The 144179-nt window shown below is 36.8% G+C and overlaps 1 protein-coding gene across 2 annotated transcripts; it reads left to right on the top strand.

Annotated features, from left to right (window-relative positions):
* Nucleotides 1-64834: 64834 nt before the first annotated feature.
* On the top strand, nt 64835-136280 carry CDH9 (cadherin 9). Of its 2 annotated transcripts, XM_035561666.2 has the most exons (11): nt 64835-65062; nt 91677-91971; nt 111504-111623; nt 113854-114021; nt 117948-118135; nt 119456-119709; nt 121621-121757; nt 123102-123223; nt 132494-132611; nt 132696-132947; nt 135799-136280. In XM_035561666.2, the coding sequence occupies exons 1-11, from the start codon at nt 64835-64837 to the stop codon at nt 136278-136280; spliced, it is 2364 nt and encodes a 787-aa protein (XP_035417559.2). The 2 variants fall into 2 exon arrangements, with proteins under 2 accessions (XP_035417559.2, XP_035417560.1); XM_035561667.1 differs by lacking the exon at nt 111504-111623 and having other exon boundaries at nt 64994-65062.
* Nucleotides 136281-144179: the final 7899 nt, after the last annotated feature.

Here is a 144179-nt window from a genome sequence, read left to right as displayed (position 1 = left end):
TTTCTTGAGAGCTTAGACTAGACTCAGATCTCATGGGTATCAAGCAGAGGGGAATGACCTCTCCCCTCGATGTCCTGGCTGTACACTGTGAATACAGCTCCCAGGTCACTGCAGGCTCTCCCTGCAGCTAGGGCTCATGCCCGCCCAGGCCCCCAACTCCCTTCCCACAAAGCTGCGCCCAGCCAGGCTGGCCCCAGCCTTTGTTCTTGCTCTGGTGCTTCCTGCCCAGGGCTGGCACTCTGTGTTGTCCTTGCTGAAATACATGAGGTTCCTGTTGGGCTTTTCCTGCAGCCTGTCTAGGTCCCTCTGCCCTGCCCTTGAGATTGTCCAGTGGTTCTTCACCCAGTTTGGTAACTTCTCCAAATGTTTTAGAACACCCTTCCTTACCTTCTCCAAGTCGTTAGTAGAGATGTTTAACCAGATCCCCGCCAGATGCTTGCCACGCTTTTTCATGTAGTGTAAGAATCATTAACAACTAATATCTGAGCCTGGCCATCCAGCCAACTGTTTAGCCATCTAGTTCTCAACTCACCCAGTGCACCAAGTCCCAACTTGGATACACGAGTATTTGGGAAACAGGTGGTCTTTCAGCTCACATGTGGTGAGCGTTTTGTGACATTTACTACAGGGATCCAGCAAAGGTTTCAATGCTATTTCATGCTTAAGGAATTTTGGAGTTATCTAATGAGAATTTCAACCTTATTTAAACAACACACCTTACTCTCTTTGAAAACAAAACTTCAAAGAAAACTTGTACTATATTTCAGCATCATCTTGTCTGAGGAGCAAAGATCTCATCAGAGAGATTCCAAAATCCTTATTTAATATGTAACAGTCAGTAAGAACATTTTAGCAGTTACTAACTTTTCTGGAATTTATCTGTTTCAGGCACTCAAAGATTAGTGACTTTAAAAGAAAGAAAAAAAAATACAACAACAACAAAAACTTATTCACCCTCTTATTGTCCATACCTTATGTTGTAATTTTTAACACTGGATCACAGACATTATACCCCCCCATAGGTAACTTCCCCATTTCATTCAGAAGGCTTGTGGTGGTCACAGCTTTTGACAGTGCTTCTTATATATCAGTATGTTGACTTAGATCTGGTTACTAATCAAACTATGCTGGAAGAAATCTCCATGTGCGTCTCTCTTTGATGTTCATGACAACGTGACAACAAATACGTGTTTTCTGAACACAAGAACACAAAATACTTTTTTTTTTTTTTTTTCCCCTGACTCCAGTCATATGACTCATTTTACAAACAGAAAACTGAGATTAAGGGCAAGTGCAATCATTTATTTCAAGCACCCAGTCTGAGAAGTTTAGACCTAACTTTTCAGGTAGCACAATATAGCATTTTATATGTTTTTAGTGACTTTAGCTGTTTCTCTTAGAGTTCTCATTTTTTGCATACTAGACTGGAATATCTTACGCAGGGCACCTAGCGAAAAATGGTGACCTGCAGTTTGTCAAAATATATTAATTTAAGTCACTGGTGTAGCGTAATGTATAATCTCCACCACACAGATAAAAACAAAGAGAGGTTTATGGTGATATCCATTTACCTGATCATTGACTTAGTTTTTTCCTCCTTTCATCTTTAACCTCATTCACAATACCTACTACATACTTAAAACATGTAATTCAGTGTGCATGTGGAAAAGGCTGATTTGCGTAGTAGTATCAGATATTAACTGTCTAGACTCTGGTTTTAGTCTGCTGTGCTGAGCAATATAATGTTTCTTCTGCTGCTACAGTGCCACATCCTATTTATCTCACAAAATTCTTTTCTTCTTTTTATTGTTTCCACTGGCTCATGCTGATCTTTTCACACAGGCAACTTGTACCTTTCCCCATTCAGCACACTCATGGTTCTTACGTATATTTCTTCCGTATTCCACGTTTCAGTCATTGTCCCTGTCTTTAAAACCATCATGGACAGTTTCTTTTCCTGTCTCATGTACCTCCAGTCACATTATTTACTTTATCTGCTTAGGCTTTTTACTATAAAGTATCCCACTTTTTCTCTTCACCGTGCTAAAATCTGTTTCCTTCATTTATTTTAGTGGTTGTGCATTCAGCCTCAGGGAATACAGTTTTCCTGATGTCACTGAGTGGCTACAGCCTAGCAGACAAACAATACAAAGACATAGGTGCTGAGAACAGACATCCATTGAAAGAGGTTGTTGTGGTTCTACTTAAGATACATCTCCTCAACCTCTCTAAAGAGAATATTGTGCCTCTGAAGGAAGAAGGCAATCCAAGAAACCCTTCACAGCTTGCCACCAGGAGACCAAACTGTATTTGTCAAATGTTTAAGGGAGGACTGGTCACTCATGGTTTAGAAATGCTTTGTTGTTGGTACTAGTTTTACAGGAGAATCTAAATGACTACATTGGCAGTATTTAACTGAGATAAATCTCACCTGTAAGCTCACTCTGAGTTCTGGAAAAATGCCTGCATGACTATCTTAGTGGGAGGCTATATTGCTCTTAACTGTGGGAAGACATGACAAGACCAAATTTTCTTTGTGTCTTATGCTTTGAGATTTATTTATAAGATGTGGATTAACTTACATTTTCTACATGATAATATATTGATAACAACATATGCCACTGTGACCTCAAAGCTTGTTTGTTGAGATTTCTTTTTCACCGCAGTATTGGCAAGACTCATATGCTACTTGCAGTTTTCTCAGGATATAACATCATGACTGCCTATGAGCTTGAACCACTGTGATAATATCCTTCCCAAACCTGAAACAAGTAATTTTATGAACATTGGAACTAACATATAAAATTTATGTCTTGAAGTTAATTGACTTTACTGTTTGAGTTGCAAGCCCTGACTGAAGCTTTTTCCTACTGCTGAGGTGAGCAGAAACATTAACAGACATTACAAATGCTTGTAAAACACAGGGGAAATTGAAAAATTGTGTTCTAAAATTCCATTCTTGAATCTGAGCTATGTCAGCTGTATTAAGCCTCTCTACTTAATTTCCTTAAGGATTCACACATCTCAGATTTCTTTCCTTCAAAAATCTGACAGGGTCCTGCATTTGTTTTGAGAGTAACACTGTGACACTTATTTCTGAAATATTTTAGGGTTTTCTATATGTTATGCCTATAGTTTCTTTCCTCTTGCCTTGAATTCATGATATCAGGAACATCACCACTTTAGAAGCAGACAGAAAACAAACAAAAGAACCTCACCTCTCTCTCTATATATTTTTTCTTTTTTTTTTTTTCTTTTTTTTTTTAACGTGAACTATCTGTACTGGATCTGGTAGGGATGGAGTCAATTTTCTTTATAGCAACCTGTGTGGTGTGTTTTAGATTTGTGATCAAATCAGTGTTGATAACACAGTGCTGTTTCAGCTGTTGCTGAAATGTGCTCTGTTTCCCACTCTGTCCTCTCAGCTAGTAGTCTGGGAATGGAGATTTTGAGAGGGAACACAGCAAAGGCAGCTGACCCAAGATTACCAAAGGGATATTACATACCATAAAAAATCATGCTTAGAAATAAGAGGTAGTGTATGATTCCCTTCCCCTTCCCCCCCCCCCTCCCTTCCCTCCCCTCCCCTTCCCTTCCCTTCCCTTCCCTCCCCCCCCCCCTCCCCTCCCCCCCCCTCCCCTCCCCTCCCCTCCCCCCCTCCCCTCCCCTCCCCTCCCCTCCCCCCTCCCCTTCCCCTCCCCCCTCCCCTCCCCTCCCCTCCCCTCCCCCCTCCCCCCCCCTCCCCCCTCCCCTCCCCTCCCCTCCCCTCCCCTCCCCCCCTCCCCTCCCCTCCCCTCCCCTCCCCTCCCCTCCCCTCCCCTCCCCTCCCCTCCCCTCCCCTCCCCTCCCCTTCCCTCCCCTTCCCTTCCCTTCCCTTCCCTTCCCTTCCCTTCCCTTCCCTTCCCTTCCCTTCCCTTCCCTTCCCTTCCCTTCCCTTCCCTTCCCTTTCTTGACCCATGAGTTTTTCTTGCTTTTGTCCTTCCAATTTTCTCTCCCATCCCATTGGGACAGGGAGTGAACAAGTGGTTGGTGGGTATTCAGTTGCTGTCCGTGGTCAACCCACCACGTTCTGCAAGGTTTTGCTTCTGTAAAATAAGAGGCATGTGCAAAGCAGAACATGGTATCATTCCACACACAAATATTTAGCTTAGGTTGTTCTGGATAATTTTGAATGTTTCTTGATTTTCTTAGATATAGTATCTCTCTTTTTTTTTTTTTTCCCCACAGTCAGAGGGAATATTTTTTCTGTTTTGTAAGGTATCTATGTCTTAGTTTCTGTCACTTATGTAATCAGAAAAATAGTGACCTTGATGTCCCAAGTACCACAGTAAATTATGCAAGTTAGAGTTATGCTTCAGTTCCTTGTAGGACTTTTGAAAACATTACTCACACTTTGTTCACCTCACTATCAAGTACCTGAGCTATATAGAAAACTGAATCAATATGTCCAAGTCTTGATTATGAACTTCCTTCAACTTCTGGAGAATGGAATTAACCTTTAAAGATAAGATTAGGCTTGAAGCCAGGGATGCTTTATAGTTTTATGATCATTTGAATTGGAAATAAGAAATATTTATTTTCTAGCTTGGAAAGGGTTTCTTATGATGTGCATTTATAGGTGTTCTTAACTTTAGAAGTTTGAAATGTCTTGAAAGTAATGGCTCTCATAAGCTTTTCACTGGTGGAGAAAGTAAGCCTTATGGTATCTATTGATATGGAATCTAGCTGTCATGTAGGGTTGAAATCAGGGCAGAACAATACCCCATATCTAAGTTTTAATCTTGCTTTTCATTTGGGTTTAAATTTGCTCTGAAGTTTCAAATTCCTGACCACAGTAGCATGACTTAAATGTAATGCTAGGTCAAATTATCGAGCTTTCAAAATGTGATTTTAAAAACTTCATGGAACAATCAGAACACTTTTTTTTTTTTTTTTTTTTTTAGCATTTTCCAAGGCTATTGATTACACAAAAGGTGACAAATCCTTCTAATACATTCTCGGATCAAACAAATCTTGTAAGACAGCTTGACCTTTGCTTCAGCAATAATAACAATAGTTACATGGCAATCTTGTCTGCCTTTCTTACCATTGGAAAACCAGGTACATTTGACCTAAATGTGGGTTAATTAATTCCTCTGTAAACTCAATAACCAGATAAATTATATATATACATATGCACCCTCAGACTACTTTCTTCCCTGTTTAAATTTTGAACTACTTGAATGTTCATTGACATCATTTGCAAAGATTTTGGCAATTCACTGAATCATTCTGTCTATTTAAAATCATAACCACAGCTCCTAGAATATCCTGAGTTAGAAGGGACCCACAGGGATCATTGAACCCAACTCCTCAGTCTGCACAGGATCACCCAAAAATCAGAAAATATGTTTGAGAACATTGTCCAAATGCTTCTTGAACTCCAGCAGGCTCAATTATAACCCTTTGATCCTGAGCTGTCAGCCAATCCGTTCACCCATCTCATTCATGATGCTGACCCATTCATCCATTGCATTATGTATATGTCTAGCTGTATGCTGGACGTTTTGTCCAGAAGAATATTGTGAGAAACAGTATCAAAAGCTTTAATGAAATCCAAAAATATTACATCAACTGGCTTCCCTTGGTCAACTAAATGAGTGACTTTGTCATAAAAGGAAATTAAGTTTGTTAACTTAATTTTGTTAGCCTTGTGAGCTCATGTTGGTTGTGACCAATGACAGCATTGTTCTTCAGGTCTTTATCAATAACTCCCAGAATAATTATCTCCATAATTTTACCAGGCACTGAAGTGAGACGGACAGACCTCTCATTACAAGGGTCTTCTTTCTTGTCTTCAAAACTGGAACATTTGCCAGCTTCCAGACAACTGGGACCTCTCCAGATCCCCAAGACCACTGAAAAATAATTGAGAGAGGTCTTGTGTTGAAATCAGCCAGATCTCTGAGTACACTGGATGAATTCCTTTGGACCCAATAGACTTATATACATCCAAGTAGAGTAGCAGATCCTGCACAGCTTCAGGGTTGGCTGGGAGTTTATTGTTCCTGCAGTCACAGTTCTCCAGCTCAGGACACCTGGGGTCCGAGGGCCTGTCATCAGTGTTGAAGAGAGGCAAAGAACGCATTAAACATCTCTGTTTTGTCTTTGTCCCTATTTGTGAGGTGACCATCCTCATCAAATAATGGACCAATGTTTTCTTTAGTCCTTTTGCTGTTAACATATCAAAACAAAACCAACCAACCAACCAACAACAACAACAACAAGAAAAAAAAAAAAACTCTTTTTATTGTCCCCCACAGTTCTGGCCAGCTTCAACACTAATTGAGCTTTGGCTGTATTAATTTTCTCCCTACAAAGGCAAAGCTTCCCTGTAGCCCTCCCATGTCATCCAACCTTGCTTCCAGCAGCCTTACACTTTTTCTAAGGTCTAGAAGATCTCTGCTCAGCAAGCTGACTGTCTGACCCACCTGCTTGACTTCTGACATTTTGGAATTGTCTGTTCCTGTGCTTTTAGAAGGTGGTACTTGAAAAGTGACCAGCACTGATGGACCCCAATGCCTTCAAAAGCAGTTTCCCAGGGGCTTTACTAACTAGTTCCCTGAGCAGCCTGAAGTCTGCTCTTCCCATATCCAGGGCTGAAGTTTTGGTGGCAGTTTTCTTCCTATCACCAAAGATTTTAAACTCAACTACTTCTTGGTTACTATGGCCAAGATAGCCACCAATTGCCACTTCACCCACAAGACCATCTCTGTTCACAAGCAACAGATCTAGGAGGGCGCCTTTCCTAGTCGTGTCCCTTAGTACCTCTACCAAGAATTTATCATCAAGGTGTTTGTTTTAGGAATCTGCTGGACCTGTTTGTATCAGCTGTGATATTCCCAATTAATATCCAGCAAGTTGAAGTCCCCATAAGGACAAGGGCTTCTAGAAGTATCTCTTAGCTCCTTAAAGAATAATTCATCAGTGTTATCATCCTATCTGAGTGACCTATAGTAGACTCCCACATCTGCTTTATTTTCTTGTCCCTTAATCCTTACCCAGAGGCTCTCAACCCTGTCATCCCCAACTGCAACCTGCGTACAGCCCATCCCCCCCATTACATCCAGCAACAACTCCCCCACAACTTGTCCACCTTGCCTATCCCTTGTGAAGGGCCTATAATCATCCATTGTAACACACCAGTAACAGTACTCTTCCCACCAGGTTTCATTTATGCCAATAATGGCATAGCTCTGGGACTGAGCCAAGGCTTCTAGCTCCTCTTGCTTGTTCCTCATGCTGTGTGCATTGGTGTAGAAACATTTTTAATGTGCTTCATTGTACTCAGCAGCTTATGCAGCAGACTTCAGGATCTCACTAGCACACAGTGCCCCAGCTTTTAGCATGCCATCCCATAGCTTATCACTGGCAGACCTGTTTTTATCCCTTTCCCCCTTCAAATCTGGTTTAAAGCCCTATCAATCAGTCCTGCTAACTCCTGCACAAAAATCCTTTCCCCCCTCTAAGAAAGCTGCATCTGATCAGGTGCCGGTAGGCCTGCTGTCATGTAGACCTTCCCAACAAAAAAAAAAACAAAATTCTGCCAGAGTCACCAGTGTGGGATCCATGTGTTGATCAGCTGGGTCTGCCTGTTCCTTTCAATATTGTTCCCTGCTGCTGGAAGGATAGAGGAAAACACTACCTGTGCACCTGATCCTTTAACCAATCACCTTAAATCCCTAAAATCTTTTTTGATTGGCCTTGGACTTCTCTTTGTTACTTCATCACTATCAACATGAAAAAAACTGTAATGTGTAATAACCAGAGGCTGTACCAAGTGAGTGACTTTTCTAGTGATGTCTCTTACCTGTGCCACAAAGAGGCAACAGACTTCCCTATGGGTTAGGTCTGGATGGCATATTGGTCCCTCTATTCCCCTCAGGAGGGAGTCACCTTTTTTTTTTTTTTTTTTTTTTTTGTGATGGAGGTTGTTGTGGTATGGGTGGTAGGCTGACCTGGCATCCCCTCCAACTTGGATGGGCCTTCATCAAAATTGTCATTTGCCTGTTCATTGCGTTTCAGAGCCTCATACCTGTTGTATATGGGCACCCGGGAAGGTGAGGTAGGTGGGGAAGGGGTTCACCTGCTGCCCCAAACAGAAACCTGCTTCCATTCCCCTGTCTTTTAGGTCCCCTCCTACAGCTTGGTGGTGAGGAGGTAGCATATCCTTCATTTCTTGTGTTGTGGCTGACCAATGCACCTGTCTCAGGGATGGTAGGGTATGATTCTGCCTGTCAATCTCCTTCTGTGACTCCCTGATGCTCCTCCGCATGCCCACCTCCTCCCAAAACTCTGTCACCAGGCTGAGCAGTTCTTCAGCCTGGGCGCACCTCCCACAGTGCGTGAGGAGTGAGTGAGTGAGAAGTACTCACTGCTTCTGTCAGTCAGGCACACCCTGCAGCCTGAGACCTGAATGGCTGCCTGTTCCCTTTGGAGCTCTGTCTGGGTAGACACTTTGCTTCCTGTGGCTGGAGAGTTCACAGGGGTTGCAGAGGACTTTTCTTTCTGCTGGATACCATGGTGGAACTCCTTGTGAGCAAGTTACAACCAGTGTTGGAAATAGTGAGAGTGTCCTCCCTGTGCCCTCCCATGCAAACTGCTGCACCATGCTCTGTTTGCCTGCCCTGTTCATTGTGCTCCTCAGGGGCTACCTTTGTATGTATGGAGGTGGAAACCTGTTCCTGGCCCCACCCCATATTATTCCATAGGAAGAAGATGTTCCATACAAAGAAAAATTTTCTCCAAAGTCATACCTCATCATTTATCTTCAGATATGAAACATTTAAGTTGGACCATCTATCATGAAAATATGCAGTTTCATGGATTAAACAGCAACCACCACAAAGTCAAAAAAAAAAAAAAAAAAAACAGAAAAAAATTAAGTAACAGGCTAAAGAAAAAACAAAATCCATATTTTCCATGCATATAGGCAAAATCTCAATCTTTTGGAAGCTAGAATTAATCTGACTGAAATATGGTGCAGAAATATACATATAAAGGAATAACAAGCCAACAAAGAAACTAACAAATATAACACTTGCTATTGCATTTTATCATAACAATGTATCTACATTCTTATATAATTTGCACATACATATGTTTGCTTTGCATGACATCTGTACAAGGGCAACGAAATCATTCAGACTTCAGGGAAGTTTATTTAAAAGAAAAAAAATACTTAGATGTCCATACTGAAGATGCCTGTGGTCAAAAACAATTAACATGGATAATTAACACTGAAAATTGTCGAAACAGTCTATTTAAACTAAAGTTTCTTGCGTACTCTTAAGGGCCTAATGTTGGATTCTCATTGAAAGCCAAACATATGGAAAGTTAGTTGGAAGACCAAGCAGTCATCTTGCTAAAGTAACTTCTTCTAGAACAAGAATGGAAAAAAAAAAAAAAAAACACACAAACAAAACCAAAGATATTAAATCTGGTGACACTCAGGATATGTAGGATAAACTGAGTATAATTAAGGAAAAATAAGCACCTCGAATTCTGAAACACCGACAACCTAAAAAATCCATCACTTTCCTCCAGCAGGCTGTTTTTGTCTGTATCAAACTTTCTAAACCAAAAAAAAATAGCGTCAGTTACTGCCACCCAAACAGCCATAACTCTAGGTTAAGCACTATACCTTTGCTCAAATAATAGCTGAAACAAGCAGAAAATATTACCATAAAACATATTCAGTCATGAGATGGTGCTTTACAACGGGCCAGTCTCCGGCTATGCCTCTTAGCCAGATTTGAATTTGAAGAGAACCAAAGCAGAAAAAGAAATAAGAAAGACAAGGGAAAAATAGGTTAAGATAAGGGGAAAAAAAGAAAAAAAGAGAGGGAGAGAGAGAATGTGAGGTAGCCTTATATATGACCAAGTAATTTCTGTACACGTAAAGATTTTTTTCCTAATATATAAAAAATTATTTAGTGTAGGAGAGCAGTTTTTTTTAAACCCTTTTGTCAAGTGACAGCAAAGTCTTAAACCCTGGCAATACAGATAATAATAATGCCCCATACTTATTTAAATAAATATGATTCTTTCTCTAATCATCCTGACCTGAGACAACTAATAGCTGCAAACCTTTTTAATTACTTCCTAGAATAGGATTACTTTCACCTGACTGAGTAAACTGACATTTTAAATTCCTTTTTACAGTGTAACACGATGCGTTATGTTCAATGCTGCATTTCTAATGTCCCAGTGTCTGGCAGAAGCATATTGTGAATTTCATTCAAACACTAAGGCAGGTGTTTAAATAGATATCCCAAGCCCCAAAGAAAACACAACAAAAGCCAGCATTTAACTTTCAATGAGGAAGGTAAGGCAAAAAAACATGTTAACTTTTACAATTTTTAAGAAACACAAAAATGCAGAAGCTATTAAGAATTGCACCAAATTCATCTATCTGACATGCAAACCTTGTCTCAAAGTAATTTTATGTCTTTAGAGTCAAATTTTATGTGAAAAATCAAAAAGAAACTGCAGGGATTGGCTCAGCTCAATCACACAACAGAATCACAGCTTGGATGAAGCTGGAAGGGACTTCTGGAGGTTGTCTTGTCCAAGCCTCCTGATCAAGCAGGGCCACCTGGAGCCATTTGCCCCAAACTATGTCCAGGCAGCTTTTGAAGATCTCCAAGGGAGACTCAGTGACCTCTCTGGACAACCTATTCCAGTGCTTAGGCACCCTCACAGTAGAAAAGTGTTTCTTGATGTTCAGACAGAACCCCCTGTCTTTCAGTTTGTGTCCATTGCCTCTTGTCCTGTCACTGGCACCAATGAGAAGAGCCTGGCTCCATCTCCTTTGCACCCTTCTTTTAAGCATTCATCTGTATTGATAAGATCCTGCCTGAGTCTCTTCTCCAGGCCGAACAGTCCCAAGTTTCTCAGTCTTTCTTCATATGAGAGATGTTCCAGTCAAATAACATGCTCAGTCATAAATCCTAATGTTGCTGGAGTAGTAATAGTTAAAGTCAGCAGAAAACACAAGTACCATAATAGGTTAATATGCAACAGTTCTTTACAGCCAGTTATGATATAGGTGAGAAATATGCAAAACTCACATATTTATAGACAATGCACCTCAATTACAATAATAGAAAATGTCCTTGAATGTTTTGAGTTTGGTCTGGTTGCTTAAATATGTAAAGATAATGACTTCTCCCACCAAATTCTTATAGAAGAATGAGGTAGAGTAAAAACCTACAAGGACATCAATTTGTCAAGAGTACACAAATAACTTTATACAGCTGAGTCATCTAACAGAATGAAAGGAACAACTATTCTTAGTAGTCTAAAGTTTGAGATTTAAAAAAAAAAAAAATAGCCACATGCAATTTAGCCAGCTTACAGTTCCTCATCCTAATATTTATTTCAGAATCCTTTTTTGGTGGAGCTTTACTATAAAATCCAGCTTCTTCAGGTGAAATGCATTGGCTACACAAGATCAAGAGGGGAAAAAAACAAACAAACAAACAACAAAAAAAACAATTATTTGGAACAAAACCAACAACAAAATAAACAAACAAACTAACTAACTAAAACAAACAAACAAAACTAAACAGAAGTTCTCATCAGGTGGCTATGTATAAACTATTTCCAAGCCCAGAGAACATATCCTGTGGTGGCATACAATACATGTGTTTGAACTGTGTTAAAAGGAGTTGAAAACTCTGAAAAGTCATCTGGATTTAAATGAAAAAAAAAAAAAAGTAATTGTGGGTTAATACAGCAGAAAGAGGTCACAGCTTAGATCTGCAGTAGTCAATATATTATTTGTCACTAGCTCCAATGGATGCAGGATTTCAGTCAAGGTGTTTGAACGCCTCTCAGAAGATTTTCAGACTTAAGCATGACCTTAAAAACCCTGAAATGTTATTACGTATAAATGTATAGTCAAGGCCACTAACCAACATAAACTTTTTTATTATTATTATATGTAACTAGGAGTAATGAATAAAAATGTTGGCGGCTTTTCATGTATGATATTTACTGCATTTTCCCCATCTAGAATCGTTATGAAAGAGAATTTTGACAGTTTTAGAGTCGGCTTGCATATTTTAATACCAGTTTTTATTTCTTTAATGTAAATCTTAACACTAGATATTATGAATGTGTAGTGCTTGATTTTATGATAATTATATCATTATAATACTTTCTGCTTTGGAAATACTAATATTTTAATGCAGTTGGACTAGATGATTTTTGAAGGTTCCTTGCAACTAGGCTATTAAGGGCTACTAAGGCCTACAAGATGGTGAAGGGCCTAGAGAGGAAGATGTACAAGGAGCAGCTGAGGTCACTTGGCCTGTTTTGCCTGGAAAAGAGAAGGCTGAGAGGAAACCTCATCGTGGTCTACAGCTTCCTCATGAGGGGGAGTGGAGGGGCAGGCGCTGATTTAGCGCTTTTTAGTGACCAGTGATTAGACCTGATGGAATGGAGTCAAGATGTGACAGGGGAGGTTCAGGCTGGACATCAGGAAGAGGTTCTTCACTGAGAGGGTGGTCACGCACTGGAACAGGCTCCCCAGGGATGTAGTCATGGCACCAAGCCTGTCGGAGTTTAAGAAGTGTTTGGACTGTGCATTTAGTCACATGGTCTGAATTTTTGGGTGGACCTGTGTGGTGCCCAGAGTTGGACTCGCTGATCCTTGTAGATCCCTTCCAACTTGGGATATTCTATGATTCTTTGATTCTAACTGAACTATTCTATTCTATTCTATTCTATTCTATTCTATTCTATTCTATTCTATTCTATTCTATTCTATTCCATTCCATTCCATTCCATTCCATTCCATTCCATTCCATTCCATTCATTTTCTATTCTATTTTATTCTATTTTCTATTCTATTCTATCCATCTTTAACTTTTCTTACTTTTCTCCGACAGCCTTCTGTGAAAATATATTAATCATGGACAAACACAGACTAAAGCCTTTCTAGAACAAAATGTTACCATGCAATATTTATGATAGTTTGATGTTTTGTATTATAAAACTTTAAGCTAAACTGAACAACAACAACAACAACAAAACCATACTGTTTTTGGCTTCTGGTTTGCCTGTGTTATCTGAACACCTTTTTAACTCAGAATAATGGAAAACAATCAAAGCATGCTAACCAAATTAAAATGCATTTACAGCTGGTTTAGATTTCCAAATGTCAGATCAAGGCTGAAGAATTTAATATACTGCACAAGAAAAACTCACAAAGTTGTACTTATTCATATAATGGAAATTACACTATATGTCCTTTATAAGATTACAACCCTGCAACCATAGGTAGCAGGGAACACGTCACGCTGTTTAAAATCTGGGATATTAGATGTAATTTAGCCAGACATGGTTTCTTTTACAGAGACATTCAGTTCGGTGACTTCAGCAATGCCTTCCAAATTACAATATAGTGAAATAGATGGAGTTTTCCATAGAGAGCGCATCAGTTGATTTCCAGACTGATTATAGGAAAGCTGGGCTAATGAAATGGTTGCTGAAGGGGGTGTCACAGATGCTGTGAGAGGAGCAGAGTAGAAAAAACATTTTTCTAGTGAGATGGAAATGTACATGCCTCTTATATCACAGATGATTGGTTTAATCAGAGCTCCCTTGCCAACAAAACCTTATATCCCTGTCTCTTGATTCATCTGTCAAAGACACTGGTAAACAGTGGCCCATGGGGGTGTCACACTAGCAGGCAGGGCAGCATCAGCACACAGGCATAATTGGTAGCATGTTTGGGTCAACATAACCCCCCCTCTGACATCTCTGTAAACAAGATGTTTGCATTTTATTAAGAGATTAATTAATGATTTGTTTGTCTAGTCTAACCAAAACTTTCAAATTTGTGAAGTTAAACGGTTCATAGAATCATGAAAACATTCTATGTTAATTGAGATCCTGGTATCTTCTTGTAATGGACAACTGAAATTTTCTATCAGTTTTACTTGGCATAAAAACTTTGTTTTGAATCAGAAGTAGTTTCCATGGAGAGTTTTGTCCTTCTGAAATCTTATTTTAGTTTTAATTTAAAGAAATTAAAAACTTAGGAAATGGAAATAGTCTTCAGAAAAATAACAAAGTTACTTTGTTAAATTGATTTCAAATTTTAAATAAATAAATAAATAAATACATGTTCTCTTTTGGCTTGTCACTTAAATCTTCCATCAAAATAAGCCATTTTCAGACTTCTTTTTGAGGATGCTTTTTTTCACATGCTCAAAAAGGACTCACTTGTCTACCCTTTTTCTTTACAGAAAGGAGTAGCGTGAGTTCTCCCACCTACATGATCAAGATTCCTGTATTTCTGTTTGTGATTAGGAAATCCTGCTAATGCATGTTCTGTACACCCAGCTCTTGAACAAGTAACGTAACTGATCCATGAGACATTATACTGTCCATATTTACACATGCAATTCACCATACCTCAGCAGGTCGAATGCATCTGGAGAGCCTTGGAACCAGTGTACACATACTGATCTATTTGTGGAATAAGACTGAAATGTCTAACAAAGCTACAGCAGGCATGCCTACCCCAACTGTCTTCAGGACATCAAGAAAGCATGAGCTAGTGACTAAACCCACAAAATGTGCTAAAGACAAACATTGACATATCCTGAGACAGAGTTGGCCTGTATGCAATTGTTCCAATGTATTCTTAAACTAAGGGGAAATATGAATCATTTTATTTCAAAAAAGAATTGTAAGATGTGAAATCTAATCATTTACAAGGGATCATATGCATATATTTTGTTCTGAAGCTGTTAAAGGTGTTATATGCATAGTTTGTTTCAGAAAGCAGAAGTGAGAAAATGCAATGTTAAACAAAAGAAACAGATATCTTGCTCTTTCCACAAAGAGGTATGCAGTTTCCCATTACCACAAATATCATGCACTCCAGTTCACTCATTGACACTTTAACCGCTATCATCATGGTTTATTAGACTGTAAATTCCTAACATTAGGAATATTATAGCTGAGTTGTTCCAGTGTTTGGTAAAAAGAAGGGGTGGTTTGGATAAAGATTTAGTACAGGAATGTGATTACAATGATGGAAAGGAGCAGGCTGAAAGACTGGCATTTCCAGGAATCTGGAACTGATCTGCACTTTGCAGTCAGAGCACACATCAAAGAGTTTGAGAAAATTATGAACTTTTTTTTGGGGGGGGGAATGTACTTCTTGTATCACCCTATCCTCTGTAAATCTACAATGTGCAAACTTGCTTATGTGATAAAGCATTAACTATTGAGTATTCAAGAAAGAATTGGCTGTCAAGTTGCCTCTTAAGTTTAGTGAATAAACATTGAGTTTCCCTTAATTCATAAATAAGTTAATGGTTCTTGAAGTCCAGAGACTATTCCCTTTTTCCAGTATGAAAGATCTCTGTTTCTTGCACCTCTCTGCTCATCCTGTTTTATATACTTGCAGTGGGATCTTGCTGAGTTATTTCCTTTTTTTTTTTTTTTTTAATCACAGGTTTGTCATCCTTGAGGGGTGTTCCAATCATAGAATCACAGAACCATAGAATCATTAAGGTTGGAAAAGACCTCCAAGATCATCCGTTCTAACCGTCCCCCGACCACCAATATCACCCACTAAACTACGTCCCTAAGCACCACATCCAACCTTTCCTTAAACACCCCCAGGGACAGTGATACCATCACCTCCCTGAGCAACCCGTTCCAATGTCTGACTACTCTTTCTGAAAAGAATTTTCTCCTAATTTCCAACCTGAATCTCCCCTGGTGCAACCTGAGGCTGTTCCCTCTTGTCCTATCGCTAGTTACCCGTGAGAAGAGGCCGGCCCCCAGCTCCCCACAACTTCCTTTCAGGTAGTTGTAGATCCTGAAAGCCAAATCATGAAGCACAACATATCTTCAGACTCCTCCCCAGATGCTGATTGACTCATGCCCCCTGATTTGCCGAACTACTGGAAGGTTGATAAAGTACACACATATTCTCAAGCCTCCAAATTTTGTCACTAAGAGATCTGAAGCATGAAGTGCTCTCTCACCACACAGAGCATTGTTCAGTCTATCTTCACTAGTATGCATTATTTCCTCTTTTCAAGCTTGTGTAGGCTGCTTTGTGTGTAAAAAAGCAATAATTCATAACATATTCCTATGTGAGAAGAACACAGTTTTATTATTGTCTTGAACAAGTAATTGTATGGAAAGTAATGATAATGAAACACTGTTATGTATAAAATGGAGAATGAGCTAATTTTTCAGTAGCACAAAAAATGTATTATATTGCCTTATACAGTATGCTTAAGTAATAACACTATCACATGCTCAATTTTAAATATGCGTTTTATTTAAAATATCATAGAATCTACTTACTGTATTTCCATCTTACTTCATAAAATATTGTACATTATTCAGTCATGTGTGAGTTTCAAAGTGTGGGAAAGATATCCTTATTTATAGCCTGAAGCTATATAAAATTGATCTTATCAGTACAACTGTCAGGAAACAAATTCCATGTCCTTCTGAGAATTTTTGACATATCAAAAATTTTCCCATCTAAACTGAAGTCAAAAAGTCAAAATCCCCAAAATAAAATAATGAGAGCTAGTTAGTTCTTCAGTCCGTATCCAGCTTATTTTCAAACATTCAGTGTTTTGTACAGCATTAAAAAAAAAAAAAAAAAAAAAAAAAGAGAGAGAAAGAGAAAGAAAGAAAAACAGGTGTTTTACCTCAGTAATTGTCTTTTAAACTATTAATCGTTTTTTTTTTTTTTTTTTAATTACAATATTTCCCGTAGAAATGAAAGATAAAAATTATTAGTCAGCTCTTATTTACTAGGTCTCCAAATCACACAGAGGACAGCCATGGTAAATGGATTTCTCTTCAGCAAAAAGATGAGAAGCCTGCATCTGTTAATGTTCTTGAAGGTAATTTTTGAAATTCAGAAAAATCCTACACAAATAAACATACAAGGCTTTCCCAGAAAACTGAATAAAAAAGAAAATCAGAAGATTAGTGAATTATTGTCCGATTATTAATAATCTGGTTTGATTCTGCATTTATTTGGAGCACAACTCATGTTTGCATCCTTGTGTTTCTAATTCTAAAAAATAAGTAGATTCTAAGACAGAAGAAGGAATACTATATATTCAGCACATGACTAGCAAGCACTAATCACCTTAATAATAAATCCTAAACAAACAATTGCTTATGGGCATTTTACACAAATAAAACCACGATTTTTTTTTTTTAAGTGGACATCTGTTGATAGTTATTTGTATGATGACTCCATGTTTATTATTTACATTTTGTACATTAAAATTTTAATTGTTTATTAAAAATGAATTAATGAAAGTAAGCCTTCTGGCAACAGAAGAACACATCAAAATGAAAGAGAGACTGTCAGAATAAAGCAAATTTGCCCTGAAGCTGTATTAATCCAAGGCTTTATGATTGCCTGCTGCTTGTGCTAAGATGTCAACAACTAAAGTGCTGTAGGTTTGGGATATTTTTAATCTCTAAATGCTACAACTGTCAGTCAGAGGAGAAATTACATTTAAGTAAATGAATATGGCTCTCCTTTGGGATAAAGGGAAATGTGTCAGAATTATCACAGACAGGCTGCCTTAGTGTCTGGGCTGAATTAATCTATCACGGAGGTCTTTAATGTCTCTGGAACAGTAGTGTGCACAGACCACATGCTCTTCTGACACATCAAGTGGAGACCCTGGAGACCTTGATTTGGACGACGACACCACAACAGTTTTAGATGACTTGACACAGGCTGAATTTCATCAGAGTTCTAATTTCTCTGGCATTTTCATTCCACTTAGTACAAACAGCAGTGTTTGTCCTTGGGAAAAGTTACACATAGATGTATTTTTGTTTTCATTAGTATTAGGAATGGCACTGTGCATAGAGACAATGAAAATCCATAGTTTGATGCCAATCAGTGACACATCATCAAATTCTTTTCTCACTCTTGCTATATCCCTCACTTGAAAAGGAAGCAAATTCAGTTTAATCTTATAAGAGGCTTGGCAGAAGGTATATAAACTGAGAGGCAGCAAGAAAAACAATTTAGAACCCATAAAAGAGAAGGGAGTCTTGAAAAAATCCTGGAGGGCAGTCTTAAGAGAATGCAGTCTACACTCGAGGAAATCCAGCAGCCACCGGTAAGCTTGTCCCCATCAGCGCATTGATTGTGACCACAGGTCTGAGGGATAAAGGATCAGTGCATCCTCCCTGACATAAAGGACCCTTTGCCTGTACTTGTTCTTTAGCTTAGCAGGAGAGAATTTATTTTACAATACAAGCTCTTCAGAGTCATATTGCAGAGGAAATTCTTTTAATTCAGAGCCCCCTTTTTAAAGCCCTCCAACTGTTTGTTGCTGTGTGCTGTAAAACATCCAGTTTCCAGATAAAGGGTGGCAAATTGGTCCTTGGGCCTTGGACACTGGGGAGAAACATGGAAGTCCTGTCATTATTTCTCACATGAAGAAGAGACAGAGCAGACTGGTAAATGGAAAGCAAGTGTAGAGGCAGGATAGTACCCAGGACTCTGGTTTGAAGGGGCCAACAAAAAAGTGGCTGCTCTTTTTTGGTCTTCCCAGCAGGGTCTATATCAGTCCCTGAAGAGAAGGATTACAGCAGGCAATATGGCAAGAGCAGGTCAGTGACTGAATCTGCATATTTCATACCAAGACAGTAGTTAACAGGACGCTGTGGCTGAACCTGGTTGCACATAGACTGAAATACAGGCATTTATTGTATTCTGCTGAGTTCTTGCACTGAAACTAATCATTACTCAGAGCAATTTTTCTAAGCAACAGAAAAATAAACTGAACTCAAAAAAATACTTTTTGCAATCAAAAAGTCAGCAAATCCTAAGCTAAAACAGTAAAATGACACCACTATAGTAAAGATACTTATTCTTCGTTATCTAACTGATCAGCTACAAGGGCCTCTAACCTGAAGTCTTCTTTACCACAGTAGCCTAAACTCTCTGTTTGACTTGGCTTGGGAGACTAGAAGAGAATTCACTGTTTTAACAATGCACAGTAAATGGCTAAGTTTATGCCTAAGGCAATACAATAAGTTTTATGCATATAATAAAGACGATTTCCTGGTAGCAACTGGACAACATTGTCATGAAAGCTTTGTAACAAAAATCACTTTTAACAACAGTAACCCTTAGTCTTAATATTTGAATTGACCACAATATCTTTCTACAATCAAAATTACAAACTCAGTTATCAGAAATAACTAAGGATATTGGAAAATAATGTCTTGCTACTTGTAGGATATGTAACTTAATTGCCAGAGAAATGTGGAAAAATTGAGGAAAAATTGTTGCTGACAGCTTCATTATTGCAACACACCATTTTGGATTTGCATTGCTTATTCTCATACTATACCCCAGGCTTTTGAGAAAGGTGATTTTTTGTTTTAATTTACCCTACTCTTACAGCTGACACAGCTATAATGTTAAGTTTTCTTCTTTATTTGTTCCAAACGACTTTTACAAGTCATGTGCACAACACCTAAGATTAGCAATAACACCCCTCAGTTTGTGTGGCTCACCTTTCCTGAGTGATGTCTTTGGAAGTGGTTTATTCTAATTCCAGTATCTGGCTTCATGGGTTTTGATCCTGGGGCACTGAAATACTTCTGAACAGTCTTGCATTTTAATAATAAATAATTGTGTCTAAGAGAAAAGGGCTATGACGGGAAAGAAATGGGAAACTGACAGGATCTGAATATATTCCTATGGGTGATATTGTGATTTTCAACTGGCCAAAATGTACAAGCAGATGGAGCTGTGTTATCACTACTTTAGTTTCCTGGATAACGTACGTCATAGTGATTTGGCCACTGAATGCAATGGCTAGAGCTGAGAAATAGTGTGTATCTCCTGACAAGATGGAAGATAGCTCAACATTGTAAAAGGTATGCTACATTACAACAGATGCTGATCCAATGATCTATGATAGTTTGAGGACAACCCCTTCGTCTAGGTGCAGGTGGTCCATTGGATTGTATGGGGGAAGCGGGGAGGAGGGAGGGTGGACACAGGGGACAAAAAGTCAGAAAAATCCAAAAGCTGTTCATTGTAGAAAGTCTTGCTGCTCATCTGATAGGCAGCACACTGCTGAAGTGTTGGCAGATGTGTAAGAGAGCAGAAAGTGTAATCCATTCCCCCTAACCAAGGCAATATGATTACAACTAAGCTCTGAACAAGTTTCTGTGAAGGAGTCTGAGATTAGCATTATTGTCTAGGGTGGAGACAGCACTTGAATAGGAACATGAAGAACATGGAGAGCCTACCTCCCCTCCCTTCCCCAGTCTGCTACATGACTGGGAGGAGTCATTTCAGAATAATTTTGTATGGGCTGTTACTTTGCAACTTTTCCATGCACATTAAGAGGTCTTTGGACGTTTAAACTGTACATTCATTAATATGAAAGCACCATTGCTCAGCACTCTTTTAAAACACCTTGTATAGTATGATCTTGCAGGTGGTGTTTTCGTCTATCCCTACGGGGGGAGGGAGAGGCACGGAGAGGACATGGAAAGCTCACGTGGTTAATAGGTGGCTCAGAGACTGGTGCCGGCACAGAAATTTTGGGTTTTTTCACCATGGGGAGCTTTACTCGGCACCCGGCCTGATGGCCTCAGATGGGTCCCTATCTCCAAGGGGAAAACGGATCCTAGGCCAGGAGCTGGCGGGGCTCATAGAGAGAGCTTTAAACTAGGCGAGAAGGGGGACGGGGCTCAAACAAGGCTTGTTGGAGCCGTGCCGGGGGAAACAATGGCTAGGCTGGGGAAGAAGGCGATGGCCCAGCTGAAGTGCATCTACACTAATGCACGCAGCATGGGTAACAAACAGGAGGAGCTGGAAGCCATCGTGCAGCAGGAAGGCTACGACTTGGTTGCCATCACGGAGACGTGGTGGGACCGTTCCCATGACTGGAGTGCTGCAATGCCTGGCTATCGGCTCTTCAGGAGGGACAGGCAGCACAGAGGGGGTGGTGGCGTGGCTCTCTACATTAGAGAATCTTTTGATGTTGTGGAACTCCAGGCTGGGAATGATAAGGTTGAATCCCTGTGGGTTAGGATCCGCGGGAAGGCCGGCAAGGCTAGCGTCCTGGTCGGGGTCTGTTATAGACCGCCGAACCAGGATGAGGAGACGGATGAGGAGTTTTATAGGCAACTGACAGAAGTTGCAAAATCGTCAGCGCTTGTCCTCGTGGGGGACTTCAACTTCCCGGATATATCCTGGAAACACAACACGGCACGGAGAAAGCAGTCTAGGAGGTTTCTGGAGAGCGTGGGAGATAGCTTCCTGACGCAGCTGGTCAGTGAACCCACCAGGGGTGGTGCCCCGCTAGACCTTCTCTTCACAAACAGAGAAGGACTGGTGGGAGATGTGGTGGTCGGAAACTGTCTTGGACAGAGTGACCACGAAATGGTAAAGTTCTCTATTCTTGGCGAGGCCAGGAAGGGGACCAGTAAAACTGCTGTCTTGGACTTCCGGAGGGCTGACTTTGAGCTGCTCAGGACGCTGGTTGGCCGAGTCCCTTGGGAGGCGGTTCTGAAGGGCAGAGGAGTCCAGGAAGGCTGGGCGCTCCTCAAGAAGGAAATCTTAACGGCACAGGAGCGGTCTGTCCCCACGTGCCCAAAGACGAGCCGGCGTGGAAGAAGACCGGCCTGGCTCAACAGAGAGTTGTGGCTTGTGCTTAGCAAAAAAAAGAGGGTTTATAATCTTTGGAAAAAAGGGCGGGCCGCTGAGGAGGACTACAAGGATGTAGCGAGGCTGTGCAGGGAGAAAATTAGAAAGGCCAAAGCTCATCTGGAGCTCAACCTGGCTACTGCCGTTAAAGACAACAAAAAATCCTTTTACAAATATATCAATGCGAAACGGAGGACTAAGGAGAATCTCCATCCTTTACTGGATGCGAGGGGAAACCTAGTTACTAAGGATGAGGAAAAGGCTGAGGTGCTTAATGCCGCCTTTGCCTCAGTCTTTAGCGGCAATACCGGTTGTTCTCTGGATACCCAGTGCCCTGAGCTGGCGGAAGGGGATGGGGAGCAGGATGTGGCCTTTGCTATTCATGAGGAAATGGTTGGCGACCTGCTAAGGAGCTTGGATGTGCGCAAGTCGATGGGGCCGGATGGGATGCACCCGAGGGTACTGAAAGAACTGGCGGAGGAGCTGGCCAAGCCGCTTTCCATCATTTATCGGCAGTCCTGGCTATCGGGGGAGGTCCCAGTTGACTGGCGGCTAGCCAATGTGACGCCCATCTATAAGAAGGGCCGGAGGGCAGACCCGGGTAACTATAGGCCTGTCAGTTTGACCTCAGTGCCAGGAAAGCTCATGGAGCAGATTATCTTGAGGGTCATCACGTGGCACTTGCAGGGCAAGCAGGCGATCAGGCCCAGTCAGCATGGGTTTATGAAAGGCAGGTCCTGCTTGACGAACCTGATCTCCTTCTATGACAAAGTGACGCGCTTGGTGGATGAGGGAAGGGCTGTGGATGTGGTTTACCTTGACCTCAGTAAGGCTTTTGACACCGTTCCCCACAACATTCTCCTCAAGAAACTGGCTGCTCGGGGCTTGGACTGGCGTACGCTTCGCTGGGTTAGAAACTGGCTGGATAGCCGGGCCCAGAGAGTTGTGGTGAATGGAGTCAAATCGGGTTGGAGGCTGGTCACAAGTGGTGTCCCCCAGGGCTCGGTACTGGGGCCGGTCCTCTTTAATATCTTTATCGATGATCTGGATGAGGGCGTCCAGTGCACCCTCAGTAAGTTTGCAGATGACACCAAGCTAAGTGCGTGTGTCGATCTGCTCGAGGGCAGGAAGGCTCTGCAGGAGGATCTGGATAGGCTGGAGCGATGGGCTGAGGTCAACTGTATGAAGTTCAACAAGGCCAAGTGCCGGGTCCTGCACCTGGGGCGCAACAACCCCAAGCAGAGCTACAGGCTGGGAGATGAGTGGTTGGAAAGCTGCCTGGCCGAGAAGGACCTGGGAGTATTGGTTGATAGTCGGCTGAATATGAGCCAGCAGTGTGCTCAGGTGGCCAAGAAGGCCAACAGCATCCTGGCCTGTATAAGAAGCAGTGTGGCCAGCAGGTCTAGGGAGGTGATTGTCCCCCTGTACTCGGCTCTGGTGAGGCCACACCTCGAGTACTGTGTTCAGTTTTGGGCCCCTCGCTACAGGAAGGACATGGACGTGCTCGAGCGAGTCCAGAGAAGGGCGACCAAGCTGGTGAGGGGTCTGGAGAACAAGTCTTACGAGGAGCGGCTGAGGGAGCTGGGGTTGTTCAGCCTGGAGAAGAGGAGGCTCAGGGGCGACCTTATCGCTCTCTACAGTTACCTTAAAGGAAGCTGTAGTGAGGTGGGGGTTGGTCTGTTCTCCCACGTGCCTGGTGACAGGACGAGGGGGAATGGGCGAAAGTTGCGACAGGGGAGTTTTAGGTTGGATGTTAGGAAGTACTTCTTTACTGAAAGGGTTATTAAGCATTGGAACAGGCTGCCCAGGGAGGTGGTGGAGTCGCCATCCCTGGAGGTCTTTAAAAGACGTTTAGATGTAGAGCTTAGTGATATGGTTTAGTGGAGTACTTAGTGTTAGGTCGGAGGTTGGACTCGATGATCTTGAGGTCTCTTCCAACCTAGAAATCTGTGTCTGTGTGTCTATCTTGAGTTCCAAAAAAAGCCCTCTATTCATTACAGAAATAGAAATACTTGATAATAATAAAGACAAACTGTTAGAACATAATGTTGGAGACTCATTCAAACATGAGTCTGTGTATAAAGCTGGCAACATCTAAACCACTGTGTTGTCTGTCTGATAAAGTAACCTGATTATTTTGCTGTTTGGGGGAACTCGGTAGCAAAATACTACACTGTTCCATCTGGCCCTTATCCTAAGAGGAGACCTATTCACTCCAGGGTAATATTTCGAAGCTTGAGCTATTCTGTACCTCATAGGATAATGCATTTTTGGAACACTGTATATTGTTTTTCACTAACATGCAAATATATTTTGGATTTCAAACAAATTCAGATTCTGAATAACTTTTGGTTGCTGTGCTAGACAGCAAAATAACCAGATGATCAGGCTTCACATTTGGATGCATTTATCTAATACATTTTTGTCTCGTCTGGCTCCTTTTATTTTTATTGTTATTGTGAGCAACCCTCCATCCCGCTATTTTTCCCCCATCTCCATACCTAGCTTAAGGTCCCTGGAAAACAGCAGGAAACTGTCACTGATTTCAGGTCATGTAAAAACAATAAATGAATAAAAAGTACAGTTTTTTTTTTTTTAACCTCTATAAGTTCAAGTGTTCTAGTGTGCACACTTACAGAATATGGTTCTGGGTTTTCCATTAACCTCGTGGTAATATCTAGGAATTCCGTAAAATCTAGACAATGCTGCCTCTGATACATTTAAAGAATGGAAGATATTACACAGAGACCCCCATAAGGGACTCTCCTATTATATTATCTTGCTGTACTTAGAGTAGCATTTACCAAAAAAATGCATGTTTTGGGGAAAAAAAATTACTTGGAACTTGAACCTATATATATGTGGGAGCAGATGTGGGAGCAGATCCAGTATATACATATATATTTACTTAAGATAAATTCACCTTAAATCAATCACGGCTTTATGAAAATAAAGGCCAGAAAACTGTCTCGCAGCCCTATAAAACAGGACATAGTGTTTCTCATGATAAAAGAGAAGGCACAGAGAATTATGAGCATAGTATTAGTTCACTCTCTTCCTCTCCTCAATTAGAGAGCCATGCTGTTAGAGTTGACTGTAACAGTATTTTTGAGTAGTTTAGGGTGGTGCTTTGTTTTTTTCCAAATCAAAACTAAAGGCAGAAATAATAATAACTGAAAAAAAAAAATGTAACTAAGTGGATGAAATATGCTCTAAAAGGAAAAAGCAAAACAAAACAAAAATCTTCAGAATATCAAAATGGCCTGATTTTTTTTCAAATGACATGGGCCAAGCAGTTTGTTCACATACTTTGAAATGTCTTACAGAGTCTTGGTCTCTGAGGCTTTGCTGTTTCCAAAACTATTGCCCTGAATCTGAATCAATACTTTTGTTTGCTTGTTTTTCTATTCTAAAATATTTTTTATAAGAAATATCTTAAGCATCTTTCTATAAAGAAAGTGAACATGTATATACTTGCTACGCACACTTGACTATTATAATCATGGATATGTTAAATTAAATTGGTTTGACCAGGTCAAACTGATCATTATCACTGCTTATTCTCCTCGTATTGTGACATTTTTATGATCTTTATAGCTACCCTTTTGTAAGTGAACAGCATGGCAAAACCAAGCTCTGAAAAAACAGTAAGAGTACATTTTATTTTTGAACAAATAACTTGCTAAAATCTTCTTTCTTGCTCTCTTTTTTGGTTGCACTTTCATTTTTCTTCTCTCAATATGAGACATACTTTACATAGAAACATACTTTAACAAAAAGTTAAGGAGAAAAGATGATTCTTGAATAATTGGCATCATGAATCATAGACATTTCAGAACTCCAGGAGCTGGAAGTTGAGGAGACAATTCATCTCACCTACTGACAGAGGTTGAAAGTTAGTCAAACAGTTGAGCATCTCAGCAGGGTTCTCTCCATAGTCATCTGAAAGAAAGAAATAAAAATCCAGATGGAGTTGCTTAGCAACTCCATTTTTATTTATTTATTTTTTTTTCAAATATCTTAGACATCTATGTTAAAATGGGATGAATCTTCATCTGGAGACCTTTTTCTCCTTTCAAAGATTATAGATGAAAGATTTAAGTGGCTGCCTAACTTCTGGACCAGTAACATAAGTGAAATGAATTCCATCTCAAGTCCAATCACAATCCAATTACAGATTCTGGTGATGCTCCAAGAACTATAGTGGCAGGGAACTTGAATATTACCACCCAGAAGATGAAGAAGTTCATCTAAATCGCTTGATGTAAATAGAATTGATATTTGCCAAACAGGTGGAGGACACTTTTGGCATATGCCAAAGACTGAAATATTTATTCATGGTTTTCTTACACACATAAGCAGAGGGCAACATGGGAGAGATGTGAGAATGTTTTAACAGCAAAAATGCCTGCTAACACATGTTTATGCATGTATATTTATCCCAGTGTAGAAAGGATGAAAAATGATTAATTCAGTTTTTGGATCATTCTTTACCTTTGTTATGTCAAGAGGCCAAACATCACCTGGAAGAACTTTGTTTCTTTAAAAAAAAAAAAAAATTACTTCTGCTATTTTCTTTATTCTAAATCAGATTCTTTTTCTATGCTAGAGGAAAACAACTTTCCTCCCACATTTCTTTTAGTAACCTTTCTCAATTGTCATAGGTTATATACTATAAAAAGAATAATTAAGGATCTAACTTATGAAGCAGCAATGGCATCTGAAGGGTTAGCAGCACATCTTGATAAATATGTGACTACATATACAAACGTCATATAGACTCTAGCTATGGAATTAAGGTTGGACATCTCATGTGAAGCTAAAGACTTCCATGTACTGTCTGGCTGCACCTCAACAAGTCAGAAATACTGCAATAATTTGTTTGTTTTTGAAGAAAATAAATATTTATTGAAAATTCAGTGGTTTTACTGATATTATAAAATGCTACTCTTTTTTTTAATTTTTAATTTTTCTTTTCTCAATTTTACAGTTTCTGTGAGACAGAATTGTAGATTAATTTCAATAACTTGAGATAAACATGTACTTTTTTTACATGCCTCTTTCTGAGCCCAAAGGGCTGCCCCTTGTTACATTGAAACAGTTCATTAGCATGTATGTGTACATGCATGCATGTAAGTGGGAGCAGATCCAGGTCATTGTGTCTAACCCAAGGTGAAGGCTTTGCTGTGGCCTATCACAGTGATGTTTCTATAACATGAAACTGAGGGTGGGTTATGTCCATGTGAGTGGCACGGTTTCTAAAATGAGTTCAATATTTTGCTTGTGTACTTCCTTATTTGCTCTAAAAGGTACTTAAATACCATCGTAAATCTGTACTGTAAGTAGTATACGTGGTCCAGGCTGTGCTGGAATGCATAGTCTATTGGGCTCGCCAGCAATTTGGAATATTTTTATTAACATTTTAAAAGCACCATTTTCTTAATATTTGGAGGTACATATTATGCTGTGTTTAGTAGGGAGTGGATTCAGGATACCCATATCAAATTGCTAACTTTATTTCCTGTACCAAAAGAACATTTGACTTGATTGTTTCACCTGTGAACCTGAAGCAAATATTTTCCCAACTACATCTTTTGGGAGTGTATTAGAGCAAGGAATATTGCAATTAAATTGATAATTACTGTAGGGAGGTCAAGAAATTCCTCATTCATTGTGATTTTTCATGTTTGTGGGGAAAAAATAAAAAAGTCTTGTCCCTAAATAGATGAATTTCAAAATATTTTGTACTATGATACAAAAATAATAATAATTAAAACAAAGTCCCAAATCAAATTATACTAGGTCAAGAAAAACACTGAATTTAAATCATTTTGAAAAGTTTCTTTTCATGCAGGAATCGTGTGCTCACAATTTTCTCTACAAAAAATTCATGAAGGAAATAAACAAGAAGCAAATGGTATCTGTTAATAGTTTCAGTAAGCCAGTATATCCAAGCAAAAATCTCTGTTAAAGGTCTTGACAAGCTTTAATTATACATGTAAAAAAAATATTTATATTAGATTGAGAAATAAAGTGTTCAATAAGACCGTCTACAAAAGAGTTATGACTTGAATGTCAGCCTGGCACCCACAGTATATTTTAAAATACTTTATCATCTATTCATGTATTAATATCTTCCATTTAATATTTGTTGTGTATACTTAGTCACTTAACTGTATGTGTATGCAATAAAGCATGCTTCTACAGTTTTTTTTTAATTGATTAAAATTATAACATTTCAATTTTATTATCTGTAGTTACATTTGTAATGTACTTTTAAAAGTTTCACCAGTTTTGAACTGATTAAAAGTTGAGAAAACATAAAGGCCTTGCTGCTGCAAAATCTGTCCTAATATTTTAAAGCTTCAATTTCCTCTTGGCAAAATCTAACCTATATTTATCTTGTTTTAAAATTTCAAACTATTGTATCTGGAGATTGAAGAAGAAAGCAAGATAGAATTGATCAATTCCATAGATTTATGCATGACAAAAAAGTAATTAAAAACAAATTCAGAAATTTGAAGATGTTAAGGACTTTTATTTATTTACTTACTTATTTACTTATTTTTAAATCTATTTAACCCACAAAATCAAATTAATTTTATGCTACTTTTTGATCTTTTTTTTTTTTGTAAGAAACCTTTCTCATATAAATAAAGAATAAAATATGGTGTATGTAAATATACATATGCATGTGTGTGTGTATGTGCATGCAAATAGCTCCAACCATCTTGTGTCATCTACCTAAAAAGAAAAATCATTTGGTTTTACCAAGCTGACAAAAATTCAAGTTTAGGGATTTAATTGACTTTAAAATACTTTGAAAAGAGCACACAGATTAAGCTGTAGAACTCACTGCTGAATATATTCTTAACTAAAGCTTTTACTGTTGTCTTTCTCAAAACACATATACAATTAAGTCTGGCATACGGCTGCCTTATGCATTTATTTTAGCTTTGCCTTATTTAAAAACAGCTCAAAGTTTAGCAATATCTAATTGTTCTTAGCATGTTTTGGCCTTGCTACGTTCTTCTCCCTCCCACACACAAATCTTCCCTCCTCTCATGTCTTTTTTGGGAACTTAGATCCAGATAAAGTATTGTAATTCTCCCTCAGACAAGGAAGAGTGGCAGCTTCCTGAGTAACTGTACTAAAAGAAGAGGTTCGAAAGGGGGAAAGGAGCAGAAGATTTCTTATTCTCTCTCTTATGCCCTATATTATGTATATCAAAGGGGACCAGACAAAACCTAGTGCTTGTCAGGTCAGATTTAGTAATGTTCTGTCAATCTTTCAAAGTCATACACTTTGTCATATTCTTTAACAAATGAATAATTTAAAGTCTTTCACAGAAAGAGAGAAGAAATCTTGGAGAAAAACTAGAGAAGAAGGTAATGGTGTTTTGTTTTTATTTTTTATTTTTTATTATTTTTTCAGTGATTGACTAAGTGAAAATACAGTTGTGATTAGAACTAGTTGATAATTATTTCATCATTTTCTTTATGTTTCAGACTCTTGAAGGTTCAGGTGAACACGATCATGAACATAACCAGAACTCACGTTGCACAGCTGTTGGCTTTGTTCTTTTGAATCTCACAGAGCTTTCCTTACATAATGTGTTTTTTTGTTTTGTTTTGTTTTGTTTTGTTCATCATTCTGTTCATCTCTGTTCATTTTTGGCATCACATAAAGTCTCTTATCTGAGAAAGATTAAATACCTATTCAACAATTCTGACAATAGAAAATGTCATATAAGTACCAGACTGACGGGAAAGTGTTACTACCAAACCCTGGGCCAATTTTTCCTTACAGACCCTAAGACTTCATCAGGAATGCAGATTTGTAACAATTCAGGCCTGTCTCAGCTTATCAGGAGAAACCTGGGAAGATATTATGTAAGATTTCAAAGTGCCACCAGCAGATTTCTAGATATTGTCCACTGACTGGATATAGGTGGAGAAACATGTGGATAGAGACAGATGACTCCTTTCCTCTTCTGAAGTTTTATTTGCATTTAGTTTTGCGTAACCAAGTTAAGAGTAAACTTGTCAGGAAAAGAAAAAAATGATGGCAAACTGTGATTGAACTCAGAATGATTTAACATGGCAACAAGCCCAACTCCATGCAATGCTGAGTGATTTTAGCCTCTGTGAAATATGGAAATGTTCAGAATTTCAACAAAGATTGGGTGTGTAATCACTGCCTCCCATGGATGCCAGCAGAAATATCTTTAGGAAGGAAAAGAAAGCTAAGATGAAGAGTCAGAAGAGAAGAGACCCAATTCCAGAAAGACTTCATAAAACATAAAACTGAAGTACAGCCTGTCTTGCAATAAAAGCAATCCTGCCTTACCCTTTTGGTGCACTTTCTGCTTTTCCGTATCTCTTTCCTTCCGTCCACTCATTTTCAGAAGGAGCATTTTATTTTTCCTCCTCTATATGGAGTAGCCTTCTGTGAGTTAGAGCACAGCCTCAGATTTCCACCCATCTCTGCCTAGTTACTGTCACACCTACGCTTTTTCCTTTTTGGCCTACTTTTATGTATATTCCATTTACAGTGTATATTGCAAAACTTTTTACCCTCATTATGCAATACTGCTTGCATTAGAAGTACCACTAGTTTGTGAATGTATAGCACTTTATTTCAGCTTTTTCCCCTGTAGTAGTCACTGTGCTGTATTTACAACACCGTGAAATACATATCTGAGAGAGCAGGCATTATGCTGTCTAATATAAATAATGCTTGTTTTACTACAAACTTCCAGATGCCATCAACAGGAACAGAGCCTTTCTCATTTATGTGTTCTCACTGCCTAGTATTGAACTGATCTATGGCTGCCTTTAAAGAAGAAGCCAGACCTACAGCTGCCAGGGAATAATACCTTCTAAAGCTCAAGGAGGGGTTGTGCAAAGATGCCTTGTATATCTCTCCAGTTTGTGGGATTCCTCTGTACCTGTATGATCCCCTAATACTGATTAGAGTAAAAACAGTGTTCCCAAACATCCAAAATAGTGAAAAACCACCAATAGATTGAAAAAAAAAGTAGAGCCATTACTCACGCCTAATTACCATCCAGCTATTTTCCTATTAAGTAAATATCTTCTGGGATCCCCAAGATTTAAGGTTGTGCTGGGACCACAGGGCATCAGAGATATACAGTTGTCTGCCTGTCTTTTTTTTTTTTTTTTTTTTTTAACTTTCTCATGTATTTACTGAAACAAAAATTTTACTAAATATTTTTATCCAGTATCTCTGCTAAAGTGGACTGACCGTGAAATGAACATGCTGATTTAAACTGTTTTAATATGTATTTTAGCTGAGGTAAACTCCATGATTTTATTCTGGCTCTGGATTTTTATTTTTGATTTTCAGAGTACTAGGCTGAATTCTGCACTCAGTTACACATATGCAAATATTGTTTTAATGGATGTGCAGCATTCTCAGAGAAGACTTAGTTCATTCAGGGACCAATTTAACTGCCACTGAAATCAATGGAAAGACTCTGACTGATGCCTATATGAACTGTATCAATCCCTTAATCATTTCAAATGGGATCTAATAATGAAATGGTTCTCATTAGAAACAGTGTGCTGTGAATATGACCGTGCTGAGCTCATCAATGGTAGTATTAAAGCAATAATAAGGGCATAAAGAAAAAGGAATAATTTACCATTTTTTTTTTTTTAAACTGGCTATTTGATGTAAATATTCCTTTTGTTATAGTAAGGTTTCTCCAACAAAATAAACAGATTCTTCCTATCACCCCAATTACTGAACCCTTAAACCTAATGATATTTCATAATTAGAAACTCACATCATGGTCCATCTTTCTTAGAATGAAATGTTGGTACAAAATTAATTGTGCTACAATCCCAGAAAACGAAATTTTGCAGCGTTTCTTGCTATTCTATTGGCGCCCACAACAGACATCTACTAAAGGTTATCTTCAGGATTTGCTGGTACAGAACGTGGTGGCAAAGTATCAGTTCCTAAAAGTCCAATTGTAAATGTTTAACTTATATCCATGGCTGAAATAATTATTAGTACCCAGAAGCCCACAGAAATGCACAGGACTTACAATACTCTTTTTTTTTTTTTTTTTTTTTTTTTATTTTGATAGGCAACATCTTAGGCTTTGGTTGACAATGCTTGAAGCGGTTCAAGCAAATTACAATATTCTGCAATATTGCACAGTGGTAACATTGTGGGGAGCAGTGGTTACTCATATCCAAACAGACTGTACCAGGAAACAGGAAATTTCATTTGTGTGACTGGCAAGACCATATATTTCTGTGAATGACCTGAACATTATTAACCATAATTCCTGAAACATCCTTTGCAACTTTGCATTATGCTCACTTTCAGATACAGTGACAACCCTATCATTATCAACAGCTGTAAGTGACACTGGTGCAGTAAACATATTTAGTACAAGGGGAAATCTCCTCCACTGTGCTTTCTTTCAACTTCAAATCATTTTTCACTATAATGGTATGAGATAATTTTGCATTCTTCAATGAATATGTGCACAAAAATGGCACTGAACTGCTGGTGTAGATAATTAGGGTAAATCTTTTCTCCGGTTAATTCACAGGTTATGGGCATGACTTTCTCCTTCTTATTAAAACAGAAAACAGATCAAGCTGAGCTAGTAGCACGAGTCTCTGTATTTAAGTCTCAGTTAATAAGAGGGTCCTTAACAAAGCCCTCCTCTCTGAACCCTCCCACTGCATTCACTTGCAAATCACTGTATGGCTGGCAAAGCTGGTCCCCCCCGTTCCCCCACCCCAGCCCCAAACCTCCTTGTCTTGAGCACTGTGGCTCTATCAGCAGCAACATCTCTCTCAGTGAGGGATGTTTCTTATTAATCAGGGGCACTGAATGGAAACCAATCAGATAGAGAGTCCCTTTGACTTCAGCTCCCTGCCTGCCTGAGTTAAAAGTGATGCTGGGAGAGAGGCAGCCCTAGTTAGATGCAAGCACACAACGCTGGAGATACAGTACGAGGCAGAAGGGAGGAAGCAGGTAGAGAAGCAGCACTGGACGGACAGAGACAGGCTCATGCTGGCAGACACGGTGAGTAGATTAACTTTCCCTAGCAGACAAATTGCTGGCAGCAAAAAAAAAAGCAGAATTTTCTTCAAAATGGCCAACAGATTAATAACCCTTTACAGATACTTTTTCAGGGAGGAGGTTGGGGGGGAGGGTCAGAAAAGCTCTTTTGAGAAAGGAATTAAAATAATCATACTGGATTACCGAAATCTAAACTTCTGTTGCTGTATATATTACAAGTGCTTGTACATATTAGAAATCTATCAATATGCATGCTATCTGTCAATACTGTCAGACTGAGTATTACTTTCATCTAGTTTTTTACTGCAATACAACTGTAACAATATAGTCTAACTTTTTTTTGGGGGGGAGGTGGTGGTGGTGGGGGGTGTGCGTTTTTTTCACCTGTCCAGATGGAAACTATCATCCTTTTCTGTCTTTCACCTCTGTTTTTATTGAAAACATCTAGTCAAAGCAAACCCAGTTAAGAAGGATGAAGAGGTTTTTACTATTAATAAGAATGAAGTACTAGTGCTTTTTTTTTTTTTTGCTTTTTTTTGCTTTTTTTCCTATAGTGGTAGAGAAATTAGTATTTTGAATGTGTCAGGTCAAGGGAAAAGCTCAAGGTTCAGAAAGATTGAGAGCTGAGGCAGGTGCTCCTTTGGATATTCAGCACAGTAAGTCAAAGTCAACAGGCTAAAAGTATAAGGGTGTTTTCCAGAAGTGCCTTACCAGCCTACAGAGAGTAGCACAGAAAGCATAAAGGCCGAACTGACCACTTGATTTTGAAGTAACCAGCAAAAAGCAATTGCCCAGTGAATGCCATTTTGCTTTTTCTTTCCACGTGCAAGAAACAGGCAGTCACATCCATTCAATTTCACTGAGCAGAGGTGCTTCAAACAAAGAATGATGCATATGAACTATAAAGAAATCAATACCCCTTGCAGTTGTACAGCAAAGTGCATACAGTAGCCACTTGCCTTCTCACAAACAGATTTAAGTAGCAGGTCAGAATAATAGAATGGTAGTTTGGTTAGGATACTTTCCATTTGCAGGAGACAAATTTACAATCAGTGTATCAGTCTTGTTCTGATTATAGTCAGTGACAAAACTAATATTTTGCTTAAATCACAACAGGTTTGTGCTCCATTGTTGAGTATTGCACTAGTTTCTCATGATAAGGACAAATATGGATAAAAAGACAAGTGTAATACTTGCAATAATTTTGCTAATGGGATCAAATGTGTTGTTTAATAAATAATATTGATGGTAATGATAATACTTGCTAATGACAGCTCTTCAAAAATCAGTTTCCAAGTCATTTTGCACGTTTAAATGTTAATGTGTGTTCCAAAAGGTGAGAATGGACTAATTAAATATTTAAGTGTCTCATGTTATATTTTTTTCTATGATTATTGTTAACTCTTTAGAACTACGTTAGGTTGTAATACAGTCTTACTGCTATCTGTCAATTTTACAGATAAAATATATTGTCCTGTAATTTTACCTTCACTACGTAATAATATGAATTCCAGATAACATTAAATATGCTGACAGATAATGAAATTTTCTGTTAACAAAGATATAAAACTTTTACAAGATCACATTATATAATCAAATGCCTATGGAACAAATAAATCTTTTAATTATTATTATTATTATTTTAAGTTAGATAAATAAGATTAATTTTAAATCCAGAAATACTTTAGTTTGTTAGTAGACACTAAAGTTTTACCCCAAAAAGTTGTCAAGTCTTTTTAATCTTGATTTCAACAATCAAAGTTTTTCATATGTTTGTGTGAGCAAAGTAGAATATTTCATTTCAGATTCTTTGTTACAATAATTATTACAGAAAAATCTTGTTGTGTAAGTATCTAGTGTGTATCACCTAAACACAAAAGAAGTTTGGAGAGAAACTGTGGATTGAAATAGCCATGCCATATGTTTTGTGCAGATCCATGTTCAGAGTGCTTCAGGTTTTCACCATTTTCACACTTGTTTCCAGAAGTGACCATTCCAAAAAGCTGTCCTCCCCTCCAGACAGCAGCTCACTTAGCTCACTTGGGGGATCTCAGAGGGCTGCTGCTCTGCAAGGATGTTGCACCTAGCAGGGTGTTTGGGTTGGCAGGGAAGCACTCTGATCATTGAATCAGCCAATGAGGATGATTTCATTACCCAGCTTATCCACCAAACAAAATACACTAGTTTAAATACACCAGTTTAAATGCTATTACCCACAATGTTGTAGAAGGAACTACACAACTGAATTCTGACAGTCGTTTATGTCCTGGCACCAGGAAATGGTTTCTGAAACCTTACAAGATGGTTTGCAGAGAATCTACTGGCAAAAGCGTTGAGAGGTAGAGGTCAAAAGTAACAGGACTCAAATTCTTTCGAGGACAAGTTTGCCCAGGAGATAAAGCAAGGTAGATGTATGTCTCCTGATGCTATCCAAAGATTGACGATAATAGGATGCATGAAGGAACAATTATTAGTTATGAGTTTGGATGTATTATAGAGTAAATCACACACACAATCTTTTATCTATTTTTACAGATGAACCAAAATATTGAACTATTATCCTTTTCCCCCCATCTTCTCCTAATTTTGTGAACTCTTCTGGAAATGCAGCAAGACCTTACTGGAAATCAAAACTCAGTAATGAACACTGTTTAAAACATCTCCTGATTCCTGCTCAAATCTTATGTTTGCAACAAAACTGGACTACACAAACCTGGCTGTACGAAAATACCACACATATAATTTTATAGTTTCCTTTCATGCAGTCAGTGATATTTAACTGTAGAAGGCAACTGGAGCAAAAGCCTAGACAAAAATGCCTCTCCCACTCATATCAGAAAGCCTTCTGAATTTCTAAGGCTTGCAGCAGGTGTTACATGCAAATGTTATCCAAAGAAGTGCAAATATTTGAACATGAATAGGGATGTCTGAGTGAAAGCTAACTGCATTCTGTATGCAAGTGAGAGAGTTTATGAAAAGTCATTTGTGGGACTAAATCCCAAATTTTGCTAAAAGGGCTTGGGAGGAAAAGGAGAATAAAGAAAGAGGAAATGATTCTCAGCTATGAAAAAAAGAATTCTCATAAAAGCACTCAAGCATCATTTTAATAACTTTCTCCTTTTGTGTTTTAAACAAATAGTAAATCTCTGAGTGGCAAGAGGCAAGTTACTCTGCTGTTTTTCAGCAACCGATTGTGATAAAACATCCAGTGGCACCGAGGCCTACTTGCCTGCCATGACTGAACAGGATGGACCATTCTTGACCAGATTGTAGTATGAGTTTACAGCAGAAAATTCTAGCAAAACTGGGCATGCTTTACTTGAAGGAAAACGTTTTTTCTAAGTTCAGGGACAAAAAGACTAATACTGCATATATACTGCAGCTTATAAGAAAGCTCTAAAATGACAATGTTTCAGAAAGAAATATTTTTTGAATGCATAGTATATAGTGTAATTATAAAAAAAAAAAAAAAAGAAAAAATGCGAAGAGTGATATTTCTAACCTTCATTCTGCAATCTCAGAAAGGGAGATGGGGTGGTATTGTCTTCATCCCATAAACAGACTGCTCCACAGAGGGTTCAGGTGACTCACTCTCAGCAGCTCCATGGCAGAGCCAGGGCTGGAAGTGGGCCTCTGCTTTCCCAGTCATACATGAGTGCACCGATATACATGAAAATAAATGTGCCTGGAGTACTTAAATAATACTACAAACAGCCTTTAATTTTTCTTTGGAAATATATTTCTGCAACTGCAAAATGGAATGCCTCAAGTAATGGCCAGTGTATTTCTTTTCCTGTTAAAAGCAAATTTCTATATTTAAATTTCATACCTTTTAGTAGTAAGAGCAAAACCAACATGAAGACAGCATCATGTTAGATTCAGTTTTCCCTGTCTCACACAAATGTAGCTCTGATATTAGAATCTCCTGACATGAAAATGCAAATGTCAGGGAGGTTTATGTAAGTATAAATTTTCTAGGCATTAAATGTTATTCAGTCTTCTCTGACCTCACAAACCCTAGTCAACGGAAATAACCACCAGCTTTATGAAAATTTTGCATGAAAGAATATTAGAGTGTTGGGCCATGTTTGTCATTGTACAGGGACCCCAATTTTCCAAGAAATACTGTAATCGTTTTCCCACTGTATATAATATTTTGAGAATGAGCTCCTAAATTGCTTTTCCAAAATCAAAACATGTTCTTTACAAATGATGCCTAATGATACCTAACAAAAGATTCAGTGAAATAGAGAAAATTGTGGATAATGCTTTTTTTTTTGTTTGTTTGTTTGGGGATGGAAACGGCAGGCCTTTTCATCACTATCAAACGAACTACACACTGATTTTCATAAGGAGTTGATCTCGGTCTTGAATTGTTCCATTGGAGGCAATTAATAATTCATGCACACATTATATCTAGCAACATATAGATTTATCCATTAATTTCAGAAAATAGTTTTTCAGAAATCAGTTACATTGATAAGCATAAGTGCAGAATTTGGCATTTATGTTTTGACACCTCTCAAAAAATAATTCAATAAAACATCACATTGGATAAGATTGTTCAGTAAAGGAAATTTAAAAAGTATAATGATCTAACATCTTCAGATCAAGATCTTACTGACATAGTTGTTCTTTGTTTCATCTGTATTCCGTCATTCAGTATTTGCTTCTGAAGGGATGGCAAAGAGGTAAGGTAAAAACAGTGTGAGCTCGGGAGAAGGGGAAAGTTAATCTCACCACTTCTATTTCGAAAAAAAAAAAAAAAAGGCGCAGTACAATTTAAAATTAACATGTTTAAATCCAAAAGTTATAGGTTTTATGTGATTTGAAGATATCAGTAAACTGCTCGTATCCAAATTTAACAAATCAGAATAACCCCAGCTCAAGAACAGATTTTTTCATATATATACATGTACCTGAAGACACATTTATATACATAAACCCAAACATAATTCAGGCAAATTATAAGAAGAATGATAAAAGGTTAAAGAAACCAGTAGATTAAAATGGGTTTACTTAAGTTTGCAGTGCAAGTTTCTGGTTGAAATTTGTTGCCTACTTGCATTATCCTTTGTCAGAATACTTTCATGTTATTTACATTATTCTTTACCATAATTCTTTATAATAATGGAACCAGATACCAAGGTTTGCAATAGGAAACTATTGGAAACACATTCTTTCTTTTATCCTGAATTTTAAAGCATGGGTGCAGATTGTGGGAAATCTCATGGAAATGATTCTGTCTTTGTAGGAACAGAAAACAAAAACAGAGGCAACCAGGCATTTTAAAAATAATTCTTGTAGATGCTTAAATTATTTGTCAGGAGAACTGTTTGTGCTTGTGCCAGGTTCTGGAGTCCTTATTCAAAATTACTTTTGTGTATTTCCCTTACTCAGGGTGCTGAATCTGTGTTTTCATAATGATTCTATCTAATAAAAATTTATATTTTCCTCAGAGTAAAAATAAGAATATTACATTACAGAAAAAAATTTCTTATTTCCTGCAAGATTTGCAGTAATCCTTACATTTGCTTCCCAAACGTAAAAGGAAATTTTACCTCTAATGAGAATACAGACTTGTTGAAAAATGTAAATATATCTTAAAATTAATATAGACTCTTCTTTCTTTGCTGTTATCTGCATCCCATGGATTATGAGAAGTTGAGTTAGATCTTTAAAACCTAGTGGTTTTAAATTTGTGTGATATATGCCTTATTTCCTAACCAAGACATATTTTTGGATTGCATTTTTACCTTTCCAAGAGGTAAACACTAAGTAAAAACCCTTTGTGTTCTAAAGAAAATAAATTTCTCTTTTCATTTTCCTTCAAAGAGATGGAACTTCTTTACATATGATACTGACAATATTGTTCTATTATTAGTAGTAGTAGTAGCAATAGTAATACTAATAGCAGCAGAATTAGTAGCAATTGTATCAAGGCTGAGAACTTACATATGACTTCAAGTTGCAAGTTTTGCAATGTTATACAAACATGGGTCGCATTTGAATATAATCCAACATTCTGATGCTGCCTGCTCTTCCATTCATAATCCTAATGATAAATCTTTCCTACTCGTGAAGGCAAACCTGCAGCAAACAACAGAACTTTTAAAACAGAAGTATTAGTCATGTATTTAATGTACTTCAGGATACATTTTTTTTTTTTTAGGCAATTAAAGAGAAGAAGCTCTCCAGAAACCCCCTACAGCTGCTTTAAGTTACAAGTCATCAAAAAATTACTGTCTGAGAACTTTTCCTTAAAGTTTGCATTCAGAAAAGTGGAAAAAAAAAAGCCCTCTGGAAATCAAAAAGGGAATAAGTTAGGAAGTGGCTAGACTGCACTATGGAATTAAGTTTTTTGGAGAAAAAAAAAAAGTAAAATAAAAGATGCTTATTCATGCTGTTTGAGATAGACCTGAAAAGGTTGAATCTAACAGGTAATGGATAAGGAGTGTGCTTAATGTTGTTGCTCATCTAGATGCATACCTATTAGCACTGCTAGAAGAAAAGGTTTAGCACTCCTGCCAAAGGTATTCTCTCCAATTATTTATTTGCCATTTGAATTTACATTCATCCAATTCTCATTTACATTTTAGACCAAATTTGTTTAACAGTCCCCTATAATATTGCTCCACAGGTAATAAATGTCTCAAAAATATAAAGTCCTCCATGTTTTTTCTGTCTGCAGCATGTTCAGATTTTAGTTTATAATGCTTTCCCAAAACTAAAAAACTACGTCTGATAGACAGATTTTTAAAAACTACTTGTAAGGATTATATTTACTAATCATTTAAATATTGAACTGCACTGATATACACAGACACAAGACCATTTGACTATTCAAGAGATGTATTCATTAATGGCAAGTAATATATGAATGATGATTTCAAAGAAAACATACGTCTAAATATTTTCTAGAAATTGCAGATAAAAACCAGAAATCTCTTGTGTAGTTTCTGCACATATCTGTATGTACAGCACACTAGGAGTAGCAGATGCTCACATTTGGAGCCCTGAGCAGGGCTAACTTCAGACTTAAGCACTAACCAGCAAAGGGTTAATGTTCCAGGTCTCATAATATAAAGAGGATCTTAACTTCTGTTCAAAAAGAGTGTCGCTGCTTTTGAGTCAGAAAACTATATAAACTCAGGACAACAAGCTAAGCGATATTTTTATGAAAGCACAGGTAGTTTGAAACAGCAGCTATGCCTTGTTTATGTCACTGGGCACTTTCCTAGGATCTACAGATGGGAGTCTCAGACGTTAAAAACCATGACCGTAATTGTAGCAACCACATGTGAGTGTTAAGAAACATGCCCAAAGTCACTAAAAGGAAACTTGCTATCTTGACATAAAGATTCATCAATTATCTGGAGAAAGAAAGAAGAAAGGCTCCCACTTCAAAGTTACATGAGAGAATTCATGAATCTGGAGCTGTATAAAGATTTGTATAAATCAGCATAAGGTTCTGGATTACTTGATTCGAGATCTTTTTAAATGCCACACTGTGGGCTGTTACACCACAGACGAGACCAAAATGAACTGTTGTTGAATACTGTAGCTTGTCTATATGCTTTCTGTGCCAACAGGATCCAAATAATTAATTTGTACACAAGGAGAGCTGAAATCTGCTAATACATGCTTTTAAGGAACAGAGCTAGGGGAACATTGGAGTAGAAAGAAAAATAAATGATTCATATTAATTTTATGCTTCCTTCACCTCAAGCTGATTAGCATAAATTAAATTTCATGCTAGTCAGACTGTGAATTTAGGAGGCAATAAAGAAATAATGAAATTTCATTGCTTGTGAAAACACACACACATATACATGTGTATGCGTGTATATCTATATATCTCTATTGATATCAAGATCTACATAGGTATGTCTCTATGTATCTGTCTGTGATGACATTAGCATCCATATAGAGTTAGATACATTGTTTACGTGCACAGCATCAGTGTCATGAAACCCACATGTACTTGCATTGTAAGGTGGAATAGATTCTACCCAATAGCAGGTGAGGTAAAATACTTATATGCTCTGGGTTGGCGAGTGTGGTGGTAGTAGCCTGGTGGGCAGCTAAACTCCACCACAATCACACTCTCAGTCCCTCTCCTCACAGGAAGAGGAGGAGAAAATCTGATTAAAAGGGCTCAAGGGTTGAGATAAGGATAGGGAGATTGCTCACCAATTACTGTCACGGGCAAAACAGACTCAAATTAGGGCAATTACTATAATTTATTGCCTATTAATAACAGACTGGAGAACTGAGAAACTAAATGCAAATTCAGAACACCTTCTCCCCCTCATCCACTCTCTTCTATGCCCTCCTCCGAGCAGCACAGGCGAACGGGGGATAGGAGTTGCATTTTGCACTTCATTATCTGCTGCTCCTTCATGGTCACTCTCTTTCCTTACTCCACGAGGGGCTCCTCTACTGGCTGCAGTGTAGAGATCTGCTCCACCATGGGCTGCAGGGGCTCAGCCTGCTCCACCATGGGCCCCTCCACAGGCCACAGAAGAACTTCTGCTTCTGACCTCCTTTCGCACTCACCTTGGGGTCTGCAGGGCTATTTCTCACTCCTCTCCCAGCTGCTTTTGCCCAGCAGTTTTTTCTCTTCCTTAAATATTCTCTCCCAGATGCCTACCCAGCGTTGCTCCGTGGCCCAGCTCTGGCCATCAGCGGGTCCCTTTTGGAGCCGGCTGGAGCTGTCTCTGATCTCACGTGGGGCAGCTGCTGGACTCTGCTCACAGAGGCCACCCCTGCAGCGCCTGGACCACCAAAACCTTGCCATGTAAACCCAACAGAGTGAGAGCTTAGCAGGTCATTTCATGTTTGTGTACTTTAACAACAGATCTAGACTGGTAACTATCAGAGGAAATCCCAGTGAAACAGCTGCTCTACCTGCACTATCAGTCCAGAAGGAAAATCTTGAAAGGATAAAGAATTTCTACTTCAGTCAATAACTTTATATTGAGGCCATAATTCCCTGGAAAAGGAAGTGTTAAATAAACCACCTACATTGATGTAGCATAACTGGTTACCTTCAGTGAGGTATCTATTTTTACCCTAAAATTCCTATCTACAGAAAATTTAAGTGACTATTTCAAAATGGGATTTTCAGCTTGTCTCGCCGTTTCTTACCTCAAGGGATAGTCATCTGGGAAACTGGGAATCTTGTTGCTACAATGCAGTTTTCAGCCTTACTTCATGTTTATCTAAATGATCAGACCCAAGGTAAACAAAACAGTATTTCTGCTTTCATTTAAATGCCCTTCTATAATGCAAATGCAAAGCTGACTTCTTATTACTACTTTACTTTTTTGCTCTTGAAGTTTAACTTTATCCTGCTAATTCACAGGTCAAGTGATGATCCTTTTAAGCAGAAATTTCTGCAACAGTGGCCACTGTTGAGTGTCTGAAGGGAACAGGGAAGATATAGACATGCTCTATTACCACCCCATGTAGTCTACACTGGTTAATTCTGAGGCACACTAAGTGAAATATTCCAGTATTTCTTATCCTATTGATAAAATACAAAACTGTTGGTGTTAAGCTTTAAATAAAAAAGATTACCATAGTATGTAACTACCATCTCCATTTACAAGCAATTGTTTTCTCAGGCGTGGGTGACAAACAGTACCTATCCCAGTACTTATCCTTAAATGAGGAAGAGTTATTTGTCCTGTAACTGCAGTGGAGTTCATCTTTAGAGGTAGCATAGATTGCATTTTTTTTCCCACGAGAAATGGAATATTACTATATGGTATGCGAAACTGTTGTGTCTGAGAATTGATAAATCTTAATACTTTGCCAGCCATATTAATTAATGTTAGGAATAGGTGTTAATACTTGGAGTTTATCTCACTCAGATTTTAATAAGAAGTATTTGTCAGTGTTCATTTGGTTTACTTTTTGCAGTTCTATGAAATTACATGTGAAAGAAATTCAAACAATCAGTGTAAAAATCAGTATTTAGATGCAAGAACATACATGTGCTCTACTTACATATATATATGTATATATTTATGGAGAAAAATAAGTGTAATTAAAAAGTTGAAGTTGACTTACTAGTGAGAGTTAGGTGCATTACGATTTCTTCTACTAGTGATAAGGAGTACCTCAGGATCCCAGTAGAATCTTAATCTGCATGATGCTAATTACCAAAACTACCTGCAAAATTACAGTGGTATTATAACATTTCCAACATTTATCTCTTCTCATACTCTGTGCCCCCCTCTAGGGCCTTCTCTCACTGCCTTCTGTAGCACCTGGCTTTGCTGTGTCCTTGCTGTGATTTGAGCTGTCTGGCTATTGATTTTCATGGGGTCAAAGAGACTTGGAAATTTGAAGAAAGGAATGGACAGTGGAGGGGGCAGGGGCTTCTGAATGGTGCTCCATTCTGAGGGAACTGTGGAAAAAAAGGTGGTACTCTACACCATGGGGTGATGTGTCAGTGGAAAAGTCTGTTCCCTTTGCTCTGGAGACCAAAGTGTTTTAGCAAGAGTAGGTAAAGACCCTTCCCCTCATTCCAAATCACGTTGAGCCCTTGTCCAAAAAATTGATGTCTTAACATTTGTCTTAACACTTTATTGATATTTAAACAATGAAAAAATAAGGCCTTAAGAATCACTTACGTCTGTACTCCATCATTAAGAGACCTTCAAGAAAGGTCAGGAAAGGAACTGAAACCTAGTATCCAACCTGGCCTAAGTTCATGTACCCACAGCACCACCCAGAATCCATAGATTGTCATCCTATTAAGACAGTCATTTATCAGCCCATCTGCATACGTTTCTATCACATTTAGGGCCACTGACAGTGACTGGCTGGCAAAAATTATAATGATCATTTAATAGAATTGTTAATAATATTTTAAAATTCTTCCAACATGGAAAATATTGCCTATTCTTTAAGTGAAAGTCAATTTATCATTTGTAAATTAAACACACTGAACCCGGTTCTCACAGAACCCAACACTAAACAACTGACTGGATATGCAATGTTTTAAGTCAGTGGTTTTTATCCCGTGTGTCTACAGACTCTCTCTGCAGAAACCCATAAAAACAAATATATATATATATATATATAAATGCCTAGTAGAAGTAGGTTTATATTTGTCAGATGGAATCCCACTTTCCTGATGGAAAATGTGTATAGGGCCTGTAAAAAATGATAATTAAAAAGAAAACAACTTAGAACAAATCTGCCTAATTCATTTTCAACAGATTTGAAGTTTATAAAAATGGCACATGGCCTAAGTCATTTTGTGTTTGTATACTTCATATACTGAATGCACACAAATGGTCGTGAAAGAGATTAAGAATGAAGAATTCAGACTTGGTTGTGATTTTGATATCACTGAAGAACAGAAGAATAAACAGAAAGGTATGGGTAGCACAGTGTTAGAAATGAGTTTTAAATGTTCTAGTTTTAATTTGAAGATATGAACAAATTCAGAAACTTGCATGGATATAATTTTGCATTGCATAAGTTTAAGTTTTGACTTCAGCTGAGCTGAGAATAAACACTTTTACTATTAAATTTGAAGACCTGTTAAATTACTGGTACAAAAGAGTATAACAGTTATAGCTTAGTGTCCATGAAAAAAGGCACTTTTCTAACTCAAATAACAGGTTTTCTCATTGGATGCAGAATCAATATTGAAATTAAATCTTGAAGAAGACATACTAGGAATAGAGAAAATTAGATATGTAAATAAGTAATTTTACTGCCTCATATGTAATATCTTTATAATGATATGGTTCCATCTTACTGTGAACTGGAAGGTCAATGTCATATTAGTGACCAAGTAAATTTGTATTCATGTGGTGCCCTTTGGAAATTGCCAATTAACAGTCAGCAATTACAACAAAGCATTTCAAAGTGTTTTGTGAAAGCTGTTAAGTGTAAGCTACAGGTAAACAACAGAAGTGCACATAGTCTTCACAGAAGGCTCAACTCAGTTTAGATTAGTGTTACCATGAATATGAGTAATATTTCGATCCAGTCTTTATAAAGGGACAAAACAGTGTTATGGCCATTACTGAGCAGAGCAGAGGACCTGATAGTTGCAGAAGGCCAGAAAGAGCAGAATTTGCCACAAAGTTGCACACCCGTGTATGAACACCTGAAGTACCTGATCCACACCACAGTTTGCAAGCTGGATTATATACAGCAAATGAGCTAGGGGGAAAAATGGTCAACCATTCTGTAATCAGGAATAATGTTAAGTGATAACAGTTTTTCTTTCCAGTCCCTTCACACTCTTTCTCTACAGTTGGTATGTGCACTGAATTACATTAATGTGTATAATTTGCATGTGGACATAATGGGTGTAGATACATAATATATGACAAAGTACTTGTACAATGTATATAAGATATGTAAAAAAAATCTGACTTGGACAATTATTTTTTAAAAATGTATTATCTCCGGCATTTAAGTCATCAGGACTCAAGCAAATAAGTGGAATAACTCCACACTCCTTTCAAAGTAAATGTCAGAGGAAATTGTTTTGCAAAATGCCGCCAAGTACTGATTTCTGATACATCAGAGTACAAAGTCAGAGGAAAATCCAGACAGTTTAAAAATGGTTCTTTCTGCACAGAGTGGGAAAGAAAGTAAAATTACAGCTTGTTCAACCTTCAAAATGGGATTGAAATATAATTTCAGTATGGCTTAAAATGGTACAAATACTAGATTGTGAAATATTGGGTATAAATGTCTTTATTGGATAAACTAAACAGTTTTATCTGAGCACCAAAAAAAGAATAAGTAAACATGCAATACAGATTTTAAAATTATACACAGGGCTAACAATTGTTTATTTTAAAACAAAACAAAATAAATCAAAAACAGATGTATACACCTGCTAGAGAAGCTATTGCTTCTCTAGGCATTATAATGTGTGTATCATTAAAGAAAATTTCATTAAAGACAGAGACTCTAAGTGGCTAGAGCCTAACAAAAATTCTGAAAAAATAAAAAAATGTGACAGAGCTTAGCAGAATCTTTATATTGATATAGAATGTGTCCTAAAAATTCAAAGTTCTAAAATTTCCTATGAAGACTAGAAAAGCAAAAAAGATAAACAAACATTATGTATACTAGAGCAAATATAGAGCATTCAAGAAAGAGAAAAAAAAAAAAAAAAAAAACTCTACCCCTAGTAAGTTTAATTGCTTATTGAAAGAATGTTCTGTGTAAGTGATGGAGGGAATAAATGGACGGAGGTAATGTAAATAAAATTTTAAATACATGCAAAAATATTGTTGCTACTGAAATAAACACATCAAAAAAATCTGGAATACATTGGCTTTCAGAAAGAAAAAACAAAATTATAGTAGTATGTGTCATAGAGAAATCACCAGAAAATTGGAATTCCGACTACTGAGTAACTAAATAAATTCTTATTGACTTTTTTTTTTTTTTAGTATAGACGTAGATACAACCTGTCTTTAAAACAAACAGCAATTAAGTATGAATAGCCATTTAGCGTATAGCAGAGGACTTACATGAGTATAACAAAACGATACATTGAAAATATTACAGATGTTTTTGACTTGGCAATAGAATATTCAGAATAAGCCTGATGGCATATAAAAGAACTTTGGTGAACGTAAATGGAAAAAAAAAAAAAAGAAAGAACGTATTTTCAAATACCAAATAGGGAAAACAGAAAATAAAAATACAGCTGGAGTAAACATTTGTATTTTTAATTACATTCAAGGGAGTCACATCAAAGCTAAGATTTACACATATTATATTTCAACATAGTATCATTTCAACACTTACAAGCTGGTTTTAATAATTGTGTTTTACTATTTATTCATCAAAACCAGAAGGGAAAGTTAAAGTTCAAGAAATAGGTTTAACCTCTAGTTCATCATTTCTTTTACAATGACTTAATGGCAGTTGATAACAATTTTTAATGTAATGAAATTATCTTCTGTGAAAATTAAAAACTTCCATTATAACATAAATGGGAGGGAGGGCTCAATTTGGAAGTTAAGAAAAAGTGTTTTTTAGCCTCCAGTAATTTAAGGAATAAATCAAACTGTTTTTATTTGTTTCATAATGACTACTAGAGCACAGATTGTCACAACAGAAGTGAAGTGGAAAGCGGTTTACATATTGTGAGGCTATATAATAGACGCTCATGAAAAAATGATGCCAAAACTGAAAGTAATTTTTAAAATATTCCGACAAAAGAAGTTATCTTTTACAAGGAATTTTGAATAATACTTGTAATGAGAGCAAATTATGGATGGTAAATAACACTTAGCAAATAATTTGGTGAACATAAACAGCTACAAGTAATCCTATCTTTTTTTCAAGTTTTGAGTTCAAACATTTTGTTGGAGCAAATTCTTGGGAGGCTTCAAGTTCTGAGTTTAAGTGTTTTGTTAAAGCAAATTTTGGGGAAGGCAAGTCAGAAGCTGTTCCTACAAGGCGCATCGCAGGATGAACTAACCTTATGTGGTAAAGGAAATAAGCAAAAACTCTCTAAATAATTTTAGGGGGAAGAAGCGACTGCTTAGATGCATTGTGCAGCTTAACTATTTTAAAGGCTGAGATGGAAAAAGGGTGGAATGTTTATTCTGTTATGCTTTATTTAGTTGATTGCTTTTCTCAAAAAAAATCTGCAGTCCTTCTCTACTTTGCACTGGAACCACTCTTAAAATTTATCATAATATCAGTAACATAGGATTTTTCCTAAAACTTATCTATATTGCAGTAGAAACAATTAGTGGCTTCAAATACCACCGTGGTAAATTCTGATTTCTGTGAATAATACTTATTCCCAGACTTGTGTATCTTAAGTTCCACAAAAAGTAGCAGAGGCCTTTGAAACACATACAGAAAGTGCTACAATTATATATGTCTACAGTGAAGAAACACTTAGGGACAAAAAAATGTAAGTGGATCTCAAAAAAAAAAAAAAAAAAAAAAAAGAAACAATAGAACCAGGGGAAAACATACAGTTTTCAAAGTTGATGAGCATTTATAAATCTAATTTAATACTGAACCTGATGGCATTCATCAGCTCTGAAAAAAAAAAAATCACATATATTTCTTGAACTGAATAACAGAAAACAGTGATTCTAGAGGGCAGTCAAACTTTATCTAACAAATATATGCTATGAATGGGACATTCACATTTAACTTTAAGCACTTCTCCTCTGAAGAACACATATCCTGCTTTCCTGCAGCTTTTTATTCTCAAGTGTTTGTATCCTCTCTTGTCCTCTTTCCTCTCTTCCTATCTACACTTGCCTCTACCTTATTTACTCAACATTCATTTAAGTGAAAATAGAAAATGATCATAGTTTAGATTGCATCCTATATGTAGGCTATTATATTTAATATTACTTAGAAATAAGAAAGAAGATAGCAGGAGAATTTAAAGAAAAAAATAAACATTTCATAAAAGTTGCAACATGTATACGCACATAAGCTGAGTATATATCTTCATATATAGAATCCCAGAATCATAGAATGGTTTTGGTTGGAAGGGACCTTAAAAATCATGCAGTTCCAACCCCCCTGCCATTGGCAGGGAAATCTACCACCAGATAACATTGCTCAGAGCCCCAACCAACCTGGCCTTGAACAACTCCAGGGATGGGGCATCCACAGCCTCTCTGGGCAACATGTTCTGGTGCCTTACCACCTTCACTGTGAAAATATTTGAACATATGTGGCATTAAATGAAGCATTTGTATTTGAACTTGTATCTTTAGGGTTTTAACTTGCCCCTTCATTTCTCATTTACTAAATAGGTCTATAGTACCAACATTATTTTCTGTCATCTAAATTGCTGCCTAATAATGAGATATGGTCATATCCAAACCAGCATGAGGAAGTTTTGTAAAAGAACAGGCGAATCAAACCTATATTTTTGTACAAAAATATTAGAAGGGGATTAAACTATCAGTGCTCATCGTTGCCAAAAATAGCAGGAAGGCCCTCCTTGCATTGGTTTATAGGGGTGTATTGTAGGTTCACATGCAGTACACACAACCATGGGGAAGAGGCAAGGAGAACACTAAAGAAATTTCAAAAGTAAAGCAGGTTTTATTTAATGCTCTATATTTGCTTTTATATTCCTTTCCTTCAGATACATCCCTGTCCACTGGTTCTTCAGGTATGCAGGCAATCTAGTCCATGCTTTCCAAAGCACATGTCATGCCTTCATAAGCAGTGTTCCTCCAAACAAAGATTTCACAGAAGTACGTGCCTCATCAGTTTAAGAGTAATATTTTATGTTCATCCCACTTACTTCATAGACAAAGAAATGAAGTATGTTTTGCAAATACTTGCATCAATCTCTGTTCTTTGATAGTTTTATTTATTTATCTATTTATTTATTTATTTATTCTGTTTCATAAGGTGGGAAATGAGTACAGAGAGATTAAACTTGTCTCTAAATTTGAACATAAGCACCTGGTGGAATCAAGAACAAGAGGCATGACTCCAACTTTATGACAAGAAGTTTTTCTCTTGTTTAAATATGTTTAACTTATTATAACCTTTTCAATCTGCTCAAAGAAAATTATTAGGATGCATTATCTACTCCTGAATATTGCTTATTCATTTTAAAACAATAACAATAATGAAAACCTCAGAGCTAGCATCATCTTCAAGAGCAATTAAGAAAAAGAAATAAAAGAACGTAAGCAGTTTCATCATCTTATAAAGTGAAAAGATATAGTACAATGCTATGGCTCCCTCTTTTGGATAGCACATATCTTTATTTATAAGAAAACTCAGCATGTCCAAAAAAAAAAAAAAAACAAGCCTTTCTCTCCCCCTTTAGCCCACCCCAATCCCTCTTAACAGTGGCAAATGCACACAATAAAACAAGTTTTTATAAGTTTATTGTAAAATGCAATTATATTACATATATGGAATCTATACATTCTATAAAAATAGATATGTATTTCCCAGCTAGGGAAAACTGTAACTAAAATATTTTTGAAATATGTTAAACGTTAGTCCATCAAGTACCTATAAAACTGAAACATAAAATTCTCTCATGGTTTATTCCTTATTTTAGTGGTGTTATTAATACAAAATGAGGGAGAACAGTAAACAAAAGATTGCTGGGAAAGCACTTCAGATAGCTAACACTCTACACAAGTGATCAGAAGGGAAAAAAATTTGTTCCTATGTTATTACTTCACTAAGAACCTTGAGTCAAAAATAAAATAAACTGTCATTGATTTGCTTTTTTAAAAATTTCATCAATACTGTGACTTAGTTGAAAGTCCACTGGATTATATGCTTTGGCTTCAGGAAATTTTGAAACATACCCTTGGAAAATTAAAAGGCATGTAACAGTTCCAGAAGAATAAATAAATAAATAAATAAATAAATAAAAACAATTCTTGTAAAATAAGGGGTGATTTATTAGAGGGGAAAGGTGGGGAAAAAGTAAAGCTGTTAAAAGGTATCAATCAATGCAATATAATAAATCCTCACAGAGCTTAAACTCTCATGATTTAAGAAATTTTCCTGCTGAAAGACTAGTAATCTAGCAATGTTGGCTTTATAGGCATAGTTATATTTCATTCTGAATTTGGATTTTACTTGTCAAAGTACTGGTGCTACTCTTCTACTTTAATATCTGGACATAATTCCACATTGTGCAACTGATTCAATTTTCTCCATGTCTTCATGCATGCTGCACTGAGTCATCTAGAAACAGAATTTTTGGCAAAAAGAGTTCATGAAAAATTCAGTAGCGTTATTCAATGACTTCTTCTGTGTCAGCTAGAAGACAGACTTTATTTCAATCATACTCCTTCCTATTGTTTTCTTATTACCCTTATATAAATATACAGACATCGAGTCAGGGGTATGTCAATAAATTATTCTACAGATTTTGTTTTGCTTTTTCTATTACTAAAATTAGTCATTCCTCAACATTCATTAAGATGTTGGGCTAGACAATTAAATAATGAGTTAGTAATTTCAAATTGTTACATTATGTTGTCCCTCTTAATTATACCATTGCAGCATATTTTCCCTTCACAGTATCCAGAATTAACCTGACGAAAGAGCTGTGCTAACCAATACAGCAATTACATTTGACTATGCAGGATCATTATTGTTCATTCCATATATTAGTAGCATTTACTGTTTATTATAAAATCAACACTGTAGTAGCCAGATTTAGATCATAAAGACTGGTCATAAAGAACACTCCATGGAAAAAAAAAAAAAAAAAGGCAATTTAGCTTTCTTTATTGAGAGTAGCAATGAAACCAATAGCCATGCTACTACAAAGTGACATCAAAATTTGCTGCTATAATAATGATTGCAGAGTCACAAATGTAAAAAGAATGGGTAGAAATGCATTTGTAGGCAGCATAACTTTGTTTCTACTGTATCTACTCGCAGATAAAGAAAAATATGGAAAAAAAATTGCCTGACATATGCATCTCTGAAGGTCACCTGTGCACTTTCTTTTTTCCTAATATGTAATTGTGATAATTTGTTTTCTATGAAACCAGAACTGTCTTACCAGTATGGGACTCAAGCACAGCATATTGGGTCCCTCATATATTTCTTCCCTTGTCTTTTAGAAATGTGAGAAGGAAGAGAGAAAGTCATGGGTATTGAAGTTTATGAGAAAAAGAAGATTTAAAGATTAATTATACCCTGCCATTTGAGGCAAAGCATCTGTACTAGAGCAGATAACATTACCTTATGCTTTCCAAGTGCTTTGCTATATCAACTGTTTTCAGACATATTTCAACCGTTGTGGTTTTTGTTTTGTTTTGTTTTGTTTTTCACTCTGAAACTAGAATCATATACATGGTTTCATGCAGTTATATCTTTCATATAATATTGAGTTTCAGCGTGAAAAGGGCAAAAAGAGGGAGTAATTCTAGAATGTTATCTAAAAGGTACTATATATGTTTTCAATTAATCCAAATAAATCACATGAAAATCTGCAAGTTCTGGGAATTAATAATAAGATATGTTTAATGCTCAAGTATGGTTCAAGATTTACCAGGAAACATATCACATAATTTGAAAGATAGCTGGTATAAACTAGTTTCTGTCTCTGGCTGCCAGAAACAAAGGAACCAAACAATCAAACAGTTGGTATCAGCAATAAAAACTGCCGTCTGATCAGAGCACAATTAAATGATTAAATGCATACGCATATGACATATTTCCCCATTTTTAGACTCAATTCCAGATGGATCTGTAGTCTTTTGAAATTGCCTATCACAATAGCAAAAATAAACCATATACAAACTTTGCACTAATGGTACAAATTTGAAGAGGTCAAATTCAAAAAATACTATAGAAAGTATTAAAATTCTGAAAAAAAATGTTTTATTTTGGAATGAAAAGTAAAGACTACTTTAGAAACATTTTCTAAAGGGAAAATTCATAAAACTAGCAACAAACTTAACAGAAAAAAAAATGATAGGAAAAAAGGACCAATAGATTATTTTTTTTAGAGGATTTCTTTCCCCAAAGGGCTTTAAAACTTGAAGTAACATAAATTTCAATATGAATTTGTGAATGAAAGCCAAAATCTGAGTTACTGATCAAAGTTCTTGGTGGGCTGTCAGGTCTTCTCTGTAGGACTTTCAGGCATCAGAACGAGCTTGACTGACCACATCTAGACTGCTATCTCTTTGGAAAGCGTACAACCCCTTAGGAAACAAATAGCAGAAAGGTTCTCCACTACATTAATAAAACACCCAACATCCACTGCTATGTATCTGTGGGATGCCCTTTCTATTGTTTCATCAGATAATATTGTTTAAAAACGGCTCTAATTAAAAGCTGAAAAATGTGTGTTTGGGAAGTTCCCTGAAAAACTTTACCAAGAGTCCCATGCTTGTGACTATCAACAGTTCTGTCGTTCATTTTTCACAGTTACCCACTCTCTCAGGAGAAAACTGAAAGTGTTATAATGTCCTAAGAAGGAAATATCAGATTGCTTTCTTTTTCTTTTTTTTTTTTCTTTTTCTTTTTCTTTTTCTTTTTCTTTTTCTTTTTCTTTTTCTTTTTCTTTTTCTTTTTCTTTTTCTTTTTCTTTTTCTTTTTCTTTTTCTTTTTCTTTTTCTTTTTCTTTTTCTTTTTCTTTCTTTTCTTTTTCTTTTTTTCTTTTTCTCTTTTTCTCTTTTTCTTTTTCTTTTTCTTTTTCTTTTTTTTTTTTTTTCTTTTTCTTTTTCTTTTTCTTTCTCTTTCTCTTTCTCTTTCTCTTTCTCTTTCTCTTTCTCTTTCTCTTTCTCTTTCTCTTTCTCTTTCTCTTTCTCTTTCTTTCTTTCTTTTTCTTTCTTTCTTTCTCTTTCTTTCCCTTTCTTCCTTCCTTCCTTCCTTCCTTCCTTCCTTCCTTCCCTCTTTCTTGTTTTTTTATTTAACTAGGAACTCATCAGAAGATCTAATTTCAGTACAGTGGGATTTCAAATGGTATTAAATGGCAGAAACTTCATGGCTACCATCAAGAATTTTAAAAGATCTGTGTTGAGACTACTGAAATAATCATTACTATTTGTAACCTTGTACCTCAACTTCCTTGATGCTTGAGGGTTTCAAAGTGTCAAATATAATGCCAACTTAAAATATATATATATATATATATTTCAGTTCTAATTGGGACAAAGACTGATGCCCATATCAGTTGATTATTAACAACTCTTATAAAGGATATGATTGGTGGATACATGACATAGTGCTGGAAAGCCAGTATAGATTTTTTGGAAAGGGAAGTCCAGCTTCACAGATTCATTGGAGTTCTCTGAAAGAGTTTACAAACATATGAATAACTGTGACCTCTTTGATATTATCTAGTGCTTCTAGAAGGTTTTTGACATGGTTAGTCACCAAAGGCTCTTAAGCAGCCATGAACTGGAAGTGAAGGTCATATATCAGTAATTGATTAAATGACAGGAATCAGCAGGAAGAAGTAAATTATAGATTTTAACACTGAAATCAGGTCTGTTGCAGTGTTACACAGGGATCTGTAGTGGGGCCAGCACTGTTCAACATATAAATAAAACAGTTCTGAATATCAAGGTGAAAAAATTTGCAAGAGACATTCAGCATAATAAAGCTAAGGACCTTTGCAAAGGCTTGCGAAAGGATCTTATAGCTATGACTATACTAACATAATTCACATGGCAAGGAAATTGTCTTTTATCACGTAATTATCCATACCTTCTCATTGTTAGCACAGTCCCTAACATCACTTCAGCCTGTACCAGCTGTTAGTCTCCCAGAAAATTCTTAGCTGTGTTTGAGGACAAAGTCTTATTTCTCACAGATGATAAGGACAAAGTAGACATTCCAGCTTTGCCATGCCAACCAGTCTCTACCTTGCAGTGGTTTAATAACTGTAGTAGTTTGCTGGTAAAATTGTTAGCCTATGCAATACAATGACTGGACATCAAAATGATGGATGATGAATTTATGATGAAATTACAAAGTTATGTAAAGCCACATAAATGGTAAAACCCAGAACTTACTCTTAAAATAACTGTCTAGCTACTGCTAACTGAAAATAACACCTGAATGTAACAATAGATAGTACCATGATATTAGCTCTGCAGCAACAAAAAGAAGCAAACAATGTTATGTGTCATGATGAAACTAAGTAAAGAATGTGACTGAGTGATTGTCTATACATGCATGAACCTCCTGCATCTTGAATACTGTGACAAAGGGTACCCTCTGACCTCAAAAGATGCATCATAAAACTGAAAGAGATTCAGAGGAGGGCTACAGGTGCAATCAAAAGTATGGCTTGGCTTCCAAACAAGGAATGACTAAGATGGCAGTCCCAGAACTGTTCATCTTTGAAAAGAGACAACTGAAGAATAATTTGATACAGGTCAATGCATTCATCCATGGCAAAGAGAGCGAGGAGAAAATGATTATTTACTGTGGCTTCTAATGACAGGACTAGTTCTCTAATGAAGCTGTCAGGTATGATAAGGAGTTAGTTCTGTTAGTTCTTCTCACAACAGATTGTTAAACTGTGAGTCTGTTTTCTGTGGGATGTTGTGTCTCCTAGAATCTAGGTGGTTTCAAAGCAGAGGTGGAGAAATCTATGACAAAGAGAATTTATTGAGGATTATTAAATACCTAATATTTAGAGAATAGGAAAACACACAGAGAAAAATCTTTATATGCTTCATATGCTTCTCCATGCTTTTATACTACCATGGATGTTCATCATGGTTGTTGAAGAAGAAATCTTGGACTACCAGGGTGCTAAGGAAATAGCAACAGTTAAAAAAAAAAAAAAAAAAAAAGTATTGCTTGAGAATTTTCTCATGTTTTGCATTTGTCTTTCATCAACAAAGTTGAATGGGAAGCAAATGAAAAGGGTTTTGTTGCTTTTTTTTTTTTTTAAAAAAAAAGGTGTTGTTTATTTTTTAAGAATGAGATTCAGACCTAGAAAAAAGAAAAAAAAAAGTAACGTCAGCATATGTAACATTTCTGAGATCTCTATTACTCCTGCAAGTTGTGGAATTACACTCAAAGGTACTGGAGTATGTTTATTATGGAAATCCAGGCTGAAGCCTCAGCTGTGTCAGACTCCTTTCAGATGAATTGAGATAACAAATGGAGAAAGTGGTGTTAAACCTATGCATTATTTCTGTGCACAGATTCCTGTGATTGCTATGAGGATGAGATTTTTCTTGATTTCATACTCTCCTTGGAGACAGCAGAAGGGTATAAAGGGGGTTGAGCTCTGATAAATGACAGCATTCAGCAGCTGCTCAGTTTGCTCAGAAAGAAACAACAGGCTGCGATTACCAGTCCAAATCTGCTAACTACCTCTAATTGGTCAGCAACTTAATTTTTTCTAGTTCAGAGAAGTGAACATATATTCCCTTGCAAGAAGTAATTATATCTGATCTTCACTATCCTTCTGTATAGGAACAAGGTTTCTAATGACTCAAATATACATGAGTCAAAAAGGAGAATGGGAGAGATTAGTGTTTAAATATATATATATATATATCTGGGAAATGCTATCTTGAAGGTATTTAGTCTTTATTCCAAGAAATTCTAACTCGTTACAGCCTCTTGGGCCATTATATAGGCTGTAGATTCAGAAAATGCAGCTATGTGCTATGCTGTGGAGATATGCAGAGGTAGGAGGTATCTGACGTGGAATCTCAGACTGCTTCATTAGGACCTAACTGTGTGACTGGAGTAGACTGCTGAGTAATAAGCATCAAAAAAGAGGCATTTGGCAAAATCATGCAGTCCCAGTTATCTGGAGAACTGGTAAGTATGTCCCATCATTAACAGTGCTGCCATAGGTGAATCTCATCTGCTTCATGCAGGGAGACTGATTAGAATTGACGTGTCTGGATAATAGGGGCCCAAACCTCCAGATACTGCTTTGTTTTGTGTCTGGCAGATAGAAGGTTATGTTGCTTATGGAAAAAAATGCCTTAAACAGTGCAGGATGTCAATATCAAAGTGAAGACAAAAGCTTTATGAATGACAGGACTTGTGTTGAATAAATAGACAATTCCAAAAGGGAAGCAGAGATAAGAATTTTGCTTTGATGACAGTATTTATTTTTCCTTCTGTCTCTGAAGGCTACTCTTTAAAAATCATGAATATGTTGCATTTGTAAATAAGGTGTGGTATAAAAACATATAATGCAGCTTCATTATATGATAAGAGTGAAATGTGTTCCCTGTGGAAAAAAATCGATACTAAAGATCAAAGAAAGATCTTCAAAAGGCCTAGCATAAAGGGTTTACAAGCGTTATATTTCTTAAGTCCCCTCATGTTGATGAAAAGCAGATCCTGTAAAAAGGATCATTAATGGAGAAAAAGGGTCTTCTTCTCTCTCTCTCTCTCTTTCTCTCCCTCTTTTTTTTTTTTTTTTTTAATGTGAAAATACACATTTTGCTTTTGTAATCCAGTGAGCTGCTGCCTCAGGAGTAGATATTTTTTAAGTCTTTTTTCAGCCTGATTGAATACCATTGCTCAGAAGTAAGAGACCCTTATACAGGATGGGTCCGAAATGCTGCAGGCTTCATTCACTAACTGACAGGAGGATGGGTGGGGAGAAATAGGCCAGAAACTGTTTCATATGTACCTCAGAAGGGACTTGCTCCAGAGAAGGGCAGATGGTATTTTCACCACCCAGGGAGAGTTGCTTTAACTCGCAGCTGTGTCTCTGCATGAATCTTTGCCAGTGGGAATTGTCCAGACACAAATCAACATGTTCTCCTGCCAGATCCACTCACTTGTAGGACTGGCATTACTCACTGTGAGTGTTGTAGAGAGGGTGGCTCAAGCCTGGGTTGAATTTGGACCAGAGTCTCCAATGTATGTGCCCAAGAGGCTGGCAAAACTTTAAAATAAATGCTCTCTCTCTCTTGTCACAGGAAGATAAATGTTTATTATAATGCACCTACAATCCATAGATTCATTTGCCTAAAGACATTAATTCAACAGCCATTCCAATATAAATTGCTATTAGTTCACGTTCCCCACAACTTTATTTATATTTGTGTGAGTCCTTGATTCGTGTAGCTAAGGGAACCCACACTGGTGTCCCAGACATAAAAAAAGTGTCTTCAGCTGTTTCCTTGCGAAATTTTCAGCTGAGTTTGTCTCCATCATGTAAACAGCTAAATGGATCAACAACCAAAAAAAAAAAAAAAGTTTGGGCAAAATGCAATTCCAAAACTCAGCTCCAAAAGGTTTGCAGTGGCAGTTGCTGTGTGAGGATTTTTTCTTTCCTAGTAAGACTCTAATTTCTGCATCTGCATGTGATCTGAGTATTCCAGGAATGGGTGTTCACCAGCTGAGGATCTGTCCCTTATGTGCTTGGTATCCCTCGTAAGATACTTCAGTTCTCTGAGAAATAAATGAAAACACTTGATTCTCATGGGTTGAGTGCCAGGAGTTCATAGTCAAAATGCACATTGGCTGTTTTCTTTTCATCCTTCCAATGTTGCCCTCAACCCCATCTTTACCTATGAAGAAAACCCATCTTATGGAGAGGGAAGAGGAAAGGAAAAATTAGGAAGATTAAAACAAAGAGAGCTTGCTTTTTAAAAGTCAGCTGTCAATGATACATCTACAGTCTATTCATTTCTGTAGGTTCAGTGCACTCAGAGAACATTTGAGCGCTGCAGTTGGAGGGAGGGCATGTATACACGTATCTGTGCTTTTTTTAATTAGTCAGAGGAGCAATAGAAGTGAACCTAAAGTGATACAGATCTAGCCTCTAGCTAAGTCTTTATATTCACAGAATCACAGAATCACAGAATTGAAGGGGTTGGAAGGGACCTCGAAAGATCATCGGGTCCAACCCCTCAGCCAAAGCAGGTTCCTTAGAGCAGGCTGCCCAGGTAGGCGTCCAGATGGGCCTTGAATATTTCCAGAGAAGGAGACTCCATAACCTCCCTGGGTAGCCTGTTCCAGTGAAAGTATTATTGGTGTCCATGTGCAGTTTCTTGTATACCCTGCATTACTACAGCTTCACTGCTCTTAGTATTCAGGCTCAGTAGATTAAAGCTATATTCAGATATTTTGTTTGCAGAAGAAACACAGCCAAAGTCAATGAAACCACTCCCATGCATGTAGGTTACATAAGATTTACACATACTATATCCTGTTTAAATACATATTTTAGTTTTACAAATTGTATGGCTCACCGTGAACATCAATTGCATCCTTTCTATTTAAAGACTAGAGAGAGCAATATGCAATACTGCTGCCGCAGTTAACTCTGCTATTTTTAGACATAAATGAGCACTGCAGCCTCTGTCTTTAAAAACAGAATTTTACTTCACTATTAACAAATGATACAAACTAATGTGGGATACATCATCAAGTTGCTGAAGGTTAGCATTTCTTCATGTCATGCTTGTGAGTGACTGTGCTGCACTAATTGAAAACATTGCCATGGCAATTGCTATAGAAACATTTAAATTGGCATCATTGCTAACAAATCCTTGCTATTGATCCCAGCAGGGCTTATTTCACACTACACCTGAAGAATCTAAATAGAATATTTTACTTTAGGACTTTAAAAAGATACATTTTTTTTTCAGTTGCTAATGTGCTCAGGAGAATCATGTCTTTCATACAGACATAATTCATTTACCTGGAACACTTGTAGGATTCTGATATCAGAGTCCTTACTGCAAGGAGAGACTGTAATGATTTTAGGCAGCCACCATGGATCTCTCAAAATATAAAAATCAAATCCACTCAGATTCTCTGATTTTTAAAGTGTGGAAAGAATGAAAGTTCTCCACAATCTGGAGCATTAAAACGTTTAATATAAGATTAGGCCATCTTAAAGAAGTTTTCAATGCACCTATGAAGAAAAACATTTTTCCATTGTTTAACAAGAACAATAAATTGACTGTTGAATAGTGTAAATAGTGGAAGCAGAGGTGAATTAAGAGATATAGCATATATAATTTAAATCAGTTACCAAGAACAAAAAAACATTAAAATTCTGCTCTCTATTTTCAGACCTAACATCTTTGCTCCTCTTAGAAGAATTCAAATAAAATTTTTACCATAATGTTTAGCAGGTCCAGACTCGTCCAGGCTAATAAATCTCTCTTTACAGCTAGAACATCCTACTACTGTGAAAATCAAAAGCAGGAAATAATGAGAAATATCAAATCTTTTATTTATTTATTTATTTATTCAGTCATTCCAAAAGCAGGCTTTTGTCCTTGACATGAAGTCCTTCTGCTAATTAGCAAGGCAATCAGTAGAGGGCAGCACTACACAGAAAAACATACATTTTGAACAGTCTCAACAGACTGGGACAAAATCCGGGAACCTAGATACATCCTAAGAGAAAACTCTGTTAAAAGATTGTTATTTGCAAAGACATAATTGCTTATAGTGGGCTCAAAGCATCTGTACACAGCACATTGTGGTCCTTTGGACAGGTGCTCTTACTTTTCCAGACAACGCCAGAATCCTTAGTTTCAGCATTAAACTACACCTGCCGAGTATTCTGAATACAACTCTTGACCCACTTGAACAGCTGACTACCAGGTGAGATATGTAAGCCAACGACTATTTTGAAGTATTTCTTTGAGTACAAAGAAAGGAGTAGTATAAGCATCTCATGCATTTGAATAAGTACAGCAAATAGGTTTCGGAAAGAAAGGAATGGGGAGAATTTGGGGAGATTAAAAATGTTTAATTTTGAAATAGTGAAAATGAAACATTTGAAATTTTCATTTCTATTTCCATCTGAAATTATCACAAAACCAAATATGCAATCACACACCTCTAAATGACCCCATGAAATTATATTGATGTTCCCTTCCACTAGTACTGTATCAAAAAAGAATAAAAATAAAACAAACTAAATCATCTGAGTGTTAGATTTTTCTAATTTTTTAAAATAATGACTTTGGTAGGGAAAACCGTTTGTTGTTTTTTTTTAATAACTTAGTAGTCTTCCAAGCCTTACTGGTTTTATAAAATATATATTTTAGTTTTTTCAGTAGTTACGTAGATTCACTATGTAGTAAAATTATACACGTGTAGTTGTCAGAGATTTTTTTCTATGCAGAAGAGCTGATAAATTCTGAGAAATTAGAGAAATTAATCAGTAGTGATTTAAATACATAAAACCATAAAGTTGAGCTAAGTTGCAACACATCACTCATATCTAAAGCAAAAGCAATCAAATTCAAAATTGTATCAATATGAATATTTGCACATTTTATACTTCAGAATGTATACAAGATGAATTCTTGGACTACAGCCCAACGAGCAAGTAATATAATGCAACCCTGATAGAGCAAGCACAGCCTGAGTACACATCAAGCAAGATTTCTCAGGAGAAGACAGGAGACTAGAGCCATTTTGCGAAATAGAAGATCTGCCTTTTCAGTGCAGTATTTTCAAATGTAGCTCCTGTTGCTATTTACTTTACTTCTATTCTATATCTCAACCAGGTATTTACAAAGTCAGAAGAGGCCCAGGAATCTGCCTCTGATGAGATTACCATGTTTTATGTGATTGATTGATAAATATTTTTGATAAATAGTTTTATTAAGTGATAAATAGTTTTATTAAGTGATAAATGCTACTTCAGCCTATACTCAATTATTCAGGATATTATAATAATCAAATTTAGGTTAAAATCAGGATAAAAGATTGGACTTATTGTTGTTGTGGTGGTTTTGGTTTTTAGCTTTTATGTGTATATATATAAATCTCTTGATTTTTATCTAGTAAGCTTGAAACACGAGGTAATGTCATCAGGTATACGACATGTTTAGCATTGAACAACAACAAACATTACTGACATTGAATTAGCCACAGAAGGGTTCTCCTTTGGTCCCATGTATACAACAGGAACATATTGAGCTTTACAAAGGAAAGAACAAGATTTTTATTATACCTACAGAATTCAAAGAAAACACATCCCATAATGTATGTCAAGATCTACATAATGCATTACTTTATGCAAATAGAATTAATTTACTTTGTGCTTTGATTCTTCAACTAAAGTGAAGTAATAGACATTTTTTCTGCATTATATCTATGATCTTCTACATAAATTTGTCACCTATTAAATTGTAGATTTATTGTTTTTGAACACGATGTTAGAAAGTGATAAATATTCCAAGCCCAGACTTCTTGCTTAGATGAAACTCCATTTGAAGTTGCTAAAATGCTAAGACTTTGATCCTTCTTTAGGACTGCTAGTTTAAGATCCTGAGACCATACAGATTATCGTAATTTTAAGGAGAACTCCACACAAGGGCCCAATTCAATCTATGTAATCATTAAGGTATTTAGAGTACAATTCACTAAATGTTTTCCATTAAACACTTTACTTTCTCAACTGAAAAATGATTTTCACCAATAGCATCTTATTTCCATAAATTTCCACCTTTTTATATAGAAACACACACACAGACACAAAGTAAAAGTAGCTTCTGGTAAGGTTGGGTTTTGGGAGAAAGCAGGATAGGCATGTATGTTTTTTTTGTTTGTTTGTTTCTTTTGTTTTTTTAATTTCATATATTCAATATGCTAAAATTTCTTGGTGTTATGCTCCCTTGTTACTATCACTTTTCATGGACCAGATTCCCAAAGTAGAATCACAGAATCATAGAATATGCCGAGTTGGAGGGGACCCATAAGGATCATCAAGTCCAACTCCCGGCACCCAAAAGGTTAGACCATGTGACTAAGTGCACAGTCCAATCTCTTCTTATATTCAGACAGGCTTGGTGCAGTGACCACTTCCCTGGGGAGCCTGTTCCAGGGTGCAACTACCCTCTCAGTGAAGAACTGCTTCCTGATGTCCAGCCTAAACTTCCCCTGCCTCAGCTTAACACCGTTCCCATGGGTCCTGTCACTGGTGATAACGGAGAATAGGTCACCTGCTTCTCCACTCCCCCTCACAAGGAAGTTGTAGACTGCAATGAGGTCCCCCCTCAGCCTCCTCTTCTCCAGGCTGAACAGGCCAACTGACCTCAGCCGCTCCTCATATGTCTTCCCCTCTAGGCCCTTCACCATCTTTGTCACCCTCCTCTGGACACTCTCCAACAGTTTTACGTCCTTTTTGTACTGTGGTGCCCAGAACTGCACACAGTACTCGAGGTGAGGCCACACCAGCGCAGAGTAGAGTGGGACAATCACTTTCCTCGACCGACTAGAAATGCCGTGCTTGATGCACCCCAGGATACGGTTGGCCCTCCTGGCTGCCAGGGCACACTGCTGGCTCATATTCAACTTGCTGTCAACCACAACCCCCAGATCCCTCTCTGGGGGGCTGCTCTCCAGTGTCTCGTCGCCCAGTCTGTACGTATAGCCAGGGTTGCCCCGTCCCAGGTGCAGGACCTGGCACTTGCTCTTGTTAAACTTCATGTGGTTGGTGATCGCCCAGCTCTCCAATCTGTCCAGATCTCTCTGCAAGGCCTTTCCACCCTCATCCGAGTCCACAACTCCTCCAAGTTTGGTGTCGTCGACAAATTTGCTCAAAACACCTTCTAGTCCTACATCCAAATCATTTATAAAAACATTGAAGAGGACTGGCCCTAAAATGGAGCCTTGAGGGACCCCACTAGTGACCATCCACCAGCCAGATGTGTCCCCATTTACCACAACCCTTTGAGCCCTGCCCGTCAGCCAATTGCTCACCCATTGTATGATGTTTTTGTTTATCTGTATGCTGGACTTTTTGTCCAGTAGGATCCTATGGGTAACCGTGTCAAAAGCTTTGCTGAAGTCCAAAAAGATCACATCAGCTGGTTTCCCTTGATCGACTAGATGGGTGATCTTATCATAAAAAGAAATCAAGTTAGTCAAACAGGACCTACCCCTCATGAACCCATGTTGGCTGGGACCAATGACTGCGTTGTCCCCCAGGTGCGCTTCAATAACTTCAAGGATCATCCTCTCCATAATTTTACCAGGCAGTGACGTGAGACAGACAGGCCTGTAATTGCTAGGGTCTTCTTTCTTACCTGTCTTGAAAATTGGCACAACATTTGCCAGCTTCCAGTCCAATGGGACCTCTCCAGATTCCCAAGATCGTTGAAAAATAATTGAGAGAGGTCCCACGATGACATCAGCCAGCTCTTTAAGCACCCTGGGATGAATTCCATCTGGACCCATGGACTTGTATGGATCCAGGTGGAGCAGCAAATCCCGCACACGTTCAGGGTCGGTAGGGAGTTTGTCCTTCCCACGGTCATGGTCCTCCAGCTCAGGGCACCCTGGGTCCCGAAGCCCATCATCAGTGTTGAAGACAGAGACGAAGAAGGCATTAAACGTCTCTGCTTTGCCTATGCCATTGTCTGTGAGGAGACCCTCCCCGTCTAGTAGCAGACCTATGTTTTCTTTGGTTCTCCTTTTTCTGTTCACTCAAAAGTAAGTTTCTGTTTACTCAAAAGTAAGCCATACTTTTGCTGCTGAACTGTTTTCCTAGGTTTTTTGTAATACACAGCAGCTCAGCTAATATCCTAAAACAAAAGCAGGCTTGACACGTTACCTAGGTTATGGAAGAGACTGAGACATCAGGCATCTCACTTGAACTGCCAAATCAAGAGTATGGGTTTTCCAAAAAACAAACCAAACAAACAAATAAGAAAACACACTTTCTTTTGGTTTAAATGTTATTATTTACAACTTCTACAGGAAAAAAAATCAGTGTCAGTTTCAGAAATAATAATAATAATAATAATGCATGTCATGAAATTTCTCATTCATTCCAGAGAGGAAAAAATGAAATACACTTCAAATGCACTATTGTGTCCCCAGAGCAGAATTTGGTAAACCCCAGCAGTATTCCTACGAAAAGAAAATTATCTAAATAGTACTTTTTTTTTTTCTTGTACAATGTATCTGTTGAAGGCATCAATAATGCTTTAAATTTCATTTTCTATCATGAACTCCTTTGTGCAGAAAATGATATGCATTCATATTTCTTATTAATCATGAAATAACATAAAATACATATTTGCAGAAACTTCTGAACAGATAGCAAGAGAGGATGGCATCAGACTGAGCTGGCAGAGATTAGGTTGGAAGATTTCTGACTGTTTCATTATCTCAGGATGTAGCTGATAGCTAAAGGTTTCTGATCAAGAAATATTTTTTTCAACTTATGTTTTAAATTAATGTCCATATACAGTGTGAGAGTGTGAAATAATAATAATAATAATAATAAAAGATAAAGGAGACATTAAAGGACTCGGCTTTAAAATGTGTAATTAATTCTTGCATATAATTGTCTCAAGAAATGTTCGAACCTAGAACTGGTCTTCATTCATATGGTTTTATGAAATTTATATGGATCATTGTCATGATCATTAGGCTGTCAATTTATTTGTTTCCTTAAGGCTACAGCCTTAGGGTAATAAGATTACTACAATTTACTCAAATATATATATATTTTTTCCATCCTGTAGGTCCTATTTACACGAGGAATAGAATTTTTGAAAATTTTGTTCTGCTGAATTATTAGAGAAGTGGAGTCTAACAGCATCTCTGTAAATGATGAGGACTTACTCCTTCTTGACAGTTTTGCTTTGGAGCTGTATGCTTCATGCTGTTCATATGATGCCATCACAAAAAAGGACTAACAAGAACTCACAAAGTGAAAGGATAACAGGATTGTCAGGGAATGATGGAGAAACACTGCACCGCACCAAGCGTGGTTGGATGTGGAATCAATTCTTCTTGCTGGAGGAATACACAGGTCCTGATACTCAATATGTGGGCAAGGTAAGTCTTGTATTTAAAGGATTCTTCAGAGGTGATGCATCTGACAACCTTGGTATTTTCCCTCCCTGTCCACGGTAGTTTTGCCTTCTGTGTTGTAATGGTCCCAGTTTCTCATTTAAGTCAAAGAAAACACGTCATGGAACACCTGAAGCTTCTTTAATTTTTCAAAGTTGTGGGAGCAATGAAGTAGTTTAGTGAATAAAAAAAGAAACTATTCAGACTAAAATGTTAGAATTTCTTATTACATATGCCCATGCTAGTTTTAACACTGAATCATTTTGTTTTCAACTGTTAAGCATAAATATTAGATAAGGGAATAGAGAAGTTATGCCTTCATTCATCTACCTTGTGGCATTTGCCAGTATACTGGGATGTATGTTTCCTCAAACGAAATACAAAATTCTATTTCTGAACAATAAAATTGCTGCCTGTGCACAATTCTAAGCATGAATAGAAGAAGAAAAAAACAAAAACAAACAAACAAACAAAAAACCACCATGTTTTTCATCATTTCTCCAATATACTAACTGGGATCTTTGCTTAACACGTTGAAAGACTTTCCATTCTTCATGACCTGCCTACATCAGCTATTGCCAACAAAAACACTTCTGAATTTCACCATCTCCACAGTCCTACTTTTGTTGATAACACACAGTTCAAGGGTTTCCACGTTTCCCACCCTCTGTTGTGCTTCAACATACACAGAGCTGCTTTGCATTGTGGTATAACTGTACAATCCTGGTAGAAACCTAGAATACATACACCACCATCCAGAATGACTTGCAAAATAGGAAATGTTTATTTTAAAATGTTGTTAATAAATGTTCATTCCAACTTCTGTCATTCATCCACAGCATTGTCAGTAACAAGTATTATCTGTCACATTAGCTGTCACATTTTCTAGTGCCTAACTACCAAATGGATTGAGGCATTTTTAATTAAAAGACTGCAAAATGTTTTTGAACTTTTGTTAATCTCTCTGGTCATGGAAGGCATGTTCAACTGGAAAGCATGCTTTATTAATAAGAAATGCCAGATAAGGCAACTATAACTATGATAACTATGAACTTGATTCTGACCTCATTTATAACAACACTACACTCATAAAATTCTGTTTTCAGTTAAATTAATTTCTACTTGTAGTGGCAGAAATAAGATGAGATCAAATAATCCTATTGCTAGATTATTTATTTGTGTATAAAATAGGACGGTTTGTGGTTAGTGAAGGGATCTTCAATAAAGAGTAAACTAATTGCATACAGAAATTTCTAAACAAAATTTGGTTGGAAGTACCTTTCAATACTAAGTAAATTTGCAAAGAAAACATACAACAAGGTACATAATACAGACCTCCACAGAAGTTCTACCTAGAGTCATAGAAATATTTTTTGTTAAAATAGAAAGCTTGTCATAAAAGGTAAGTAAGTAACAAACATAAGAGTTGATTGCAGTTTCAATCACATTATTACAGATGGTTGGATTCATCATGCCATCCTAAATCTCAAATAAATTAACCTTACATCAAGATGCTTATCAGCATCTCTGTTTCACACAAGGTAAATTAATCACTGAGAACGTCTAAATGGTATTTTGTAGCAGGTGAAAGTTTACTCTGCATTTATTCTTAAACAACTAAAAACCGTTGGACCTTATTAGTATAGAGCTGAGTCCAAGAAGGAAAACAAATACCCATATGGCAGTTGGATCTGAGATGATACATTTCTTACGATTCAGAGAATGAAAACATTATTTTTTTTCCACATTTCTCTGCCAAATCTTGTACAGAGATGCTGAGTGAGGCGGCAGTATTAGTGATTGTCTAAACAGATAGAAATCACCACAAATATTACTCTGTGTTCCAAAAATATGGCATTGGACTGAAGTGAAGCACTCCATATGGTCGTATTAACTTTATTACGGTTCATGACATGACAAAATGAATGTGACTCTGTCCTCAGTGGCATAAAAGAACAGTAATTCCAATTCGGTTAGTTCATATTATCCATAGTATACGTGGTTACAGAGCAGCTCCAAAAGACAGCTGCTAAAACAAGAAACTATTATTTTAATAAAAAGCAAAAGTTTTTTGAAGAATATTGCCTTTGAGAAAGACTTAAATCTCGAGTTTAGTATTCTGCTCAAAGTGACGGAAATTAGCAAAAAAAAAAAAAGTGCTAAGAAAAATCATTTTTATTCCCAACCTTGGGGACTACCTAGTAGAAAGAGTTCTTATCCAGTCCCTCTTTAACACAGATATGCACAGACAGGTAGATTACTGGGGTAGAATAATAAATGCTATACTAGAAATAAAAATTAAGTGAATTAAGAAAATTTATCAGGAAATAAACTTTGAAGGGATCGTAGCTATTGAAATAATGAATTAGTTTTCCTTCCAGAGTTTGATTTTCAAATAATTTTACTCAATTAAGTATTTTGTGTTTTGTTAGTGAGGTTACTTTGTTTTATTCTCTTGTGTGTTCTGTTATTGGCAGTGGGGTGGGATAGTGCATCCCTCAGTACAACATGTTATTATACAATTTATTTACAAAGCATCATGGGTACATGTAATGGAGAGCTATTCTGTGATGTCTGTATATCTCTCACTCCCAATGCTCAGCCCCTCAGCCCAGTTTAGACCAGTACCAGAGACCCAAGGGAAATGCACACTCTCTCCAGCCACTGCACTGTCCATATCCTAATTGTGTTCTGGTCTCTATGTGGGGACTTCTGCCTTGGGGTCAGCCCTGACTTGCTTTCAGAGGTTGCTGGAGGGAGGGAGTCCCTCCTGTAAATCTGAGGGGCTATTGTCTTAAGTACTGCTTTTTAAAATTAGATTGTCTGCAGCCAATGGCCTCACCAGAGGCCATCTCTCACCAGAGAAGTAGGCCCAGGACAATCTTTCCTTATATCTAAGGCTCCATCACCTCATCACTTTTTATTTTTACTTTATTTTTTTTCACTGTCCTGTAGGGTAGACTAAACAGTTAGAGTTTGTAATTAGCTTGAATGGAATTTGGGTGTAGTTGGGTGTACTAAGAAGATAGATGACAAACCCAGCTCCATGCAAAGCTGGAGCATGGCTCCCAGGCTGTTAAAGTGGGTAACATGGTGTTATTGAACTCTGAAAAGATAGAAGAGTGCTTATGTTCCCAATTATTGCTAGACAGCTTTTGGACAAAGGCAGTGGTAATGGGTATAGGTGGCATAAAATGGAGACCAATAAGTGCATCCAATGCACTTAGCAGAAATAGAAGATATTGCTTGGCGAACAAAGGAAGTTAGCATTCAACAGCTGTCACAAGGCTGGATAGCCAGAACAATTGCAGTAAAGAAATTTCTCAAAGAACAAACCTAAATCATTAAACACATTTCAGAGACAAGGCTGTGGTGGTTTTACCACATATATATGCAGAACAATTATCTTGTGAGTGTCGTGGGAGGTAAGTTAAATCCAGAGAACCTGCAGTATATCTATCACACATCTTTGTTTCCTTCTCCCAACTCAGAGTTTACATCCGTCATGAAGACTGCTTCCCAGCATAAAAAATAAGTACTTAAGAGTCCCTTAAATTTTGTAGGTCCTGTTACTCATATCTGTGACAATACAAAAGCTATCAATTTCTCCCTGTTTAAAATTAACAGAGAGAGGTAGGGTTAAGCAGTATCACAGTATTGATTAAAAATTTGTCCAAGAAATTTTTTTTTTATTAAAACACAAAAATTATCATGTTATTTCAAGGTGTCTGTTGCTGAATGTGAAGGTTAAATATCTTAGTGGAATCATCAATATGTGGAATTTTCACAGGATGTAGTAAGATGAACTATAAAACCCATTCTGCCTACTGAGAATTCACAAAAAGGGGAAAAAAAAAGTGGGTTACAATATAACATTCAGATTTAAATGTCTGAGAAAAGTTTATTTTTAAGTAGAAAAGGAATAGGTGACATTTTATGAAGCTTAAAGGGGTTGTGGGAAAAAAAAAAAAAAGACTAATGTGATATTCTTTGATTTCACTACGGAGGTCATAGATCCAATTTTTCAGCTGCTACTAACTTTAAAGAAGCAAGAAAGCACAAGCTGAAGCCAGACTCGGAACCCAAGGAATGGAATGTCAAACACTGGCTTTCTGTAGGAGAAAAGGCTATCAAAATTTGCTCACTTCTTAAACAAACATATCAAGAAGAAAACTTAGAAAAGAAAAGGACTCTCAATTTAGAAATATTAGTGTTGATGAGGATCATGTTCATTAATTAAAGAAAAAGCTAATAAAATGCACAGGAGGCTCAAAACAGATAGCCCTTCAGGGATAATTAGTTTTATTTTCCAAAGCTGGCACTGAATTTATTAGCCTCTATTTCTAATTAGCTTACCTGATACCCACTGAATGTGCATCAGTTGTGCAAAATGCCAGATATCCCACCTCTTTACTGCAGTCCCTAGGAAGAAATAGGCCTAACCAAAATCATCAACCGTTTTGAAAAATACAGTTCTTTAGAACAATAGTATATGCAAATGATTTCAAGAGGTGAGATTTTTCTTCCTTTTATTAAGTCACTCCAGTATCTTTTTATATAAAAACTAGTATTTTCCTGTATCAAAAAATGCATTTTGCTAATCAAAGACAGTTGATAGGCAAATAATATGTGAAGTTTCATGCAATGTCTGGTAGATAAACAATGAACTGTACAATATAAAACAACTCAAATATCTATCATATCCCAGTACCTGAAAACAAACAAACAATAACAAATAAAATTATTGTATATCACCCAGAAGAAACAGAATTTTTCATACTAGGGGAGGAAATACAAATCCAAAAGAACTCGCAGTGCTCAAAATTAACTGGTCCATGAATAATCTCCTATTTAATAATTTTGTAAAAATAAATGAACTAGAGTTTGCATGTCATGGGCACCATTTAAACTGGATACAAACTGATGAAAAATCTCAGTTCTACCTTCAGTTAACCAGTGAGCTTGATTCACGACATCTGCCCACATCTTATAAAAAAGTATAAAGAAAAATATAAAGAAGGTGTTTTTTTGGTGGGCAGGTTGCAACATATATTCAAATGTAACCAATTATTTCATGTAAACTTCACGTACAAGTTTTCAGACATCGACAAGTGGGGTTGCCTGCCTTACAGGAAAAGTGAGAGACAAGACTGAAAGAACTTCGTGTAACAATATAGGACATCTTGCTGAGTTACCACACTTACCAGAATTTAAAATTTTGCTCAATTGACCCATTATACTGTTGTGTTTTTTTGTTGATTTTTTGTTGGTCGTGGTGGTGGCTGGTTGGTTAGTTAGTTGTGGTTTTATTTAGTTTTGTTTGTTTTGTTTTTCTTGTTTGTTTTTCTTATTTCATGGAATTGGATAGACAGAAAATGGGATTAGTGAAGTCTCTATCAGTCTTACCCCAGTTCATCCATGTCCTCTCAACCATGTTGCCAAGGCCATGCTCAACCTCTGCCCTGGGAAGTTTGGGAGGGAGGAGCTTGCGCCTGAAGGGGTCACAAGCCTGAAGCCAGCTACTGAGCTGGCTCTTAACAGCACTACAGCACCAAACTCCACAGTAATCATAATTTCCTCATCATGAAGTATAATGTTCTCATCTTCCTCAAAAATATTTTTGATTTAATATATAAATATTGTTTTCTCTAAATATTGAATTTTACATTAATGCTGCCTTTAGAGCATGAGAGAACTTGCAATTTCATTTGTGCCTTTAATCAACTTATGCAATAAATCCATAAAAATTCCTTCACAGTATTTGTTATTTTCTTTCAACAGAATCACTTTGATAAATCACCTATTGTTAGATGAGAAAACATATAGGTGAACTATCCTCGCAGTGTTTCAAGTGTGTCCTCCAGCTCATTATAGATGGATCCTAAGTCTTTGAGAATATGTTGTATTCAGTACAGCACCTAAATGATGCTAAAACCTACATGTTTCTTTCCCATCCTTTGATTTAGCAGTATGATAAGTTTCAAAGAAAACAACAGAATCATAAATAATCACATATTGGTGACATATAAACTTTCGGAAGTATAATTCAAATGAGAGAAGACTTCATCATGAACATTCTTAAAATGCTTGATCTAGCATGTGCTATAACCCTGTAAGTGTCCAATACTGTCTGGCTCTTTCAGGTTCTTTCAGATATTCCAGGCAGAAGGTGCAATGTTAAAGATCAAAATCAGATTTATTGGAAAGTATTTGATGATACACAGTATTTTTTTTACAGGAGTGATACAGAAGTGTACTGAAATCAGCATACAAGCACAATATAGTGGTTGCAATATACAGTTGGGTCACAGTACAAATGTGATTCCCATTAGTAGTCTCTAGTAATGTTTACCATCATAATACTGGCATGCCCAGTCTCCAGAAAGGAATAGGTACGATGAAGCCAGAACAAGCCCATTGCTCTCTTCAAAACTCTTGCCGGTTATTTAGTTTTTATACTCTGTGTTGGCCTGAGCTACATATTCACACCCTCATGCTGGTCTGGCTAACTCAGGGAAACATTCACACTCTTTTAATGAACTCAGAGAGAAACATTTATACCACCAGCTGATCCATTCAGCTGTTGATATCTGTTCATCTAAAACAAATGTCACCCTACAGTTCCCTTTTTGTTAACAAAATTCAGCTTCTTTGCAATAGATGTGGTCAGTCACAAAGTCATCATTTAAAATAGATATTTGAAGAACATTTAATTAGAGACATTTAATAAATAATTAAAATCTCTGCTTTTAAAGTAAAAAATATATACATATTTTAATATTAAATAAAAGAAGCAGATTTAGTGGAATCTTTTCCTCTTGAATTCACTTTCCTCTCTCAGATCCCAGTTTTCTCCTGATCTTCGAATGAATACTGAAGAAATAGCAATGTAACAAAACAGGAAGGAAAAAAGTGGTAGGCGCAGGAAAAAAAAAAAGTCTGAGCAATTAAAAAAAAAAAAAGTAAAAAAAAATGACATTGGTATTATCTTATCTCCTCTTTTTTCAACAAACATTCGATCTAGATACAAGCAGCCATATCTCTAGTCAGCTGAATCCCCAAAATAAGGGTAAAACAGAAATAGGAAAACCAAGAAAGAAAAAGTCAAAACAAACAAACAAACAAGCAAACAAAAAAAACACAAACATGCAAGAAATCCCTGTCTCCAGATACATACACAACTAAACTACAAATACAAATGAAAAGTCATAGCTTTCCTCATTTAAAAATATCAAAATTTCCAGAGGCTTCCAACATAAAACTGGTATGAGGAAAAATTATTTTTGTCAAAAAGTACTTAAATTTTCAATAAATCTCATGGCTGCTTTTAAAAAGAAGGCTGGAATGGCAGGGAAGAAAGTGGTAAAAGACAGATTACACATTTTCGAAAAACAATAAGACTGTTTTATTCTGGATAAATGATAGCTGATCATTTCTGACAACCTAAATACATTTTTAATTGAAGTTTCAAAAACACTTGAAGAGATCTAATCTCTTAGAAAGAAATATCAGCAACGTTACATTACAATGAGAGGCCTAAACTAGAATTTTTCAATCAAATTTGGACATTATATTCCACAAAATAAAGATTCATTTCTGAAACCAAATGGAATGATCAAAGTCTTCAAACACATGAATAATAATAGTGAGCTTGCATTGTTTGCACAGATAGAGCAACTTTCATGAAATCTCACCTCCATTTTTTCAAACGCATAAAGGACTGCTGAAAAAAATTTTCTTGTTCTTGTTGTGTTCAAGGAAAGAAAATGGGTTCATGTTATGAAGGTACTATATTCAACATCAGGAAAGTTTTTTTGATGGTAAGTACAGTAAATATAGTGAAACATTGGGGAAATATCAGCCAACGGGATGGAAGTATCTCTATACTGGAGGTTTTCAGAACAGATTAATAAACTCATGCCAGAAACTCCACACTGATCCTGCCTGGAGGCAGGAAGATGCTATGGATTACCTCTTTAGGTCCCTATCTGTTCTGTTTTCAAGGGCTCGGTGTGTTTTCCAAGCTTAAATGCTAAACCAGCTAAAAGTCTCGTTAAAAAAAAAAAAAAAAAAAAAAAAAAAGCTCAATGACATAAAAAAATGAGGAAATCCCTGTTTTCCTCCACTCCTCTTCTCTCCTCTCCCCTCTTCTCCTTTTCCCTCAAATTTAACAAGGCTAATTAACGCTTCACCCCTAGCATAAACACAATTATCCAACAAACTACCCAGTTACTTTTAAAGCCAAAGCCAAAACAAGATGGTACAATAAAGGCAAAACAATAATAATTCCTCTTTTCCCTTTCTTCCTCCCTCTATGCTGCTTCTGATGTGTAAAATTTCTCCCTTAAAAATTGCACTCACCTGGTGCCCAGTATAGCAACAAAGACTACTCTGTGGAGTCTCATTGTACAGTGCTCTTTGTTAAACCACAACATCCATCCTCCTGGTGCACTCAGAGCACTTGCGAGGTGGGCCAGGACAACAGAAACAGGAGATCTGGTGCCCACAGTGTAGATTCTCCCCCCTCTATAGACTTTGCTGGGTTGAGGGTGTTGTGAAGCTAACAAAAACCAAGGCTGGAAGTTAAAAGATTTAAAAAAAAAAAAAAAAAAAGATTAAAAGATTTGTGGACATGGAGAATTGAGTTCTCTTCCATCTCCAGTAGTAACTTTCAGTTGTGATTTTATCATTTTCCTAAAACTGGCTTTTCTAAACTTAAAAGCCTCTTGGTCTTGGCAAGATTCTTATGTTAAAAGACCTGCTACACAGGTCTGTTTCAAAGCTCCAGCTGGCTCATGGACCTGCCAAAATAGGTAACTGTTATTCGTAGAATAGCCTTAGCATCTTATTACACCTTCACAGGCTGGCATTTCCTAGCTTTGCAGCTTTAAGCGAGTGGGAAAAGAAGTTTAGACTAGCAGTAATCTGCAGACCTGTCATTACCTGTTATCAGGCAATCATTAACCGTGGGAAAAAAAAAAAAAAAGAAAAAAAAAAAGTTGGGAGGGCGAGGAAAATGTATTCCACAAGACACTTTTCATGATTCTCTTTATTTATTGTATGGATAACATTACAAGACTGATTCTGAAAAGGGGAAGTGTTTTGTCTAAGTTGTGGTTTACTGCTATCTGCCAGTCTAGTTATAAAAAGAGTGTAAAACCCACCAGAGCAAATCAGTATGTGACTACTCAGAAAGGGCAATTTGACTGCATCAGATGGTGGTATTGTGCAACATCTTGTCTGTCGGAAAAAGGTCTATGGATAGTCACCTCGAAGACAAACAGAGGAGCTGTCAACAAGCAACTGTCAGAACAGCAAGGCTTTCCTTCTTGTGTGCATCTGATACATCAATTCCTGTCCATTGCAGGAATCATCACACATTTCAGCCTTCTAGAAACTGAAAAATACGTTAATGTAGCTAAAGTAATCAGTCAATTTAACACTATGCTGGGTATCAATCAGAAGAGGAATCTGTGATTTCTTGTCAGTTGCAGAAATGCATAACTGTTGTCAAATCCTTTATGTATCACCAAAACAACATAAGCACACTAAGGTAATGTCTGTTCTCTCCATCAATCTGTGGTCAGTTAACTCAGCTTAAATTCTCTTTTCTGTTTGGTTGTTGTTGTTGTATGTATGTTGTTTTGTTTGTTTGCCTTTTTTTTTGTGTGTGGACAATAACATTCATACAAAAAGGCGTTTGTCACACAAACTAGTGTTTATATACAGTCACTGAAGTAAATGGAAGTGGGGATGTAAGAAAGAATAAATCACTAAATTTTTTTCGCTGTCACTCTAAGTTTCACAGAACATGAAAATATATTTGTCCCTGTACAGGCTAGTAATTGTGAAATAGAAGAGGTCACAGCCTGATTCCCATTTCATATGGAAGATTTAGAATCACATGCAAAAAGGCATGAAGTGAAAGGCAAAGTCTGAATCTATTCCAGAAGAAATTCTTAAGCCCTTCATAAATACTGGTAATGGAAAGGAACAAGAATGACCTGCTCTGTTTTCATTCTATTAGAGCTACTGTGCCTAACTTTCCTTGTAGAGGTGGCTAAATCTGGTTTAACTTTGATGTGAAAAACAAAACAAAACCCCACACTCTAAAGTAATTTTATGGTTTGGTTTTATTTTTTTATTTTTTGAGAATATTTATATATATATGTATATGTTTTCAAGAAAAAGAAAGTATTGATTTAGATGTTTTAGACAAGGATAAAAGAGAAAAATATATTATGATTATTATTAACGATTATTGTTAATATTTTACATTTGTGTAAGTACCTTTCAACAAAATATCTCAAAGTATTTTATGTTTATTAAACACACCTATGGTGAACTAGAAAATTATATCATATACATTTATCTGAGGAATAAACTGCATCAGAGTTGAAACAGTTATTTGAGGTCACAGAACCAGTCAATGGGAACTGTTAAAGAAAGAACTGAAAAGTCATTGCACAGGAAGAAAATCAGCACATTGGCAGGGCTTACTTATTTGAAGAGAAAATCAAGGAAGAAATAACTGCACATACCCAGTGTCAAAAAAAATAAAAAATAAAAAAGCACCCCTGATCCCTCCTTCTGAATACTAGCAGCATCTCAAGTTCTGTCTTAAAGCCTGTCTCCAACATGAGACATGGTCAACAAGACAATGATCAACATTTTACTTCAGATAAGGTCAGGATAATTAGCAAAACTAGCAGTTTTACTTCGTGTGCTCTGTGCTTCTCCAAAGTACTGAGTAACTACCAAAACAAAAATACATTTCAGCAAAGGATACAGTCAGTATTGAAGTCTCCACTTCCCCTCAAAATCCTTTTTCTTTTTTTTCCATAAAGTTAACATGAAATTTGCATTGTTACTTTAAGATTTTTATCTGCTTTAACCAGATGTAAACACTTTGATTAGCCATGCTGTTAAACTGACATTAATCTCATGTTTTGTGCACACCCTGATGGGTTTCCTTTTCATTAATATTTGCTCTGAGACTCTAAAAAAATAAAGAAAACCAAACCAAACCAAACCAAACCAAAACCAAAATAAATTAAAAAATAAAAACACCCCAAAAGCCCAACAGCTGCTGCATTGTCTAATGTCTCCATATTTATCTTATCTCATCTGTTCCACGTTGCAGATTCAGCTATTAAATTAAACATACCCTTTGTGAAGTGGCACTGTTGGTCTGGAGGGCTTTATGCTTGGATTCAGCCTTATGCTTTGGCTGCTCTATGCCCTGCTTGTCTTTTGTAGCATTTTCATTAGAAGCCCCAGGCAGCCTTACTCTGGCTTTCCGCTAGGCCACAGTCTTCATGCTTAATCAGACAGGTACAATCAGCCTGTGGTTTAGGCTGAACCTGAAAGCCTGTCTCAGGCCTTCTTTAAAAGGCATGGTGCTTACCAGGCTCGCTCATGCTAGGAAAATAATGAAGTTGTTTTGGTAACTACTTCAGCCACCACCCTGTCCTTCCCATTGTTATAGGAATGACCTTCCAAAGATGGTATTTCGGAACAAGATTAAAATGAACTGTAAAAGCAAGTAATGCAAATTGCAGTAAATACTAAGTCAGTTACAACTAAGGAATAGCAAAAAACCTGACCCTATATTCTCTTCTAACTACTAATTTTTCTTTCCTAACTACTGTTTTCTTCAGGATACTCTTCCTGAAACAGTAGCTTCACTTGGGAAGCTACATCTCACAACAGAGTCAAGGCTTGGTGCTTATTATGTCCCCTGCTGATTTCAGATATTACTCCCTGACATACCCACCTTTGAGAATTTGTACCTCAGATTTTACCTATAGCTTGGCAAACACATGTGCGTCTTGGAGCAGGGATGGGCTACGGGAACTACATTCAGACTGAGAAATGCAAAAGATGAATGGTAATTGTACAATATACTTTCACTGAGTACCCTTTGGTGAGTGTGACAATTTGCATTTCCAACACAGCCTGCAGGATAGAGAAACAATGTAGTACCTTAAATTAATTTCAGCCTGTTGTTTGGTTAACTTTGTCTACAATTGAACATTAACAAAGGATTGCAGAGCAGGAGCTTAGGAAAAATGCATTTTTTTATTGCAATTTGAAGCTTTTCGGTAAAGAAGGGCAAAGGTCAATTCATCCATATGACAAATTCATACTGCTTTCAGTGCTAGAGCTTTTATTTCTCTGTGCCTCTGTGCCCATCTTTTGGAGGTAGCATGCATTTTTTTTGCCTTTGGGACTGCAAGACACCACACATACTGAAACATTTCACCCAGAAGTTTCTGGTTCAAAAAAAAAATCTATGAGAAAAATATCCTGTCTTATTGTGAAGTCTTTAAAATAATGATGGATTTACCAACAGCTCCAGGGATTGATTAAAGTGACAGCACTTGATGTTGAGTTGTGATGTGATAATTTCTGATCTGTGGACATAATTGATGACTGTAGTAATTTACTGTAAACCTGTATCTCATCTTTTGGAACAGCCAAATGACAATATGTGGCAAACCGTTAAAAAAAAAATAATAATAATTAATCAGGCTGAAAACTTACAGGTCATCTGTTGATTTGGAGAATTGAACAAAAATGCAAATTCTACATGCTCTGAAATCCATTTCATTATACAGAAATAAGAATATGTCCACTTTTTCAGATTTGCCTGCAACTTAACAGCTTACCATGTAGGGTACAGGAGATGTAGGACTTATGCAGGGGAAGGAGACACTTGAGAAAGCGGTTCTGATTTCCAGTACACCAACCCCGAGGTGTGGGGAGGAGGTGGGGGTGGAGGGAATGAATTTCCCCATATTTCATTTGTATCAGCAGCACCAAAAGGCTACTAAGAATTCTACTCAACCCTTCCTAAATGAAAACCAGATTTACCCCTACTCACTAAGCTAAAATCGGCACCTGCAGCTGGTGTTGGCAGTATTTTTCACAAAATGATTCTCTAGAGAATTTGTAACAATAGACAGCCGAACACAAGAACCAGATGCTGGAAAACAGAAGATAAGAAAAGTAAATGTCATTTGCCTTGTTTAATATACAGTCACTTAGGTTACCATCACACACAGAGTTAGGTTGTTTAATTAAGAAGTTTGTGCGGATGTCACAAATTCGCGTCAGGTAAATACATTGCCATTTAACACATACGTAGAACTTTTGATTAAACACACATGAACAGAAAATTAAGCCGATGCAGATACTGCTACTGCAATCCACACTGAAGAACAACTGCAGTTATTAAGATGTCTTTAGAGTTTTTAATTAGTTAAAATGCTAATGAAGGAGAATATTGGATGATTGAAAGAGAATATTGCTGTCGGTGCTGTATCCCAGATGCTGTATATCTCACAAGGTGATCTGAAATAATATAATTAGGGTACTGTGTAATATCCTACCTGTCACTAGCACTCAACATATTTTAGGGAAGATTTTAGCATTGACGGAGGTGGTGTAAGTTTTTATTTCAAGTACACTTCTTGCACTTTCGGTATGAATTTCATTTTGTTTTATTTTGTTCTATTTTATTTTTAATACTCATCTATCCTCCTCCTTAACTGCTGTGTTCTTTACCACCTCCATATACATCAACTTCTTGACTTGGAGTAATGTTAGAGTGATAATTACAGTCAAGACTAATGGGGTCAAACCAGTATGTGCTTCAATACATATTGGGCTGCCTTGGAAAACTCAATATTTTCTATGCCATAGCTTCAGAATAAATAGCATCATACAATCACCATATATGAATATAAATCTGATGAATACAGGCATGTGGTTGTGTTAAATTAAAATACATGTGAGGCTGTATTTTCCTGTGTTACTTCCCTCAGCCCAGAAACTTTGGCTAGAGATTGTCTTACAAGATGCCTGAAGAACCTTACAAGTACAGAAACTTTGTTTTCTTTCCTTTATGAAAGGGTCGTTGTGTGACTTCCCACTTTGGACATATCTTAACAGTTTATGCTTCCCTGCCCCTTCCTATTGCTTATGGTTATTGCTTTCACATTTAAGAAGATATAAGAATATTTGAAAGAATCATATTAAATACAACACTTTGCCACTTGTTTGTTTATGCAATGTGTAGACTAATGTGGTTTCCCTATATATTTTCTAGAGTCAGCCTGGATATATTACAGACAAAACACAGTATTTCCTAGCTGACAAACTGTTATACTGATACATTATGTTAATTTTATAGAAAAGTATTTCAGACTAAAATTATACATGGAATGAGTCTTTTGCATAGAGAAAACAATGTTATGAAATGTAAACTCAAGGAGAAGACTCAGTAGCAAAGACAAAGTTGTAACTGCCATGTGGAAAGAACTGCACTAGGAACTGAGAGACTGAATATACAGTGTTTTGGGGGGAAGAAATGTTTCCATCTGAGGCTTAAATTGTACATGAAATATAAAACAAACAGAGATGTGTTCATAGCTGTGCTATGGTTCAGCAAAACCTTAAACAGAAATCTATTCGGTATGAAAAGACAATATCAATATAACTCTTGGATCAGCTTTCAGTTTCACAGGGAAAAAAATCTTTGTCTTTTATAGGTTTCAAGCTTCCCCTGCTAACTTGTGATAGCCTCAAACCAAACTAACCAGCAACATTTACACTCTACATTTTTATTGTTATGCCTCCAGCAGTTGGAAGAAAACAAAACAGCAAGAACACCTAATGTCCTCCTTTAAGAAACACATTTGAATAATACACATTTTAACAAAACTCAGTTCCAGCCAAGATTAACAAAGAGAATGCAGTATGCTACTGCTTCAATCATCAAAAATACATATCTGGGCATACACAAACTTACCATAAGCAATTTCAACACTTTGTGCAGATATAAATACAATTTAACTTTATTAGTGAAGGTACAAAGATGTAACAAAGACTGCAGTAGAGTAAGCTCCTTTGAAATGACTTCATACAACTATTGTATGTGAAATGGAGTTAAGTCTTTTTGATTATCATAGCACTTTTACAGAATTTATAAAAATAACTTCACAACTCTACAGGATGAATCTAAAAATACTGTAAGGATATTACAATTTTCTAATGAAATTTGTAGGATTTTTGTACAAAGAACCTCTTACTTCTACTTATAAAACAGTGAATAGCAAATTAGAAGGAACACAAAATACACAAAATACTGAAAAAAAAAAAATACAAGGCAATGATACTGGCACTGAACACAGGAAGAAAAGTAATGTGCCATAACTATATCTAACCTGTGGGAGTCAACACTGCTTCCTCACACAAAGAAAAGGCTTGGGTTTACATATTCCTCCAATTCCTCCCTGTGCTGGTCTGTGGAGAGCAAGTAAAAACAGTTGAGATAAATTGGAGCTCTTTCTAGCCTGCAATCAGAAAGTTAGAAAGTTTGAAGATTCAGGCATTTGGGCCCAGGCATGTCCAGGAATTCAGTTGTCTTGCAGGTCAGATATCAATCACCTTCCTATCTATGCACTCAGCTTATCACACATCTGAGAAAAAAAAGATTTCTGACTTATAAATTCTGTATTTTCACCCTGCATTCTGTTTGTGACTGCATCCCCATACAGTCCTGCATCTTGGACATATCCTTGAAGAGGCTTGCTTGTGTTCAGGTAATAGTTTCTCCACAACAATGTGGAAATCACTGAGCCCTTCTTCTCCCACTAATACAAAATTTACCAAATTAGTGATTAAAAAAGTGTCGATTTGATGACAGTAATCACCCAACATGTATCTTCACTTAAGAAAGGAAGTAACATATATTAACATACTTTCTACTAAACAAATAATGATATTGTGGAATATCAGGTTCCTCTACTGCAGAAAACTGCATGGATGAAGACAGTGGAGAAAAAAACTGCAGTATACCATTTTTGATTTCCTATACCATTTATTGAGAGCAGCTCTGAGGGGAAGGACCTGGGGATGTTGGTTGATGAAAAGCTCAACATGAGCTGGCAGTGTGTGCTTTCAGCCTAGAAAGCCAACTGTATCCTGGGCTGCATCAAAAGAAGCATGGCCAGCAGGTCGAGGGATGTGATTCTCCCTCTCTACTTTGCTCTCCTGAGATGCTACCTGGAGTACTGCATTCAGCTCTGGGGCACACAGCACAAGAATAGGATATGGACCTGACAGAGTGAGTTCAGAGCAGGGCCACAAGGATGATCAAAGGGCTGGAGCACTTCTCCTATGAAGACAGGATGAGGAAGTTGGGGTTGTTCAGTCTGGAGAAGAGAAGGTTCCAGGGAGACCTCATTGCAGCGTTCCAGTTCCCCCCTAAAGGGAGCCTATAAGAAAGAAGAAGAAGGACACTTTGTCAGGGAGTGTAGTGATAGGACAAGGAGTAATGGCTTTAAAATAAAAGAGGTTGGAAGGCTAAACTAAACTAAATATATCTATTTACATTAGATATATTAGAATAAGTTCTTTACTGTGAAGGTAGTGAGGCCTCAGGTTGCCCAGAGAAGCTGTGGATGCCCCATCCCTGGAAGTGTTCAAGGTCAGGTTGGATGGGGCTTTGAGCAGCCTCGTCTGGTGGAAGTTGTCCCCACCCATGGCAGGGGGATTGGGACTGCATGGTCCAACTTTAAGATCCCTTCCAGTCCAAAACATTCTAGGATTCTAAGATTCTAGGATACAGAGGCAAACTGCAGACCATCTACATTGTAAACATTAGTACAGTCCTGCCACAATGTAAGCATGGATCTACCCTCTCCTGGAGGTGTCTTTGTCCTTACTTTCCCCTCATTCCTCTCCACAGGAGAGATCACAACTTCTTTCTGAATTTAGGTAACTAAATAAATGTCTGCACTCTATTCATAACAATCTTGCTAGTCATGAGTAGCTCGTCTTGCTCTTTTTTCTCCTTTTCATCTACAACAGCAGTTATAAACATTATTTTTTTTCCCTGAATGGGGTAAATTCATTCATAACACTGTATAGTTTGTTAACTGAACCCATTGATTCTCCCCTCTTCCATTGTCTTACATCGATTATGTCTGCCTAACTTGAAAAGAGTTACTTTCTATTACAAGGAAATAAGAAGCAAATCAGCCACACAGTTTACACAAAATTTAGTGAACTAAAATTGAATTAACAAGAAATAGTCAAGAGCTTTTAAATGTTGGTCTCTTTTCTAAGACAACAATCTTTTTTTTTCCTCTGTACTTTCCCTTTTACCATTCCATACCAATTCTTGAACTTGATCAGTTAAGAAATTGCTTTTCCCTCCAAAGCATACCAATATCTTTTGTACTGTGTGTAATGACATTGGTTTGAAAGAAGTTTCAGTTTGGCATAATCAAACAAAATACTTCCTGAAAGCAGGAAGGTATGTGTTAAAACTACTATTTGCCGATGTGCATAAAACTACCAAATGCCGAGTGCTGCATGAAGGTGAAATGTAAGCCAAAAGAGAAAAGTACTTAATTTCAGGGAAATAAAATTATGCTACACACCTTTAAAGATAATTTGTTGTTGTTCTACTCATTTACTTATTGCAAATCCCAGTAACATGGTCCAATGTAAATTTATGTCAAGATTTATTTTGGGAAAATCATGATCTTATCGCATCACATAAAATATCAGTTTTGCAGAACTGGATAGACAGTTGAGATGCCAACTTTTCCTATGGGAAAAAAAAAAAGATTAAGAGAACATTTATAAATATACTCATATTTATAATATATACATTGTTACAGAAATAGGTAGTTGTCATAACAATTACCTATGTTTTTTCTCTGATGATTCTCAGGAGAAGTTGTGTTGACAATGTATTTAGCCAGCCACACTACAGAAAAAGAAATATGTGCAAAAGGATAACAAGAAATAAAGATACTCATCAGTGTATCTTCTAAGTTACATCTTCATTCCAAAATATTTCAGGTGACTCCATGCTGTATATTGAATGGAATGGATATGTTATTGTTATCAGTGTGGTCACTATATACCGAGTAATCTAATATCTGTTTTGTTGTTGTTGCTGCTGGATTTTATTGGTATTGTTATTATTATTTTTTATTTTTCCTTTATCAAATTATTTCATGGTTCTCCTCTGACCTGCTAGCTCCTTGCAGAGATTGTAGAATGAACAATTTATGATATGAGAAAGGACACATTTGGCAGCTTTATTTTCTACTTACATAGAACTTGCTTGCTAACCTACCCCGCCCCAAATACAGAAATAGAAACTTGCAGAATAAAACAACAACAACAACAACAACAATAAATATTTCAACAGGTATGACTTTCTGCTCCTAGTAATTGATGGACCTTCCCAGACCTGCTGGCTCTTGAAAGCATACGGAAACCATGGCAGTAAAAAATTACTTCAAATTAAAAGCATGCAGACCGTTTATCTAGTTTGGACAAATGATCCTCCCTTACACACATAAATGGTTTAGTAATAATAATAACAAGAGGAAGGAGAAGTATTTTGCATTTAATGCTATTTACTAAATCTGGCAAAAGGATTTAGAAAAGTATCCTGTTCTTGTTCCTTCATTTTAGTGAATAAAAGACACAATACTTTGTAAACATTAAAACATATTTTTGATTTTGATTTTCTGTAGGCGATTTTCTGTAGGCTTTCTGTAGGACAAATAAACTTTTAAAAGATGAGAACTTATTTTATATTACAAATATATAAAATTAAAAAAATTCACAGTCACAAAGAAACAATATAAACTGGTCAAAATTAAGTTGCAGCATCTTTTTGTAACTGTATCCCTCGCTACTCTTATTTTGCATGAACTTTCTACAATCTTATGTGAAGCTACTTGTTTTCGTAAATTAAAAAGTAGTATTTTGTAATTAGATAAATTTATTATAGTGAGAGAATAGTGTGATTATTATGTTTTACACAACTAGTATTTTATTCCTATAAGATGCTGGATAATGTTGTCTTTTTTTTTTTCAATATAGAAATAATCCTTTTTTTTTTCCACAAACTATAATGTTGCAAACTTAAATCACAGACCAATAAAGGTTCTCAAATGCTAAATACAAACCATAACATTCATAGGAATTAGAAATCTTTACATGTGGAATAAGTCGTAGTTTGCAACTGTACTTGAAGTGATCTTACTAACAGGAAGTGGGCAGTAGGATATAGAATTCTTTGTTGTGAGGAAATCACATTCTATTCCCAAATTTACCATGTCTGAAAATCCTATTTATCATTTGGTAGAAACATGAGATAAAGAGGAAGGTTAAAATAGCTGTCACAGTTTGAGCTACCTGCCATCTTTGTGGGTAGTCTGAAAAGACAGATAAAAGAAATTAACCTATTCTCTGAGGACTTATGCATAATTGAGAGGCAGGATAAGGGAATGGCAGTGGACAGATATAATATTTTTCCAGAACCACTTGTTAGTATAGAAAAGATCAGTGAACTCACTACTTGCTCATCATTGCCCCATTGCAAGAGGTCATTGACCTTAGATCACCAGCAGAGTTGTTCATATGAGCAATCAAAATGAGATTGGCAAGCTAATACTATTTACATTCACAGCCTGGATCTCTGCTACCCATCTGCATGTGTCTTTTAGTATACATGATCTGTTTTCAGCAGATGACCAGCGGTCCAAGTCTAGAAAGAGTCTGTAGGAATAAAAAAAAAAAAAAATGCAAATAGCAAAATTTGGAATCTTGCTAAGGAAAATGCTGACTTTAAGGACACTTTATACTCCCTGAAAGATTCTTTAGGTACCAGAGCTGCCTGGGGGAAGCATTTAACAGGTCTTCAAATATGAACTATGTTATTACTACAATTTCAAATAAAATTATATTAAAGTAATATTCCAGATATAATTTCTAATAAAAATAAAATGTATATTATGTACTTATTATTTATAATGTAATTCCACACATACAAAACATTCCTGTTTAAATGGATAATTTTGTTTTCTGTTCTAAATCAAAACAAACAATATAAAAATCTTATTCCACTCCCTGTCCCCTTTTTTCTTTAATTTCTTAGCTCAAAACCATGTGATATTTTGTTTCAGTAATGGTTGCTTATCTTTAAATGTGGGAAACTTCTAGTTGTCTGAAAAAATTACATTCCTCCCCTGCACAGCACTACTTGCAATTAAAGACAGTTAAGTCTCTTCCCTCGCTGTCTGCCACACAGGCTACTATGGAGATAATACTTGTGGACCAGAGTCTAGTTTAATCCACATAACAATAAACTAGTCATAGAAATGTAAATTAATAACTGTACGTTGGAAATATACATGTGTAGGGGAAATAAAACAAAAAATAAACGGCCCTGGAGAGAATGACAGAAATTATTTCAAAAATTCAAGGAAAGTAGCTTTGTAAATGCATGAAAATGGAATGTGTACTCAACTTTTAAGAACATACATGTCTGACTGATGTTAGCACTAGAAACTAACAATGTTTAAGTAGCATTAAGTAAGGATGTTAGCTTTACTGAGGCCTCAGCATCATTAATGCAACCCCCATCCTTCCTCTCACTCCCTCATGCTGCCTTCTCCATCCAATGCTACTGCTAGGAGATTTTCCTTCTCCTGATCCATAGGATTTCTCTCTGAGACCCCAACCCCAGCTCTACTGGCTGCTCCCCTGGATGGCTGAGTGTGTTAAGGAGCCACGTAACAACACAGGACTTTGTAGCAAGCACTTGAATGTTTTTAAGACTCAGAAGGAAGGTGACCTGTCTTCATGAGAAAACTACATTCAGGTGTCGCTTTTCAGTCCTAAGATCTGTTACTTAGTTGGCATATTTTAGGAAGATTCTACCTCAAGAAGATTCTACCTCAAGGTGAAAGCTATATTTATGCCACATGGTGAAGAATACTCAACAAGAATGAAAGTGCACTCTTTCCTAGTGAACAGAAAAGTGTGCTGTGTGGCACAAGACAAAATCATCTGACCCAAAGAAATACACTATATGTATTTATACTGTGTATACTTGATATGCAAATAAATCTTTTTTTTTTTTCTGAAAATACAAGTATGTATCATAATCAAATACTTTTATTGAACTCTGCAAATTAATTACATAATGCTCCACATTCTGTGTCAAGGTACATTTGTTAAATTTGCTTTCTCTGTATTATCTTGCCACTTGCCGAGGCGACCGGCTCCGGGGCAGATGCGTGCTGCAGCGGAGCGCGGGATCGGGACAGGCAGGGCTATTTTTCGGGCATCGAGCCTACGTGAGGGAGCCGCCAGGCACCGGCAGCCCTCGTGAGGGAGGCTGACGAGGCGTAGGTGGGGCCAGCAGCGTCAGCGACAGCTCCTCCCCCCAGCCGTTCAAAGGCAGCCCTTAGGGAGCGCGAGCGACCAGGAGCGCGGCGACCAGGGCCGGCAAACAGGGAGTGACGCGGCAGTTAGCGAGGCAGTTAGGGCGGGCAGGAAGGGCGGTGCGCTCACACCCGCCCATAGGGACACCTCCTCTAACGGCACTCTCCCGTCAGCTGGGCTGCAATGGTCTCCACCAGGCACGGTGCTTTCTCTAGGAAGTCAGTACACACCCAGACCGACTGCCCGTCCAAACATGCGGCAGTTCAGGTCTCCGGATGCGGGGAGTGTCTGAGCCTCTTGCTGCCATCGGCGGGAGGCAGAGGGACTGCTTGCGTGAGGTGCGAGCAGGTGGACGACCTGGTCCGCATGGTGGCGGAACTCAAGGAGGAGGTGCAGAGGTTGAGGGATATCAGGGAGTGCGAGCGGGAGATAGACTGGTGGAGCAACTCCCTGCAGGACCGGAAGGAGAGGGACCAGGGTGAGACGCCCCAAAGGGGGGTGGACCCCCTGCCCTGTCGCCATTGGGCAGAGGGAGGGGACCTGCGAGTTGAGGAGGAATGGAGACAGGTCCCTTCTCGACCTCGCAGGAGATGCCCTCCCCTTCCAGCGCTGCCTTCCCAGGTGCCCTTGAACAATAGGTTTGAGGCCCTGGAGCTTGAGAGACCGGTGGGTGAGGACGAGGTAGGAAGCCTACCCAGGAGGATGCCTGAGGTGAGGAAGTTGACTCCACGCCTCAGGACTGCCTCCACCAAGAAAGAAAGAAGGGTGATTGTGGGCGACTCCCTCCTCAGGGGAGCGGAGGGCCCTATTTGTTGACCTGACCCCACACATAGGGAAGTCTGCTGCCTCCCTGGGGCCAGGGTCAGAGACGTTACCAGGAAGCTTCCAAACCTGGTTCGCCCCTCTGACTATTACCCGCTTTTGATAGTCCAGGCTGGCAGTGATGGTCTTGAAAAGAGAAGCCTGAAGGCTATCAAACAGGACTATAGGGGGCTGGGACGATTGGTGGAGGGAGCGGGAGTGCAGGTGGTGTTTTCGTCTATCCCTACGGGGGAAGGGAGAGGCACGGAGAGGACATGGAAAGCTCACGTGGTTAATAGGTGGCTCAGAGGCTGGTGCCAGCACAGAAATTTTGGGTTTTTTCACCATGGGGAGCTTTACTCGGCACCCGGCCTGATGGCCCCAGACGGGTCCCTATCTCCAAGGGGAAAACGGATCCTAGGCCAGGAGCTGGCGGGGCTCATAGAGAGAGCTTTAAACTAGGCAAGAAGGGGGACGGGACTCAAACAAGGCTTGTTGGAGCCGTGCCGGGGGAAACAATGGCTAGGCTGGGGAAGAAGGCGATGGCCCAGCTGAAGTGCATCTACACTAATGCACGCAGCATGGGTAACAAACAGGAGGAGCTGGAAGCCACCGTGTAGCAGGCAGGCTACGACTTGGTTGCCATCACGGAGACGTGGTGGGACCGCTCCCACGACTGGAGTGCTGCAATGCCTGGCTATCGGCTCTTCAGGAGGGACAGACAGCACAGAGGGGGTGGTGGCGTGGCTCTCTACATTAGAGAATCTTTTGATGTTGTGGAACTCCAGGCTGGGAATGATAAGGTTGAATCCCTGTGGGTTAGGATCCGCGGGAAGGCCGGCAAGGCTAGCGTCCTGGTCGGGGTCTGTTATAGACCGCCGAACCAGGATGAGGAGACGGATGAGGAGTTTTATAGGCAACTGACAGAAGTTGCAAAATCGTCGGCGCTTGTCCTCGTGGGGGACTTCAACTTCCCGGATATATCCTGGAAACACAACACGGCACAGAGAAAGCAGTCTAGGAGGTTTCTGGAGAGCGTGGGAGATAGCTTCCTGACGCAGCTGGTCAGTGAACCTACCAGGGGTGGTGCCCCGCTAGACCTTCTCTTCACAAACAGAGAAGGACTGGTGGGAGATGTGGTGGTCGGAAACTGTCTTGGACAGAGTGACCACGAAATGGTAGAGTTCTCTATTCTTGGCGAGGCCAGGAAAGGGACCAGTAAAACTGCTGTCTTGGACTTCCGGAGGGCTGACTTTGAGCTGCTCAGGACGCTGGTTGGCCGAGTCCCTTGGGAGGCAGTTCTGAAGGGCAGAGGAGTCCAGGAAGGCTGGGCGCTCCTCAAGAAGGAAATCTTAACGGCACAGGAGCGGTCCGTCCCCACGTGCCCAAAGACGAGCCGGCGTGGAAGAAGACCGGCCTGGCTCAACAGAGAGTTGCGGCTTGTGCTTAGCAGAAAAAAGAGGGTTTATAATCTTTGGAAAAAAGGGCGGGCCACGGAGGAGGACTACAAGGATGTAGCGAGGCTGTGCAGGGAGAAAATTAGAAAGGCCAAAGCTCATCTGGAGCTCAACCTGGCTACTGCCGTTAAAGACAACAAAAAATCCTTTTACAAATATATCAACGCGAAACGGAGGACTAAGGAGAATCTCCATCCTTTACTGGATGCGAGGGGAAACCTAGTTACTAAGGATGAGGAAAAGGCTGAGGTGCTTAATGCCGCCTTTGCCTCAGTCTTTAGCGGCAATACCGGTTGTTCTCTGGATACCCAGTACCCTGAGCTGGCGGAAGGGGATGGGGAGCAGGATGTGGCCTTCGCTATTCATGAGGAAATGTTTGGCGACCTGCTAAGGAGCTTGGATGTGTGCAAGTCGGTGGGGCTGGATGAGATGCACCCGAGGGTACTGAAAGAACTGGCGGAGGAGCTGGCCAAGCCGCTTTCCATCATTTATCGGCAGTCCTGGCTATCGGGGGAGGTCCCAGTTGACTGGCGGCTAGCCAATGTGACGCCCATCTATAAGAAGGGCCGGAGGGTAGACCCAGGGAACTATAGGCCTGTCAGTTTGACCTCAGTGCCAGGAAAGCTCATGGAGCAGATTATCTTGAGGGTCATCACGTGGCACTTGCAGGGCAAGCAGGCGATCAGGCCCAGTCAGCATGGGTTTATGAAAGGCAGGTCCTGCTTGACGAACCTGATCTCCTTCTATGACAAAGTGACGCGCTTGGTGGATGAGGGAAGGGCTGTGGGTGTGGTTTACCTTGACCTCAGTAAGGCTTTTGACACCGTTTCCCACAACATTCTCCTCAAGAAACTGGCTGCTCGGGGCTTGGACTGGTGTACGCTTCGCTGGGTTAGAAACTGGCTGGATAGCCGGGCCCAGAGAGTTGTGGTGAATGAAGTCAAATCTGGTTGGAGGCTGGTCACAAGTGGTGTCCCCCAGGGCTCGGTACTGGGGCCGGTCCTCTTTAATATCTTTATCGATGATCTGGATGAGGGCGTCCAGTGCACCCTCAGTAAGTTTGCAGATGACACCAAGCTAAGTGCATGTGTCGATCTGCTCGAGGGCAGGAAGGCTCTGCAGGAGGATCTGGATAGGCTGGAGCGATGGGCTGAGGTCAACTGTATGAAGTTCAACAAGGCCAAGTGCCGGGTCCTGCACCTGGGGCGCAACAACCCCAAGCAGAGCTACAGGCTGGGAGATGAGTGGTTGGAAAGCTGCCTGGCCGAGAAGGACCTGGGAGTATTGGTTGATAGTCGGCTGAATATGAGCCAGCAGTGTGCTCAGGTGGCCAAGAAGGCCAACAGCATCCTGGCCTGTATAAGAAGCAGTGTGGCCAGCAGGTCGAGGGAAGTGATTGTGCCCCTGTACTCGGCTCTGGTGAGGCCACACCTTGAGTACTGTGTTCAGTTTTGGGCCCCTCGCTACAGGAAGGACATGGACGTGCTCGAGCGAGTCCAGAGAAGGGCGACCAAGCTGGTGAGGGGTCTGGAGAACAAGTCTTACGAGGAGCGGCTGAGGGAGCTGGGCTTGTTCAGCCTGGAGAAGAGGAGGCTCAGGGGCGACCTTATCGCTCTCTACAGTTATCTTAAAGGAGGCTGTAGTGAGGTGGGGGTTGGTCTATTCTCCCACGTGCCTGGTGACAGGACGAGGGGGAATGGGCTAAAGTTGCACCAGGGGAGTTTTAGGTTGGATGTTAGGAAGTACTTCTTTACCGAAAGGGTTATTAAGCATTGGAACGGGCTGCCCAGGGAGGTGGTGGAGTCACCATCCCTGGAGGTCTTTAAAAGACGTTTAGATGTAGAGCTTAGCGATATGGTTTAGTGGAGTACTTAGTGTTAGGTCGGAGGTTGGACTCGATGATCTTGAGGTCTCTTCCAACCTAGAAATCTGTGTCTGTGTCTGTGTCTGTTATGAAACATGGGGATAAGCACTGACAGAAATAGAGAAACAAGGAAAAGAGTGGCATAAAGTAACTATTCTGGCTTTCGTGACAAACTAGAGTAAAACCTTCATTGACACTCAACAATATTTTTCGAGGTGGTTGATACACCATACTGTTCTATTCAGAGAAAACAAAGTACTGAGTTGAGATTCTTTCTATCCATGTTTGAAAAACACTCGGGTCACTGAGCTGTGGCCAAATGTGACAGTAAACATCTATCTGAGGAAAACATACCACAGATAAAATGGAATTGTGCCCCTGTAAATGAAATTATAGAAGTAGAATTCAAGAAAAGAGAATTCCATAAGAACTTCTACTGCCTGGGTCAGCTTCAATGCCTTGCTTTGGCTGTTTTTAAGCACTTTTTCATAATGGCATTACATGGCAATGAATCGGTGCCTGTAAGTTCACAGAGATACAGTTTTGAACTCTTATGGAGAAGTGTATTAGGAAAAAGGCTGTTAAACCCCACTCAATGCTTTGAAAATTTACCTCCTAGTGTTCTTGAGAATTATTCCTCCCATGTGGAGAGGACTAGAAGGAAGGGAGTAACTAACTGAGGTGAGTTGTTTCAAAAAAAAAAAAAAAAAAAGGTGGGGGGGAGGGTTAAAACACACGATGTTTAAATCAGAACATTTATAAGTGATTTATAAGTGATTTTATAAGTGACATAAGTTCAAAAGCTGTAGTCCTTAAGACCCAAATCCTTGTCCCTTGTTACAGGACAACTGGGTGCATTATCAACAGTCAATAAAAGGGAAAGCAGGCTTCAAAAATGAGACTTCTATCAGTTTCTGGACAGGTTATTGAAAGAAATATTTTTTGTTTTACAGTAATTTTGAATACTACTCCATAACTTCTACTCTATATCTTCTACGTCCCCTCATGTCTTTACAAATTTGTTTAGAGCTATTTTTTATGTATGACTGAGTCTCAAATTTGTAATTTTTTCAACAGTGAAACAGAAGATAACCACTGCTGACTCCAATTACAGTCAAGATTGTACAGACTTATTCATATATGCTGAATGATTTGGTCTGTAATAATAATACATATATTTATAGAATTCTTCTTTTCTACCTCCCTGAAGCTACACACTGACCAAGATAAAGGAGATGGAAATTTAAAATACATATTAACAGGAGATGGGGCTGGCAGTCTGTTCATTATAGATGAAAATACAGGAGATATTCATGCTGCAAAGAAATTGGACAGAGAAGAAAAGTCCCTGTATGTGCTACGTGCCAAGGCTATAGACAGAAAGACTGGAAGACAAGTGGAGCCAGAGTCTGAATTTATCATTAAAATCCACGATATTAATGACAATGAACCAAAATTCACCAAGGACATGTACACCGCCAGCATTCCGGAGATGTCTGGAGTTGGTAGGTAAAAACTTAGCCTTATGTAAAATCCAAAAACGTTTGGGTTGATTTGGAACTTTTAAGTAACTTCTTGTTTGAGGCACTTGGTACAAGCTTCTGAGAATAATCAATGAATAATTTCTGTTGGTTGCCAGTAATGTATCATAAATGATTGTTTTCTACTTTTATTTATTTGTTTCATCTTCATCCACTATTCAATCCTTTTTCCATACTATAGGCTACTCTTCACTCTTTTAAGCCCACAGGTACCAGCATGAAATGTAACATACAGTTGTCTTAAAAGTTAGTTTTGCCACAGCTAAGAATGTCACTTCCATAAAATATATCTTCTTTGTATTTACAAAGTATAATTTACCAAACCTTTTTGTACCTTTAGATATAAACTACTTTAAGCATGTAAGTATCCAAATCAATTCATATATCAACATGATGCAAAATATCTTCCTACAAATACCAAAGAATTAGTTTTTATGTGGTTGTTGTTTTTTTTCTTTGTTATCAACATTATTATTATTATTTTTAAGATACCAAACATATGAACCTCTTTCCTGAAGAACTGTTTTAAGAATTTATTTTTTTTTTCATAATAAATAACAGGCTTAAAACTATTCACAACTGCTGGATTGAAAAGTAAAAATGTGGAATGCCATTAGAATTTGGGTGAGAAATATAGCTCCATAGTAAAATAATTCTTTGAGTTTTGTTCAGATAGTGTAATGGGATAGATAATATTCACCAGCATGCATTCACTAGAAGTAATCACGATCACCTACCTAAGTGCTTTATTTGTTTACAGTACAGACAGTCTCTCTGATAAGATGAGTAAACATAAAATACATTGGGCTATGGGGAAAAAACGAGAGAGAAATTCTCAAGTTATTTACTTATCATGCATTAGTGCAATGGTTTCCAAAATCAGCCCTGGATGATGACATTGCTGAGAGAGACAAGAAAATAACAGTCAACATTTATGGCCAATATACATGCAAAATACTTTAAATAAGCTAATAATTACCACTGAGAGTAGTAGAAGCATAATAGAACCCGACTCTATTTTTTAATCATGAAAATGGAATTCCTACAATACTATGTATGATATGAAAAGTCAAAGAATGGTTCTTTTAAAGGTACATGGAAATAGAGAAATCTTTTCCAATTCAGAATTTACTTTCCCGATGATCTATGAAGGAAAAATATTGTCATTGTACTGGTCATATTTAGTTTGATTTTTTAAAATTTATTTATTTATTTATTTATTTATTTATTTATTTATTGTAAGAAAGGAACTGTGTAGGAATAGATAAGGTAAAAAGCATGATGTTCATATTTAACCTTATTGCTTAGTCCAGTCTCCTTAGAATCAATGGAGAAGCATGAATAAAAGAGAATAGAATAAGACCTAGTGCCTTGGCATTGTCTGTGAAATTTTAAGTCGATGAAATGTCTACAAATGATGATGAAAATGAGTGCAAATGTATTTTGCACATTTATACACAAATGTATAAAATATATTATGTATTTTAAGCTGAGAAAGCATCCATAAAATATCCCAGTAAAGAGGAGTTTTGCTGGGAAGATAACATCAAAGATAAAGGATTTATACAGTAAAAAAAAAAAAAAAAAAAAAAAGAAAAGAGCTTCCAATGTGGAGGCAAAAAAACAGATGTGAGTTACTTTTTGCTATGCTTTGTATGCATTTGCATTAGTAACTATAAAAATTACACTGGAATATAATTTTTTAGCATTTGAATATGTATGAGTGAAAGTATTTTTTTAAGTTCTCAAAGTAGCAGCGAAGAAGAAGCCAAGTTCCGATCAGTCCATTTAAGGAGCAGAAATTCTGTATTTCTCCAGTCAGTCATAAGAATACTAATTAAACAGTCTGGATGTACATAGAAGTAGATAAAAAATACAATAAGGTATTCCCCCTTGGAATCCCTTTGCCCCATTCCTCCAGATGAGGAAGCAGATGCCACGACTGTAGAAAAATGACTTGGGAATAAAAAGGTGAGATTCATCCCCTAAATGTAATACAATTTACAAATTGTATACAAATGGTGCTCAAGTAAACCGTCCCATGAAGTACAAAACAGAACACATAAAATACAGAATACAGATAGCGTAGTTCTTGAAATACCTATATAAAAGAATAGTAGATTAGTGTAGGTCAGCAAATTAGAACTAAGTGGTATATGGAACAGAACACAAGGAAAAGAAGGAAAAAGAGAAAGAGGCAAAAATTAGACTCAAAACTGAAACAGCATAGCAGTGGCTACATAAATGGCTCCTGGGTCAAACTTTCCACAGACTGTAGGATATTCCTTAAGAAATTCTCCAACACATTATGTAAATGATATTTAAGCAATTATAATTCATTTGATATATATTAATTAGCAACTTTTTTTTTTTGTCTAGATATGCAACCCAAATTATTTTTTTCTGTAGTGTTGCAGAACATCACAAATTTACAAAATTGTCAATTGTCAGTTATGCAGGATGGTTCTTTAGAATTCAGCACTTAACCTTTTCAGTGTTTTTTGGCATATACAGCTGTTAGTAGATTAGATGGATGTCAGATAGCTGAGTTTGGTAAGGAAGTATATTCTGGACTGTAGAACTTAAAATGGTTCTTGATGTTGGAGGGTTGTGAAAAATAAGTGGTGAGGGAAGAAAAAGCTATCCAGAGAAATTATTGAGAGATCAATATTTGTTAGGGTTATTGCTGTTGAGAAGGTAAGTATGACTGAAAGGAAAAGGACAAAAAATATGGTGAAAATGGAAGGGAAAAAAAAAAAAAAAGAGAGAGAGAGAGAGAGAGAGACTGGGCTGACAAAAATACAGTCCAGAAGAACAGAAGAGTTTAGAAGAAGAATAAACTGCGCCTTGATCCTATAAGTCCCTCTATAACAAATGGAAGGGAATAAGAATTGCAAAATAAAAGGAAGAACCACTAGCACAGGGCAATCATCTTTACTATGTCTATATAGAATGAAAAAAGTCAGTGTAGTACTACATTACACGCTACAAACACTTAGGATGATGAAAGTTATTTGTCATGATTATGTATACACAGATCCTTGCATGCTTAACCAAATAACTTTTTTGACTGGAAATGAACCATACAAGTACACTATAATGATTTTAAATGTATTTAACAAATACATTCACAATGATCAAGTCAAAAATTTCTGGAAAAATTAGTTTCTTCCTGTTGTTGACTTCTTTCTTCCAATTCCAATTTAGTGTCTTAAATCTAAAGATACATATATTATATTTATTATCTTTATTACTGAAGTTAACAAATATGACTGAGGATATTTATGAAAGCTAAGGAAAAAATCATTATGATCGAGAAATTGAAATGAAATCATCACTAACAGTGTTTCCAGCTTCTTGTGTATCCGTTATTCAAATGCTATGTCATACTACCTATTTCTTGCTGTGTGACTGTTTCTTCGAATAACTAGATCTAGAGCACACAAGGGAAAAAGAGAAGTCAACACCTCTGACAAAATGTGTGATTTTCAGTACCAATAAGCAAAATGCACTCATATTTATCTCATTTGACAGTAAGAATAGTGAAAGTGTAACACGGATTTTCATCATGGCCTATCCAAGCCCAGAAGGGAACATGAATTCGTATTTGTGCATTAGTTTGTGTTAACACCATGCTGCAGCATCTACACTGCAGCCATCAAGCTGTATGTAAATTAGCCTGGCTATACCTAAATGCGATCCAATCATATCCCCAGCAGCATTATGGGTATACCTAAAATGCTGTGTAGCAAACTTAATTCTAGAAGCAATCAAAAATAGTGAAGTGAGCTGACTGCAATGGCTTTTATGGAAATGATCACACTAAATGTTCACAGAGATATTAACTTAAAAAATTAAATGAGAAAGTTTAGTAGATTCTAAAACTTAATAAGATGGAATTTCTCATTAAAATTGGCTACTATGCTGAAGAACTGCTAAATAATAACTGCTGTAACTATATTTGTAAAGAGTGCTAGAGTTGACTGGAAGAATTACAGTGTGCTGAGATTTGTGTCAAATGAGGCAAACTGGTTTAATGAAAAAATAGTCCCAAAAATGAGAATAAATATTTTAGAACAATAAAAGGTAATAAAAACAAAATAATGAAAGTAAGGGATCACAAGCATTTTAAATTATTGCAATACCAAAATACATAAATACTAAATACACTACTACATACATACTAAATACTAAATAGCTAAATACATATTATGTGTTGTGAGAATAATCTTTTAATTCCCTTATTATGCAAAAGGAAAAGTACTCTAATCATGCTTAAAATATACTGATTTTAACTTTGAGGCTTTCTTCAGGGGCAATATATATAGGGTTAAATATATGTTACAATAGTACAAGCTTTGATCCAAGTATTTGTCAAAGTGAAGTGAGATTACTTAAAAAACCAACCATCCAAACACTAACAAAAGAGAAAGGAACAAACAAATAAAACAAAAACTCCACACCTCACTGTGAAAAACACTTTTCTCAGGATATAAAGAAGTTCTTAAGAAATTTTAAAGAGGTAAGATAGCAATGTGATGTCCTATGGAGTTCAATCTCTTTTGGCTCCTGGGTCAATATTATTACACCCTCCTGTACATGCCTTGCTAATTTTAATAGGTAAGGCTTACAATTTTTTTCTCATTAAACATCCTTAACGTGCCTGATAAGCATTTCATAACACATTTTAAATCTCTGAATTAATCCTATTAAGACAAGGGATAATACCTAATTTAGATTAATATTCACTTCTTCATACTTAACTCCACTGCTGTTTTCTGAGTATTATGAATCTAAAAAAAAAGCACCTCGTCATTCAGAATTTCTACATGATAAGATTTATATAATGTATAGGTAGACAATGACTCTTTATCAGGGAGTGTATTGATAGGGCTAGGAATAATGGTTTTTGAGCTAAAAGAGGGTAGATTTAGATTAGATATTAGGAAGAAATTTTTCACAATGAGAGTGGTGAGGCATTGGAACAGGTTGCATGGAGAATCTATGGATGCCCCATCCCTGGAAGTATTCAAGGACAGATTGGATGCAGTTTTGGTCAACTTGGTCTACTGGGAGGTCTCCCTGCCCATGGAATGAGATGCTCTCTCTCTAAAGGTCCATTCCAAAACAAACCATTCTATGATTCTATGGTTTTAAATTATTAAAATTAAAATTGATAATTTTCCCATGAAACAACTTTTGGTATATTGCTGGATAGCTAAGTTTGACAGAGGGACATTATATATGAAATATAGATATGGCCTTTTCAGACTCAGGCTTACAGGATTACCACATACATGTAAGTTACACATACCATGTATTTAACAGCAACACTAAATAAAAGATATATGTATAATATATACATGCAAAGAGAAACAAGGAGAGAGAAAATTGAAGTAAAACACAGGGTAATATGCATTCCTACTGCCATTTTTATTATAGTGCTATGTATGCTACAACATCAATTATACAATGATGTGTTAGAAGTTCCAGTATTGTTGTTCTCTATTTTTGTAGTATCTCTTGAGAATATTACATACCAGAACTACTAAGGGGTTTCAAAAGGACTACAATCTGATACATACTTTAGTTAAATCATTTTTTCAGTATCACATAATCATAAACATGCATTTCTAAAGAAAAGTTTGTCATTTCATATTGGAAGCTCTTACAAGATCAAGCAGACTTTATGGTATATCAAAAAACAACAACAACAACAACAAAAAACAATTGAATGAAATACACTAGCCATCACATTTTCTATTTTAGAATTTGCTTATATCAGTACGTATTAATCTACAGATGTATATAGATGACTAAATGGAGGCAGTTCTCATCTTTCATTTTTCAGCAGGATATAATTATATTTTCTCATCTGCATATTTTCCCTAGTTTCAGATGCGTATAAACAAGTTTATGAATGACTGTCTTGACTTTGTCACAAGCATACCAATAATATTTTGCTAATCTGCAAGATTTCAGAATGGTAATTTTTAACATACACTCTGTTTAAAAATGAATTATTGTGTTAGCTTCAGAAGCAAGATATATTTCAAATAAATGTTTTATCCACAAGGCCACATTTTACATTCTGTAGTTAAAATACAGCATTAGAATTCCTTTAGACAAACTAAGCACAATGGTAGAAATCTTGTAGCTAGCGTACCTTCTATATGTCTGTTCGCATTTAACACTAAAACTAAAGAATTTCAAAACCTCTGTAATCGTCAGAATCTATCTAGGTTTCTTTTATTTAAAGGCATTATTTTTAACCCTTTAAAATTTATCTTCTTTATTACTTCTTATACATGTCTTTATAAGAAAAAAAATAATCCCTTTCAACAAAATAAGTGTGAAAATATGAAATAAGAGTTTCTTACAATAAACTATCAGGATGAAAAGGACAATATATTATGTACATATGCAAAAATATACAAAGGTAAAGAGAACATTGAAATAAATAAATTATGTCTATACAATTCAGGAAATTCCTCATAAGTTGTCAGAAATGTCATAGTTCATTTAAAGTCTATACAGAATATATTAATATTGCACTTGAAAGAATTGAGAAGCAGAACTAAGTACTGCACATTCAGAAAAATGAGGAACAAAAATCAGCGTAAATAAAATTCAAATTATTGCCCCTGAAGAATTCAAATATTTTACAGTCCTAAGATGTACATTTTCATGTTACAGATAAACAGATCTCGAGCTACAATCAAAAGGAGCAGCTCTTTTACTGTATCTCTGCTCCTAGTTGTGTTGTCTTATGCCTTACCCACTGTCAAAAAAAAAAAATTAAAATAAAATTAAAAAAAAAATAAAGAGCTAAAACATCAGAAAAAAAAAAAAAAAAAAGGATTATTCAATTTCAATACGAGTTTTGCTCGTTTTGTTCCCTGGATCAGATCACATGAGGTCAGATGAGTACCAGAACTGGTGCTCAGAAAGTGACAGGAGCATGCAAGAAAAGTACAGCTGGAAAAGGCAGGAGAGACTCTTTCATAGCTAGCTGTAGATAAAATTAGCTTGATCTATTCATTTTTCTTCAGTTAAAAAATCCTTAGATCTTCCATACAGGCTTTTTTTTTTTTTTTTCTTCTTTTTTTAATTTTGTTCCTTATGATTCCACAAGTCTGAGCGAATTCAATTGGAAAACCAGAGCCATCTGTTAACTCCGTGTGAGTAATCACTCACTCTTGGTGCTAGAAGAAGTGGGGCTTTTGTAGAACTGTTGTCAGCAAAGAAAGGTACCTAGTGGTTGCTGTAAACACAGTAAGGTGTAAATACTTTTCATAGTTTTGTCCTGTGGGAACTGAGCCACTGCCAACTCATTGCCAATTTTGTGACCTTGTCTGAACTCCCATAAACATGCAGCTGCTAGCCCTTCATGACATTCTGGTCTACTCTGTTTCTCATAGGAAGAGATAATATGACAGCAGTTCAGATACAGCAATTAGCTGGATAGATGGATTTTAAAGCACTGTATAGGGCTTTAGGCTTTGTAAACTGTCTGGCCTAAACTTAGAAGATGTAGTTTTGAAGTGATCACAAACTTTAATTTCTGTATGTCTCAGTTTCCCATCAATCAGAGGAAGATTATATGTTCATCTACTTGCTGTGATTTTACCTTGCTAGGCAGCTGAACTCCACCACAACCGCTCTCTTACTCCCTCTCCTCAGAAGAAGAGGGGAAGAAGAAAAGGAAAGAAACAATTCATGGGTTGAGATAAAGATAATGTAATTAAAGGAAAAATAATTATTAAGGGAAAATTATTATTAATTAAATAATTTAACTAAAGGGAAAATGGAAAGGGGAAAGGGGAAAAAAAGAAAAAGAGGAAAAAAAAAAAAAAAAACAAGCAAAGGATGTGTGGAAGTACAGAGGAAAGAAATTACTCTCTACTTCCTATACTTCCCACCAACAAGTAATGCTTGGCCACATCCTTGAATCAGGGCCTCAACACACATAGCTGTTGTTCGGGAGGACAGACATTTTCATGAAAGCCCAGCCCTCCCCTCTTCTTCCTTTTTCCACCTTTTATGGCTGAGTGTGACATCATATGGTATGGAATACCCCTTTGGCTGGGTTAGGTCAGCTGCCTTAGTGATGTTCCTTCCTCACCTCTCGCCCACCCTCAGCCTGCTGGCTCTGGGGGGGTTAGATGGAGTCCTGATGCAGTGCCATTATTGCTCAGCAGTAGACACAATGCTGGTGTGATACCAGTGCTGTTCTAGCTACAAGTGCAGAGCACAGCACTGTATGGGTTGCTGCAGGGAAGGTTAACTCCATCCCAGCCAGACCCATTACACTACATTGCAGCACTCTTGGAGTGACAGCCTTCTTGCCAAGGAATTTTCATGCCTGGGATAGGTTAAATGTGGCTCCCCTTTACTTCTCTCCAAGAGGATTCAGTGCAATACTGTTCAGCTGGCTACTTTATTGAAACCATTGTATTATTTCCCATTATCTGTGTACCTAAAAAATAATTTTAAAAAAGGGTCTGGACCTCTCTAGATTAGAGCTTGAAATTAGAACTACAAGCACTCATATCATACTTAAACTAAAAGATATTTGAAGTGCCCATTTTACTTCCTTTTATTTCAGTAGTTTTTCAGCTATAACACATTAATCTCTGAAGAAAAGCATAATGGGTCTGAATTCTTTACATAGCACTTTTGCTCACACTGCAGCGCAGTACAATGGGATATGTTCTGCATTGCTAGAGATGCTGTCCTTCAGATAGGATGTTAAACCAAGGCCCTTTCATCTTTCATGGCTTCACATCTAAAAAGTAGAAATCTCAATGATATTCTGAAAATATTAAGGAACAGCAATGTTTCTTCAGACAGTATACATACCTTTTGATACAACCATGCACCCTTTATACATCCTTTGATAAAAACATGGATTACTATTCACAACCATGCACAACCTGTTTACAGAGTGACAGTAAATACTGAGTTCCTATGCATAAAGTCAGCTTTCATGCACCTAATCTACTCCCATACAGGCTGTTGAAAGTATAGATAATTTTGCTTCTTTCAAGACAGGCTTCAGTATAACAGGTGCAGTGAGCCCTTACATTTATGTGACCATATTGGAACCTGCAGCAACTGAACTGCTGGTGCTAAGGACAGGAATTGCTGGGACTAATTGACATTACTAATGTCAGGAACACCTGTGCCTCTATCAGAAGGAATATGTCAAATAGAGACATAGGTGTGCTATATCTTTTATTGAAATGAAAACATGGCAAACATTAAAATAAGCAAGTTGTTATTATTATAGTATGGAGGAGGTAATCTGTTGTCTAACTGTAGGTTTCTTTCTGTTTAAAGTGAAAACATTAAAGTCTCCATTTATATCACGCTAATGCACAGGGTTCTGTCTTATTTCCTAATACCATATAATTAAGCTACTTATGAAATCTTAGCTGTCTGAAAAAAAAAATAAAAATCTTCATTTAAATTTTTGAGAGTGAGATTTCTCAGATGTTAGATCTATAGTAGGCTGGACACAAATCTAAGTCGTTAATTGAAGATGACTAGATCTAAGTTAAATCTGCCTGAGAATTAATTATATGTAGCAATAAAACAAATTTACAAAATGTATTTAGAAGTAGCTAATTATTTTCTGTCCTGTTAAAGTATAAGAGCAAACATCTAGGATGCTCACTTAATCTAATCTCCTGAACATAGAAGCTTCCAGTCCTTTTTAAAAGCAAAGGCAGCTTTCTGGATGCTTGAATATACATTTTTAGTTGTTAATGTTATGCAGCTGAGTGTAAAATGTTTATTTTGAAAGTAAAACACAATGACAGGGGGCTTTTTTTTTTTTCCCCACCAGATTTCTCTATAGCAATTGTTTCCAGAATGTATAAATAAGATTCAAGGGATTGTATTTGGTTGTAAGATAAATTACAACAATAGTTTGTATTATAATATTAATCCAAGTAACAAAGCATCGCCAAAACCTCAATATACATAAAGATGTTTTAACATGATTTTCAGTCTTCCAAAGATGTAACAGTCTTATCAAACAGATCAGTCCGTCACAAAGCAAAGGTCCAGATTCCCTTTATTTATCTTGTGTGCCTCAATTCCCTTTATTTATCTTGTGTGCCTCATTTCATAATATATCCCTCTCCACCACTGACCCTCAATTTTAGAAAAGCAACTGGGAATTGAAGATTTTATCTCATATGAATCAGAATTATTAGGACTAGTTTTACTACAAATCATTTTGCTACTGCATTACACCAGCCTAAGTGTACTAATCTCAAGAATGAAATACGACTCCTTAAGAAGTCCACTGTTCTCCTTAAAAGAGGTCAGAAAATGGTTTCCTACAGAGATGTAAGGAGTCAGAATGTCTGCCCATGGTAGTTAAAATACTGTTACATCAGTAATTTCTCACTTAAAACATGCCCATGTATATATATATATACACATATATAATGTATGTGCTTATATTAATTGCAGAAATAATTTTTTTTTTCAATTAAGTTGTGAAAATAGGCATGAAAGTTGATGAAAAGAAAGTTCTAGTGACACAAGATAAATCATTAAAATGGCAGATACTATGTGAGTGTTTTTCTTCCTTCAATTAACGATTCAGCGTGAATTCTATAAGTCATCATTTTCCCTTCTTGTCAATCACATAGTTATTTTGGAAAGTTCCTGTCAGTCTTCACAGAGTTAAGACACTGAAGGTAAGAAAAAGCTTATTCTGGACAGTCTTATCTGAAAATTACTCTGTATTGTTCCCACTGATGCTCATCATTTATTAAGTACATGGAACAAGATAGCTCGTAGCATTTCTCATTCAATTACTACATTTTTCTTAATATCTAGAAAAACACATCTACAAGTTTTCACAATGACAGTAATCCTGCTGCTCAAACTTAATTATCTGCTATCTTAACAGATGCCTCAAAATACATTCCAGAATTGCTTTTTTTTTTTTTTTTCCACAATCTCATATATTTGACACTGTGAAATTGAGATTGAGCATTAGTAAGCTGTCTGAAAGTATCAATTTTACTTGTTACAAAAGTTATGTTTGCATATTTAAAACAGATATTGCTCACAACTAATTGTTATTTTTTATTATTATTTTTTAAACACAACAGATCTAATGTTCTGTCGACAAAAGTATGTACAGATGTGTGTGAATATCCTGCATGTAACAGAATGTTTCCTATCAGATTCCTATCAGCAAGATAACTCAGTAGCAGTAACAGTTACTTCATTCTACCCCAAGGCAAATGATAAATGATAAATGATTGATAAATGATAAATAAGGCTATGTACACAGTATATTAGAGGTGTAAAATAAATAAATTAATTAATTAATTAAATAGGCTTATTTCATCGTAAAGTCAAAATAAATGACAATTGTGTAAAAAGACATCTAAATATTAACCACCTCTTTAGTGCAGTAAGGTAGTAAGAGAGAGGTCTGGTAAAAAAGTCTTATATTTCATGGTCCAGAAAACTAATTCATGAATTACTGAGTTCATGAATACATGAAAACTGAGTTCATGAATACAATTTTAAAAGATACCATGTGTCTGGAACACATGTGTAGCTGAGGAAGATAAATCATCTATTTAAGAGCATATATCCAACTAATTTTCACTGAGACCTAGACACTCTGGAATCTTAAAGTTTGGAGAGTTCAGGCTCAGGCCCAGCTCAGGCTATGAGTCTTTCCAAAACGAGTAGTTCAGAATCAGTACCTTTAATCTTTTCCAACCAGATTTTTTTCAAATCAATGAGGTTTTAAATCACTCACTGTGATCATATTCCTGCAACCATTGACCAATGTACTTGTGATCAATTGACAACTCAGCGGTCTTTAGCAGAACAGTTGTGCATGTCAGTCACTTGGCAGACATCTGAGCTCTTTTGAAGATAAACAAAATATATAGAAATAATAACAGTCTTGAGAGTTAAAATCTCTGCTTTAGCCTCTATTTCTTTTTCAAATTATTCTTTTTTATTATTTCCACAGACAACATTCACAGTATCTAAAAACCATAGAAGCAAAATGCTTTCATGAAGCACGTTAAACTGATGTAAATTTGTGTTTCTTAATAACTTATTCATTTACTACATTTTCACGGGAAATTGCTATTTTCCACAGCTTTCTTAATGACTAAAGAGGCAGACTTTACCACCACCCAACCAGAAGTTCCCGCAGGTGATGGAAACACCCAAAATCAAATAAATATGAGGCCAGCCTGCTGTCTGAATAATAATGCACTACATTCTCATGGTCATAAGAGAGATTAACACTCAGTTTCTGATCACACTTGTCTGTGCAGCTGGCAAAAGCTAGAAACTCTGTTAAGATTGCTATTTACTTCTATTACAGAAGAATTTTGAGTTTGCACATGAGAGGAGGGTTCTAGTCCCCTACTTAGAAATCCATAGTGAAGACACTCTGTGAAGTCTAATAAAGAGATACAAAAGCCAAGCTCAATATAAAGGAGCAAATGAAACATAGGTACAGGAAGCTTAATTGTTCCTTCCCAAAACATCACAAACCTGTCTATACTACAGGGTAAAATACAGAACTGTACAGGAATATATAATAGAAACTCAAAGTTTAGTCCAAAAAATGCCAATTATTGAGTTTTTTTCTTTTAAATGTGCTTTTTGACTTTCTTCTGATTACTTCAGAATCAGAATCCTTCCGATTACTTCATTATTTTATAAATTAAAAATTATAAATATACCTGAAAACTTGCTTGGAGCTTCTGTGTATGAATCAGGATTTTTAATCAATAAATAACACTTTTTAGCCTTTAGGAGCTACTACTTCTAGCAGGATCAAGGGGGAGCAAACTTTTCCTGAGTTTATCATAAGAACAGCTGAAAAAATAAATAAAATTAAGGTGGGAGAAAAGGGCCAAGATCTCCAGTTCTTAACCGTAACGAGAAACCAGACCTTCAAGAAATTTTTAAGTGATAGAGTTCCTGTGCCTGAATTACCATGACTGGCAGCATCACTTGTTGCAATTTAAATATATTTCTTTCATTAGCAATTAATTCTAGTTGTAAACCTTGCCATATGCATAGCAGCTCCGAACCCAGAAGTATGCAACCAGTGAGTTTCATCATTATTTTGAATAGAAATTTTAACAATAGCACTGAGTTTATATTTTGTTGTTGTTGCTGTTGCTTTGGTTTTTTGTTTTTGTTGTTGTTGTTGTTATTTAAACACAGACTGCAAATACTTGTTCTGCCTAAAAGAAATGTGTTTTCTAATTGTAAGTATGTACAGCATGTTGAACAAAATGGAAAAGACTTCTAAGCTGCAGTTCATTTATTATGGATGACAGATCACTTTATACTATACCTCATTAGTCTAAGAAATGCAATGTAAAAGGTAGTCAACATTAACACTTGAAAGAGTCTGCCATTTGATGGCACCAGTATTCTTGTTTCTTTTATGGTAATGGGGAAAAAAGAAGAGTAAACAGACACAGTCTTGTTCACTCACCAATACTACAAATTACTTCTCATTCTTTTTACTATTTTCCATTTCTTATTGTGTCCATAATATTTTTCAAATTCTCATGCAGGGCATCTGATGCACTTCACAGTCACAATTACTACCAAAGGGAAACTAAAGTTACTCTAGTCAAGGTATTGAACAGCAGGAGGGCAACAGCTAGAGGCTTTGTTCAGCTTTAGACATTCTTTTCCAGTTCAATATCAGATATTATTTTGCAGCGGTGTATGTATTGTATTCACTGTCAAAAGCATCTACCCCACAAAGCATTTCAAATAGATTAGCCAGAGCAGTTTAGCCACGTTACTTCTTCCTATGCGGTGAGGCAATCATTAACATGTACTTCTTTAATGCAAGTCCTGATGAACACAATCTAAAAAGTGAATTCATTTTATCATAAAAAATGAAAGAACAAAACCCTGAAACATCAGAACAGAATACACACAAGAAATGATGAGAATTATTTCCCTGCTTATATAATACAAGGGACTGTTTCCAGAGTAAAGCTTCATAAAAATAGAATCTCATATTTCTGGAATGCATGTTAAGGCCCATGAGTTTTTGCTGTAATGGAGTAAAAGGAAGAGGAAAAAAGTTCTGAGAAATAAAGCTGTACCTCTCAGCATAGCCTGCTCTTTTTTGCATCTCATAAATTACTTCTAGTCTCACTAGCAGGGATTACAGTGCCCATTAATGTTCACCACAGTGGTGCAAAATTTGTAATTTCTGGATGGGAGATCAAGAGGCAGCTAAAACAAACATACAGTACCCACCTACAGGAGCTAGCACATCAGCTGACTTCTAGATCAACCATTATGAGAGACTGTACAGAAAAATATGAGACCACATATTTTCAAGTGTAATGAAATTTCACCTTACATATACTGTTGGACTATTAAAAATCATCAACTGGGTAAAATGAAATCTATGTAATACTGCATCTCCTCTTTCATGACACCCTTCCACCTTCTCTATTATTCATTCCTGTTCTTTATTTCTGCTCAATATATACAGCTGAACTATATTTTAAGTTACTTCTTATTTTTTCCCATGTAATATTACCGTTCCTTTGAGACCTGTTCCACAGGTACCTTCTTTGCTCTAACTTGGTTTTTGTTGTTGTTTGTTTTTCTCAGTCATGCCCATTTATTACTCTTCTAAATTGAGATCATTTATCTATTTATTTGTTGACACTTGCTCCTCTTCTGTTTATACTCTTTTTTTTTCTCTTGGTCTTACAAACCTTTTATGCTACCAACCTTTTGGCCTTCTATTCATCAAAGAAAAAGCAGTCTAGCAAAATCTCTCCTAAACTGGGGTCATGTACAAAAAAGCGAAGTTCACCTTGCTGTTCCTTATTTCTTCAGCTTTCTAGATAGGAACTGTCTTCCAGCCAAACATAAGGGTTAGGTCTCAATGTTTAGCCCTTCCCTTTATATAGAAAGTAGTCTGATGTGATGTACTCCAACTGGAGAGCTAAGGAGATCCTGTTGGTGAATTTTATGGGTTCATAGAATTTGTAGGCCTAGATGACTACTTGCATTTCATTTCTCCAGTTCCTTGCCAAAGCACGGACTTAGTCTATTCAGAGAGAATAACCTGCTCTCAAAATAAAAGTGGTTTAATATGTTTCAGTATTTCTGTAGCTCACTTAAAATTTCACTCGTCTTCAGCAGTATGTCCAGATGAAAAGAATCCCTGGATCCATGCTGTCTAAGTAAGTTGTCCATCCGCTTATTTTCTTGAAGATTTTAACAGAACAAAATTTCTAGTTTTGCCTCTAGAATTTTCCCAAAGTTCTCCCAAATCTTTTCAGCTTGTGAAAATAGTCCTCTTCTAAAGTTTTCTCTCCATGAATAAACTTGATGAACAGCAGATTGTCATTGTGCTTGAAAACAGGAAGCAAGCACAAGAGCTTCTCCTTTAGGGAAACAAAGTCCTTCCTTCCTCGCCACTTACTCCAGCTGGTCTTCTATTTCTGAAAATGAAGCAGCCTTTCTGCTTTGAGTAGAGCTTTCTTTTAAACAGGGCTAGGGAAAAATAAAATAAGATAAAATAAAATGCATATTCACTGTAAAAAATCAGAACTTTTTAATAATTTTCATTTTGATAGAAGTTGACTTGAGAAAAAATAGAAAGGAAACTGTCTGATAATGTCAAAAACATTCTGTTTCAACATTTTCCTTTTTTTTTTTTTAATTTTAAATGGCTTTTTGAAAACTTCATATTAGAAGACCAATGTCTAAACCAAACATTGCATTTTTTTCCTCAAAACCGAAAGCTGGGACATGCATGAGATACATGCTGAAAATTAAGACTTTACATGAAAAAAATAGCAAAATGTGTACCTATCTTATTTTACTAGAATACTTCCTTTGCACTACAGCAATCCTCTGCAGTATATTTACATCTGCTATGCAAAGCACTCTGGTGTCATGTTAGGAGACCTGCTTATACCAAGGACTCTTTCAAGGGCTGAAGAACACATAGACACAAAGCATTTTAAGCGCAATTCAGAAAATCATTCTAATTTCAACTGCTTTTTCAACATTTTATCCCACTCCTCACGAGCTCTGGAAATCTGTGTTAGTGGAACTCTATTCTGACACTGAATCACACAGTCCTAGATATGGAGTGATGCTCTCTCTAATTCAGATTTCCTTTTTGGACTCCGCATTCTTACATGCACATACATAAAACCATGCACATGCACGCAAGAACACACTCACAAAAAGACACTACTCACACAGATTTAATCTAGATTTGTATTTTCTCCTGTTACCCTCAAAATTATCTTTCTGCCTTTTTCCACTCTTACATTAGGATTCCGTCCTTCACAGAGTGCTTAACCTTCTAGACTCAAACATCCATCTAAGCAAAGAACAAAAGAAATAACAACAACAACAACAACAACAACAAACCTATACTGATGCTAGATTGCTCATAAAGCTTGGAAAATTCAACACTTTCAACACACTGTTATTCCTTGTTCATTGCATACAGATATACGGAGAATCTTTGAGATACAAGGACAGCAAAATTATATAGAAGCTGTGTGGGGAAAAAAATTAATATTGAGAATTCATCTAAAAAAAAAAAACAAACAAACAAAAAGGAAAATAAAGAGAATAAGACATGCCTTTTGAGAACTCTGAGAGTTATCTCCCACCCTGAGAAAGGATAGGCATGCTAGGTAGGATTGGATTGAATTTCACTTTGCTTTGTAGACAAGTGTTTGTATTATTCCTTAGACTGCTGTTCTGGTCATTCTCATATTTTCTCTAACATCTTTCACACTAGTTTGCTAGTGTGGTGGGTCTGACATTGGCTGTCTGCCAAAAGCCTACCCAGCTGCTCTTTTATTCCTCTTCAACAGGATAGGAGAAAAAGTAAAATGGAAAATTTGTGGGTCAAAATGAAGAAATCATTTACCAATTACCATCATAGGCAAACCAGACTCTACTTGGGGAAGAGTAATTTAATTTATTAACAATTAAAATATAGTAGGATGGTGAGAAAAAAAAAAAAAAAAAAAAAAAAAGAAAAGGTTAAAACACCTTCCCCCACCACCTAGGATCAATTTCACAGAATCACAGAATGGTCAAGGTTGGAAGCATGCTCAACTGTGGAAGTATCTCAGGAAACTTCTAATTTCTAACATAGCAGATTCCAACAAAATTGGACAAATAAAGGAAAACATCAATATTTTGCAAACTGTAATGAGGTCTCATTCTATATCAGATCCACTTGAACTATTTGTAATGACCTCCAAGTTTTCTATAGGGTTGCAGCTTATCAGTTTTCCTCAGCAACCATATTACATGGCATTTGAGCGTCTGGAAACACAGATATATGTTACAATGAGGCAAAGACAGAAATTTCCCAAAGACTTCCCGGAGCTCTGGAGTGCCTTCCTTGAAAGAAAACATCACTTTCAAAACAGGATTCAGCATTCTGTCTTTCAGCAAAACAGGAAGCTGGGAAAAGAACGTTAATGTTCACTCAGTTTTTATGACCATACTAAATTTCTGTGTCCGTCCTGAAACAGTGCCTAAATCAGGCGAGAGCAATAAGTTTAACTTCTAGTTACTACAGTGACACACAATATAAGATCCTACTGATAAGCTGTACATTTTTAGGAAGCCAGCAATTATAGTGGCTCTCCTTCCCCTGTTAAACATGAGTACGCGTGAGATTTTTTTTTTTTTTTGCTTTTTTTTTTGGGGGGGGGGTGTTGAGGGGGCTAGAAGAGGGGAGGGAAGCAGATAGAAGTTAAGGAATTTTACATTCCTCAAATAGTCTTCATTTTGCATCCAGATCAACAGTTCTGCTGGACCCTTAGTGATAAGTTTGTTCCTAAATATTCGCTACTTATTTTTCTCATAAGGAAAGTGAGATACACCAAAAATACACATCGGAAAATATGGTAAAGAGCAGTCAGCCATCAACAGTTCTAGCTGTTGGACTGCCTGAAATTACACAAACATTTTTCAGATCTAGATTGTGTTAGCAAAATGTATCCTGACACCTTGAAAATTGCTTACAAATATTTAGAACAGTTTTTATGTATATCTTATATATTATTGTTATGATTTTGGCTGGGACAGAGTTAATTTTCTTTGTATAGGCTCACACAATGTTGCATTTTGGATTTTTGATGAAAATAACGGTGATAACACACTGATGCTTTAGTTGTTGCAGATCAGTGTTTGTACAGAGCCAAGGACTTTTTAGCTTCTCATGCTGCCCTGCCAGCAAAGAGGCTGAGGGTGCACCAGGAGCTAGGAGGGGACACTGCCAGGACAGCTGGCCCAGGCTGGCCAAAGGCATGTCCCACACCATGTGATGTCATGCTGAGCAATAAAAGCTGGGTTAAAGAAGAAAGGGGGAAGTAGAGACGGGGAGAAGCGGAATTTCGGGATGATGGCATTTGTGTTCCCAAATAACCATTATTCATGATGAGCCCTGCTTCCCTGGACAGGACATGGCTGAACACCTGCCTGTTGATGGGAAGTAGCGAATGAATTCATTGTTTTGCTTTGTTTCTGTGCGGCTTTTGCTTTACCTAGTAAACGGTCTTTATCTCAACCCATGAGTCCTCACAATTTTACCTTTTTGATTCTCTCGCCATCCCACATGGAAAGAATGAGTGAGCAACTGTGCAGCACTTAGCTGCCTTCCAGGTTAAAACACAAGAATTATTTAATTATTATTTTTTACCTATTGTTATGTAGGGATTTACAAAACCTTTTTTTTTTTTTTCTAATCCATAAACTACACACAGTGTATTTGCTCACAGTGCTCTTGATCTCATATAGCTTATGTTCTCCTGATTGTAATCACAGGATCTAGGTAAGACATTTTCAGTGCAAAATAAAAGTTTGCTGAAAAAATGTAGTTATGGTTTAATGAAAATGATTTGCCAAGTAATAGGATAATTTTGATCAAGGGAGAAAAAATAAAACAGCATGTGTTATTGCAAAATTTAACTATTTAAAAAAAAATCTTTAAAAATAGCATGAGAAAAAATATTTGTTTCAGCCTGATATCAGATATTTGGAGGTTGTCTTCTAGTCAGAAAATGAGGCTAATTTATTAAGCCAAATTTAAAAATCATAGTAGTACTTTTCACATTGTTTCAGCTGAGGTCAAGTTATTACCAAAAAACAATCTTTAAAACAGTTTGGTTACAGAAAGAAAATGAATACTGTGATGGGTTTCAAAGACATGTGCCCTTTCCTGTGCATTTACTGATGTTTAAATGAAGCATGGAGCTTAAGTGATAACAATTTTAGTTTTAGTCATAAGGAAGATGTGACTTTATTTGACTGTTTGCCTGGGGAAGATAACACTGGATTTGTCCAGTGTATACTGTTTGTTTCTTTATTGAATCCAGTACAGAAACCATTGTGAATGATTTCTAAGAAATTTGTCTTAGAATTCTCTGATTCCTTGTTTGGTACCCATTTAGGTACATCTGTTATTCAAGTGACAGCCACAGATGCTGATGATGCCAACTATGGAAACAGTGCCAAAGTGGTGTACAGTATCCTCCAGGGACAGCCGTATTTTTCAGTGGATCCAGAAACAGGTGAACAACGTGTCTGTTCTGCTTTCTGCAATGACAAAGAGAGGATACAAGGACAAAGACACTTTTCACTTGTATTCAAATATTGCAACAGGCTTATGGCATCGCATAACTTGGCATGAAGCAGATAAAGGTTTTTACAAATGGAAATTGTAATCAGTAAAAATATACCTTTTCTGTTAAAAGAATATTATTGCAGAACTGCTTTGCTTGGTATGAAAAAGACTTCTGGAAGACAGATGTGCACTATAAGGGTTTAGAAAGTGTGTAGAATATTGGAAAGGGTCTAATGAGTCATGTAGTAAAAGTTTATTTCACTCTAATTTCTGGGAGCTTCATCTGTTAAAAAATATATATTTATTTCGACAATTCTAGACAAGAAGGATAATAATAATAATAATAATAATAATAATAGTAATAATAATAATCCCCAAAGGTAAATGAATTATCTGTAAATGTTTGTGACAGATCCCTATACTCTGACCCCAACAGTTATTAGAATTGAAGCAAAAATAATAATAATAATAATAATAATAATAATAATAATAATAATGTATTAAAGCTTTAGAGCATGGATGTAATCCCTTTTTACTGCTTATACAGAAAATCAGAGTCAGACATAAAGACGAAAAACTTGTGTGGACATTGTGAATCCAAAATTATGGCCCAATAAAACCCCAAATCAACAAACGAACAAACAAACAAAAATCCACCAAAACAAAACAACAAAAACAAAAACAACAGATACCTAATCCTAGTGCACATAACACTTACAAGGCATTGCATTAGAGTGTTTCTGTGTATTATCAAAGCTATTCAGTTTAAGAATCCAGAATTTAAGTACAATTATGTCCAGAGTCCCTGAAGTTCCTAATCCAATGAGCATGCTCAGATGATAGTTAATTTACTTCTGAGATACATTGATATTTCTTTTGAGATGCATTGAGATTTCTTTTTGTAATACAGCAAGGGCATTATACCTACAGGATAATAAGAGTCATATGGCTAGAGTTTTAAAAGAGAACATAACTCTCTTGCCTAGGATTAAAGTTTATTTCTTTTTCTCCACCCTTTTTTAACTTTACCAGGCACAAGCAGGAAAACAGGACAAGTATAGGTCACTAACCAAGGGCAGTGGGTGGCAAGGCAGGGGATACTTGGGAGCTCATCTTTGATTCTGGGATTATCTTTCATTTTCATCCAATTTGCTTTTTTATGTTTCGTTACCAGGCCAAGTTATGGTAATCACAACCTAGTAATCCTAGATCAGAGATATATACTATAACTACTAGACTAGAGAAGTTTTTTTTGTTGTTTTGTTTTGTGTGTGTGTGTTTGTTTCTCTCTTTCTCTAAGAGTAGGAGTTTTGTAGATTATTTATTTATTTATTTATTTATTTTAACGTAATCATAAACATAGGACAATCTTCATACCAAGCCAAGCTTGTAAAAGTGTCCTTTGTATTTAAATTCTCTTGCTTCATCAGATAAAGTTCTTATCACTTCAACCTTGCAAAATGACTTCCTTTTTAAATACAGAAAATCCTCATTTATTTTCCGAAAGAAAACTTGCACGTGTCTACTTTAATGGAAAGATCATTTGTGCTCTGTATCCCGAAAACACATGCTCTTGGGAGTCCCTATGCTTTTTGTGTGCTGAATGAGTCTGAGACAATTAAAATATATTTTATGAAATTCTTGAGATCAGGCACACAGAAAAGACTTTCCAGCAGTAGTTTTACAGTCTTGTCCAATTCTTTATTAGCTATAGCCCTCAATGACTACCATCGCCCCCACTGGGCATTAAAATCTGTGGATCTATTACAGTCTGAAATAATGAATCCAGGACATGACAGAGTTCAACTTTGTGCTGTAGTATCAAAACCTCACTGGGGATGGAGCTTTCATATTGCATTAAAATAATAGCTGGGATAGTAGTTGAAAAAATCATTAATTCAACAAACTTATTAATATTTTTGTCATTGGACCTAATTACCTTGATTTAGCACATTAAAAACAGTGAATAATATCTCTGTAATATTTCTTTCTCTTTTTCTTAAAATCACATTAAATCAGTCAGAGATTGAAAAGTTTACTGCAGTATACCTTGTTTTGCTTCCTATGGATTACCATCTGCACAGGATCTTACTTAAATCCATCTAAAAACTCAGAGATTAACTCATGTCATGTTTTTTTCTCCTTCCCCTCTGTCTCCTTTTTCTCATTTCTCCAAGGCATAATCAAGACTGCTCTACCAGACATGAGCAGAGAAAACAGGGAACAGTATCAAGTGGTCATCCAGGCCAAAGACATGGGAGGCCAGATGGGAGGACTATCAGGAACCACCACCGTGAACATCACACTGACTGATGTCAATGACAACCCACCTCGATTCCCCCAGAGTATGGAGCATCTAAGAGCTCTGCTGCTCTCTAAAAAAACCTCTCTACAATCAGCTGTTTCACTGTTGCCATCTGGGATCTTTCTTTTTCCTCTCTCTCTCTTTCTTTTATTTTTTTTTCTTTTTTCTTCTTCTCTCTCTCTCTCTATTTATTCAATTTACTTTTGTACAAATACTGGCCCACTCTTGCGTCTATTTATGCTGCAGCATTGGTAAGGCAAATAGGAATCTTTGCCTACATTTTCTTAATGTTGAAGTATTTCTTGCAAAGAAAAATTTTCTTCTTTATACTCTGTTCACAGGAACATTAATTCTAACAATAGCTTAGGCTAACTGTAGGGTTTTGAAAGCCATTAGAGAAAATTAATCACAAAATCTAGGGTTCAGTTTTTGGAGACACTTGTAGTCCCACATATTTAGGCAAATATGTCACCACATTTTCTAATGTACCACCTTGCACAGGCAGAGTTGTTCAGGTGTCATGCTCTGCTGGAAATCTAAACAGTTTGGTTCAGGTATTTGTAATCTACATTGAGTTCTTGTTGATGACTGCCTTTGATAATCTAGCCTGTATTTGACACAATTAAGATTTTTAAAAATATCTCTAGAATAAATTTGGCAAACAAAAGAAAGCAGCATGATACAGAAAGCTTCACAATATACTACATATCCTTTCATCCTGGGCCACTGGTTTAAATCCAATTCCATGTTGTTATAATCAGTGTCTGATAACTGCTTGACAGGCTACAGATATAAGAAATTTACAGCCTCAGTTCAGAGACTGTCGAAAAATGTCCACGTTGTAAAATTTGAATTGCTTGTTGGCACTGAATAGAGATCTGACTGGCTCTCTTTACAGATTCACCAAAGACTGAACAAACACGGGTGATTTAAAAACACTCTTCTTGAGTTGCAGGAACTTGAAAAGCACTTCAGTGCCATGACAATGAGTACACTCAAAATAGTATCAAAGGTCAACCTAGAACAGATTTTTTCTAAATATTAGAAAACTCTGACAGATGGGTTAGAGAGGATTCTTGAAGCTGCATATAAATTTTTTTTACCTCTATTCAACATAACATATTCATCTTTTGAAGAAGAGAGGGGAAGGAAAGTATGGGCGTCATAAAGAATTTGAATTAATATTCAGTTTACTTGCAGAAAATCACCTTCACATGGGAAATTCACACCACGATTTTTAACTTAACTTTCTGCTTACTTCAGGAGAGGATACTCCTGCATAGCATGATACAGCCCACAATATTTTGGCAAATAGGAATTCTTGAACCTAAACTAGAATGCAGTGTAGCATATTGTAAGCTTTGCTGCTGAATTAAATAAAATAAAATTAAATTAAAAAATAAAATGATGTACAGAGCTACAAAATAAGTTCTCAATCTCTTTAGCTTTTGTTCCTTATGATACTCTTCTTCCAAGATTAGCTGAAGCTTGAAGTCTATGGGAGTTCTGATAATTTCAAAGCCTTGGTTCTGGTACATAATTATAGAGAAATTCACACAATTTGATGCTTCCTAGAATATTCAGTGTATTTTCTACATAGAATATCACTGAAACACATAAGTTGGCAATGGATGTCTTGCTGTAGTATCTATTCAGTGGTGTAATTTTCATTTTGCTGATTACCTTTCCCACTCATTTTCTTTCTTCTCAGAAGGGTGTTTTCAACATTTCCAGGGAAATCAAATATATAGAAACATCTAGAGGTTTTGATATCATCTCAGATAGTTATGAACAAGGTCATACCTTCAAATGATTTTCTAGTTCTGGAAATTTGCTCCTTCCAAAACCAATTATTTTCCTTTTTTTTTTTTTTTTCTTACATGAGGCACCAATAAGTAAAAATGTGGCCAAAAGCAGAGGGTGAATGGCAAGTGGAGGCAACAGGAGATAATGACAAAGCACTGAAGAACTAAAGACTGATTTCTTAGAGTAGATAGAATAATGAAAAATGGCAGAGTGCACTGTGAAATACATGTTGTTTAGACTGCAGTAAGAAGGAACTGTTTTGTTCAGTTTCCTGAAAGGATGCACAGATCCTGCACATTTCAAAATCATGGACCTAAGCTGAATTTAAATGGCACCATAATGAAAATCTTACATATTTGGAATTCAGTTGTACTCTATACTAAACTAGCCATCTCACATGCCAAAAATTTGTAACACTCACACAGCACCACAAAAATAAGGAATGCTTTCAGAAGCAAAAACACTCAAGGGAATTATTTATTCTGGAAGAAGGCATAAGTAACATGATTAAATCTGTTCTTACAGTATTTCTGGCTCACCAGCCAAACCTCGAATTTGAGTCAGCCTTCAAACTTATGGTTAGCTGCCAGGAATGTTAACTTTCATCCATTTTTCTGCTTGTTTTAAGGGAATAGCATGCATTTTAGTTTGGATGGATCGCAGCCAGAGTCTACTGTTGATCATTCACTTACAGCCTCAAATTTGTAACAACAATTATAATTTAGCATCAAGCTTTAGCTTCCATTTTGTTACACATCTATATAAATATAGGATAGTTCCAGTGACACTCTTTTGTACTTAGTCTGTACATTTGAAGATAGAGACTCATTCAACACTCAGATGACTACTGTAGTCTTTGTGCTTAAAATAAACCTTCAGAACCATTTTAAAGCACATGTTAATATAGGAAATAGGCTAACTGCAAGAAATATACTTGCCTGTACTGTTTTATAGGTCAATACAACTTATACAGGTTCTTACTACAACCTTCAAATACGATTTGTGTATTTTGACCACAGCTAATTTTGTTAGATCAAGACTTTTATGTTATTTTTCTAAAGCTACTACTTTTTATTTATTTACACGAGAAAATAGCTCAATTCAGTCCCTCCCCTTCTCCTCCTCCAACCCCCCCCCCCCCCCCCCCAACATTATGTTCTGGAATGTTGCATGTAAAATGCTGAAAATATCCGAATTTTTGTTGTTGTTGTTGTTTTTCATATACTTGCTAACAAATTACTGAAAATAGTGATCTAGAAACATCTGTGTCTTACCAGTGGTGAAAGGTCTTCATTGTCTATTTCTAACTGGTCAAGCAAATCATCTGATTAATATTTTTTCTTTATAATTAGACTTTATTACAAATATTGTCAGAAAATACATATAAATTCACTTATCATACACACAGACGAAATTAAAATATCTAAGTAATCAGAATTCTTTCTAGCAAAACCTGATTATAAAAACATTAAATGAAGTCAACCATAGAAAGTACACAAAAACTATCTGCAGAGTAAATTAAAGAAAATCTGAAAGTATCTGTATTTCAATTAACTATAACAATTAACATGAACATGTATCCAAATGCTCTTTTCCATGACTCTTTAGTATGTATTACCAATAATGGCTGAATTAATTACTTTTAGATAGTACACCTAAAATGAATATATTTAAAAACAAACAAACAAAAAAAACAAACAAAAAAACTATTCTATTTTAGTCTCCTGTCACAATCCATGATGTTTTTTACAACTCTTATACCCTGAGGGGGCAAAAAAAAATCTTTTACTGTTTGTAAATATAATATCTGGGAACATTTCTAGAGGACTGAGAGAAAAAATATATATATATAACTTTAGATAACCAATGTTCAAATTGCTGCCATAGTTACTGAGCTTCTCTGTTCTTTATAGTTGGGAAAAAAATGTTGAAAGCATTAAAATACAGTACTAAATAGCTTTGAAGAATCACTTGAATCTGACAGTTTGTCAATCAACTCCAAACCCTGTTTTAAAGTTGAGTATGATGACTAATAGCATTTTTCTTCGAGTACTTCAAACTTCAAGTCGCTTTAAAAAAAATCCTGGTGAAATTTAAATGTTTATTATTCAGTAGAACAAAGTTTCTCAAAATAATAAATGTTTGATTCCATTCTTTCAGGCACCTACCAGTTCAGCTCTCCTGAGTCTGCACCACCTGGGACTCCTCTTGGCAGAATTAAAGCCAATGACCCCGATCTGGGTGAAAACGCAGAGATTGAGTATAGCATCTCCAATGGGGATGGATCAGACATGTTTGATATCATCACTGACAAGGACACTCAGGAAGGGATTATAACTGTCAAAAAGGTTTGTTTTTTCTCCCTTTCTGTTATATATACTTAGCTCTCCAGGTGTTATGGTTATTTTTCTTTTTCCAGGGGAAGGAAGGGTAGATCCCACAAGCGGTCAAGTCTGCCAAAGAGTTGTTGCATTAGTTTTGTTCTTCTCTTCCTTCAGCAGATATCTGTTATTTTCAAGTCTCAAGGGAAATTTACTGGCATGTCACTTCACATAAAGCAATATTTCAGTGGTGGCTGTCTGTTCAATATATATATTCTCACACACAGTACTTTTGAATTAGGGCTGTGAGAACCTGGAGGGGTTCAGTTCACTGTGGGGTTTGTCAGCTGAGTGTTGCAGTAATGCTCACAAGGGTTGGAGGCTCACCTGAAATTTGATGAATTTACACCTTCAAACTGTTACTCTGTAATCTGTCTGACAGTCAGGTACATCCAGTACCTTAAATCTGTCTTGGTTTAAGTCCAACCTTGGTGAAACTTAAGTTGTTACATATTATGTCAATGAGGTCTAAAGAGCAAAGAAATGAGGAAAAATACATTCTGACATTTATTAGTTGCTTTTATGGTTCAGACAGTTAAACTATGAACACTATTTTCAGTTCTGTTGTTACTGAATTTATCAGTAACAATAAATTGATATATGTATATATAATAAAGATCTATATGCATATGTGTATTTCTGTGTGTACATGTGTGTGTATTTGTGCATATATCAATGTATATATATCTATACATATACGCATTCATATATGGTTCTGCATAATATAAAGGTCACATAGATTGGAAATCAGACATCACAGTTTTTCTTTTCACTCTGGAATATGGAAAAGCATCTGGGTTGCTTCTGATGCAGAATACGCAAAGATGGATGGTAATGGGGGGTGGGAGGAGAGAGGAAAGTGGAAATAGAACAGAGAGCCTTTAAGTGCTGGCATAACTGTTTTTGTTCCTGCCATAAGTACGAGAAAAATAAGGGCATTAGCAACTCCTACTCGTGGAAGCAATCCATCCTCTCTGTTTCTTTCTCTCTTTCTGTTTTCTCTATATATAGATTCCTTCCTGGTTTTCTAGGAAGCTGAAGAATTGGTAGGCAGAGGAATCATAGTTGTATTGCTGTCCTATAAAACTCATAGTTTTGCTTATACATGGTACCAAACGTGAAGTACTCCATCTTCTCCAAGATGCACTCCATCTTCTCCAAGATGCATTACATTTTAGAGATTTATCTCTGAAAAATTCTTACACTTCTAATTTAGCATAATAAAGATAACACATTTCTTGTAAAGTGACACAATTTTCTTTATTATTATTATTATTTGCTCCCCAGCAGCTGGATTTTGAAAACAAGATGTTATACACCTTAAGAGTGGAAGCAACCAACACCCATCTGGATCCTCGTTTTCTTCAGCTGGGGCCATTCAAAGATACAGCTCTAGTCAAAATTTCTGTGGAAGACATAGATGAACCTCCAGTATTCAACAGACCCTCATATTTAATAGAAGTAGATGAAGATGCAAAGGAAGGAAGCATTATTGGGCAGGTTGTAGCCCAAGATCCAGATGTAACAAAGAATACAATAAAGTAAGCCATTAAACATTATAAAATGCTTTAAACGTGGGTTAAATCTTACACAAACTGTGATGAGACTGCAATATAGTAGGGAGGCATTTGTGTAATTAGTCTTATAGGGGCCACTGAAAAATATCAGGTAAATATCTATGGGAGCTTGTGATGTCAAACAGTTAACAGTGCAGGGTATGCTTCTACAGCTTATAGGCACCATGTTAAAAGAAAGGTCAGTCACCATGTTCCAGCACTTTGTCAGAGTCCAAAATTTTCTTACCAGGTTCTGTTAGTTATTCCACACCAATAATGGAGAGTGTAATATTTAATATCAAATTTACATATCTGAAGACATTTGATGCTACACAGGATTTCTGATTTATCAGACTTCCATAAAACATACTGAAAACACAAGACTGTTGGTCTTGGTAATGTGCTTACTGTCACAATGCTGAGCTTCCCCTGTTGCTGGAAAGGAATATATGGACTGAGGCCACCTTGAAACCAATGCTTTTTTCAAAATTATTTTCCTAGTTCCTTCCTATTTTTGGGCTGAGATGTATATTCCTCCCACCACCACCACCCATCACCACCCCCAATGGTCTGGCTAACCTGGGGAGACATTTGCACTCTTAACGAACTCAGTGTGAGACATTTATAACTCCAGCTGATCCACTCAGTTCTTGATAGAGTCAGTTGATCCACTCAGTTGACATAGCTGACATCTAAAACAGATGCAACTCTCAAGTCCCCTTTGCGTTGAGATAAAGTCAGCTTCTTTGCAATGACTATGCTCAGTCACTCTCTGTATCATTTCCTGAGCTTCATAGGCACGTTGCTTTTGCACACCTCCACTGACTCTGCTTCATTTGTAGGGCTTTATTTGTCTCTCACATACTTTCACCAAACTGGATTCACAGTATTATGCTTTTATATGATGTTTCCAATGGCAAACTTATGTAAGATGCTCAGAATGGTGTATTTCTACCCTTCCTGTACTCTACTAGCCCTGTAGACATAACACTCTCTGCCATGTTTCATAGCTTACTACTTAGTGTACATGTTATATTAAATAAGAAATAATGTTGAGAAAGTTGTAACAATTAGAGGTAAGTGTTCAGTGCTGTGAAATTGTTGTAACTGTTAACCATCTGATATTATCTGCAGTTACAAACGTAAGACTGAAATTTGTTTGTTCAACATGCAAGCGTTAAGTAAACATGATTTCTGCATTTCTGAACAAGCTTGGTATTACCTGCAGCAATAGAGTTTGGGATAAGAGGTGTGAGAGGAGAAAAAAGAAAAGGAAATATTTATAAATTATTTAAGTATAAAATCTTATTTTAACCTGATTGTGGTTGACCATTATTAGTCTAATTTAAAAACACCTATAGACAACTTTTTCATTGATAGGAAAGAATTGAGCAAAAGAAAGTGTTACAAAATATGATTTTAAAGAAATTCTATTTTAACAAGAAAATCCAAAGATTTTTCTGGTCATTCTGATCGTCCCTGTGCCATATTAAAAGTATCTCATTATAAAGTGATAAGTATATCTGAAATGTGTGTCCTTTGATAGCCGAGTTCTCCAAGAATTAATTTGCAGAATTTGCAAAATTCATATCTATGAATGTTCATTTTCAATTGTTATTTCAACATTCACATTCTAAGCTCAAATATAATTTTGAATACCAACCTAACAATCTGCCAATGTAATTAGTTTGCCCTTCTTCCTGCCCACTAGGCTTAAAAAACAGTTTCTCTGTAACATACTGCACTCCTCAGCTACAGGAAAGCTTACGTTTACTTGTTAAGAAAATATTGTTGATTAACCACAGTTCGACTTAGAAAATGTTTATAGGTGGCTGTAAGCTAAACTGGAGACTGTAGCAGTAGATAGAGGTGCTTAGTTGTATTGTATCTTGACAGATATTCTGTGGATCGACACACTGACCTCGATAGAATATTCAACATCTATTCAGGAAATGGATCCTTATTCATCTCAAAGCCACTTGACCGTGAAGAAACTCCCTGGCACAACATCACTGTCATAGCAACTGAAATCAGTAAGTTGGAGATCATTTATCTAAGTAGAACATTAGAACTGAGATAAGACTGGAATTTTACAGTATCTTTGATTTAGATTTGCCCTTCGTCAAATATTTTCAATAGACAGAGTATCCTTAAATGCACTTTTAAAAGTACAGCTTACTCCTTTAGAATTATCTTTGCTCATTTGTGAAAAGATAATTTGGAATTCTCAGACTCAGCCATGAACAGTAGATATTAGAAAAGTTACCTTGTTCCCTGAGAATTCCCAACAAATAATTTGGCGCAGGAGCAATGTGCCAAAGACTTTACCTCAGTCATTAGAGCAAGAAAAATCCTTGGAAAAAAAAAAATGTCCATGGTGGACAAAAAACATGTTTTCAGAATGACCACTGTAACCAGGGGAAGAAAGTATGTTTTATCTCAACTTCCTTATCAGAGGAGATGGTTTGATTTGAAGATGACTAGAGGAAAATTCTTTCTGCTCTGGGTCTGAAGCAAACCCTGGCCCGATGTTTTTCACTGGGATTCTTTACTGTTCTCTTGGGCCCTGTCAGATCTGGATGTCTCATCTGCCGCCTTCTTCCAGTCAACTAAAAACGTGCGTCAGGGAAGAAACACCAAGTTTAGGAGACAATTTATCTCTTACTCTCCTTCTTCAGTCTCCCTACAGGAGTCTCCTTAGGAGCCTATGTGCTTAACAGTCTGGGGGTAGGGTAATATAGAGAGATAAATCATACTCCTATTATCAGAAAGACTGTTAACCTTTTGCTCGTACAGTGCTCTTTCATTGTTTGGTCAAATATGGTCTCCATTTTCAATACATGCAATGCATGAGTCATCTACAGCTATAGACTGACCTCAGAGATAAAGTTTGCAAATACAAACTGATATTAACATCTACATAGATGCAAATTTTGTCTTTACATTTTAAGAAGGGATGACACCACCACTTTTTTTTTTTTTTTAACTGCTTTACTGGTTCAAATAAGTAAATGTTCTTGACAGCTCTGCCTCAGGAAAAAGCTCTTTAAATGAATCATTTACTCTACTATGTATGGAATACGAGTCAAACATCAGTAATAACTTTGTGGTCTGTTTTTAATGCAAATCAATTTAAGTAGAGTTTGTATTATCTCAAATTAATGCACTATACTAAAACAAAGTGTTTCAAATATAGACAGGGCTTTTAAACATACAAAATATACACTATTAAAAGTTAAAGGTAATTGTTTTAATATTATCAAGATAAATGAGTATTTCTAATGTCTATTTGAAAAATATGATAATTTCATGTCTTTTCATAAAATGTGTGTTGTGGAAAACTTTGCATTGTACTATAAATCATTTTCTTGTTTCAGATAATCCTAAACAAAGTAGCCAGATACCTGTCTTCATCCGGATTTTAGACATAAATGATCATGCACCAGAATTTGCCAAATACTATGAAACATTCGTTTGTGAAAATGCAAAATCAGGACAGGTAAACACATATTTATGTTAACCGAGAATTTTAACCAAACTATCCTGGAATACCATCACGAAGACTTCAGAGTTTCTTTATTTCAATAATTGCAAAACAACTCAACATCTTTATTCCCTGATTCCAGAGAAAATACTAATTGATTCAGAAAAGGTTTTAGAAGATAAAAGGTGCAGAATTTTACCCTAAAACAATATAATAATAAATATAATATAACATAAAATAAATTTATTTAGGGTGTGTTTTCATCTCTAATATTAAAGAATACTTTTCAGACCCACTTATGCATAATGCGACAAAAAAACTTTATACTTGTCTGATAATTCCATTTCCTTCTGGAATTTTTTTCAAAGCCTTAGTTGATGTAGCCACACCTTCAGGTACAAAAACGCAGGAAAAATATTTTATTATGTTCCAGTAAAGGACGTGTGGAAGAAAAAGATCATCACAAAAATAAAGGATAATTCGTCTGTTTCCATTGTAAGTTAAATTCAATTTGGAATTGAACTGAATTTTGGCAAAAATCATGTATATCATTTTCTAAACTATCTCAGCAATCCTGTAATGATCTAAAAGGATGATAAGATTTAAGAAAAAAAAAAGAAATAATAACTGGGAACAGAGAAAGGAGACTGACTAGCAGAACTCACAGGAAACACAGGAATCTCTTATTATTGCTGCCAATAAAACCAACATATATTTATGTTAATGCCTGTCATCTTTTCAGTTTTAAATGTGAAGGAGGACATATTTTTGGCTGATTTTTAATTCTGAAAGTACTTACCAAGGAACTGGATTTAAGAGCTGATTGTATACCTCAAAATTGTCTTTCTAGCATGGGCCTAAGTTTAACTCTTCTTCATTTTTGAGAGGAGGAAAACATTTGATAGCATTACTCTCCCTAGCACACACCTGAGTCTGTTCTTGATATATCAGAGAGGCCAGGACAGAACTTTAATCTCAGCCTAAGTCTATCCTTGTGTTTTTAGAGCACAGTGACAACTCAAAGGCTTTATAGGGCCCAGGGATATATATATATATATCAGAAAACATGCTGATGGTTTACTTTGGTCTCTATTCAGTGTTGCATTTAACATAGCCATAGTGGCTGCATGAAAGTAGCATAAATGGTACCTAGCATTGGTCTGGAATCTCAGGTCTTGCAGAACTCTAGGAGGGGCAAGGATATGCAGTTTACCTGTTGCAATGCAAATTATGTTTTACTACAGGTTTAACAGATGGGGAAGAAAAAAAAATTAAAAAAAAATGAGAGAAAGAGAGAGAGAGGGGACAGTGTGAATTACTGGAATTTGCATTCAATCTACTAGTTTTTCATTCATTGCACCTAATACTGTAAGTTAGGTAAGTGGGCTATAAAGACAGAGGATAGTTTGAGTGTAATAGAATCATTAATCAATAGGCTTTGAAGTAACTGACCATTATTTAATTCTTTTTCAAGAAATTCCTACTATTTTTGATGCAAATGACGTATATAGAAAAATATCCATATCAAAGGCAGTGATGAATTAAATTAAAACAGTGGAGGAATTATAATATCAGAAAAACGAACGAGGCGCATCTTTCAAAAACAACTGAGGCTTATGATCAGAGCACAGTGTCTTAACCAATGACATAAATTGTCATATAAGAATACAGTTCAAGCCTCAGATAATTCAAGCCATTGGTTTTGAACAGCTGGCACATGACCTAAATTCTCTGTGCAACAAAATCTCTTTGCACAAGATGAAATTGAGACAAAGAAATCTTAAAATCTCTGTATAATGGTTAATAGAAAAGTGAGTCTTGTTCTTTAATTGCATAATACAAATAAATCTTCCAGAGCATAAAAATTAATATTTCAATGAAATTAATCATTAATTAATATTTTCATTCAACAAACACAGATTTAGTCATATATTTGAACCCAGTTCAATCCAGGCATATCTCTTGTCAGTTTTCTTATCCCAGCCGGCATACTTGATGAAATACCCTATTATGTATAAAGCTTCATTTACCTTTCTGGTGAATTCCGTGCCTTTCTAAAGATGTAAATGACAAAGAACCATTAGGTAAGCATGTTATTGTTTAGTTTTCCCTTCCATCTAGTGTATTAATACAATTCCAGGAGTTATTTTCCTTAACTGGGAAAATCTGCATATACTAGAAAGACATGAAGTGTAGCCACAGAGGAATGAGAAATCTAGAATGAGAGAGCCAGGAGTTGGACTCTATGATCCTTATGGGTCCCTTCCAACTTGGGATATTCTATGATTCTATCTAGATCTTTCTTCTATTTCTCAACAATTAGATTCCTCAAGACAGGCATCTGAGTCCATATTTGGACATTTAGATGTAGTTGACTGTGTTTCAGAAAAAAAAATGTAAATGAAACTACTTTTATTTTGGTGCCTAAAATAACAATGAATACAGAGATGCAAACTTGAACGTTTTAGCTATGGATGCTAAGTTCGAGGTAGCCTAAATTGCTCATGTTTAACAGCCCCCTCTATAATACAATAAAAATATTGAAGCTGGTTGTATTCATTTAGTACTACTCCACTTTATTTAAAAGATCATCTAAAACATCTGTCTTATTAGAAGCATATTGCTTCTTGACACATCACAGCAGTATTTCATCTGGTGCCAGTAACAGAAGAGACAGATTGAGAAGATAAATATATTTAGTTAATTTTTAAAAGATTTTTTTTTTAAATCTAGTCCAACTATTAATTACAGTGGTCTTTAAATCACATTTGCATCACAAAGCAGTCAGAATGATCAAATATTGCTCGCTACTGTCTATTGGCATTACTCATTCTCTACATCAGCAGATATTAGAGGCTCCATTTGTTGTGTTTTCAGATAGCCTGAGGAGGGTCAGAGGAAAGAAAATCCTACAGAGTCTTTCCTCCTTCCCTGACACTGTTTTGTCTCCAAACAACAAATAAGGAGAAACTTTGTCACTACAGATGCATAAACAATTGCATTCATTAGTCTGGAACAGGTTTACCACTGAGTCCCAACGGCTGATGCACAGGTTGAAGAAGAGTATGATGCAGCTTTACCCTTGAAAAATTTAGAAATCCCTAATCCTCTGATGGTGTGCTAGAGCCCCAGGGACTGCTGTGAGGAAGGCTCTGGTACAAGTTCTCTCATGCCCTTGTCACAGAAATTAATTGTGTCTTTTTAGCTGGATTAGAGGATGAATCCTCTCCATGGAAACCAGGAAAATTTACTTGAAAAGGAGACTGATTCAGCTGAACATTTTAGTAACAACCATTCAACATCCACCAATAATAATATTTAAGAAAACAACCTGGGTTGCTATTTTGCATTGATGTTATATTCTTTCCTACCATACAGGGGCTCTCAAGCATCAGAACACAGAGTTTGTTTTCTCTTTCAGAAAGGTGGCAGATTTTTCATTTCATTACCCTTTATGCCATCCTCCCTTTTTCAGATAGGGCAGACAGAGATCACATTTTTAACGTGGATGCTGCTGCTAATTAGCGGTCACTAGTTTGTACATTCTACCTGACTTCTCCAGGTAAGCACTTATTGGCTTGGTCTAGTGAGACCCAGAAGTCTGTCTTGCTTTAAAATAAGAATTGGAGTTCAAGGGAGAATTTTCTGATTTCTGATAAGAATTCAGTCCCGCTTTAAAACTGTTGACACATTTGTGGCCCAGAGCCAAGGCCTGAAAACCAAAATCTTTTGCATTACCAAACACGAAGGTTTGTCAAGTGGCAGGTATTTTAAAAAATTTCTGAAGACATAAAGGATCAGGATCAAAAGTCTATTCAAGCTTACCCACATATTCCTGAGGCTTCTCTCTGTAGCCAACACCACATGGATGCACAGCCTAGAACCCTGCCTGAACACGAGATTGCTCAGGCACAACAATGAAAATATGGACATCCATTTACAACTGCACTGATTTTGAAACACTTCCTTTGGGGATACTTGAACAGTACTATTATTACTTCACTCCTAGAGAAAAGTAGCTGTTTCCAAATCTTCTGCAAGATCTTTATCCCACCCACTTATCACTGTGTTGTGCTAGTAATATTAAAATCAAAATTAGTTTGGTTGGCCTTACTAGATTGCACAGGCAGGAAAAGGGGCAAGAGAAAGAAAGGACAAGAGAAACACAGAGTTGTTCAACCCTCATTTCCCCACAGTGTCTGTGAACTGTTACTTTCTGATTACTATCAAAATCAGTGTCTCTTACCATACGCTTTTTTCACAGTTTATTGCAGATAATGTGGTCAGATCAAACATTGAGAAATATTTGTTGCACAAAAGAATTTTAATACATTTCAAGAAATGACAAAGGCAGTGCTCCAAGATCCAGGATTTGTTCTGTTCTCTCCTAAGCCACTTCACAAAAAAATAAATAAATAAATAAATAAATAAATAAAAAGCCACAAACAAAAACAAACAGCAAAATGTCTCAAACATTCTTGCATCAAGTGTCTCGAAATATTTTCAAGTCTTATTTTAGAAGCAGCAGAAAGTAGAAAAATGGCATTTGAAATGGCATTTGAAAATTTTCTCTGTGTTGTTCAATATGTAGTTTTAACTAAGAATGTAATGTAATGTGCAAATGCCCAAACATTCAAGGCCAGTTCCTCTGCAGGTCTGTAATCCCATACAAAAAATAGAAAAAAAATCTGCAGCCATTACTGTGAAGTCTCTCTCTCACTGTCAGTCTCCGGTGGTCTTGCTTCTCTGACACTGGAGGTACAAATTCCATGCTATATGAAAATTGGATTGTTTTAAACTTCAGAAAAGCACTTTCTAAGAAGGAGAGCATATTTAAAATCCTCTGAAAGGGACATTATTTTTCATTGTTTTATTTAAACTAAATTTTTAAAAAAGGAATTTTGGAAAAAAAAAAAAGTTTAAAAATACAACAGCTGTCACCAATATGTTGCTGTTTTGAAAAGAAGTAGCAGATTGTATTGTAGACATTCAAATTGTTTCAAATATTCTTATACACGTAGAAAATTTTAACCTGAAAGTATATTCCTGTCCACCTCACCTTGTTTAACATTCTTCTATGAACCTTTTAATAATATCTGAAGACTGTTGATGCATTGTTAAAAGGTGCACCCTGGAGCCAAGATGTGACTGCGTTTCATATGGATGACATGCCAAGCCAGCAAACACTGAGAACCTCACCTAAAAGGTGACTAGCTGGTGCTTTATACCATTAAAAATGCACTGCTAGCTTAACATTTGCTTTAATGGTTCCTGTATTCATTTTAGAGACAGTCCCAAGGCTGAGTCCACGACCCAAAACTCCTACTTGTGCAGCTCTCTGTGTACAAAAATGCAGCATCAGGAACAGCTCTGAAGTGCACAAGGACCCTTACTATATCAGAATGCCCCCACCTAGGTTTTACCCACATTCTGTCTTTAAAAAGCACGAAGAAAACTAGACAGCAGGCTATTTCTGTGGATGTAGCAGCTATATGTAGGTGTTATAAGGCAGTCTATTCATTTCTGAACTTTTTTTTTTCCAGAGATTAATATGAATAGAGATAAAATAGCCTGAACATAAACCGCAATAACAGTTTTGACTGTTGTGTAAGTCATGGCCTTAGAAACACAGTATTCTGGAGGAAAAAAATAAAAAATAAATAAATGCAGTAGTGTAACCAAACAATTGCCACATTTGAAAAAAAACAATTTTAATGGGAGATAGACCCATATCCTCTAAAAATATCTGGCCTCAACATGAAAGAAATTTCAAAAAATTTCTTCCAGTGGGAATACCTCACAACTCATTATATGTTGCCAAGCTACCAAAACCACTTTGTTCTGAGTATAAAAGAGAACACTTTAAGTCAATAACTAAGTTTAAAATTTCAGTACGCTCAAAGACAAGTGACCACTAACAACTTAAATTTACCCACAAGGATTCACTGAAGAGTATAAGACTGTTTGTTTAAGTGCATAAAAGTGCACATGCACACACAGCCCTCTAAATAATGGCAGCAATGCTATAGTTTCCAAATTGCAATCATTCTCATGGGAAACTATGGAAGAAAAAAGAAAATGGGAATACTTTTTTTCTCCTCTAAGCCTGATGTGCCTGACTCATATTTGAATTAAAGTGATTTTCTTGAAATAACACTTCCCTCATAAATCTTACGATGTCAGAGATCTTTCTCTGAGCTCTTGGAGAAGAGTGGTCATAGCTTAATGTCCATAAATGCTTCAAAATGGAGGAAGAATACATTTCCAATATGAAATTACAAAATGCACATAAAACAGTACTTTTTTTTCCCCAAAAACTGTTTTAATGCAAAATAGTAGTAGTCACACCTCTTTCATTTCTGCAGTGATTATCATTAACATCAGTCTCTTTTATTTACAGTTGTATAGCTGAAAAAAAAAAAAAAGCAAAAACTTAATTAGATAACATTTCTAATATCCTTTCACCTATTCATCATTTGGAAAAAAATCAAAAATTCACCTGCAATCATCCTTTCACATTGTTCTTTTATTCTCCTGTCTTTCCTGGTGGAAGAACAACTGGTTCTCAATTTATGCAGCCAGTAGTTTGAGCAGGTAATAAGTTTTTTGTTTGTTTGTTTTGGTTTTTTTTTGTTTGTTTGTTTTTGTTTGTTTGTTTTTTTGTTTGTTTGTTTTTTGTTTGTTTTTTTTTCTTCCTCCTTCAGCCTTACTCTCAACAATAAGTTTTCAACGTAATTAGGTTCCTCTATGCCTGGCACAATTGTCCTCCTCCATGTCATTTTCACATGAAGGGAATCAAATCCAGATCCTACAAACATCCCACTGATTACATCTCAAAAAGCCCCAAAATACTCAACTGCAATTTCTGTTTGCTGTAATATCAGGATATTTTCTCCTTGAGTTTTTCAGCAAGTAATTGCACAAATATAGTCACATATTCTAATTTTCACTCTACTCTCTGGCACTTTTGCTTTTCTTCTGTCTTTCAAACTTGCAAAAATGTGAGAGAGAAAAATTCTCATTTCAATTTGGTATTTTACTTCTATCAGAAGGATGTTTTGTTGTACTGTTACATTTACACTAAAGCAAAGCAAAACTAAAATTAAGCACCATCTTGGTCTTACACTATATGGTCACCCTCAGAAGCAGATTGTGGCAAAGAGAAGAGAAATGGGACATTGAAAAGTTAACAGAATCAGAGAATTGCCATAAACAGGGATTTGGCTAATCATGAGAAACAGTGAAAATTAAAAACAAACCCAAAAAACTAATGTGAAGTGTAATGGTCATCAAATGTTTTAAAAGTGAAGAGACCTGAATATGTAATAATTATTTTAATCATGCTTAGAGAAACTGCATAATTCTGCCTTCAGCATAGTCTCTTCTTATACAAGGCTGATGTTTGCAAATTCCCTTTCCAGTTCTTTTCTGATGATAGGATATTCAGGAATATACCACAAAAATAAAAATAAAATAATACCCTCCCCACAAAAACAAAAACAAAATTTAAACGAACAAACCAAACCAAACCAAAAAAAAAAAAAAATCACCTCCAAAATCAAACAAAACAAAACAAAACAAAACAAAACACAAACCAGCTGTTGTGGTTGTTTTAGAACAATCTAGGAAAAGGATGAGCCAAACAGGCCTTCTCAACTATTGTTGATTTTAAATAACAGCTTAACATTATTACATGTAAAAAAAATACCCCAAGGTTATCTAGAAAAATAGGTTTAATAATCATTGTATGGTACAGCATTAACAGCAGCAGATTTCTGGTTTCTGAATGTCACATTAGTATTTTTAGTAGCCCTATAGTTATTTGTCTAATAGTGTTCCATCCTGAGAGATGTTAAATATTCCCCAAAATTTCATTGTATCCTTAAGTCCCACTCAAGCTGATGTTCAGAGCTGTACATGAGAAAAAGCCATTCCTTACTTGATTGCCACAAGACTTAAAAATTGTATCGGTGTTACTTGTCAATTACTGTATTTCTTGAAGAGCTCATGCTGTATTCTTCCTAGAAATATCAGATAAACAAGCCATGAAGTAAGTCTTTGATAACAAGTGGCTTTGATGTCTGTGGGATATTAGACACCCTACGCACTGGAAACACTTGAAAACCTCAAGGCAGGCATTGGCTCCCTCATAGTTTTAAAAGAAACAAGTCTGACTGCTAAGCTCTTTCTGTCTCTAAATTTAGGTCCTAAATTTAGGTAGAAACTCAGCCATGCTGAGTTGCAACATACTCAGATGAAGCTTATTCTCATTCTCACACCACCAAGCTTTGTCATCTTCTGATTACATCTTCTGAAATGAAACATAACCTCGAAAGCCAAGGTGGAGTATGGGTCACTCACAAATGCCGTACCCGCTGGGGAGTACCAGGGGAACAGCAGTCACTCTTATGGCTCACTTGATTACTACTGCTCATACAGCCCCACATGGTTCTAAATGCTGCAAGTCATTTCATAACCAGTCACTTTCCCAGGTAGCTTTTCCTTCTCCAGTTCTGCAGCTGTGTTCCTTAGCCTCCAGCAGCAGCTAGGTAGAAAAAAAAAAAGTCAAATTGCTAGTGTATATACACATATAAATGCATATGCACATACATATACATAATTTTATGCAACAGGAGAACCTATGCAATCTGAAATCACTGCTGAGGCCCTATTTTTCAGTCCTTTTTACTCTGACCCTGTGCTTGGGCTATTTCCACTCCCTCCCAGCAGGGCTTGAGTGCTCTTGTTTACAGCTGTAAAGCTCTACAGACAGAGGTTTCAATTTAGGAGGGCGTAAAACATCTCACTTTATTACCTCAGGAGAGCTGAGCATCCTGCCAGTGCAGTACTCCATTTTATTGCCAGGAGCAGATAAGGTGGACTGGGAATTAGACCCACTTAACAACTGGTTTACACACTACTCTGTGTCATAGCTATATGAGGCCACAGGAGGTTTATGGCTTATTCAGAAGGGCAATTGTTTCTGTACCACTGCAAGGTACTGAGTACAAATCAAAGCAGACGGCTGTCTTGCAGTGAAGACTGGCCTTTTTTTCATTTTCTGTTATGTGTTTAAACAACAAAACAACAATTTGTTTACTGGATAATCTCCTGTGTTTATGTGGGGAACGTTTGGCTTAGGACATCACTTTTTGTCTTCTTATAGAGATTTGTCAGATTTTCACTGGACATGTAAAGCAGAGAGTTTATGTAAAACAAGCAAGATCTCTAAAACAAACAAACAACAACAACAAAGCATACCATGAAATGCTGTTTTCTTTATAGCTGATACAGACTGTGAGTGCAGTTGACAAAGATGAGCCTCCTCGAGGACACAAATTTTTTTTCGAGTTGGTGCCAGAATTTGCTGTTGATCCAAACTTCTCCATTGCAGACAACAAAGGTAACTGTTGACCAGTGCCAGTCCCCCACCCCAAGACCACATAAAGATTCATCCTGTAATATTTATTCTGCATTTCCATTCTAGATAACACAGCAGGAATTATGACTAGAAGAAATGGATATAGCCGTAGTAAGACAAGTACCTATCTCCTGCCGGTCATAATATTTGACAATGACTACCCAATCCAGAGCAGCACTGGCACGCTGACCATACGTGTATGTGCCTGTGACAGTCGAGGAAACATGCAGTCCTGTAATGCAGAGGCCCTGCTCCTCCCTGCTGGCCTCAGCACAGGGGCACTGGTTGCCATTTTCCTCTGCATCATCATCCTGCTGGGTATGTAACTGTCATGAGTTGTTTGACTGATGAGGCAAAGGGGTTGTTGATTCTAGACCTCTGGCATTCTTCACCCCTTATTCACATGACCCTGTAGAGCAATATTTCATACCTAATACAATACTTTTTTTCTTTTGTAAGAACTGTGTTCTAAGATGGGTGAGGAGGTGGGAGACTGGGAAAGAGATTACTGTGGGCTGTTGTCATTTCTATTCATAAGAATGTGCAAAAAAAAGGGGGGGGGGGGCTATCAGTGTTATTTAGGTGAAATGGTGAAATAAACTTGAAAATTTAGGTTTAATTTTAGATACTAATATTTTACATTATAAATACATCTTCATTTAAACCCCGGACTTTTAAAATCGTATTCCTGAAACAGAATGATATTTTTCTCCATGATTTAAAAAAAAAAATCAGTTATACCAACTATTTAATCATGAATGATTTGTAGTTTTTATACTCAGGAAATATTTAGCTCAAAAGTATAGAAGAGGACCATTCAATTTTTGCAAGCGGTAAGGAGTACAGATGATTAAATAAAGTTTAAGCACAGAAGTTAGGTGGGTGGTTGCAGAGCTGAAACATTAAAGAAATGAGGGGATATGTGAAGGAACTAGAATAAATGCTAGCTCATAACCTGGTTTTAAAAGCATAAAAACTGCAACTCGTATGTTTTGCTTACCAGAGAAGTGCCTCCTTAAAAGGGCTATCTTCTCCACTTTCCAGTCAAACTCTGTGACAGACCTCCTTCTCTTCCCACCCATCTTGGCCAACACAGCTTGCTAAAGGGAAAGTGACACCTGTACATCTGTCAGTTTATATAACTCTAAGGAACACATATTTTCTATCAGCTAGATTACTAGCAAGATCAACTGGATTCAGGCTACCTCCAGCAAATATTCAGAGGGCCACAGGGGCTGTGGCTATATGGAAGAGAGAGTACCTGAGCTCTGACAAGCTGATTGTCCGTACTGCTCAGGTTTGAGCACCACTGCTGTCCTGGTTTCAGCCTAAGCCAGCTTTGGTTCCCCAGGACATTGCCCAAGCATAGTGCGAATGAACAGGACAACTTGCAGGCCACCACTCCCAGGAGGCAGTATGATTCAAGCTCTGCCAGATCTGGCTGTCCACTTTGCACAGTTCTTGTCAGTGGGCTCTGAATCTTCAAAGCCTCTTCCCATGCCAAAACACAGAGTATGAAATATGTACCATGAAACACACTCTTGCTCTCTCACTATGAAAATATCATTCTGATGGGCTGCAGTGCTTTAGTAAAGTAACGTTCAACTAAAAACAAACAAACAAAAAAAATCATAATTTTTCCTTAGGACCATAAGAATACCACGTGAGAATCAGAACAGCCTCATGGAGCAGTGCTGTGCAAAACAAGTGTGAATACTCTGTGTCTCATGGCCCCAGGGTCAAAGACCCTGCTCTACTTAGATATATAGCTGAAGCCAGAGTAACATAAATGAAATGTGGCTAAACAAAATTTTGAGTTTAAAATTTGTGTGGCTTTTGGTGTTTTATTTAATTGCTGTTCAGCAAGACATATTCTAGGAGAGTATACTAGTGTCACCATGTCCAGAACAGGAGAGAGACATTAAGTACCCAGCTGTGAAAGACATTTCTTCATAATAACATTTTAGTGATCTGCCCTCACAGCTGCCCTTCTCTTTTATATGAATTTAGTAAATTGGACTAATAAATAGTCCACTAATAAAGTGGACTATTACTTGTCTAGCACTAAAAAACTTGAAAAGAATGGCTCTTGTACACATAAAGAATCACAAACAGAACAGCCTTTACCTTCACAGCATTGTACCATGACATGTGGAAGATCTTTGTTCCCCTCTCTACCCTCAATATGTCCATTCTTTTTATTCACCAGCACTCAAATAATTTAGAGTAAAAAACTTTGCTCCTAAGGCTCAACACAAGTGCTCAACACTGCTCTAATGCCTTTAAGTGTGGCTTGGCATCCAGTGTTATGCCTCATTGACAGATGATCTTGTTGGCCTCTCCTATTTACTCCAGATACTAGGTCAAGGGTCAAATTTTTAAATGCATTTAAGCATTGAATTCCTACTGAAATCAATAGCATTTAAGCAGCAGAATGTATTTGTAAAGCTTAACTTTAGTTTTTCATCTCCCTCTGTAACGGTTCAGCTTAGTGTCAATCCTTACCTCTCCAAAAGGAAGAGTTATTCAACTATCATTTCTTAAATTAGGGGGGCTCATGCTTTTAAGAAGAAACAGTTAGTAACAGAGACTGGATTTCAATTCCTGCAGTCACTGAAGCCAAAAACAGTTTTTTCAATAATATTGATAGCTGAAGGTTTTCGGGTTCTTATTTTCAGAAGAACCTGTAGATCCCATTTTCAGTAGTGAATTAGACACTTAGGAATACCTAAATCACCAGCTTTCAAGAGGGTGAATTACTTTTGCTTAGAAGACTCAGCTACTTTTGATAAAATTACCCTTAGTGACTGCCAGGAAGACAATACTTCACAAAAGTAAAATTGAAGTCAATTACTTGTAGGATGACATATTTTAAGACATTCTCTGCTTCTCAATTTCAGCCTAATAATAACATTTATATCTTTATCAAACATAGAATATTTTAATCATTGCTTCCGTAAGTTTAAAAAAGCAAATATTTTTGGCTGCTATAAAACATTAATATTTTCCCTTATTAACTTCAACTTAGAGATAGATAGCTTTTGTACCTATTTACTAAAAATACCACTCTTGAAGCATTCCAAGCAAGAACAACAGACAATGCAAAATATAGCTCACTTATTTCATTTCTAACTCTGCATTTCTTCATTCACCCTTTGTTTCTTTTCAGTGTTAGTTGTCTTGTTTGCAGCCCTCAAGAGACAGAAGAAGAAAGAACCTTTGATCATCTCAAAGGATGATGTTCGGGACAACATTGTGACCTACAATGATGAAGGGGGTGGGGAAGAAGACACCCAAGCTTTTGACATTGGCACACTCAGAAATCCAGAAGCAAGGGAGGAAAGTAAGATAAGAAGAGATGTCATACCAGAAACTATATTTCAGATAAGACGCACTACACCTCTTTGGGAAAATATTGATGTGCAAGATTTTATTCATCGAAGGCTAAAGGAAAATGATTCAGATCCAGCTGCCCCTCCTTATGATTCACTAGCAACCTATGCTTATGAAGGAAATGATTCCATAGCAAATTCACTCAGCAGCCTGGAATCACTTACCACAGATGGCAACCAAGACTATGATTACCTCAGTGACTGGGGACCTCGGTTTAAAAAACTAGCAGACATGTATGGTGGAGAGGACAGTGACTGAGACTGAGAAAGTAATCTGTGACCTGATAGGTGTTAGTGGAATTCATGTCTATGTTACTAGATAAAGTGGCCTATTCTCTCTTATTTGGGATTTTTTTTTTTTTTTTTCAAAAAATAGGTGTTGTCTTAGTAAGGGTTTGCTTAAATAATAAGTCAACATAAATGAATATGAGTGATTTAGATTTTTTTTTTAAATCTATAATTCACCCTGTCTGCCTAGAAACCTCTGAGGAAAGGTTTTCATTTACAATGAAAACACAATAAAAGGCTTTTTGTGCCTTTAATAATGAGATAGATGGATTTTTTATTATTATTATTATTATTTTAAGTGCTTTGCTTTACCTTTCTATCTGGGACATTTTACACCCACACTGTAATATAATCTCAAAATTATACTTCAAAAAAGATTAATATTACTGCCATATTTATTGAGTTAAAGAATGTCTGTGTGTTGACTCATCATGATATTTTTATATATGTATATTTATATTTTTGTATTTTTATTAAATAAATTAGTATTTATAAAAATACTATTTACTCTTTTACTTTGTTAACCAGAAGTTGTCCAATCTTTCTGAACACTAGGAAATTTTTGTGCGATACTTGATTTTTAGATGAATCTTCTTATAATGGATTAGTGCTTGAAATGTACCATGCAAGAACAATATGGAGAGAGTGCTCTGTAATGGGAATGCAGTGTAGAAAAAAAAAAAAAGAGAGAAATGATTTTGAAAATGTGATTATAAATAAATGCCATCTGACTTGCAATGTGTATTACTATATGGCATAAGAATATAGTTTTGTTGTTAAACTGCTCCACAACTACCTTGTTTGAATGGGTGATCCGTGACTGGATTTAGCTGATATAGACTTGAGGATTTAAGGAACCATGAAGGTTTATTCTGGTAGACATGAAAACCATTTTAAAAGAAACTTTTTAAAAATGTTGAATAATTAACCAAACATCAATATGCAGAGGAAGTCTATTGTATTCCAAAATTATTTGGGGGTTTTGAGGCAATTAGGCAAATCAGACTTCTGTCATTAATAGCTTCTTTCTAAATCAAAGCAAGCCACGTAATAAAAACAAAATCTATCTAATATTTTATTAAATTTGATAGTGTTCTCTTCCTTCAATGAAGTATCTACATTTGCACATATTTTAAAATGTTAATTACAATGATCTAGTAGGCATTTATGTTTCAAATCTATTTCCTGTCTCAGCTTTCACGTTATGAACATTTTTCTTTCCAACACAGGATAGGAGGAACTTACCTGGATCACCTGTGATCAAACTGAGAGTTTTGAAGTTTATGTTTTAAAAAAATATGAAATATAATCAAAGAAATTAACAATACAGGATGCATAATGTACATAGCACTGCCATCCATTTTTAGGGGAACCTATATGCATATAGAAGTACAAAATAATCATTTTTAAGGTTTTCCCCAAATTACTTAGTTATTTTTCAGATTTTTTTATTCAGAAAAGAACTTAAGATATCTTCTCAAATTAATTCTGTCAGAAGTCCCTGGAAAATATTGCAAACACATAGCACTTGTTCATTAGGATAATTTGTAATACTTGAAAAACTACATTTTTTTCGTAAACGTACCTTTTATATTTGAAAGCATGAAATAATATTTGGCATTCCACAAATGCTCAAACTTTGACAAAAGAAATAATCCCACCCAAGATGAGCTGGAGTCTGGGACAGAGGACTTAAAAATTCTTTAATATTTATATTTTATCTATGTAGTTAACTCTACAGTACTCATTTTTACCACTTTTATCCAAAAGAGAATGTAATGTGGACTACTGAGGCACTATTTTCTTACCAAAATGTTAATAGGTTACACACAAGGTTATTTCAGACAGATGTAGGAACACCTTCCTCCCTCTCTATTTTTTCCTCTCTATCATGTTGGCTTTCAGACAGCTTCTCAAAAATATCTCTTTATTGTTATTTATTTTATCCCTCTAACACATTCCTCTGCTAGTTCTAACGATGCATCTCAAGTTTTTTGACACTGAACCCCTTTTGGGGGTGGTTAAGGTCAGGGGAACAGCGAAATCCAAGCTAGCACTTGGACAGCTCATTGTGAGCGGCATGTCAAGTCTGCAGTGCTAAGTTGAATGCACATAATATTAATGACAGAAAAAAGTCAAAATAACCTTCAGCTGTGTGGCAGCCTTGTACATGGATGTGATGTAAACAAGACAGTTTAAAGCTTGATGGTATAATAATGTATACTTCTTTTTTGTGTCTTTTGGAGATGAAAACAAAAGACTTTCAGAATATATGTTTAATGTTGCTGGCAAAGAGGAAGTACACAGAAATACATTAGTCTATCAGTGTTATTTTAATAAATTTAAGGCACTGCCTTAACATAGGATTGAAGGATGGTGGTGTATAATAAAGCAACTATTTCCCTGAAGAGAAATGACTGGGGAAAAAAATAAAATAAAATCAAAACAAGAATTTAGGAAATACTTCCTTGATTTAAAGAAGTTGTAAACTCAAACTTCAACTCCAGTGACAAATACAGTAGATTGGACTAAATGGAAATCTATTAGTAATTTTGTAAGTTGTCATCAGAAATGTGAATATTACATAGTGAGGTAGAATGTCAGGAAAGAGGAAAATAAAAATGCATCTCTCCCCAGATGCACCAGCTCTGCGCCGGTGCAGCCTCACCTCGAGTACTGTGTGCAGTTCTGGGCACCACAGTATAAAAAGGACATAAAATTGTTAGGGAGTACCCAAAGGAGAGCTATTAAGATGGTGAAGGGTCTAGAGGGCAAGATGTATGAGGAGTGGCTGAAGTTGCTTGGTTTGTTCAGCCTAAAGAGGAGGCTGAGGGTAGACCTTAAGGTGACTTACAGCTTCCTCATGAGGGGGGCGGAGGGGCAGGTGCTGCGCTCTGCTCTCTGGTGACAGCAAATGCACCTGAAGGAATGGTATGGAGCTGTGACAGGGGAGGTTCAGGCTGGATGTTAGGAAAAGGTTCTTCACTGAGAAGGTGGCTGAGCACTGGAACAGGTTGCCTAGGGAAGTGGGAAGTAGTCAAGGAACCGAACCTACCAGAGTTGAAGAAGCATTTGGACAACACTCTCAGACATATGGTTTGGTGTTTGGGCAATGATATGTGAAGCCAAGAGTTGGACTCGATTCCTGTGGGTCCCTTCCAACTCAGAATATTCTATAATTCTATGATTGAGAATTAAAAATGTCTCTGGTAGAGGCATGTCCTCAATGTCATTATTTTGTTGTTCTACTGTGGTACTTTGAGAAAAGCACAAATTACCTAAGATCATGGATGGTTGGACTAGACAATCTTGTAGGTCCTTTAGGTCCTTTCCAACCTTGTGTTTCCTTGTGTTTCCTTGTGTTTCTATGATTCTATGATAATAATAATAATAATAATAATAATAATAATAATAAAGCACTAGCACCTCCTTCTCTCACTCCTGATTTTCCATCCCATGAGTTATTGCCACTAAAGCAAAGAGAGAGATTTTTTAGCCTTTGTTTTCAGCAATGGAATAATACTTGTACTTTCCAATGCTTTCCCATTATTTCAGGATTGAGCACAAGAACCCTGTACCACTTAAAGCATTATATGTTTAAAGGATGACCTACATACATCTACAGCTCACAGAATTTCACATAGTTGATGTAGCAAAACAAGCCATTTCTCAAAATTGCTAAAAATTTCAAGCATTCTTAAAATGACTAAGACTAACTGGCTAGTTTATCACCTGATGTGCCTAACTGGTAGTTATGTTGTGGTCTTGGCTTATTCAAATGTGCTGCAGAAACTATTTTTTTCTTTTATACTTTTTTTTTTTAATGGATCTTCTCTTCCTCTTACATCTGAAACAACATAGTAAATACTTGACATGTCACAAAAGAAGCATTTGAATTCACAGTGGAAAGTACTGTAATATTTCCATTGTGCTGTGTACCATTTTTATCTGTTTACATGCACTGAGTTTTTTATTTTATTTATTTTATTTTATTATTTTATTTTATTTTATTTTATTTTATTATTTTATTTATTTATTTGCCTTTTTGATTACATGTTATAAAGTGGAACCAGTGACAGCCATATTCAATAGTATGAATCCAACTGAAAGAATGTTCCAAGAAAAAAAAAATTTTAATCTATTTTTTTTATTTTGAAAGATGAAAAAAGATGAACATACAATGAAAGTCTTGTTTTGTAATATTTACGTATTTTCTTTTCACTTTGAATTTTGTAACATTCTCTTCAAGTTCTGAAAATATCCTGATAAACTCCCTTACCAGTAATATATAAATTAAAAAAAAAAAAAAACAATAAAGAATGGTGGAGATGATTTTCCACAGAGGGTTACACCTTTCAGCAAAATATCGAAACAAACTCCTCATTATGTCAGGTTAAGCAATCTAACAGTAACTACCACCATACATAAACATGCCTAAAATTTCTAATTGTTACATGATATGGCTGTTTTCAGAATAGAATAGTCACATAGAAAACATATCTAAAACCTGTCTTTAGTACAGTCTTTAGTAGTTTTCTTATGCATTGGTGCTTAAGGCATTATCATATTCTTTTCTACTGAAGTCATTTCAACAGCTAATGGTCTAATTCACAATGAATCTTGTATTTTAAAGTCACATTTAACAGTTCACTCCTCACTTGTGCTAAGCAGACAGAAAGAACAGACAGGCATTTGGGTCATTGCATATTGGAGAATTATTACATTATTAGTGCTTTAGAATGCAATTTGTTGATGAACTCGAGTAGTTCCAGGGAAAAAGGGAAAAGAAAAAAAAAAGAAGGAAAGGAAAGGAAAGGAAAGGAAAGGAAAGGAAAGGAAAGGAAAGGAAAGGAAAGGAAAGGAAAGGAAAGGAAAGGAAAGGAAAGGAAAGGAAAGGAAAGGAAAGGAAAGGAAAGGAAAGGAAAGGAAAGGAAAGGAAAGGAGAGGAGAGGAGAGGAGAGGAGAGGAGAGGAGAGGAGAGGAGAGGAGAGGAGAGGAGAGGAGAGGAGAGGAGAGGAGAGGAGAGGAGAGGAGAGGAGAGGAGAGGAGAGGAGAGGAGAGGAGAGGAGAGGAGAGGAGAGGAGAGGAAGGAAAGGAAAGGAAAGGAAAGGAAAGGAAAGGAAAGGAAAGGAAAGGAAAGGAAAGGAAAGGAAAGGAAAGGAAAGGAAAGGAAAGGAAAGGAAAGGAAAGGAAAGGAAAGGAAAGGAAAGGAAAGGAAAGGAAAGGAAAGGAAAGGAAAGGAAAGGAAAGGAAAGGAAAGGAAAGGAAAGGAAAGGGAGAAAGAAAGAGAAAGAAAGAAAGAAAGAAAGAAAGAAAGAAAGAAAGAAAGAAAGAAAGAAAGAAAGAAAGAAAGAAGCAGAATGGGGAAGTCAAACATTTTTGCCTCTGCTGTTGGAAGATGTATGGGGAAGAAATAAATTCAGAGAATGTAACATGGATGTTTCTTCGTATACACGACTGTCTGTGTATATCTATATGTGTAGGTGTATAATATATATGTATGTATAAAAGTGAATCTATAATTTGTAGGGTTAGCCAATAGACAGTAAGTGCCACTTCTACTCAAACTGTGGTGCTCATCACAGAGAATAAGCTCATGGCAGAATACAAGACACATTAAACTATTTTCACACCAAAATGCATAAAATAATCTGATTTTACAGTAGCCTGTTCTTAGAAGATATATTTTACACTTCAGTTCAGCTCCAGCTCATGAATCATAATTCAAACTTGGAGGGATCTGGCCTGAATTTTACTTAAAAAACACTTCCAAATTTGTGATTTTGCATTTCTGTTAAGACCTCACATAAAGAGAAATGCAGAAAGAGGGCTGTGAATATCATTCCTCTTGCCTTCCAAAGAAATCGTGTTGATATTATTTCTGCAGAGAAAGTGAATGTGTAATCAGCCCACTGGCTGTCACAGGGAACTCTGAAAGAGAGGAGATCCAGGAACATTCTTTGCTTTTACTCCCCACCCTCTGCCATCCCCATTCAAAGCAAAGCACTCTGCAACACCTTCACCCACTCCAGAAAAATTCATTAGAATACCTTTTAAAAAATTTCAGATCACCACTAAAAGCCCAAGAAGTGATAGTGTCTTGTCACAACTTCAGTGGTTTTATTCCTCTTGCTAGTGTGCACTGTTTAGCAAGAAATACATTTTAATTGCAGTTCCATGATTTAAAATATGAGCATATTCCTGATTTTGCTCATTTTACTATGGAATTTGACACAGCTTCTGTCATAACACATATTAATATACCTTCATCAAGTTTGGAATGAACTCTATAATTTTAAAAAGCATTTGCTTTTAGAGTCAGTGTGCCAAGCATTTCTCCCTTCACTTCTCACAGGGGAATGACAAGCTGTACAAAGGAAGCCTGTGCAAACAGATTTTTATTTTTTTTTTTTTTTTGTGGAAGTAAAATGAGTATAACTCTATTCACTGCTTGTAGTTCTGTCCTTCAATTTACTTTTGGAGTTACTGACAGACATTTAGACCACATTAGCAACAGTTTATTATCTTTTAGATTAGTGAAAGGATATCTTTGAAGCGGTACGGAATCAAAATATATATATATATTTTAAAAATACAGTCCAGGGTCCTTGCAGCCCTCCCTCCCTTCCAGCATCAAGAGGTAGAAGGACCATCCCAGACACTGTACCGCATAAGTACATATATGGCACTTACTACTGGAAGAAGAGGTGAAAGCTAGAGTTTCATGAGTAAAAACGAGGAGAAGGAAATCAGGGCTGGGATTTTTGGCACTTGAGAATTGCTCTTATGGCTGTCAGGAAGCAGGCTGCTAGTTGCTAGGAGCAATGATAATAATACTTGCTTCTTATATAATGCTTTTCATCCCTAGTTTTTAAAGCTTTTTACAAAGAATTTCAGTATCATTATCACCATTTTACAGGTAGGAAAAGCACTTGTTTGTGCACCAGTTTCCCCAAGGACACCCAGCAGGACAGTAGTGGAGACAGGAGCAGAAGCCTGCTCTTCTCATCACATGCTACACTGCCTTGAGAAGGATAGGTTGCTATTTAGGAGGCTTTAGTTTATGTACTCTCACTGCTTAAACTGATGAGAAATTTTGTTTTTAATAGAGCTTTTACTGCTCCAAGAACTTCAGACATCTTAAAAGAAGATGATGTTCCATGGAATACCTAGAGTTGTGCATTCTTTCCAAATTAAGGTTGTGCTTTGGACAAGCATGTGTTTCTGAGTGATGTCCAAGTTAGCTGTAGGAGCAGTTGAGGTGCTTTTCAGAGATTGCTTCTTCAAGAACGGAGAATTAAAGAGGCCATCAATTCCAGGTACAAAGTGAAAAGGAGACATTCCCTAAAAACTACAGCAACATGTCCAGATTTGGCAGAGTAGTTTTAACCCAAAAATTAATCTTCAATTTAAAACAGATGACAGTAGGACAGAAGGGGCAGATAGTGGAAGAATACCATGTTGTAGTACCCAACATCAGCTGGCCGCCACTCCTTGAGTTATTTTTTTATTATAAAGGACTCCTTCCATGCCTTTCCATTTGATCTCTTGATGAGATGTTATATTTTGATTGCTGAAAAAAAAAAGATGCTTTTCCCCCAGAAATGTCAGATTGGTAATTTAATGACAAATCTTCACGAAAAAGCCTGTCCAGCACTCAGCAGTGATGCGGAGAAAAAACAAGGCGTGAAGAGGCTCTTCAACACAATCCCCTGTGCAAGTGAAGGGCTCTGTCTGCTTCAGCTAACGCTCAGATTAGGATACAGAATGGAAACCAGGCAGCACAGCACCATACAAAGAATCTGGAGCAAGAGCCAAATGGAGTTAAGATCTTCCCCACTTGCTAACACATATGCTGCCATCTTCAGCT

Source organism: Cygnus atratus, chromosome 2 (assembly GCF_013377495.2).
Source record: "Cygnus atratus isolate AKBS03 ecotype Queensland, Australia chromosome 2, CAtr_DNAZoo_HiC_assembly, whole genome shotgun sequence".
In the NCBI taxonomy this organism is placed as follows: Eukaryota; Metazoa; Chordata; class Aves; order Anseriformes; family Anatidae; genus Cygnus; species Cygnus atratus.
This window is presented reverse-complemented; position numbering and strand designations above follow the sequence as displayed.

Coding starts and splice junctions, on each gene's coding strand:
- CDH9 (XM_035561666.2), top strand. CDS start 64,835: ATGAGGACTTACTCCTTCTTGACAGTTTTGCTTTGGAGCTGTATGCTT. Junction 118,136..119,455: donor GGATTATAACTGTCAAAAAG/GTTTGTTTTTTC, acceptor TTTGCTCCCCAG/CAGCTGGATTTTGAAAACAA. Junction 123,224..132,493: donor AAAATGCAAAATCAGGACAG/GTAAACACATAT, acceptor TTTTCTTTATAG/CTGATACAGACTGTGAGTGC.